Source organism: Coffea arabica, chromosome 2c, assembly GCF_036785885.1.
Source record: "Coffea arabica cultivar ET-39 chromosome 2c, Coffea Arabica ET-39 HiFi, whole genome shotgun sequence".
Classification (NCBI taxonomy): Eukaryota; Viridiplantae; Streptophyta; class Magnoliopsida; order Gentianales; family Rubiaceae; genus Coffea; species Coffea arabica.
The window spans coordinates 8,918,968-9,057,238 of NC_092312.1; the positions used below are offsets into that span (position 1 = coordinate 8,918,968).

General features: G+C 36.8%; 17 protein-coding genes across 27 annotated transcripts; 10 read left to right on the forward strand and 7 right to left on the reverse strand.

Annotated features, from left to right (window-relative positions):
• The first annotated feature begins 233 nt into the window (after positions 1-233).
• LOC113721768 (anaerobic nitrite reductase HB2-like) lies at positions 234-2,671 on the forward strand. The gene is made up of 4 exons (XM_027245573.2): positions 234-392; positions 1,066-1,180; positions 2,076-2,192; positions 2,355-2,671. The coding sequence occupies exons 1-4, from the start codon at positions 298-300 to the stop codon at positions 2,514-2,516; spliced, it is 489 nt and encodes a 162-aa protein (XP_027101374.1). The 5' UTR covers positions 234-297; the 3' UTR covers positions 2,517-2,671.
• Positions 2,672-5,288: 2,617 nt separating this feature from the next.
• On the forward strand, positions 5,289-7,057 carry LOC113725743 (anaerobic nitrite reductase HB2-like). Of its 2 annotated transcripts, none has more exons than XM_072074143.1 (4): positions 5,289-5,458; positions 5,900-6,014; positions 6,570-6,686; positions 6,866-7,057. In XM_072074143.1, the coding sequence occupies exons 1-4, from the start codon at positions 5,364-5,366 to the stop codon at positions 6,971-6,973; spliced, it is 435 nt and encodes a 144-aa protein (XP_071930244.1). In that variant the 5' UTR covers positions 5,289-5,363; the 3' UTR covers positions 6,974-7,057. The 2 variants fall into 2 exon arrangements, with proteins under 2 accessions (XP_071930244.1, XP_027104886.1); XM_027249085.2 differs by having other exon boundaries at positions 5,303-5,458; positions 6,882-7,057.
• Positions 7,058-21,654: 14,597 nt separating this feature from the next.
• LOC113725744 (probable 2-oxoglutarate-dependent dioxygenase SLC1) lies at positions 21,655-23,958 on the forward strand. The gene is made up of 4 exons (XM_027249086.2): positions 21,655-22,135; positions 22,217-22,464; positions 22,690-23,035; positions 23,628-23,958. Exons 1-4 carry the CDS (start codon positions 21,836-21,838, stop codon positions 23,871-23,873), a joined length of 1,140 nt encoding a protein of 379 aa, XP_027104887.1. The 5' UTR covers positions 21,655-21,835; the 3' UTR covers positions 23,874-23,958.
• An 11,784-nt stretch (positions 23,959-35,742) lies between these two features.
• LOC113725745 (uncharacterized) lies at positions 35,743-42,622 on the reverse strand. 2 transcript variants are annotated; one of them, XM_027249088.2, is made up of 9 exons: positions 42,311-42,621; positions 40,645-42,133; positions 39,374-39,492; positions 38,203-38,245; positions 37,619-38,121; positions 37,216-37,522; positions 36,542-36,707; positions 36,197-36,296; positions 35,743-36,085 (listed from the first exon to the last, which is right to left on the reverse strand). In XM_027249088.2, exons 2-9 carry the CDS (start codon positions 41,815-41,817, stop codon positions 35,968-35,970), a joined length of 2,529 nt encoding a protein of 842 aa, XP_027104889.2. In that variant the 5' UTR covers positions 41,818-42,133; positions 42,311-42,621; the 3' UTR covers positions 35,743-35,967. The 2 variants fall into 2 exon arrangements, with proteins under 2 accessions (XP_027104889.2, XP_027104888.2); XM_027249087.2 differs by having other exon boundaries at positions 37,619-38,245; positions 42,311-42,622.
• A 7,762-nt stretch (positions 42,623-50,384) lies between these two features.
• Positions 50,385-54,346, reverse strand: LOC113725746 (uncharacterized). The gene is made up of 6 exons (XM_027249089.2): positions 54,006-54,346; positions 53,707-53,897; positions 53,580-53,625; positions 53,008-53,090; positions 52,791-52,907; positions 50,385-50,702 (listed from the first exon to the last, which is right to left on the reverse strand). Exons 1-6 carry the CDS (start codon positions 54,217-54,219, stop codon positions 50,631-50,633), a joined length of 723 nt encoding a protein of 240 aa, XP_027104890.1. The 5' UTR covers positions 54,220-54,346; the 3' UTR covers positions 50,385-50,630.
• Positions 54,347-54,634: 288 nt separating this feature from the next.
• On the reverse strand, positions 54,635-55,380 carry LOC113725747 (histone H2B). Its single transcript, XM_027249090.2, has one exon. The coding sequence runs from the start codon at positions 55,280-55,282 to the stop codon at positions 54,839-54,841; it is 444 nt and encodes a 147-aa protein (XP_027104891.1). The 5' UTR covers positions 55,283-55,380; the 3' UTR covers positions 54,635-54,838.
• Positions 55,381-57,954: 2,574 nt separating this feature from the next.
• LOC113725748 (protein BTR1-like) lies at positions 57,955-64,145 on the forward strand. 5 transcript variants are annotated; one of them, XM_027249095.2, is made up of 8 exons: positions 57,955-58,480; positions 59,625-59,863; positions 59,942-60,045; positions 61,060-61,253; positions 62,547-62,620; positions 63,317-63,412; positions 63,524-63,585; positions 63,664-64,145. In XM_027249095.2, exons 1-8 carry the CDS (start codon positions 58,384-58,386, stop codon positions 63,749-63,751), a joined length of 954 nt encoding a protein of 317 aa, XP_027104896.1. In that variant the 5' UTR covers positions 57,955-58,383; the 3' UTR covers positions 63,752-64,145. The 5 variants fall into 5 exon arrangements, 4 of the variants coding, with proteins under 4 accessions (XP_027104896.1, XP_027104895.1, XP_027104894.1 ...); XM_027249094.2 differs by having other exon boundaries at positions 57,957-58,480; positions 63,314-63,412; XM_027249093.2 differs by having other exon boundaries at positions 57,959-58,480; positions 62,544-62,620.
• A 4,484-nt stretch (positions 64,146-68,629) lies between these two features.
• On the forward strand, positions 68,630-71,532 carry LOC113725749 (probable small nuclear ribonucleoprotein F). Its single transcript, XM_027249096.2, has 5 exons — positions 68,630-68,770; positions 70,227-70,314; positions 70,453-70,490; positions 70,776-70,840; positions 71,242-71,532. Exons 1-5 carry the CDS (start codon positions 68,765-68,767, stop codon positions 71,309-71,311), a joined length of 267 nt encoding a protein of 88 aa, XP_027104897.1. The 5' UTR covers positions 68,630-68,764; the 3' UTR covers positions 71,312-71,532.
• Positions 71,533-73,179: 1,647 nt separating this feature from the next.
• LOC113725750 (acyl-CoA-binding domain-containing protein 4-like) lies at positions 73,180-80,597 on the forward strand. 5 transcript variants are annotated; one of them, XM_027249098.2, is made up of 15 exons: positions 73,180-73,398; positions 74,046-74,276; positions 74,423-74,567; positions 74,835-74,912; positions 74,991-75,110; positions 75,287-75,353; positions 75,451-75,512; positions 75,701-75,840; positions 75,920-76,046; positions 76,760-76,874; positions 76,959-77,047; positions 77,762-77,845; positions 79,395-79,715; positions 79,795-79,854; positions 80,070-80,597. In XM_027249098.2, the coding sequence occupies exons 3-15, from the start codon at positions 74,472-74,474 to the stop codon at positions 80,232-80,234; spliced, it is 1,524 nt and encodes a 507-aa protein (XP_027104899.1). In that variant the 5' UTR covers positions 73,180-73,398; positions 74,046-74,276; positions 74,423-74,471; the 3' UTR covers positions 80,235-80,597. The 5 variants fall into 5 exon arrangements, with proteins under 5 accessions (XP_027104899.1, XP_071930247.1, XP_027104898.1 ...); XM_072074146.1 differs by having other exon boundaries at positions 74,076-74,276; XM_027249097.2 differs by lacking the exon at positions 74,046-74,276.
• Positions 80,598-81,479: 882 nt separating this feature from the next.
• On the reverse strand, positions 81,480-83,974 carry LOC113723848 (probable CoA ligase CCL5). Its single transcript, XM_027246816.2, has 4 exons — positions 82,490-83,974; positions 82,310-82,377; positions 82,090-82,192; positions 81,480-82,007 (listed from the first exon to the last, which is right to left on the reverse strand). Exons 1-4 carry the CDS (start codon positions 83,906-83,908, stop codon positions 81,882-81,884), a joined length of 1,716 nt encoding a protein of 571 aa, XP_027102617.2. The 5' UTR covers positions 83,909-83,974; the 3' UTR covers positions 81,480-81,881.
• A 2,151-nt stretch (positions 83,975-86,125) lies between these two features.
• Positions 86,126-91,006, forward strand: LOC113725751 (malate dehydrogenase [NADP], chloroplastic-like). The gene is made up of 14 exons (XM_027249099.2): positions 86,126-86,506; positions 86,636-86,729; positions 87,681-87,767; positions 88,307-88,391; positions 88,573-88,754; positions 88,854-88,924; positions 89,009-89,099; positions 89,186-89,260; positions 89,348-89,449; positions 89,537-89,659; positions 90,135-90,203; positions 90,290-90,358; positions 90,601-90,654; positions 90,743-91,006. The coding sequence occupies exons 1-14, from the start codon at positions 86,322-86,324 to the stop codon at positions 90,794-90,796; spliced, it is 1,341 nt and encodes a 446-aa protein (XP_027104900.1). The 5' UTR covers positions 86,126-86,321; the 3' UTR covers positions 90,797-91,006.
• A 1,425-nt stretch (positions 91,007-92,431) lies between these two features.
• Positions 92,432-98,057, reverse strand: LOC113725752 (NAC domain-containing protein 78-like). Its single transcript, XM_027249101.2, has 6 exons — positions 97,759-98,057; positions 96,312-96,589; positions 95,818-96,006; positions 93,468-94,076; positions 93,275-93,374; positions 92,432-93,130 (listed from the first exon to the last, which is right to left on the reverse strand). The coding sequence occupies exons 1-6, from the start codon at positions 97,922-97,924 to the stop codon at positions 92,724-92,726; spliced, it is 1,749 nt and encodes a 582-aa protein (XP_027104902.2). The 5' UTR covers positions 97,925-98,057; the 3' UTR covers positions 92,432-92,723.
• Positions 98,058-102,417: 4,360 nt separating this feature from the next.
• LOC113725753 (NAC domain containing protein 50) lies at positions 102,418-106,889 on the reverse strand. The gene is made up of 4 exons (XM_027249102.2): positions 105,916-106,889; positions 104,838-105,115; positions 104,544-104,729; positions 102,418-103,197 (listed from the first exon to the last, which is right to left on the reverse strand). Exons 1-4 carry the CDS (start codon positions 106,163-106,165, stop codon positions 102,691-102,693), a joined length of 1,221 nt encoding a protein of 406 aa, XP_027104903.1. The 5' UTR covers positions 106,166-106,889; the 3' UTR covers positions 102,418-102,690.
• A 9,794-nt stretch (positions 106,890-116,683) lies between these two features.
• On the forward strand, positions 116,684-120,113 carry LOC140034995 (ras-related protein RABC2a-like). The gene is made up of 6 exons (XM_072074150.1): positions 116,684-116,991; positions 117,426-117,494; positions 118,055-118,120; positions 118,785-118,906; positions 119,284-119,412; positions 119,829-120,113. The coding sequence occupies exons 1-6, from the start codon at positions 116,835-116,837 to the stop codon at positions 119,937-119,939; spliced, it is 654 nt and encodes a 217-aa protein (XP_071930251.1). The 5' UTR covers positions 116,684-116,834; the 3' UTR covers positions 119,940-120,113.
• A 1,534-nt stretch (positions 120,114-121,647) lies between these two features.
• LOC113728513 (monocopper oxidase-like protein SKU5) lies at positions 121,648-124,450 on the forward strand. Its single transcript, XM_072077213.1, has 8 exons — positions 121,648-121,853; positions 121,943-122,052; positions 122,248-122,518; positions 122,607-122,736; positions 122,828-123,188; positions 123,341-123,709; positions 123,808-124,064; positions 124,172-124,450. The coding sequence occupies exons 1-8, from the start codon at positions 121,707-121,709 to the stop codon at positions 124,228-124,230; spliced, it is 1,704 nt and encodes a 567-aa protein (XP_071933314.1). The 5' UTR covers positions 121,648-121,706; the 3' UTR covers positions 124,231-124,450.
• Positions 124,451-126,657: 2,207 nt separating this feature from the next.
• On the forward strand, positions 126,658-131,277 carry LOC140035487 (monocopper oxidase-like protein SKS1). The gene is made up of 10 exons (XM_072076729.1): positions 126,658-126,816; positions 126,956-127,065; positions 128,031-128,301; positions 128,425-128,551; positions 128,850-129,210; positions 129,726-130,097; positions 130,211-130,289; positions 130,381-130,558; positions 130,660-130,804; positions 130,939-131,277. The coding sequence occupies exons 1-10, from the start codon at positions 126,658-126,660 to the stop codon at positions 130,973-130,975; spliced, it is 1,839 nt and encodes a 612-aa protein (XP_071932830.1). The 3' UTR covers positions 130,976-131,277.
• Positions 131,278-132,854: 1,577 nt separating this feature from the next.
• LOC140035821 (zinc finger protein ZAT5-like) lies at positions 132,855-134,354 on the reverse strand. The gene has a single exon (XM_072077214.1). The coding sequence runs from the start codon at positions 134,113-134,115 to the stop codon at positions 132,994-132,996; it is 1,122 nt and encodes a 373-aa protein (XP_071933315.1). The 5' UTR covers positions 134,116-134,354; the 3' UTR covers positions 132,855-132,993.
• Between the last annotated feature and the right edge of the window lie 3,917 nt (positions 134,355-138,271).

Below are 138,271 nucleotides of genomic sequence, written 5' to 3' on the forward strand. Positions count from 1 at the left end.
GCGATTTATTTGTATGGTAAAAAAAAATGTCATTCACCCTTGTTTAATACATCCCTCGCCCCGGCCCATACGTCTTGGCTTTGCAACTTTTCAAATGAGGGGCCATTAGCATCCGGAAGACGCAGCTCGATCATTGGCGGGTGTCAACTGTCAATGACCACATAGCATTGATTTTGACTCAATCCAAAAACCAAAGTCTAAATTTGCATCTTGTCGCCCAAGCAAGAAGGCAATATAAAGCGAGGGAGGGAGGGCTGGCTGCTTGACAATCACCTCAAGAAATTAAGGAGCAAAAAAATGTTGTTGAGTGAGAAGCAAGAAGCTCTGGTGAAGGAGTCATGGGAGCTGCTGAAACAAGATATTCCCCTACACAGTTTTCGCTTGTTTACATCGTGAGTATTTTTTTTTTTTTTTTGACATGATAAACTGTATACTACAACTGCTTCTATTCTACACTAGGAAAAGGGGAATCTAAAGAGATCAAGATGGGTGTCTACGCACCCGCTAGCAAAACATTTTTTGGAAAACCTGAATATTAGAATGCAGGTCAAGAGATTTAATCTCTTGACCTACACTCAAATAGAGTTTTTAAAACTCTTTTAATAACCAACTACTCTATATTGTGAGTATGCGCCACCGATATTTTGCTTTTCATCAACTTTTTTACTGTCTTCAATAACCTGAATATTAGAATGCAGGTCAAGAGATTTAATCTCTTGACCTACACTCAAATAGAGTTTTTAAAACTCTTTTAATAACCAACTACTCTATATTGTGAGTATGCGCCACCGATATTTTGCTTTTCATCAACTTTTTTACTGTCTTCAATATATATATATATATATGTATATATATATATATATATATGGTAGTAGTAAGACTATCATCCTTTTTAGCATCATTGCATAACACTACCTAAATCATTATTTTTATGGTGATGGTAGCTGAATGTTTCTTTGATTCATGAATATTGTTTCTCTTCCTCCCTTGATTATTAGTAGTATTTTTTTTTGGGGGGGCTATGTTGACGGTTTATATTTTATGGGGATATAATATATGGTTAAGGATCCTGGAGAAAGCACCAGGGGCAAAGGACTTGTTCTCATTTCTAAGGGACACGGATGAAATTCCACAGAACAATCCCAAGCTCAGGGCACATGCTGCCAAAGTTTTCAGGCTGGTATGTTGGCGTGCTTCATTTCATGTTTTCATAATTGTAATTCTTGTACACTTTGAGAAATGGCTATATATTTGTGTATATATCAAGCTTTTCTCGTCTCTCTCTCTCCATAGCTATGTATAAACGACTCATGTTCATCAACTTGCGTATATAGTATACACTGCCATAAATAATCTAGAATGGAAGTATCTGCATTGTATTTAATATTAGTTGTTGCAGTTCTACTTGTTAGTCGCCCCATTTGGTCCAAACACTATTAGGTGGCTTCTAAAAGTTGAACATATTAGGTGGCTTCAATCTACCTTGATTCATTCTTTTATACTTCATCATTTTCTAATGCCCAACACTATTCATTTTTATTTAATTTGTCCCTAGACAAATTTTTATCACCAACAACTGTGTCTATTCTCTCCCTAATTATTGACTATACTATTTCTCCAGTTTTTCTTTTGACGGTCATCAACAAAGAATTGCGTAACTGCTGATCCAAATCTGACAAGAAAGAAACCACCAATTACACCCTCACAGTGTAATCTCATGCATCTATCTATCAACATCGAAATTCAAAAGAAAGGCATCAAGCAATGATTAAACGGACATGTCACACATTGATCTACAAAATTTTAAAGCTTGCCAATCTTGAAGAGAGATAAGAAAACCAGAAGAGCAAAACGTACTAATCAAATCACTCATTGGTTTAGTTTAAGAGATCGAGCATAATTAACTAGAAGAAATGGGCGAAGATTTCCATTTCTGAAGCACTTGCAATGGCTGGAAGCTAGCTAGGTCTCAACTTCCTTCCTTCAGATTGTCATTAATGTTCATTACAAGGATGTATTTATCTCCAGCAAGTAGTTTAACGAAATCTGACGAGGTTAATTGTATACGACATTAGACTTGCGAATCAGTGGTGCAGCTGCGTGAGAAGGGCGGAGTGCTGATTGGCGATGCTACTCTCAAGTGGCTGGGATCGGTTCATCTCCAGAATGGAGTCCTTGCGCCCCATTTCGAGGTACTACCTACTAGGCCTAGTTCTGAAGCTGTCTGCAGTCCCATTCTTATACCTCTTCATAAACTTTCAAGAAGTTTACACTAATTAATCTGCATGCTTATGTATAATAAAGTTTTATTCCTTAATTTATTAAAATTTGATTCCTGCATGAGACGTACGTAGATGGTAAAAGAAGCACTGCTGAAAACGATCGAAGAGGGCGTGGGAGAAAAATGGAGCGAGGAAATGGAGAATGCATGGGGAGAGGCCTATGATCACTTGGCAGCAGCGATTATAGGTGAGATGCAAGCAGAGGCTGCTGCTTCATCAAAGCCCGTTCCTTAACATCGATAACGTATAATCTACAAAGGATGTCTTTACTCTTTAGTGAAAGCCTCATCTGTGTGTCGTATATAACTCCCGGGAGAGGCTTCTGGATAGTCCTTAATGCGTTGTAAGAATAAATGATAGTAATAAGAATAGAGCATTTACCAGTGCAACGGATCTTCTGTCCCATACCCTGTGCCGCTCTCTGTCCCACTTTTTATTATATTATTATTTTTCATATATAAACATCACGTTTAAGTTCTTTTTTGTTTCCTTAAAATTTAATAATTATTAATTGAGTAAAATATAAATACAGTAGTTTCAAAAAAGTAATATATAATAGAAAATTAAAAAACATAGCAGAAAATTCATAAAAAATATCATTTTTTATGCATTTTGGTTTTTTGAGTTTGTTAAATTTTGTGTATTACTCAATTAATAGTTATTGGATTTTAAAGAAATAAGAAAGAACTTAAACGTGATGTTTATATAGGAGAAATAACAATATAATAAAAAATGAGACAAAGAGTAGCACAGGGTGTAGAACAGAAGATCCATTGCGATTTACCAGTGATGAATAATAGAAGCAAGAAGTGGTCCAAAATAATCATGGAATGTATCGACTAAATTTTACTACATCATGAAGAAAAAATTGCAGACTGGACCACAGTGTTCCACATCTCATTGTCATGACTGAGTGTTCCACAATCTACATGATACTAATATATTTGTAAAAACCATCCGAAGGAGCCCGGTTGGATTTCTGCACCGACTGAATTGAACTGCTTATTAAAAATGGTTTGAGGTCTGATTAATTCTCTGCGGCTTCAAATCTTCGTTGTCTCATTCTCTTCAACTAGGCAACAAGAAAAAAAAAATCGACATTTAATTTGTTTTTCTCTCCTTCTACCTGTACAAATACAATTGTGGATTGGATATGCATCACACGTCCAGGTAGCTGACCGGTCAGCTTTGCCCCATGAGAAAATTAACTGAGGATTATTTAAGTTTTCTGTATAATGGATTTACATTTTTATTTTTTTAGTATGAAGTCAATCAGAAGAGGATGAGTTCAATCCAGTAGGCCATCTCCTTTATGAAATGGTACGTGTCTTGGCCGGAAAATTGAGTCAAGATATTAATGTATTTTATTATGCTACTATATTATATCGTCCAACATTTCGTTGTATATATGACAAGTGCACTGGGATCCCATTAAAATTAAGCTCTTGCATCTGCAGAAGAGACATACGTGTCGTGTGATGCATTCAGACTATCAATCACCACAAGGCTATTAGGTGTTTGACAGCAACCCATTCTTGGGAATTGAAATTTACTTTAGTCGACAAGATCAATTTCAACGGTGTACGTGATGTGATCATCCTATAATACAAAAATTGGTGTGTGGACTCCTTGTGGGTTGAAAAAGCAATCGAGCTACTCAACATTGGAATCGAATTCGACTCGATAAGGGTTTATTCGAATTTGATCTGTCAATTAATTATGCCATAATTAAACAATATTTTGTGTTTAGTAAACTTTTAAATTTAATTTGAATTTGAATTGATTGATATAAAATTAGAATTTACAAGTAAAAAATTTGAGCTACTTGATATTTAATTTCGACTCTGTGAATAAACATATCAAATCTGAATAAAAAAAAAAACTAAGTTTGAACACGATTTTAAACTTGTTAAAATAATCAAATAAATTTTAAGCATTAAAATATTCGATTTAATTGTGCTCATTATCACTCCTATGACTCCGTGCTTTGATCCGCTTTGTCTGTTGGGCTTGGCCCTAAACTTCATATAAATGTACGTCGAAACCCAAATGATTAATGCTTTGTGTTTTAGTTGTTACTTTCAAATCTGGGCTTCTACAAGCACGCTGATTACACAATGGAGATAGCCTTAAGGAAAAGTTGAAATTTCTAATATTGTCTGAACATGGGCCAATGGTCTCCCAGAGTTTCGGCTATTTATTTATTAACCTTTTTTTTTTTTTTTTTTGTCTTTGTTCTAAAGAATTGACTTCTTCTGTAATTAAAAAAGCAACTGATCTCTTGAGTAGCCCTATCTAAAAAGGGAAACAGGATACTACGTGATAATAGGGAGTGTGTTTGCATTGAAGATTATTTGGAATAATTTTTTTGAAAAAATGTTATAGTTATATTTTATATGATGTGAGATAAAAATGTAACTGATTTAATAAAAAATAATTAAAAATATATTTATAATGCAATCAAATAATTATAAGAACCTATCCAAGCACACCAAAGTAATGATTTCCAAGCTTGCTTTAACTTTTAGCTAACAAAACTAAGTACACTGTGTACGCATATGTAACCAAAAAAAAGGGAAAAATATAGTAGAGTAATTCTTATGCACATTGACATTGTATATACTGTCACGATTAGATACAAGATACATATGCAAAATTTAATTTTTAAATTCGAATTTAAGTTATGTGTCATACATCCAAAGATGAAAATATATACACTGTCAGCGTATAGAGGATTAATTCAATATATTATGGATAGTTTTGGCAGCAATGATTTGTGAACAACCTTCTTGTGTCTTCACTTTCTGCATTTATTTCGTCTTCATTTTTTAATACAATTTGCGAAATCACCCGGACAAAGATCGAAAAACGACGGCTGGATCTTTTGCAGGTGTGTACCACATATGATCTGGCCAACAAATGATGCCAACATCAAGCTTCCGGAAACCATCCAAAAGTCTCTTGCCCATTGCACCTCGTATATCCGTGTGAATATGATACCTTATCTCTCAAAACCCAATATAAAGCGAGGGAGCGGCTATTATACAATCTGCTCAAAAAAGTTCAGGGAGAGGAGCAAAAATGGCGTTGACTGAGAAGCAAGAAGCTCTGGTGAAGGAGTCCTGGGAGCTGCTGAAACAAGATATTCCTCGACATGGTTTTCGCTTATTTGCATTGTAAGTGTGCACCAAGAGTTTTCGTCCAATTTCTGGTGTGCATTCTTTTAATTTTTTTTTTTTTTTTTTTGATAACAAGAAAGTAGTGGGATTTAAGAAGCGGGAAAGGAAATGAAAGGCATTTGAATTTAAAATTTCTAATTCTTGACCTCTCAACTAGTATAACTAATGGATCAAAATCTCCTCGTCGAATTTCTAGTTTGCATTATTGTAACTTTGTTTGAGTGTATGTGTATGTACCTAATGCAGAAGATGTTGCTTGTACCCGGTAAGAAAATGGTTTAACAAGTTGATGTTCTTCCATATATAATACTACCTAAACCACTATTTTAGGATCATCATAGCTGGATATTAATTTCTCTGATTCATCAATATAGTTTCTCTTCCTCCCTTGCTTAATTTCTTTTTTTTTTTTTTTGGGTTACGGGCTATATGATCAAGGATCCTCGAGATCGCACCAGGGGCGAAGGACTTGTTCTCATTTCTAAGGGACACAGATGAAATTCCAGAGAACAATCCCAAGCTCAAGGCACACGCTGCCAGAGTTTTCAAGCTGGTATGTTGGCTTAATTCAATTTATGCTTTCATTTTCGTAATTAATTTTTGCCCACCAGCCGAAATGGCTGAATCGGTTCAAAATTCAAATGACAAACTATTTATCGAAAGAGACTTTCACTACCTCGTTATGTGTGGATATACTACATATAATTCCCCTGTTCCTTCTGATGGGTAATAACCAAAAATGATTGAACGGTTGATTGAAGCTGACTAGAATCCACCAACCACACTCTCATAATTTAATTTCAGGCATCTATCTATTGATTTGGAAATTCGAAAGAGAAGCATCGAGCAATGATTAACACGGACACGTACAAGTTTAACGGGTTATCATTCTTGGAGAGATTAGAAAAGCAGGAGAAATAGGTAGTAAACTATACCGTCTATAGTTTAGTCTACAAGTGCAGAACAAAAGTTAAAGATAAACATTTCAATTGAAGACCGCTTGCAAATTGATCATGCATATATTGCTGTAAATGTCCATTACAGTAATGATTATCTATCTCTATCAGTTAGTCAACTAGAAATATGACAAGGTTGTATACAACATTAGACTTGCGAATCAGCAGTGCAGCTGCGCGAGAAGGGTGAAGTGGTGGTTGCCGACACTACTCTCAAGTGGTTGGGATCTGTTCACCTCCGGAAAGGAGTTCTTCAACCCCATTTTGAGGTAATGGTTCTAAAGCTGGCTGTACTATTTTAATCTCCAGAACTGCAAGAAGTGTCCAGCATTAACATTAGTATGTGCGTGATTATGACATTCCAACCTTAAGTCATAAATAAGTAAAAGTCTTCAATTTATTCAAATTTCATCACGAAGCAATTGATGAAGAGATTTAAAGTGTGAAGTTTACGCGAGACATAGGTCGTGAAAGAAGCATTGCTGAAAACGATCGGAGAGGGCGTGGGAGAAAAATGGAGCGAGGAAATGAAGAATGCATGGGGAGAAGCCTATGATCACTTGGCAGCAGCAATTATGGGTGAGATGCAGGTTGAGGCTGCTGCTTCATCAAAGCCCATTGCATAACTGCCAAAGCAAAATCTACTGCAAGAATCTGTGTGAAGCTTCATCTGTGTAGGCGAGGCTTCTGTGACAGTGCTCATTGCTCAATCAACGCATGCATGCGTTATTGTAAAAATTGGCATGTCGATTTAATATATATATATATATATATATATGTATGTATGTATATATCAAAATGGAAAGACTACTGGTAGAGGTTTGGCCATTATATACATTAGGGAACAAGGTACAGTCTACATTTGTTCGATTCTTAAAATTTGTACGAAGGTGAAACAAATAAAACTAACATAATTTTTATGCCACTGCAAAAGAAAGAAATAAAAAGCACTACAACAAGGAAAATTTCCAAAATCAACTCCATTTATTTGAACTTGTTTTTCGTAAACCTGTTTTTACATAATTTAGAAAACATGTTTTACTGTCACGCTTTAACGCACAGATAATTAATTGGTGACATCGACAGGATGTTGCATCGCAAGGTCTTCCAGCTAAGTCATTTCTTCTTCTTCTTCTTTTTTTTTAATTATACCAGCGTGTCACATCAAAATTTAAAAATTCATACAATCAAAATTCACCGACACAATATCGGCCCTGTTTGGAAGCTTGGTTTTTTACCAAGTTTGTATAAAACTAGTTTTTTAACAACTTTTGCTACAGGAACCCCAAAAAACTTATCAAAATTTTTAACCTACACACTTAAAATATCCAAAACACAAAAAAAAAAAAAAAATCCCCTTCCCCTTTTCTTCTTCTTCCTCCCCCACCACCACCTCCATTGCCGGCTCCATCACCAATTTTCGGTGCCGGTTTTTTTTTTCCCCTTTTTTTTCCCTCTCCCCCTCTTCCTCCCCTGCCATCATCGTCTCTTGTCTTTTTTTTTTTTCTCTCTACGTCCGGCGCAGAGGGGGGTGGCGCAGAGAGGGGCAGCGAGGGGGCAAAAGGGGAAGGGAGAAGGGGCAGAGAGGGACGGCGGGAAGAGGGGGAAGGCGGGGGAGAGAGAGGTGGCGGGGGGAGGGGGAAGGGGCAGAGGGGGGCTGCGGGGGGGAAGGCAGGGGAGAGAGAGGCGGCCGGGGAAGGGGGAAGAGGCAGGGAAGGGGACAGCGGGAGAGAGAGGGAAGGTGGGAGGAGGGGGAAGGGGCAAAGGGGGGCGGCGGGAGAGAGAGCGAAGGCGGGGCAGAGGGGGGTGGCGGGGGGAGGGGGAAGGCAGGGCAGAGGGGGGCGGCGGGAGGTGGAGTTGCAGCTGGGGGTAGAGGAGGTAACGGGGAAGAAGAAGAAGAAGAAGAAGAAAAAAAAAAAAGAGAAAAAAAAAGAAAAAAGGAAAGAAAGAAAAAGAAAAAGAAAGGGAAAGAAAAAAAAAAGTTTTTCACCTTACAAAAACTTCTACAAAATTTTTCACCTTACAAAAATTTCTACAAAATTTTTTTAAAAACTTCTACAGTGCACTACAGTAAAGTTTTAGACAAACTCCAAAAAAACTCAGGGCTTGTTTGGAAGCTAGTTTTTTGCCTAAGTTTTTTACCTACTAGTTTTTTAACAACTTTTGCTACAGGAACCTTAAAAAACTTCTCAAAGTTTTTTATCTACACACTTAAAATATCCAAAACATAAAAAAAAAAAAAAATCCCTTCTCCTTCTTTCTTCTTCCTCCCCACCGAACCCACCACCTGCATTTGAGCAACCTCTCAACAGCCTCTCTATAAACTCCATCGCCTCTGAACGCCCCCATCGCCAATCCCACATCCCCGCTTTGCTCCTCCGTCTCACTCCCTCCTTCGCGACCACCACATCCACTAGCATTTATGGGCCTCACAACAACCAACGTCGCCCCTTCCAATTTCACCCCATTTGATAGCTCCATCCGCGCCTCGTGCTTTATCCTCATCCTAATTGCAGGCACAGTCGTCCGGGGGGAGAGGAGTGGCGGGGGCAGAGGGGGAAGGGGCTGAGGGGGTGGCGGGGGAGAAGAGTTGCAGGGTAGAGGGGGAAGGGGCTGAGGGAGTGGAGGAGAGAGGGGAGGAAAGGGATGGTGTGCATAGGGAGGTGGCGGGGGAGGGAGTATGAGGGGTGGCGGTCCAAGGGGGTGGCGGGCAGAGGGGGGAGGAACGGGGAAGGGAGTGGGAGGGGGGTGGTGGAGGAGAGGGGAGGAAAGGGGTGGCGGGGGAGGGAGAGGGAGGGGGGGAGAGGAGAAAAGAAAAAAAAAAAAAAAAGAGAGGTGGTGCTAGCAGAGGAGCGGAGGTGGGAGGCAGAGGTAACGGGTAAGGGGAAGAAGAAAAAGAAGAAGAAGAAGAAGAAGAAGAAAAATGAAAGAAAGAAAAAGAAAAAGAAAGAGAAAGAGAAAAAGAAAGAAAAAGAAAAAAAGAAAAGGAACAAAAAATTCACCCTACCAAAACTTCTACAAAATTTTTCACATTACAAAAACTTCTATAAAAAAATTTTTTACCTTACAAAAACTTCTACAAAAATTTTTTAAAAACTTCTACAGTGCACTACAGTAAAGTTTTAGACAAACTCCCAAAAAACTCAGGTTCCAAACAGGCCCTCAGATTCCAAACAGGCCTATCATTTGCGTAATGGACATGTTTGATTAATTGGCTCGGAACGTAGGCTGCAGTACCTTTTTGCCATGTGGCCGAAGGCCACTGACTGCTCGAGAGAGATCGGGCCCACCAGGATGAACAGTCTATTGGGTAGAGTAGCGAACAGTGCCCGGAGGCATTGTTGAAATTTGAATTTAAATTGAAATTCGCCAGGTGCCAAATTGTGGCCAAGCCAAGAAATGAATTGACACCTACAATGGTAAGCTCGATCAGTCTTGAGCATTAGTCTAAAAGAACTTTATGTGGTCATTTTGTTAACGAAAAAAGAAGATAAATTTCAGATGATAAGAAATAAAACAAATATGAAACGCAAAAGTTTCGGGGTTTGGATTAGCCACTACAATCAAAGATGCATAGGCGGTCAAACTTTTCAACAAGTTTTGTCACCCACTTCTATTAACTAAATAGGGTCCGTTGAGTAAGCATAATTGACAAAAAAAAAAAAAAAAATTATTCAACTTACATCATAAACATAATTTTCAAACACCTTTTTAGCTCATATATATTACATTACAAAAATATTACAATGTTATTCGAAACAATTTTTTCAAATAATCTCCTATCCAATCTACCATCATTTTCATCGACATCTCGTCGCTTTATTATTATCCAATCATGTATCGTTATAAGTTACTTAAAAGTGATTAAAACTAGTCCTTCAGTGCGTGCAATAGGACTGATTGGAGAAAGAGAAGCATAAGATGCAAGTCAGGAGTTATCCAGCTAGTACCTTAATTATATTAACGAATCCCTCAAACTAATGTGTGACAAACAAATTCCATTCATGAATTTAACAAATCTTTCCTTTTATGAGTAACTCCTCAATCTAAATTCACAGACTCTTCCTTGAACCGCTTTTATGTGTAACTCCTCAATCTAAATTCACAGACTCTTCCTTGAACCGCCTTAATTAAAGATTCAAGAGTGTCTCTTTTACAACTCATGGATTCCCTTTCTTCAATATCTAAAAGAATTATGGACCTCTGTTAAACTCTTCGCTTCTTGACATAGCCCTCGTGACCCCTGCCAGACTTTTGGTACCTTTTAGTCCAACGCTAAAAAACATGGAACAATTTATTGGTCCATCACTGCCAAAAAAAGCTACTTGCCAAAGAGTAGTTTAAGCTCATAACAAAAAGTTCTAATTTCTTAGACTGATTAAACTGATGAAGGTGGCTTTTTGGGCTAATTTCTTAGAATATTTGTATTAAAAAAAAAACCAACCGTTAAATACACCTCTGACATGAGATATTTCTCATTCTATAGCTGTCGTGCTGACTCAGCACGACAGCATAATTAAAAATACCCCTGCAATCTCACTGCAGACGTCTGCAAAAATTTCAGTGGGGCAACCGTTGTCAGACGCAGACATGCTGACTGGGCACGTCTACGGCCGACACAAATCATTACTTTCAAATGTCAAATGCAGACATGCTGATTCGGCACGTCTGCAGCCGACACAAATCAGTGGCAGTCTGTTTGTGTCAGACGCAGACATGCCCAGTCCGCACGTCTGCGTCTGACATTTGAAAAAAAAAGTTGATGCATTGCCATTTAGAACGTCACATAAGCTGGGGGATGGAAATGACCTTCATCGTTAAAAATGGAAAGCATCCGTAGGAAAAATTGCTGCCTCCACCTCCCGACATGCCACTTTGCTAATGTTGCTTAGACAAAATATTACAAGTCTTGGAATACTATGGTTTGCAGCGGCTCTAAAGTCAGCTTGTCAGTGAGACACAAAAATAATGTAAACTATGAATGACACAAAGAATCCGGTTTCCAACTACGGTTTCTTTCTTTAGTATTTGCAAGTAATCTTAAGTAGATGGTGTGACTTCAGTCTCGTGAATAATAGTTTTTGGCACCTTCAAGAATGATACAAAAAAAAAAAAAGAAATAAATCCATGCATCAAATGCAGGATGTAATATGTTACTAAAGAAAAAAAAAATGCTTAATACGTTATTTTAGTTCCTTTTTTTTTTGTTTATGTTTGATTACATTTTGAATGAAATCAAGTTTACACTTTATTGTGTAATTCATTGTGTTTCAATTACGGTGGTAATTATTAATACAAAAGAACCTTCAGTTATCTTTAGTTATATTTGTATAATGATGACAATAAGTATAAAACAAAAAACTTCCTAACTAAAACTCTTTATCCACCCAGAGTTGGTAAAAAATATATTAATACTATTGAAATAGATTGATACTGACGAATACAAAGAAAATATGAATCAAAATCAAAGAAAACAAAAACTACAAATCAACATAAACGAAAAAAAAATTACAAATAGGATTAAAAGAAAAGAATGAAAAGGATAAACCCACCTGCATCTTTGCTGATGAAGTTGCAATTACGAAGATGAACAGCCAATTAGGAATAATTAAGGTGGAATTTTTTTGTCCCATTATTAACAAAAGTGAACACTCAAAAAATTAATACTATTGGCTGCTCTGACGCTCAATGTCTCCGTATATTGTTCTCCTTTAACACTTTTTTTGTATAAAAAGCATAGTATTACGTTTTTACTATAACAAAAATATGAGTATTCAATTATTTTGGTTAAATATTATAGATCAATATTTGATTCGTCAAAGTTTGAGTTATAAATTATTTACAATAGTTCAAAAAATGTTTTAAAATTATATTAGATCCATAGTTTCAATGTAAATAATATTTTCAAAAACCACTTTAAAGAAAAAATTATAAAGTTAACGTGTTAACAATCAATATTTTACAAAATACCTTATTGAAATGGACATATAAAATTTTGAGAGAATATAATCATGTGCAAAGCACTTGAGGTATTACTAATATAGCAAATCTAAAAATAAATTGATGTAAAAAATCAATGAATATAATAATAACATTGCAACATCAAAACATATTCCATCCATCTTGATTATTAGTAGTACAACCCAATAAATCTGTGCACGTGTTTTACTTGTTAGACGTGATGAAAGAATACAAGACCAAATAGAAACTTAGATCTGATGTAAAAGATGTAATAAATTCCAGTCCAAAATCATTAGCACTATCTAAAATCACTATTTTAGGCTCGTGATAGCTGAATATTGTGTCTCTTTCTTCCTTGAATAATTTCTTTTCTCTTGCCAATTTCACGGTTAATATCTTGTTGCTACATGGTTAAGGATCCTGGAGAAAGCACCAGAGGCAAAGAACTTGTTCTCATATCTAAGGGACACCGATGATCCACAGAACAATCCCAAGATCTGGGCACATGCTGCCAAGGTTTTCAAGATGGTGTGTTGGCTCAATTCATTTTCTGTTGTCATTTTCGTAAATTTTGCCCGACTTTGCGAAATGGCTAAATGGATATTACCATAAGCAACAATAATAAATTTATGTTGTCATTTCTTGTCTTCCACCATCCCTATAAACAACGAGTGTTCAATTGTTCATCAACCTGGCGTATGCTACTACCACAACAGGAAAGGTTGTTTTTAAACTGAAAAAAATAAACATTGGGTCGTGTCTATCTTCCATGATTTGTTGGTATTCCATTTTTATGCTTCATCAATTTTAAAAGCACCATAACTTTTAAGACTTTTGGCTCTGAATCTTCTTCTTTGTTTACTAGTATTTTTTTTTTCTCTGAAGAGCTATACCCTTGAACAATTTTTTTCATTATCTCGTTGATGATGGTTTCCACTTTTTCCTCTACAAGTATGATGGACTATATGGGTGCATAATGCACTTATATGATCCGATGGTGATTCAGTTCCCGTCGATTTTCCGTGGTTCTGTTGGGTTATCCCCTAGAGTAGGTTAAAGTAGGAGTAGATAGAGGACGACAATTGATTAAAAAAAAAAAGTATGATGGACCATATTGTTTATTCTCCTATTGTGAACTGTTGATCCAAATCTGACAAAGACCACCAATTACACTCATAATTATATTTCAGGCATCTCTATCTGTCGATATTAAAATTCAAAAGAGAAGCATTCAGCAATGATTAACATGGGCATGTACAAATTTAACGGGTTGTCATTCTTGGGGAGATTAGGAAACCAGTAAAGCAATACGAGTAATTATTGTTTATGGTTTAGTTTACATGTGGATACCAAAATTAATTGGTGAAGATATTCCACGTACTTGAAAGCACTTGCAGTGCTTGGAAGCTAGATCTCAAGATCCTGCAAATTGTTATGGATATATATTTAAGTAGAAATCTGACAAGGTTGTATTGTACACGAGATCAGACTTGCGAATCAGTAGTGCAGCTGCGTGAGAAGGGCAAAGTGGTGTTTGCCGATACTACTGTCAAGTGGTTGGGATCTGTTCATCTCCAAAAGGGAGTTCTTAAATTCCATTTTGAGGTACCACTAGTTCTAAAGCTCTGTCCTAATGCTAATAGTGGTGTCTCTTGAATTTTGATGGAGTGTAACTGATAGATATATTAATTATATGCTAATGTGGAAATACAAAATCCATTCTTGATCATAATTTAACAAGCAAACATGTAGGAATCACTTCATTCAAAGTTTTTATTACGAAGCAATTAATAAAGAAAGTAATAAATTTGTCAATTTTACGTGAGACATAGGTTGTGAAAGAAGCATTCCTGGAAACAATCCAAGAGGGCGTGGGAGAAAACTGGAGCGAGGAATTGAAGAATGCTTGGGGAGAAGCCTACGATCACTTGGCAGCAGCAAGTCAAGGTGAGATGGAGGCAGAGGTTCGTTAACGTCCAGATGTAAAATCTATGCAATGACCAGAAATGTTTGTGCCGGCGCGTGGTATCTTTTTTTTTTTTTTTTTTTGAAACGATATTTGATTTTATTGATGTCAAAAGCTGTATAATTGCGAGCCAGGGTTTGAGTTGAAAATAAAGTCAGTGAACTTGACACTAACGAAGTAAGATTTCCTCGTCTAGCGTAATACCTAAGGCAAAAGAGTTAATCTTAGAGATTATATGATTCTTATCACTTCTAACTAAACAAAAGGAGCACATTTGAAACACCACTCTTAATTGAAGAATATCTTCCATCAAAATCTGTTGTTGGCAAGAGTGTGGTATCTGTTTAGTTAAAATTATTGCATGAAGTAAATTTGTATTTGTTGATTTGAGTTGCAAATTTTGATTGTTTTATAAGCAAATTATGCATTTTTTCTGGGTTTATTTTTTATTGTTTAAATAAAATTTTTGGATATTTTAAAAAAAATATTATGGTTGTTATCTAATTGTAATTTTTTTACCATCTTTTTCTTATGAGAGTTACTATTTTAGTTTTTCTTTCATGCTTTTTGTTAATTTCGTCCTGAGCCTTTGTGTTTTTTCTGGAGCAAATAGTTGTATGTCAGTATGGCCATTATCTTTTTGCTATTTTTGCTTGCGAAATGTTGGCAAAAGACAAATTTGAATTGCTCTTTGGAAACTTCGTTTTTGAGTGAAGAAATAGCTCAAGGACAGGATTTAAATCTTCCAACGCAAACCAAAGGAAGTTTACAAAGAAAAAAGTAATAGACATGTCCAAAAAGGCACCAAATAGCTGATCAACAAAACAATATAACAGGAAAAACTTAAGACAGTGACTTAAAGCTTAGAGATAAGTAAAAATAAGATAAAAAAAAAAAAAAAGAAGAAGCAACAGGCAAGAAACCAAACAGCAACAAAGATTGAATGTAATGTACACACTATGTATAATATATAGTGATGTACATACTAAAGATGCATAAAGAAAACAAAAGAAAGGCGGGAAGAAAAAGTGGAAAACCTGAAGAAGCAGGTTGAAGTTAAAAAACCAATGCAGATGAAGAGAAAAGAGCAAATGTCTTCTGGCGCTCTTTTTTCCCCCAGTAAAACTGAAACCAAATACTCCCTCCGTCCCACTTTGATAGTTCTGTTTTCCTTTTTCGTCTGTCTCAAATTGCAGTCCACTTTTCAATTGAAAAATGTAGTCGTATTTTAATTTTTCTAAAATACCCTTATTCAATATAAGTTGTTGCTACTATAAACTTACCTCATTTAATGAGAGTTGATTCTTTTTTAACCATCAATTCAAGTTCCCATAATGTTGTACCATATTTAATATGGGGGTATTTTAGAAAAATAGCAATCTAAATTTATTTTTTCAACAAAGCTAACTACTTTTTTTTTAAACTGTGTGAAAAAAGAAACAGGACTATTAAAGTGGGACGGAAGGAGTATTAGGGTTGAGTGATAAGCAAATCCCTAATTGGTCCGTGGAACTTGAACCTGGAGATTGGGCTTTTCCTTTGCCAATGGGATGGGAGTTGCCGAATGGCAGTATTGGGTAGATTTAAGCTCAAGCCGGGGTCCACGCCAACGACTGATTGCCCAATCTAGCACTACCGACATACATTACGAAATAAAATATAGCCAACGACTGATTGCGCGCAGAACTTGACTGATTGCGCGCAGAACTTGACTGCAAATTTATGCACAGAATCATGACTAAACTAGGGCTTGTTCTCGGTTGTTTTAAATTTTACAAAATCTGATTATAGAGAATAATCAGAATTAGCAAAAAATACTCTTTAAATGATTATAGTTTTTAGCTTTTTATTGATTTAAAAAATCGATAATCAAAATGCAAAAAAATTAAGAACATCATAAAAATTGATTATCTAAAATCAGTATCTGTCATCAACCGAGGAGAAGCCCTTATTCAATTAGTTGGTGACGTAGATAGTACTCATATTAATTGGCAGTTTGCAAGGTCTTCCAGCTAAGTTATTGCGATCCTATAGTCATATAATTTTTTTTTAAAAAAAAAAAATTGCTGCAATGAAAATTCACCAGCATATGTGATGATATATATCTTTGTGAAAGCTCCAATGGCCACCAAGCCAAGGAACTTAGGGCTGCAAACGAACCGAGCGGTTTGGCTCGCGAGGGCCTCGAGTCAAGTTCGAGGTCGAACTCGAGTTCAAAATATTAAGCTCGTTAGGCTCGCGAGCTCGAGTATGTATATATATATATATATATATATATTATTTTAATAGTAAAATTACATATATTCTTAATATTTTATTATTTATTAAGAAAAAAGTATTATTTTATTTATTTTTTAAAAAATAAAATAATTATTTTTTATTTTTTCGAGCTCGAGCTCGAGTTTGGCTCAAATCGAGTCAAGTTCGAGCTCGAGTTTTAAATTGTTAGCTCGTCAAATTCGAGTTCAATAAAAATAAGTCAAGACTCGACTCGATTAGGTCAAAACTCGACTCGACTCATTTGCAGCCCTACAAGCAACGAAAGATATTAATTGAAGTGGGGAATGGGAGTGGACGCGGAATGGTAAACAGACTTAATCTTGGACGCTCATCCAAAAGAACTTCAGGGGGTCGTTTTGTAAACCACAAGAGCAAATAAACACTCCAATTTTCAACTGATAATAAGATACAAAGCAAATTTGAAGCGGGGGTTGGATTAGCCACTACAGCCGAAGGCGCCTACACGGTGAAATTGATTTGTACCTTAGATCTGCACGGTGAAATTATGATTTGTTTTCTGAAACTCTGCATAGTATATATTGGTTTTTTCTTTTTTAGCTTTCATACTCGAGAGAATGATATTGACAAAATACGGACGAAACTTATTTATGTACCTTGGATTGGCGCAGCAACTACCGTGAAATGGCGAGCCAGCAGCCAAGGAGTAGGACCAAGCAAGGTGGTCGCGCGACTGGACTACCAAACATTCAGATTATTATCAATAAATAAAGTCCGTATTGTCTCTAGTTGGATTCAACTTTAAGACTTTGAATCTTCAAACTGTCCAAGGCTGAATTACACATGCATGGGAAATTCAGACTTCAGAGTTTCAGTGCGGACGGATTCAGTAAATAAATTTCCGTATATATATGGCCACCACCAAAAAAGCATTTAAGGTTTGGTAAGGTTTGGTGAGACGAGGAGTCAGGATTCAAACCTTATTTCTTATTATTTACCAATAAAATGTGACGGGTCACTTTAAGTGGATGCGTAGTACACTGGTTTGGGTCGATAGATGGTTCAATTTCCTTCGATTTTCTTTTGAATCTCTTCAGGTCCCCTTTTCTATAGTATAAAATAAATGTAGATCTATCGTGTCTGGCAAAAAAAAAAAAATAAATAAAAAATCAGGGATTGGCATTCATGCAAGCATGTCCAAGTCCATGAGGTCATTCATGATTCAACCTATATGCAATTGACCATTACCAAAGGGCGGGGATGAGCAAGGGAACCCATTTGGTCAAGGTAGGTAGCCACCATAAGCCCACACAAATCTAATCAATCCAACAAGAATTAGTCATTACTCATTACTAATTATGGTCTAGAAGCTATCGCGATGATCTTCACAGTTTGGCCAGTGGCCTGTGGCATTTGCTGTATAAGATGTTACGTGCAGGTCGATTGCTATTGCTAGGCTGGGAGTGTCGATTTCTTGCCAAAAGTTGCTCATCAGGACCATTAACGCGCAATTCTATGTGCTCAAGCAACCTTCGGTGCAAGTTACAGCGATTAGTTAAATCAAAAATTGATGGACATATCAGCATAAAAAGAAAAAAACAACGTCATTTGATACAGAACTCTTATTGAATTGCCATTCCTAAATGGTAATCCATCAATTTTAATGCGTGTGTGTTGCGTTCTACTTTTCTACATTTGCGGCCAATTCATTAATCAGTCAAACTTAATAAAAATAAAAGAAATTAGGATTAACAATTAACTTGTCATTTCATATATTTGAACCCCACCAGTGTATTTCTAATAGCAGCATGACGTATTAATTCAAATAACTAGGTCTAGTAAAGTCGCTATTGGTAATTATTTCAGGTAACTTAAACACGAGTTTAATTAAATATCATTGAGTGTGTTTGGATATATAGTAAATTATTCAGACAAATTTATTTGTTTGCATCACAAATCAATTTTTTAATTATTTTTTTATCTCACATATCATATCAAAAAAATATTACAGTATCTGTTTTTAAAAAATTATCGCAAATAATTTCTTGTCCAAGCACACTCGTGACAATTGGATAAGGATTAGGAAGCTTAGTGAGACAAAATGGCTCACAGCTTTCAGTGGATGTAATTGTAGGCCATGCAATGAATGAAAGGCAATGGACAAATGATTTTTCAGCGGGGACTTGCTTGCCATTCCCTCCCGAAAACCAGACCTAATTATATGTATATAAATATGCTGCTAGATACGTTCTGAAAAGATGTTCTACAATTGTGGCTGTTCCTTTCTAGTCATAGATTTTTACTCAAAATTTTTTGTCCTTGTAACAGGCTCTTTGACTTGAGAGGATCGGGGCCATCAGGCAGCGTGGGACCCATATGCTGTCTCTCGAGATGCTTAGATTTGGCTGACGTGAACATTTCGAAATTAATCACGTCCATGTATCCCATAACCAATTAATATTTTTGGACTCAGATTCGAGAGTAAACGAAAAGCTTTTAATTTGCGGTTTGACCGGTTCAATTTCAGTTCAAAGATTTAAGCATTTTTTTATTTTAGTGTCAAAAAATTGATAAAATTGAAATATTTATTTTAGAACATAAAATTTTAATAAAAATCAATTAAACCTTCCAATTTTTACTGGTCCAACTAATTCTTGACCAATTCAATTGATTCTCTGGATTAATCATGGAATCAGACCGAACGCATGATCAGTTCCTGATTCAATCGATCGAACCGACTGATTCATCTGATTTTCAGAACATCGCCTATAACTTGCTCATTAGATTAGTCAGTCATGACACAATTACTAGAAGACTTTGTTTATGAATTTCAAAACATTAGTATTTTCTATTTTCCTTCCCCTTTTTTGTCGACTGTCCCTTTTGTGATTGTCTCACAAGCATAACAGCAAAGAACAAAGGAATAATACGCTCGGTAGCTCACTATAAAAAATTCCAAGTCGTTACAATCATCAAGTTTAAATGCACCGAAAGTGCTTGTATTACTCTGCTAGTCTATTGTAACTAAGTGTACAGCCCGATCTTGTTTAAAATTAAAATTAGTTTCTTAACTTGATTTACAAGTCTAATTTTAGTTATATATATTTTTTCTAATTTTAAATAATCCACGTGTCACAAGCAGATTAAATAGTAATTTATTTTGTTGGTGGTATGAATAACACGATCTCAAAGAAGATACGTCAAAAAGAACGAAAAAAAAAAGGGGCTCATATCATATGGCACGTTCAGATAATTTATTATTACTAAATGAGTAGTAGATGGTGAGCTAGATAAGTCGGGGTGGTTAAACAGGAAGCGCCAATCTAAATGTTTTTTTCCCAAAGCTTCTCAATCAAGTTTGACAACCAAAAAGAGAGTGGGAATCTCAGTCAAAAAAAGTCGAAAAGTTTTATGGCAGTCATCATTGAGTAACTTTATAGAAAGTTCTATAAATTGTCCAATAGTTAATCACATCTTGCCATCTAAATAATCAATGGTTCTTGCCGTCAAATTTTAATTAAATTCTACCCCTTATGAAAAAGCTTAGTTCACACAAGCCCTACCCCTGTTGTGCATTTTAATCAAATAGTTAATAGACCCAAAATTTTGTCATTTTTTATCTATTAACATTAACCCACGCTGAAAGCCATTATTAACGTATACCCAAATCCAATACGAGATTAAATCAATATTAAAACAAATAATAGATTAACTCAAGCGACAATTTACTAACATTCGTAAAATCACGAGCCAAATGTATGCATAGCTTTTGATTAATTGCTGCCTTCATCTTCCATGCAGTCCCTTCCATTGTAGATTACATGCATGGAGTAGAGAGCACTTTCCTTTTTTTCTTTTTTGGAATTGAAACAGATGGAGAATTGTTTTTTTGCCCTTTTTCCCTTTTCTTTTCTTTGTGCTTTGTAAAAAAAAAAAATTGTAAAATACGAAAATCTGAAAGATTCTTAATTAATTGGAATCAAGTATTTCTTCTTGAAATTAAGGACGTACACAAAAAGTCCCTATCCGAGTTGGTTTTTGACCTCTAGCTAGTAAACTACCACTTCTTTCAATGAGTTCAAACTAGGAAAAAGAAAGTATCGTGGCTGCTGAAACATTAAGTTTGTGCTTCAAATCCACAGTGAAACATTAGAGCAAGATCGAATGGTACAAAACAAAGTTAGTAATAATCAGATGTATATAACAATAATGAAAAGTGGCAGACCCTTTAATAATATATTTGAAGCTTTTTACTATTCAATGACCGACTAAATGTTTAGACTTGTCAACTAGTTGATCATTGATCACGGTAAAGTTTGACAACATGCATTAGTCTTAAGTTTACATGTGCATAATGTGAAAACTGAAAATTCCATTAACATAAACTTAATACTACTTCCTCCTTTTCAAGTCTTAGTGGGAAATATATTTTATATACGTATATATACACACACACACACACACACACGGTTTAAAGTTTCAGTTTTATGGAGTGTATTTAACGGCCTTCAAATGAATTAAAAAGGGTTTTAGCTAAATATGTTTGATGCTTGATAACATCCTTAATTACAAGATTACACGTTCGTTAAGAACGTCTCTCGGGTTTTTGCTTTGTTTAATAGTTAGCCAAAAATGTACACGACTAACAACACATTGCCATATGAGATGAACTAGATTTATATAAGCAGATCGATCAGTGGACCTACTTAAGAACGAGTAAAATTCCGCTTGCTGGTGAAGAATCTTCGGTCAAGATAGGTAAACAGGGGGGAGCTGAAAATGGAAAATGTCCAGTTTGGGTCCACGTAGCATGATGATACTTTTCTTGTCCAGGTACCTCGTCCTCTCGCTGTTTTGCGGTACGACTAAACCAGGTCAACGCAGGTTGTCGCTGCATGGGAAGAAAGGAAGAAATACGGTAGAATGGAACAAGTCCATAAGACATGCAGATCCAGACAACGCAAAACCCTGTTTTAGTAAAACTTGATACTGCTTCTCCCATTGTTTTCCTTGCCTCTATATATGATACCCAAATCCCAATTCATTTCTCATCTCATTATTTAATCCCGCTACAATTACCATTCTCTAGACCTAAGGTTTTCTTGGTCCACTTTCTCCTACGCCAATTTTCTTGCAGGGCCTGTAACTTCACCTTAATGCTATTGGAACCCTTTTCAGACTAACAAAGTCTTTGAGAGCTTAAAATCCTTCCAAATACATTCGCTTATTGGTGGACGAGTCTTTTATCAAACAATGGCTCCTGGTTTAAGTCTTGCAGGTGAACTTGACAGGGACGATGAGCAATTAGAGAGCAGATATCAGAAAGGAGTTCAATATCTCTACGAAAATAGTAATGGCATCATGAGTAGAGTTCCGACAAAGTACATATTGCCTATCCCAGAAAGGCCGAATTCGAGGACAGAAGATCATTGCAATGCAAGAAGCACAAATCTCAACTTGCCTGTTATCGATTGTGCTGAGCTACAAGGGCCCGATAGATCCCAAGTTATTCAATCCTTGGCAAAAGCTTGCGAGGAATACGGATTTTTTCAGGTAGCTTTTGGGGTTTGACGTTGGTTTCAGAAAACTATGGCGTAAACTTAACAGTACTAATGTTTTTGGTTAACGATGCAGTTGGTAAACCATGGGATATCAAGAGAAATCATACAGAATATGATCGATGCAGCAAGAAGATTTTTCGAGCTTTCTTTTGATGAGAGAGCAAAGTACATGTCTTCAGATATGTTTACACCAGTTCGATATGGCACAAGTTTCAACCAAAACAAAGATAAAGTTTTCTGCTGGAGAGATTTCTTAAAACTAAGCTGCACTCCCATCTCAAATTCTCTCGAATATTGGCCATCTTCTCCTATAGATTTCAGGTATGCGTTCTTTGATAAGTTAATTTTGTGAAATTTGGTACTGCTAATGAACTAAGCTAGTCCAATATTCAATAAATACATTGTGTGTTTCATCAGTGAAAAAGACCTATGCACAGACCTTTTTCATCAAGTGAAACTCCTAATTCCCTGTCTTTGATGATGATCAGATTCTACTGTCATATATACTAGAAGTACTAAACAATTCTTATGGTTTTCTGATTGTAGGAAGGTAGCTCTTAACTACGCCAATCAAACTAAATCCTTGTACCTGATGTTAATGGGTGCAATTCTTGAGAGCCTAGGGTTGTTGGAGGAACCAGTGGAAGAAGTGAATGGCAATCCAATTCTGAAAGAATTCGAAGATGGAAGCCAACTCATGGTGTTAAATTGCTACCCTCCGTGTCCGGAACCTGACCTAACCCTTGGAATGCCGGCTCATTCTGATTATGGCTTGCTCACACTTCTTCTCCAAGACGAGGTTAAGGGACTTCAAATAGAGCATCAAGGAAACTGGCTCACAGTTGAACCCGTTCCAAACTCCTTTGTTGTTAATGTTGGTGATCATTTGGAGGTCCGTTCATCTTAATTTTAACGTGATCAATTTTTTTTCCAAGTTACGTTACCGTACAGCTTGTGGATTCATTTGTATGTCTGCATTCCGCAAGAAAAAAAAAATCCCTTTGAATTAAGGGCAACAAAAGGAGGTCGCAAAGGGGTGAAGGAACCCCTTGGAGATTTGATCAATTGACCTTTTTCCACTAAACTACATATAATTATACTTGTAGTTCTTCACATGGGGAAAAAAGTGTAGCGTATTAGCTAGCAAAGATTTCTCTAAATTCTAAGAATGGAGATAATATTATTGAATGATAGTCCAGCATTTTAAAGAAGATCAGAAAGAAAAAGAAAAGGCATACTCCTCGTATTACTGGAATACATGAAGAAGTTGACATGGCCTCTACACCTAATTAAGCCTTTTATTTACACAGGAAAACCTAAACCAAAACGCCATTCAGCAAAAATTGACCCGAAATGCTTTTAGTTCATAAGCAATATCTTCTTTGGGTTTGCTTTTAACATTTTAGCAATGATTTCATGTATTTTACTCTCAATTTCTTGCGAATGAAGATTAAATCTTGGTCTGTTTTTCGTTTGATTGGCAGATATTTAGCAACGGGAAATACAAAAGCGTGCTGCATAGGGTTCTTGTGAATTCCTCGAACCATCGAATATCTACTGCCTCATTGCACAGTCTGCCTTTCGATTGTGTGGTTCGACCATCGCCTAAGCTCATAGATGAAACCAACCCCAGGCGTTATAAGGATACAGATTTCGCTACATTTCTTGAATACATCTCATCCCGTGAACCCAAGACCAAAAATTTCCTAGAATCCAGGAAATTGATGTGATACTCAGAACAATTTCCAATTCTCTCCATCACTCCAAGAAAGAAAAACAGACTAAAGTTTTGAATATAGCGCTTGTTACGTATTATTCATGTGCTCAAGATGAGAAATTTCTTTTAATTCCCTTTTTGAATTGTTTAAACAGCAACGTGCATTGTTCTGAACTTTTCTTTGTGACCAAGGCAGGGGAAGAAAATGAAGGAAACATTTTCACGACTGATAAAGTCACGGCACTAGCCATAAACGCTCTTCATTTTTAGTTTCGTGCACTTCCAATCGTCACATAACCGATGACTTTTCCTTTTTTTTTTTTTTTTTGTAAAACAAATGACCATTAAATGATTTTTTTTTTTTACTTTTTGGTGGAGGAAATTACTCGAGAAGCCCCAAGTCCTCCAAATTGACTTAGCTCCTCTCCAATGGATTCTCTCTCCATTTTCACAATCCACACCTGAATGTATAACATGTGTCTTCATTTATTAATAAATGTTAGAATTAATCAAATTTAAAATGATCATATCTCTTTCTAATGAATAAAAATACATGTCATACATTTAGGTTTGTATTATGAAAAATGAAGAAAAAATCCACTAGAGAGAAGCTAAATCCCCTCGAAGTCTCATGCCGATCAGAAAGGAGGAAAAGGATATGTATATAAGTTTGAACTCATGAACTATCAAATAACCTAGATTAAGCATTTGTGAACTTAAATCATTATAATCGGTATAACTTGGACTAGCGTATTTTAATTGTGACTAAATGCTATATAGGACTAAGTATCACATTAGGTGAGGCAGCTCCAAAACTTGTTCAGGACTAAGTGCCTCATCAGATTTAGTATGAGTAGCGGATAATTTGGATTACGAGAGGTTTTAAGAGTGCAAAGGTCAAGGTCTTGAATAGGTGAACGAGAATAATTTGAATTGATCATTTCAAACTTGTAATTCAGCTCAAAAGTTATTTGAATCACCTCGTAAATTGAAGGTGTGATAGGTTATTTGTGAAGCACAGAGCTAATCGACTTACTTATTGATAATAAATAATAAATCGTTAAAAAGTGGAATGCCTGTCTCTAACTATTTCCTTTCACCAAAATGATAGAGTTTCGGTATTCCTTTTCTTTTCTTTCTTTTTTTTTTTTTGCAAAAATAAAATTTCTAGATACTTATGTTGGCATGGACTGCATATACAGCCTGTTGCTGAGATTTGCTAAATCCTATAGTCATGGTGAACATCGTGCTTTCTAAATCCTATAGACAGGTTTAGCATGATCCATTGCTTTTTCTTTTTGTTGTCGATATTTTCCTAGATAGTATTTTCAGCTAAAGCTATTTTCAGGATAGTGTAGGCAAGAAAATTCATGCACTTTCTCGATGATTGTCTCTCTCAAACACACGCGTTAAATAGGGGTTAGCTTTCGTGGGGGAAAATTAGGCTGCATCTTAAATTCGAAAAGAATCCCTTTATAGCGGATCGATTCATTCGCTTGTTCAGGGCCACAACATTTGACTACAGAGGTTTTAGGTCGCAAGTTTTTATTAGTTCCAGAGTGGGCTTGCAGTCATTCGACGGGTCTTCAGGCTCTGATGTGGTTTCTGCTGAAGAATCAAAGGTATCTTTTAATGGGATGCTTCCAAGGAATCAATGTTCAGTGTTTTGAATTTCTCAGTGGATGTGTTTCTAGAACATGATTTTGAAGAAGCTAAGATGGAATAATGGTAAAAATATCTTGTTGACAAGATAAAAATAAATAAATATTCAAGAGTGTCTAGAAAAGATAGTAGTACTCCCAGCCTAGAAGAATATGGTTAACGCGCGGATACATATTTCACGAATTAGCCTCAAGAATTCTCATATTATAGACGGTGAAATCAATTAACTCCTGCATGTTGAATAAAACCAATAGAAATTTCAGATCCTTCTAGTTAGCACCAAACTCGCCTTTGAGACTACATATTTCAAGTCGTTATCAATGATTTTTCTTTTAATAAGTTCTATCATGCATTTTCTACCGATCAAACTTTAGCTTGCCGTGTTATTTATGTCGAGACAAACTATGACGGGCCGGATTGAACATTTCTTTTCAATGCTAGACTTTTGTTGCTATCTATGAATGAATTTGTTAAAGGTTGGTAAGAGGATCAGCTGTTTCTTCATCCTCTTCTGTCTCTCAACTGCTTCTTTAATTTGCTTCTTGGGATCGCAAGTTGGTAATTCAGGCTGATCCAGATATCAAATTCAGAAGAGAGAGGGATTCCGGATGCGATTAACTTTTGCGACGGGATATTGTTTCTGCATGGTTCGAGCCTACCAGCAGAACCTGATGTTGTTAAGCATGTTTCAAGGATGAAAAGTAGCATCTATAGTACCACGATTGAAGATCCAATTGTTAGATAGAAATGTCTTTGCGGTCACCATATTGACCTTTGTGACTACGGACTACCAAATATGAACAAGAAATGTAATCCAACAGTGGTAAGCTAGCTGGGGTTTCATTTCTCAAAGAAAATTACTAATCAGACAGACTATAACACCAAAATGGCATGGTTCCTTGTCAGAGCACCATACCGTCATCTACGCATGGAAACTTTTGATTTTTGTCAGAAACTGGACCCAGTTTAAAGATGTGAAACGGAACGACCAAAATTAAATGGAGAGCTTTAAGGGTTTGGTTGGCCTCTTCAAGTAGCATTTTTCTACATGATGACTCTAAACAATGGGGTCTAAATTAATATAATATCACTCGTGACTTTCTGGATGCATTCAACTACAAGCAAAAGAAAATCTATTTCAGAGATGTAATCTAGTTACTTTTTGCTCGATTAAAGTCTTAAAATATTGGATATACACTCAACAAAACGTATTATCTGATCTTTTGGAGACTTGGTAAATTGATTAATTGATCTCCATATCTATACATTTTCCTCTTCATGTTTTGCTACGAAAAACGCTCATAGCGTCGCGACTCGAGTCCAAAGGCTGGCTCAAGTAATTTTTGAATCAAAATTCACTGACCCAAAATAGTTAACCCAAATTATCTAATAGCTCAAGGATCCAAGTTCTTATATCTTTCCTTTCCTTATTCCCACCACCGATGTGGGATGCCTCATTCTCCCCATCTTTAGGATTTTGCATCCTCGCAAAGGACGTCAGAATTCAAATTATACGAGCTAAACTATTCACTAGGTTCAAATTATACGGACTCTAGAGGTGACTCCCGTCCGACGTAACACTTAGTCTCACAGATCCTAAAGGTAGCTCATGTCAAACGTGGCATTTAGCTCATTGCACGGAACCATAATCCGCTAGTCCAAGCTCACCCTGTCGAGTGGAGCACTTAACTCCTTGCACTCCCTTGCATGGTCAAAACCATAACCCGCTAGCTCAATCTTACCCCACGCAGGTGAGCACTCCCTCGCATAGTCAGAATCATAACCTACTGGCACAAGCTTACCCCACGCAGGTGGTCCTCGTCGAACGTGGCACTTAGCTCCTTGCACTTCCTTGCATAGTCAGAATCGTAATTCGCTGACCCCGTCGAATGGGGTTATCCGCTGGCCCAAGCTCACCCCGTCGAACCTTGCACTCCCTTGCATAATCAAAACCATAATCCGCTGGTCCAGATTCACCCCATGCAGGTGGTCCAAGAATCGTTAGGGTTCAACTATTATGACCTGGATCCGAGAGTTGGCCCAAGTAATTTTTGGACCAAAATCCACTAGTCCAAAATAATTAACTCAATTTACCCAATGACAGAAGGGGACACAAGTTCTTATACTTTTCCTTTCCTTTTTTCCACCACCGATGTGGGATACTTGAGGTAGCAAGAGCTTTTGATTAAGACTCAACTTGCCAAAATTATAAAAACAGTTAACAACCTTACCTATTATCAAATAACCCTAAAGACATCTGCCAGCAAAGCAGATATATGCATAGAGGAACCCCAATCCATATTGATGAAGATCAATACTGTTTAAAGTGTTTACGAAGCCAGGTTACCTCATCTGTTTAGCCATAGTAGACTCGCCTAGAGTGAAGAATGAGATTGTATCCGATACCAAAAACAGGAGGTAAAGTCACATTCGAAACACCTTTGTCTACAACAAAAGCTGCACCAGGCATCATCAACCACTCCCCAGTCCCCATTAATGTAATCTATCCTGCTTGGTAGCCACAGATCAAATTGACCACCTTAACATGTCCAAGAAGCTCAGAAAGGCACACACCCACTCACAGTTGCGCTTCAATTCATATAACTTAGCAAAATAGGACAAAGAAAGAAGAAAAAAAACATTACGAAATGTATAATATCGAGTATTCATAGTATTTGAAAATTATCTCCTCCCGGTGCCCTCTTTTTGAGTACCGAAATATAATGTAATCCAACAGTGATAAGCTAGCATTCAATTTCACATAAAATTTAATTAAGACAAAATATAACACTAACATGGCATGGTCTCATGTTGCAATATCATGTCGCAGCTTCAACCCAACGTGCAAACTTTGATCTTTGCCAAAAACTGAACCAGCTCAAAGATGTCAAAACCGAATAATCATAATGGACAAATTTGGGGGCTTGATATCTGGGTGCATGCAATATAGATACAGATGATAACTCTTAAAAGATTGGTTCAATATATAGCAAAATATCACCCATGATCGATATTTGGGTACGTTCAGCTAAAAGCGAAAGAAAGTCAATTTTAGAGATGTAAACTAGTTGATTGAACTCGATTAAATTCTTAGAATGATGGATATATACTCAATGAAATAGATTATCTCATTCTATCCTTCGTCTTTTTGCTCTAGGAAAAGTTTTTTTCCCTCCCATTTCCACATGCTATGCAAGAACAATGAACATCTTCTCCGCTGTCTAATGCAATTATGCAACTTGCTGGCTCCGTAACACCTCCCCCCCCCCCTCTCTCTCCAAAATTTTTTTCCGCCATTATCAATAACAACACAGTTGGATACATAAATTTGGCAACATGGGTGGGGAACTCAAAAGGATATGGTGTCAATGTAGGAGATGAAGACACGAAATAGGATATGGTTGGAGGCACCCAATCGACTCTCCAACTAGTACAACAAGTTGTCCAAAAGGGAGGAGGAAGAAATCTGTAAATAGGGTCGTCCTCCAAGCAATTCAGCACAAAGCAAATCAAAGAGAGCAGCAGCACTGTTCATAACTGCTGAACCCGCCAGCCAAAGTTCTCTAAACTCCAATTGCGGTTAGCACCAATGGCTTACAGTTATCGTAACTTCCTCCTTCTCTTTGCATTCCTCCTCGTTTCAACCACAACTCCATATCTCATGGTCTCCTCTATAACGGACAGAATGTAGCTGCAATTGTGGTGAAGGGCGTCTTGGGCTGCAACTCAACCGGAAACCCTACACCAGGCTGCCTACCCCTCGCATCCGTACCTGTTACTTTTTCCTGGGTCTTCGTTGCCGGTTTTCCATACTACAACTTTTCTGATGGATCCTTTAGTTTCCTTATAGCTGATTTAACAGCCGTAGCAGCCTTGCCCCATGGAACTGTACTGGCAGAACTCACTGCGGCTGTTAACCTGAATGCCGTGACCAATTGTGCTGCTTTACCTTCCACAGGCTATCTCAGGTCTCCAGTTAATAAAAATTCTGCATCTACTATCCAAGGATCGGCCACAGGAATTACGCTTGCTGTCGTTGTTTCAGGGTTTACTTATTCAGCTGCTTGATTCCTAATGCAGCTGCTTCGGTGTTTCGTCTCTCTTGTTTATCCAAGTTGATGATTTGTTTCGTTGTTTTTATTTCATTTTTTCTTTTGCTATCATCGCCAATGTTGTGTTTTGTTACCAATATCTCGTTGTTTCCATATTGACTGAAGCGTGTAATCGCGTTTTTAGTGAAATCAATAAATTGCAATTTCATTATGTAACTGGCTAGTTAGGTGATTTTGTCAACAACAGAATGAGTGTTTCCTTCCATACGGAGGTCCTATTCTGGTCAAGATTTCAATCATAAAAACTGTTGGCGTACTGAATAAACCAATGTTTTTAAAATCGGACCGTTAATTGAACCGGTGAAGTGAAAGGGTCGAGATTCAACCGGTTGGACCGGTTCAATCTCGGTTCAATGAATTTTTAAAAAAATAATTTATATAAATATATATATGCACAAAATAAGACATGTAATGGATAATTTAATACTTTATATGATGAAAAGTTTACTATTTTCGAATAACTTGGATTTTTAAAAATAATTTTTCTAAATTATAAGTTAAAAACAAATAAATTTTATCTCAATTTCAATTATATCTACCAAAAAAATCTTAAATCCAATCCAAAAATATCACAATATTTGAAATTATACAAAATTCACGTCTATGAGAATTTAGACATTGTGAACTTAAATTTTAATTTACGTTTTGAAATTTAGATATTGCAATTTAAAAAAGGAAGTTTGGAGTTCGAAGGAAATCAAGAGAATCGAAAATAGAAATACAAATTTGATGAGAAACTAAAAATGAGATAAAAGTGAGTGGTTGTGGCATTAAATAAATTGGGTTAAAGAAAAATAATTCTTTTTTAACTTTTTTTAATTTAATGGACAAAAATAAAATTAAAAGATGGAAGAAAACATCAATAAATTAAAAATAAAGAGATTTGATTAAAAAATAAGTGGCAAAAGAAAAGATGAGAGAGAGAGAGAGAAAGAGTTGAAGATAAAAAAAAAAGAGCAATGAGAGGATGAGATTTTATAAGGAAAATGAAACAAAAGAAATATGAATGTTTGTTTTATATAAATAAGTTATAAAAAAAAACTAATAAGATGTGATGGTACAACGGTTACTACATTGATCTTCTATTACAAAGATCTTGAGTTCAAATCTTGATAATTGCATTTTGCAAAAAAAAAAAAAAAAAAAACTTGAAAATCAGAAATGACCGGTTCAAATCCGGTTCGGCGGTTTCGCGATCCAATTGGTTTTTGACCGGTTTCTTGGCAAAGTCAACCCTGCATTGAACCGGACCGGTGCCATGGCCGGTTCGCGGTTCAACCGGTCGAACCGGCCGATCCGGTCTGATTTTCAAAACACTGGAATAAAGACTGTGGATGCAAATGCAATTCCACTATTCCTTGTCAAGATACTTAAATATTCCCCCAAATATCACATCACATCCTACCGAAATGGGAACAAAATATATAAATAAATAAAACCGTATGGGATAGCTTGAAATCCTAAACAGTCGGTATATGCTCAATACACTAGTACTATTCCAAAGGATTTATGCACTTGAACCAGATGAATGTCCTCCTAGTAGACTTGTATAGGCAGATAAGGTACTACTTTTCCGGGGTTATCTTGAGAATGATAGTATAAAAGAACCAGAAAGGACTGAATTCATGCTAAGTGATATTAACAACGCTATAAAACAGCCAAACGACTATTCTTGTCATGTGAATCTCTAGTGACTGGTAGTTTAAGACTTTGCATGCATGCATGTATGCCCACACTGATAACCATCCAAGCACGTTTTCAATGTATGAATGAGTTGTTCCGTTTAGTCTCCATTTCCTGTATATACGACTTACCACGCTAGAATCAGAAAAGGTGAAAGAAACACCTTAGTCGCTAAAATGGCCAACTTCTTTCATTTTGAAAAATTAACTAACACGAATTAAGCTTCCCTCTTTCTTGTTTCATTTAGAAAAGTTGGTTTAAATTGAAGTCCATACAAGTATAGGTATATATCTTCGGACATGTCGGCTACTCTAAGGTGAGGTAGATGACAATATAATGTCACTGGTTAAGCAGTGAAACGAAAACAAAATATTTGGTACTAATTGCCGCATTAACGGTTTCAGGTTGGGTACGTGTAATATTAACTAACATGAATCAAGTACGTTCTCTCTACATCTTCACCTGATATGCACTCTAAACTACTCCATCTAAATATGAAGACAGATTTCCCGAAGAAGGAGTTGCATCAAAATATCTACAAAATTCCCCAAGAACTATCCAGAAAATTTTCATTAAATTTCGCATAAAAAGTAACCATTGTAGGTGAAGAACCAACTGTTCAGCTTTTACCTAGAACAATACATCAATCCCCTAGGAAGAACTAAACACTCCTACTTAATTTCTACACAGATATGCAAGATTTACCCCTTGGCTTTGATAACTGATAAGCATAATGGAGAACCAAAACTCCCTGAAACGTTTAGGTAACTTGCGTGGTTCTGAATTAGTTCAATAAGTATGTAAATCGTGTGGAGAACTTTTGCAGATACTGGAGCTACGTACGGCCACTACAAGGTATGCAAAGAAAAGGAATGAAGCAGAGAATAAAGCTATCAAAGTTTCTTTGAAGGCTAGTGCTGCTTTTTCTGCTTTATTGGAATGCTTGGGATGCCACTCCACATTTCATAGTATCCAAAGACAAGTTACATTTGAAACTTACGCGGTAATTTACCTGTCCAGCATTAGATATCCGATTACGATAATAGTGTAAATAAAAGCATGTTACAAGTTAAACAATGATATGAATTTTGCGGTACAACCAAATGTTTAAAAATACAGAAGTTAGTGTCAATTGTTGTATTAAGTGACAAGATTACTCTCCAAAGCTAGTTTAATATACATACATACATACATACATATATATATATATATATATATATATATATATATATATATATATATATATATACATACATACATATATGCAAGTTTTTATAAATTGAACAAGGTTTCTTCAATCGTGTGCCCTCAGTGTACCAAATATAGGGATGGGCACAATATAAATATCAGATATTATTATCCACCCTTGAATTAAGAAAATTTTAGTGAAGAAATTTTAAACTTTTGTAGACAACTAAATGTCAGCCTCACGTCTTATCGGCTAATTGCTTAGTTTATAGGTAAAAAAAAAAAAATTTCGCCAAATACACCTCTGACATGGACTTCTTCTTATTCTATAACGTGCCGTGTTGAGTCAGCACGGCACCAAAATTAAATTTCGCACAAATCAAAAAAATGTTAGTATGTTCAGCCTTGTGTCGTCGGGACGTGCACAGTCAGCACGTCCGCACTGACACAAGGCGGACAAACACTGCTATTGCATCAGTCCGAGCCGTGCTGACTGTGCACGGCCTGGACTGTCCTCATTTTTATGTGGTCTTATTTTTTACTCTCTCTCTCTCTGGGGAAGGATATAGCCATCAAACATGTTTCTTTGTTTCTTGACTTTCACTGTCCTCATTTCAACTCTTTCAACAAAACAAAGAAGATAGAGTATTAAAAGAGTGCCCAGGATATTAATGTATTATTATTAATGGGTCGCTTGGTGTAAGATCAGAAGAAAAATTTCTATAAATCTTTTGTTTGGGGTTAGGTGGCAAGTCCTTCATCAAATACGACAATTCTTCAAGCTTCTTGTCAATTTAGGCTTTTATATATGCATCTTAGATAGCTCCATTCTCATTCCTACCAAAAAAAAGAAAATCCTAATTGTAGCTAGGCAGGCTTCCAATTATAGGTCTTCTCCCCGTATCCTTTTTTTTTTTTTCTCATTTCATTTTTCTTCGATAATTACACACCAAATCCCACATGTATAAAAGCCACAACACCTCAAATTGGGATTTCTGTTGTGTTGACGTAATTATGCCAGTCTTTGCTGCTTGTTCTTGCTTATCAAGTTTGGACAATTTACCAAAGTTTTGAACTTGAAGAAGGCTACTAAATTAAGATTAGGCTTACCTTGTTCAAAAAAGTCAAAATCAGGTTTCAGTAATTTGTTGTGTCTGTCTTATCAATCGTAATTTATAGTAATTCGTTTAGAATAGAATTTTCCAAACATAAATGAATGATCTTTTGAGAATCAAAAACTAAATTAAGCCTTGTTTATTAAATAAATGATTGCTTGTTTTATGCGTGCAATATGCTAAAGCAGACAAAATATTTTTTATTTCCGAGTACATTTGTTTTATTTACGCAATGCTGCCACGTTAAATGTTGAGACTCAAACTTTTCCCCAGTTATTCAGTGCTACTAGGGAAAAGCTCCATTACCTATTTCTCAAAAATAAATATTTTCAGGCGTCAAACTTTGGCTAATTGCTTAGTTTATAGGTAAAAAAAAAAAAAAAAAAAAAAAAACATCCGCCATATGCACCTCTGAAATGTTTTAAAGTTGGGTTTTTAGATTCTTAGGTTTTAGAGTTAGGGTTTTTGCGTTAATGGTTTAGAGTTTAGGTTTTTGATGTACAATATAATTGAATATAAGTTATGAATTGCGTGATTTTATGTGTTCCTTTCAAGACATGCGAAATAGTATTGCTGATAGCTTGTACCACATGCATTAAATGTTGTCCCCTAGTGGTTGTTTATCTAAAACTCCATCAAATAAATACATTTTATTTAAGTCAGAAATTTTAAATTCAGAATCTCCTATATATAATTTATTCTACCCAATCCTCTCTCTCGACTAAATACTTGATTAATTAACCTTTAGAAAATGGACACGATTTTTGTTAGCGTCGGAAAAGGGGCAGTAGAACAGAAAATTTGATCTACGTAATAGAGTCGTTAAGATGTGCAATTTAATACTGCAAATCGTTTTTGGAGGTAAGACAGACTCTCACGTTCGCAAAAATGCTGGTAGCTGTAATTGTATCAACTCAGCCGAACTCAGCTTCTATATATTGTTACCGCAGTCGTATGAAAATCTTCAAACTACACGAGAACTTCTATCATATCAAGTAACGACCACAAACAATGGCTAAATAAAGAATGAGCCTGAAATTAACTACCAGGTAACAAGCAAAAACTATGGCTATTGGCTAAATAAAGAACGAGCCTAAAATTATACTCACATGAATACCCACAATATTGATTCGCTAATCAACAATTGAGACCGCTTGAGGGCACCTACCAACCGGCTTCAAATCCATGTCAAGTTCTCGCCAGTTATCTGATAGTGGAATTCAGCAGCAAGTTTGATGTTCAATCTAACAGGTCGACGATCAAACAAGGCCTTGTTTTATTCCAGACCACCCAGCAAGCGGGGCCAATTTTGAAAAAAGATAGTGGTAAGATATTGATCAGCTTCCAATTAACAGAAGCCGATCAGTCCCTCTGTTTTATCTTGTTTGCTGTATCACCACACTAATAATAACCTTTCGCTGATTTGGAAGTTCAAAGGGAGAAGAGAAGCGGCGAGCAGAGATTTTACGAATTTTTTTGGGATTTTAGAGAGGAAATGAAATCATCTACACACAGATAAACAACTAAATTTTACTTTTAGTAGCTTATTAAGGACAAGAGCGGCATTTTAAAAACTTTACAAAACCTTCCTCTCTTGACACGTAGAGGAGTTACTTTCCATCCCTCTCTTCTTCGCATATCCACAATTGCCAAACCAAAGCTTAACTCCTTCCTTGTAAGATTGTGCTTGGATGAGCACTGATAACGCCAAGATTTATCTTAAAATAAAATGGGCTTGGCTTCTAAAACCAAAAGTTGTTTGGCGGGATGCTGTCTCCTGCAGCCGTGATGGATAACTTCCTTCGACCCTAATGAATTCAAGCATTTGTTTTCCTTTACGAGAACCGCAAGTCCTACAACTAGAGGGCTCTTACTTTATAAAGAGCAATTTCATTACTTCAGACACCATATCAAATCTGATATCAGCTTTGAAAAAATGGAAGATCAAGCAAGCTGCTAATTGACTGATGAACTCCTTTAAGTTAATTTTGCTCGCAAAGCTGGGAAAATTCTGCCCGCTTTACAGAAAGTCAAAGACAGTTGCACACCAGCCATCAGCTTCTATCTGATGACAACCAAAAGTTGTAGTAGATATGCTATGCGGTCACAGGCAAACAGGACGGAGAAAAACATATAAAAGAATATATCTTATTTACGAATGAATGAAGTAGAAGAAGATGCCATTTGTCATTCCAACTATACAATGCTGAGCATTCCACAAATAATCAGAAGGGCGGTGCAAACTACAACACAGATAACAACCTGTAGAGCTCCGCAAAGGCAGCAGGCCGATAAATGGCTCCCTCAAACTGTTATAACTCGGAACAATTAATTCCTATTATATTTTTTACAGTATAGAGTAAGCTCGGATCACCTCAACAATAGGTGCCCGGCATAATGGACACTTTCCTCCTCCTCGAACCAACTCATTTGCACATTTTGAACATGTACACATGTGCCCGCATCTACAGAACAAGAGTTGTATCAAATTAAGAAGAAAGTACCTTGTGAAGATTAATTGAAAAAAAAAGTGCCTGTCATTTTAAATACAAATCTCTTCATATTGGTAAGCATACCTGTACAATAGGGAATCAATCTGGTTATCACAACAGACACAGCAGGTCCCCTTCCTGACATGACCCCATTTGGACCCATCCTCTGAGGTCGCTGTAAGCCCTGAAATGTTATTCAAATCACTGAAACAATTGGTACATGTAGATTTACAACTGAAGCTTCATATATCTCATAAGAAAATTGAGGAAATATTACTGAATCTACACTCAGAAATTGGCCCAGTTTGAGCATTGAACGTGGAATAGATTATGTAAGTACATAGCTCGTCAAAGGGAATGCCAACTCATTGGCGATTCCCGTAAAGTTGAAAATATGAGAGAAGTTTTGCATGAAAATCCAGCACAGACCTTGTCCACCAGCCGATCTATTGAGAGCAGCCGAAACTTCCTGTCTGACTGAGCGCTGCAACTCCAATTGCATATCCATGCAAGCTTCCAACATTCTCTGCATGTGATTCATACCTTGCTGAAGTCTTGCCATGTCAGCCCTCAAATCATTAATCACCTCCCACTCCTGTTGCAGTAGATATTCAGGGATTTAGCCCAAACATAAATAACGGACAGATGGATGACTTAATTGGTAGTCAACACACCAATTTTTATGAATAACTATGATAGAGATAAAAAGAAATATATCTAATTTTGCTAACTATAGGGATCAAAATGGTCATAAAGCTTTCACAGTTCTAGTCATTAACCAAGACATCTTGAGTTGAATGATCATTTAAACAAAACTGAAACCTTAGAAGAACTTGTTCAAAGTAAACAAGCCTACTTCATATGTCCTGTATATAGTGAGTTTTAGGTGAATGACCTGGGTTAGACATCAAACTAATGACGGACACAACAAACTATCCTAGAGTCATTACTTTCTAAGAACTTCAAAAGAAGGCCATGGAACATTTTCCAGTAATGATATTCAAAAGAAGAAGGGCATCCACCTATGCCCCATGTCATGTCCAAATTATCCAGAATGCACGTGTTTCAGATAAACCTTGGAAAAAGACCTGCGGATTACTCACAAGTTCAGTGCGATGCACACTTTGACGAGGCCAACTGGAATGATGCAAATCCTGATGCCAAAGTGGTTGTGGAGGAGGTACTGGGGGAGATGGTAGTACTATTGAAGGTCTACCAATGACATCATTTTGATCATCATTTCTTTCGTCATCCTGCTGTTCCAGATTCTGCTCTGGAGATGCAGGAATTGGCAAGTTCCTATGCAGATCCCAGTCAATTGGAGAGCGTCCTTGCCTTTCCACATATGACTGAATTAGTTGATCCAGACTTTCCCGAAAGCCACTGCGAAGAAGATTAGAGACACTCCTCCTACAGTGAACAACCACGTTGAGGAAGTGGAATACCCAAGCAAACATGACGAAATCCAATACAAATCAAGAGGAAGAATCAGAAAATAGAATTTACCTGCTCAAAAGCTCTCTGAGTTCCATGCTGTACACATTATCATCATCAGGAGGATGAAACCTACTAAGTCTCCTATATGGAACAGCACGCCGCATTCTTGGAGGATCAGAAGGTCCTTCGGACCAATTTTCTACAGCTTCTCGAGAGCCATCTTCACGCCAAACCTCATTTGCTTCTTGAAAACGACGATTATCTCCACCTTCATTTCCTGCTGTTCTGAGGGACCAATTAGTTCTTGAATTTCCAGGCCAATTTGCATCCATATTTTCTGAAATGCTCTCTCTCCATTCATTAGATTCATTAAAGGTCATCTCAGGCTGGATATGTCTCTCATCTTCAGTAACCTGTTCCTGAATATCCCTTCCTTGATTAGGAACTGCTTGCTGATCCATCCCAGTGACAGCTGCACTACCATCTAAATTTCCAGTACGTCCTGGCAAGTGATGAAGGTTGCTTTCCATACTCCCAGAATGAGACTCCTCGAGACTCTCATGTTCACCCTCCTGAGAATGATTTGAATGAGTCGAATAATTTCTAGAATCACTGTTGTTATTAGTAGATGAGGTTTCATGAGGGCTGCTTACATGACCTCGAACTATAGTTTCTAATCTGGAGCGAAACCCTTCCCTGGTTGCAACAGAAATAAGTCAGGGAATGAAGATGAATTACGCAACAATATAGATTGGCGAAAGCATGGAAACCAAAATACATAAGCACCTACACATTATAAAGCAAATGAGTGGACTAAAATACACCAAAAACCACTAGCATATAGAAAATGTATAACAATGCATTATAAAGCATTCAGAGAGAAACTGTACCTTGAAATGAAGGCCAAAGTACACCAAAGAATGAACAAGCATATATTCATCGTATAAATCATGAACCAATCACTTGACTCAAGAAGAAGAGGTTTCTTAGTAACCAAGTAGCATTATATGCCAAGACCACTGATCACCTACTAACAAATAAAAATGAACAAAGGACAATGCTACACAAAAATGGCAGATAAAAGCACCTATAATAACAGATTCAAAAGCATGAATAACAATTTTATAACTCCAAAAGATAATACAGTACATGGTCTTCAACATTGTCACAATTCAACTTCAATTCAATTTCCCAATTAAAATGATAAGTTATATAAAACATTCCCCAACAGAGTTTAAACACGATGGAATATCAAGTCTTCAAAACAAATTGACCCGGCAGGGGAAGGACGAGGAGAAATATGGCAACGAGCAGGACAGCATAAAATGTCCTATACAAATGTTTGTTCCGCAATTCAGACAAATTCATGTAAGTGGCCCCATAAATAGCGATACCTGATAGCAGCAAGAAGTTTATTAAGATGTCTGAAAAGTTTTGGTTTAATAGGAATACAAAACCATTGACTAAGTAACCATGTATACACCAGACATCAAAAAGAAACAATTATTTATATTCACAGTAAAACCCAAAAAACAATACTTATCAAAGAAGCTACTTCAAAGAAAGGTTTTAGCTAAATATCATGAATGACCAGAATACTGGGTAAATAATCAAACATTGAATTTAGTTGTCAAATAAGCATTAAACTAAGCTCAACAATTTTCACAAAATAACCACAATCAAGTAACAAAGTAATACATGCAGAGGATAAAAAGGTTAACAACAAAGTTTTACACCCAAAAAAAAAAGAAATAGATTTATGAAAAGCAGAAAAAAGAAAAATTGGAATCTGGGTTGTGCAGCCGATGAACAAGGACAACCCACCTCAAACCAGAAACTGTGTGTCTTTGCCTCAACTGAACTAATTCACTAGCTGCCACTGAAGGTGGTCTCTCTTCTTCAACAGGCCTTTCATTCCGCAGGAATCTGCCCCTGAGTAGTGACTGAAGTAAAATACATAAATTTCAGGTCTTCAAGAGCAATATACAAAAGCCGAAGACAATGTCTCAAAAAACAAAAACAAAAAAAATAGATTTTCAGATTGTAATTGAAAATGATGATCTGCATCGAAACTCAAGTCCTTCATAAGCATTTTCCAGTTAACAGACAAACATGTCCATTGCATGAAAATCTTCACCAGTGACGTTTTCGTTCTAAAACTTTTATGGGGAAATAACAAAAACAGTATCAAAATCCATTCAGGAAAACTTCTGCATTCAAAATTCAAGATAGGTGCTTAAAAAACATTATAAACACTCTCTTCGAGACTTCCAGTAAAACCTTAAAAACTGAAAAATAGAATACCTATCCAAAAAAAATTTTAACTGTTTTCTCCTAACATATACCTTAACCATTCCTTCCAGCAAGATATTATTACCAAGAAGTACCTAATCTAGATGTTCATATCAGTTTCTCCTACCAGGAAAACTTATAGTTGTTAGTAACCCATAAAGCATAACAGCACAAATGTCCTGGGGCATGGTGATGCCAACATTCACACAAGAAGAATTTAGGGCACTTCTGCAATAAATTTTGTAATTTAAAATAAGTGTGCACTAATTCACTATCTATAAAGTTATCTAATAATGTAGTGATTAATCTAGCAATGACCTAATCAGACACAAAAAGAGGAGGGGGGGAGAGGAAGAGGAGAAGTGAAACAAAGTGAAAAATCTTCAGTGCAACGTAAGGTATAAATAGCTCTAGCCCAGAGCTGAGGCTATTGAACAGCACTACTTATTGAACAGCACTACTTAATAACTATGTCAAGGCCAAAACGCACAACACGGTACATAATCGAAGAACCTGCAGGAAGAAAAGTTTATGGTGCAACATACCCAAATTACTCAAAAAATGCATCACTTGTATCTTTTCCTTCTTTCTAGACATATCTTGTAGCCACAAGTACTTCAAATCAACAAAGACAGTGAAGTGACTATAAAACTTGAACTTTGCTCGCTAGATTTAGGGAAAATGACTAAAAATGAAAACAAAAAAAACAAAAAAAAAACCACAACCTGCTTCAGTCAGAATCAACCTGACAGAGCTAAAGTGCAATACAAAGACACAGCAGGCATCAATGATAAGAAACTAACCTGAATTCGGTTGCGATGGGCAAAGTCAGATACAGCTCGATGTTCCAACAAACCTTGAAGTTCCCTCTGTCTTTCCCTCTCAATCCTGACAAGCAAATCAAGTAGAGCTTGTCTTCCACGCAACCTCAACATGTCTCTGCGGATGTGCTCTGGTTGACCTTCCTCCTGGTCACCCATTGAGCCTTCACGAGTTTGATCAACTTGAGCACCAATCGCAGTGGTCTCATCCTCCCTATGGGCACCACGAGCTCCTCTCTGCTGGCTTGTCATCTGGACCCACTCCCTGACAACTCTCACCCTCTCACGCTCAGTTTCCCCAAGCCATTCCCCTCTAGAACCACCATTCCTCTGAGAAACACCAGATGAGTGGTCCCGGATTCCAGTCTCCATCCATCCACGGACAATATGCCTAACTCTTTCCCTCTCTGTATCACCTAGGTCAGGAGATTGCTCACGACTAGAATTATCTTCATCCCTGTTGCCATTCTGCTGGCCAATAGCATCATGGGACCAAGTTCCATATTCATTCTCACTCTCGCTGGCATCCTCCAGGCTACCCTGATTCTCACTCTCCCGACTTTCAGACATGTTTGTGCTAGAAACATTTGTATTAGGCCCAACACTCCTCTGCTGCCTCAATCTTTCCCTGACCCGCTCCCGAGCACGGTCCAATACGTGTTCATCCTCCAATTCCCGCCACATTTGCAAAATAGACGACGCCTGAGTGCTCGGCCTCTCAACATTTCCCTGTCGCCTTGAAGTTGGAGACTGTGATTCTCTTAGGAATGAAGAATCAAGCATGGACACTGTATGCAAACCTGCAAGAGCAATCAACTCTGATTCACGGTTCCTCCTCTCAATAGTGGTAATCATCTCCTGCGCCTGCCTTGCAGCCCACCGGCTCAAAATGCGCGAGTGACGCCTCCTGGCAGCAGATGACTCAGCCAAATCATCCCCCTCAAGCTCCGACCTTCTCCTTCTCCTCACAAGTTGTTCACCCTCATCATCCTCATCCTCGGTATTTCGGGGAGAACTGCAGGACGCAAATGACATACAATCGTCCAAATGCCCCCGCATTAACTCCTCCAACCCCCTTTCAAATTCAGCTCGTGCATCATCAGCTGTCGTGGTGCTTTCAGGCTTCTGTTGAAGTTGTTGCCGAACATCCGTCATCTTCACCAGCTATAGCCTAAATAACCTACACAATACCACCACCTCCACCACCAAAAGAAAACAAGAAAAAAGATCCCCTGATTATAGTTTTCCTCAATTACAAAAAATTCCCATCATTTCCCAAACCCAAAAGAGCAAGTTCGCACATCCTGTTCCTTTCACACATTAATCCACTCAACACATTGAAGAAACAAGGGAAAGGCTAAACGTAAACCAAACCCTAAACCTAATCCTAAATTGAGATCAAACCCCATGGAATTGACAAAAGAAGCGCACTTTTTCATCAAATTCAAATCACTTGTTCGATACATCTCACCTGATCAAATTAAACACGTCAAACTCCAAAAATTCCTCCCATCAAGACATCAATTAAAACCAAAACAAAATTATAAAAGCACACGAAAAACCCAAACCAACGAAAATAAGATCTGGAAAAAGCAATGACGATAAAAGCAACGAAAATGATATTGTGGAAGGCAATGAAATAACGTACCTCGAAGCTGTGCCTATACGTCGATTGCAGTGTCGAAACTACCAATGACAAAACCCTAACTTGCTTCAGTGATTAATTTATTCTGACTAATATATAAATTAGAATTAGAAGGAAATGCAGAAAGAGAACGCAATAGTTTTGGGGAGGGAGGGGAGACGGATACGAGGAAAATCGGAATATAAATAGAGAGAGACGCTTATACACTACAAGTACCAGAAGAGAGAGAGGAGAAGACGAGAAAAGGAGATATGAGAGAGAGAAAAACTAATTTTTTATGAATTTTTTTAAATTGTGAAAATCAATTAATTTCCGAGATTTTTTTTTTTTTTTAAAGTGTTCCTGCCTTTATTTTAAAGGAGAGGAAAGACCGGGAGTTTTTTGGGCGGAAGAAAAGAGGCAGAGACAGATGCGCCGATTAACTGACGGAGTTGACACGTCATCAGTTGCCGAACTCCGATTCATTTGAACCAAAAATTTTTCTTTTTTCGCTAACACCCAATAGGGCCAATGAATTTTGTATACTACACCATGGGCTTGCTCCGGTTTGCTTCTAGTTTTGCAAGATTTGATTATGAAAAAATGATTGTGAAAAATAATCTAAAAATAGAGTATTTTTGACAAATTCTAAAACTTAGTTTTTTTATATTAAAAATTTTAATATAGATAGAAAAGCAAATGATAATACCATATTAATTATCTAAATTAAAATTTATAATCAGGTAAATAATCAATAATCAACTGATGATGACTTTTATAACATCAGAGTTTTCAAGCCCAAAATTGAACCACCAAGGCTTGCTTAACTCTTGTGTTCAAAACTAACATTCTTTTATATACATACATACATACATACATATATATATATTATCTCCTAGTTGAAGAAAGAAAAATACTTAAGTTTTTTTTTTCTTTTCTTTTTTTGGTAAATGGGAGGTCTTAAATCCAATGCCTCTTGTTTATTATAATCCCTTCCACTTTAACACCCAACCCAACCTTCTCCCACATTTTTTCTTGTTTTGTCAATATGTAATTGGGGAAAAAAAAAAATTTTTTGGGTTTATTTTGTTTCGATTTGATAATTTTATGTTTAATACTACAAGATGATAAGGAATAAAATTCTCATGCACCATTTAATGATTTGAGGCGGTTCCAACAATGGGAAGGAGGATTTGTTACGTCCAATGAACAGAAGTTTGGAACGTGTCCGAATCTCAAAGCTCAATTGACCAGCCATCGTTTTTTTTCTTTTTCTTTTCTCTTTTTTTTTTTTTTATCTTAAAGCACCAATCATCGTTTATTACTATTTGGAAGCCCACAACAGAAAGGAGTTTTGGATAATTACTCCTGTAATAGTAATATCTTCTTATCCATTTGCAAATTAGCCATTACATCTTTGCATTATCTATTGCAATCCCATCGAAACGAAAATATGCTTGCGTCTCGAAAAGCGCTGCTATGGTATTTTACTAATGTCTATGAAACTCAAGGTCAAAAGTCCTAGGAAAAACAGATCATCGTCCCCACGAGTGTTTTTTTTTTTTTTTTTTTTTGCATTGGAAGCATATTCTCAGTGGAACGATGCAAGTTCTTGAGGAAGAAAATGGCATTCACACTTCACAGCCATTGACTATGAAGTTGCTCCTACTGCATAAAAAGGTCTGATGAATAACTTTTGCAGTAAATGCCAAACCAATGACAATAACGCAGCATCCAGAGTTTATGTCAAGCTTCCTCAAACGGTTCCTGACTTTCATCAAGCTTTGTTATCTGTAGGGGGTGGAAATATTCATGACCACCAAACCCTAAGGGTGCACAAGATTCGAACTACTCGCGAATATCTCAGCTTGATTTGAACTCGATGTTGAGCAAGCTCAAGTCTAGTTCGAGCAATTCGTTTGAACTCACGAGTCAATTTCAAACTTAAAATTCTAGTACTCGAAACTCAACGAGCTCATTCAAGTAGTTGCATTTTTTAATTAAATTATTAATATTACAAAATTACTCGTTTAGGTACGTTATTTGTGAAATTTATTAAAGATATTAGAACCATTAGCCAAGCTTGAGGTTGAGTACTCGATCTCGATTAGGTTTGACAACTATATATAGAGTCTTTTCAAGTCGAGCTCGATATCAAGTAGAAGCCTTTCGAGTTGAATTTAGACTTCGACTCTCAGACCTGTTCAAACTCGAGCACCCCTTCATTCATCAAATTTGAGCTCGAACGCGGTGATATTTGAATTCAACTCGACTTTAATGCATCTCTACCAAACACAAGATATTTTTGTGTTTTTTTCGTATAATCCTTTTTTTATTTGGTTGAAAGAGATGATGGAAACTGACGTCGTATCAAACCATAAAAATGGCAATAAAGTCTTATTTAGCCAAATATGGGGAAAAAAAAAAAAAAAAGAACGGGAGAATCAGTGTATCGATTGGAGGACTTCAAAAAGGCAAAAAATTTTAGGAACGAGTACGTAGTGAGTACTGAAGGACCAATTAAGCCTTCCGGACCATGCACAAGAAAAATCATGCCCTTTGTCTTTCTATTACGCAAATTAGGCGGGTGCAGCTGTAAGATGCATTATGAGATTATATGTTGTTTTCGTAGTTGCTGATGTTGAAATCTAATCTCTCAAGAAATGGCCATTGCTTGCCTAATATGCCTTGCTTCACCTCCTTGAGAAAATCCCTCTGACTTAATCATATCAACCATCAATCTTATTCTACTATGCAGAATATATACTTAAACGAAAAAAGTCAAAGAATTGTTTCATGTATGCTTTCATTGAATTTTGTTGAAGAACGACTTTAATCTCTTTTGTTTTGAATAAATTTGCCCCATGATCTAATTATGTCCGTAGCTGAACGACTATTGAGCAAAAAATAATATCAAGAACTCACGCAGTTAGTGAAAGCTTCCATGTATAAACACAGCCACAATTGCAGTGTAAATGCATAACTTGTGAAAAAGATAAAATAAAGTCACATTGAGTAATTTTTTCTCACGGAAAATTTTCTATAACGCATAGAGCCAGTTGAATGAGGTAAAAAGTGGAACAAATTTATAAGAGACCACCAAATTCATTTTTTGACCGCAAATATAGTTAAAGGGATTTACAATGATATGGGGCAGATCATGGTTGGCTGACGGGAACTAATTGTTGAGGCTCCAACCAAAAGGGGCTGGAAGATGGTGCAATAGTTGGGCATTTTGTGAGGGTCAGCATACAGTAGTGTCTCCAATCACCGAAAGGTGAAAATAGATGTGAAAAATTTTTCTACCGCATTCATTAATTCGTGTCTCTTTTTGATGTGTACCTTGACCACAAAGTCCGATAGAGAGACCAATACAGTGTCATTTCTTGTTTCCTTTCCTTGACCTACTGTGTTTTTTCGCATGATTAATCTTAAAATTTGTTACGATCAAAAAATTACTCGAATTACTATCGTGCGCAACTGTGCATCATGTGGACATATTGAGATTTTTACTCAGATTTCTATGTCCGTTGAAAGAAGAGGGTTCGATTGAACATTAACTCACGTATTTATTAAAAGTGGAGAGTTAAATTGAATAGTAACATAGAATAGATTGTAAGTAAGAAATTCTGAATTCAACACGTCCCACCACCTAATATCGGTTGAGAATGTGATTGGATGAATCACATGCATGATACACTTTGTGAGAGCCGAGGAAAAGCGAAATGGGGAATAATGTTCCACACCCCAAATTGGCATATCCCTAAACTTTTCCACTTTTGCTTCATTCTAGGCTTCGTTTTTCACTACATGAACTGGAGCCCTCCTGGGAGAGGGGAAAGCAGGTGCAAATTCGTGTTTCAGTGGTAAAAAAAACCCACAAGCATTCGGGGCACATTGTGGCCTCAAATTTGCTAGTTTGGTACGGCTAGCACTAGACAACCATCAGGCTTGAAACAAAGTGACTAAAAAAATCGGTACAAATGACTTTTGTAAGTGAGCATGTTTTCATAACATGTCGTTTGAAATACTCTACTAGGTTTGTCAATTGCTAAAAAATTGCGTTTGGACTTAATTTTTTTAAACCAAAAAAAAAAAAAAACCAACCAAAGCAAGCTGAGAAGGCATATGAAACGCTTTTGAGCTTCCGCAATTGATCTACAAAGATTCTCTTAAACTTGCTTTTTGTCAACTCAACAAAGTTTCAAAAGCAATAATTAGAGTTAACTGCATATGTTTAATAGTAGCATTTGCGCTTGCAATTATTGGCCACCTTCCATCTAATCTCTCCCTATCGCCCTCTGTGTGTGTGTGTGTGTGTGAAGGATAAGGCTCTTTCGGTCGTTATCTGACCAATTGATATCTCCAATCGAGCTAATATCATTGGCTTGCTGTCATTTCACTTTGAGCTTGTTTTGTAATTACTTATGGTCACAAACCCATAAACACAAAAACGCCAGCGCACGTATTTGCTCCTTTTCTACTAGTAGTCAATTCAGTTTCACATCACTTTCTGAATATATATGCTTATGTTCCCATAAAACTCCTGAATCCTGACGAATTTATTCTTTGATTTTTGACTTTTTTTTTTCAATTTGTAGGATGAATTAATTCAATGTTCTTTTCCATTAACCTGCCGAAATATTGTAAAGGATGTCTAATATTTGCCACGTTGCCTTTTCTCTTTGTTTTGTTCTTTTTCTTTTTTTGGTCAAGACAGGAGTGTCTAGGTCAATGTTTATGGGCCCGACTAATCCCCAGCGGCCCGAGCCCGGCGCCCCAACCCGACCAAGGCACGATAAGTGCACAGGTGTTTCCATAGCGCAGTTTCGAACCCGGGATCTGAATGTCCCAAAGGAACACTGCTACCATGTGGCTAAACCGACGAGGACTCTCTTTGTTTTGTTCTGATATTTGTTTTTTTCTTCTTTGGTCTCTCATCACAGGAACTCACAAAGCATTACCCATTTTCTTTGATGAGTGATCAGAAAAGAAGTAGGAAATTCTTTGAAAACAATGCATGCATTTATGCATTTGTAGGTGGATGCATACAAATTTTTTTTTTTTTTTTAAAGGTACTTTTTGATTTGTTTAATCGGTAGTAGTAGATAAAGGGCTATTTGTTCAATGTTTCAATCTCCTTGAACAAGATAATCAATTGCATGCAGTGATGTATTATTTTTTATATCTAACTTCTTTTTAGATTTTTTTTCCCAATCCAATTCTAATATTTTGTGCTTCTCCGCTGCAACATATAATCTTCCTTCACCAAATAGCAAATTGTCCACCAATCAATTATTTTAGAAGAAACCTTTAGCAGGTGTGAAGAACAAGATTGTAGAAGTGCATGCGCATGTAATCATTAAATTTAAGAATATTGAACAAGAAAAATAAGTCGAAGTGGAGCTAAAATTAATCTATCGCTCCTGAACTTGACGAGACTGCAGATAAATCTCTAACCAATGAAAACACAAGCATATTAAGACATAATCCTGGGTTGATTGACATGCAGCGGAGCTATATTGTTATCCAAACTCATCTGAAATATGGGTCCAATCTTCTCCATTTTTAACTTTTTCGGGAATGTAACAAAATTTTGCTCTTAAATTTACTAATAATTGAAAGTAATCTCTCGGGTGTGGGCTAGTTGAGCAGAGACGTAAATCTGAGAATTGACTGACTCGAATTTTGACTTTGACCGGTCCAGGAAATCAAATGCTGCAAGATTAGACGGATTTTTGTGCTTAAAAATGGAATGCTAATACGTTATCATGTTAAACATACATAATTAAACATCACTCAAATGAAGTAGTATGTCTTATGTTCTGTTCTTGCATTTGTCTTGTTCCCCCTTCATCTTCTTCTTCTATATGTGAATAATGGAGGAGCGCTCATTCTTTTGCCAAATTTTTATGTACCAATGGTTGAGCTTGAGATGAATGGATGAGAATGACTCCCATCAACAAAAACTATAAGAAAGAAAAAGGCAGGCATGATTGTCAATACCCCAGGACTCGTGCCTGTCTCACAAACAAGGATTTGGTTTGCTTAAAATGTATGTGTCCATTAACATCAAGACAAAAGCATCGGGATAGGGATATCGAAATCTGGTGCCAAATCATTTTATAATTGTCATACTTTCTTCACCTGCATGCTTCTTGTCCCCTCCTCATAATATATACGCAATCAACTTCTAGGGGTTCAGCAAAACTCCATCTCCAAGAAGCCATAATCCTCTCTTTTCCATCGCCCATTACACTCTTGGAGTTACATGATGTAGGTCACCACAAAGAATAAATTTGGTAAGGATTGGTGGCTACTTTGGGAACAAAATCACATTGCAACTGTTGAGATTGACATGAGAATCCTAAGTTAATGATGAGGCATTCGGAAACAACTCAACTGAAGAAAAATGTGGCATTTTTGGGTCCACCCGGTGTGAACTTTTGAGCATTGCAGTAACGTAGCAAATGTCCAGTTCTTGGAGAAGGATAGAATTATGTTGCAGATCCTATCAACAGCAGATATTGATGGTGCAGAAACTTCCAGTTTCTTACCCCTTTTTCCGCGCCTTGCTTCTTCTTGATCCCAGATTCAAAGTAGAGTCCAATCGTATAAACCAAAAATTTCATGTCCAAATCGTTTTATCACGTTGTGGCAGAATGATTTTTCGAGCCCTAATCATGTTACACCAACAACACATGGTAGCACTTCTTTACCCCTGTGACACCTTCAATACCACTATTGATTATGTGCTCGTAGTTTTTCCTTGCACATGTGTTGTACTCCCCTGTGGAAACATTTGGACAGTTGTGGTATCAACTAGTTTGCTAATTAAATCATTCCCCCCTGCGCTACGGTGAAAATCACTTGTCCTTCAAATGTGGCAAACTATTATATCAGACAACTCCTTCAACTTGCGTTTGCCTATTTTTCTAGAACTCCGGTTTCTAGTGCATAAAATATTCTTCCGCACTTCACAAATGGCAAAATATTTTCACGAGACATGTACATTTAGCTCATAAGAACATGAAATACGAGGGACTGAAAATAATTGAATTTGGGATTCACAAAATGGCACAATTCAGTCGGAGTAGTGTAAGGATTATCAAATGGTCATACAAAATGGTGAAACTGGAGCTCATATTTCTATTCTCAGACATTTTTATCTTCATCCCACATTTTTTTTTTCTTTGTAAGCGAGAAGATTTGAATCCAAAACCTCTTATTTACAACATCTAAAGCCCCCATCTTACCATCTAACCCAACCCTCTCCCATCTCCGTCCCACACATAAAATGTCAGTTTGATTGACTAGCTTATTTGTCCGGAAAATATGTGAATCCCATTGGATTAATCAATGCTAGGTTTCTAAAGACCGTGGAAAAAGTTGGACTACTATTTTTTTTTTTTTTTCATAAAGTATTAGTACATTAAAAAAAAAGAAAAAAAACTTAAAGTTTTTGATATTTTCATTAAGACTGTGTATACTGCTAAGAGCTGAACTAGAATGCAATTAAAACAAGGATTTCTTTAACGGCTGCCCTGTTAATATACCTAAATCGATTGCATAACGGGCCCAACCCAAATTTATTAGCAAACTCTTGCATGCCGTGATTTCAGTCTTGATTGAATCAACGATAGGCTGGGGCAGGGGGTGGAAGCTATGGATCAATGGCTCTTTAATGATGTAGAGTCCGTCTTGTTGGGGCGGAAACTTCCCGAAAGCTAGCTGGCCGGAATTGAACGGCTATGGCTGATATGCCGGATGAAGGTCTCAAGAATCATTTTAAAAATGTAAATGCTATGGATATAATTTTGCAGAAATTTTGAAACTGCCGTGTGATTGTGGATAAAAAGTACTAGTTTTTACTATAGCCTTTACAATCAGAGCAGCCCAACAAGCAAAAGCCCACGCCCATTGATCTGCTATCATACCGACGACTTCTAATCTAAAAGAAGTATAGACGGTAAGAAATAGGACCAAGTTCGGTGCTTCGACTACTACAGAAGCACTTTGAGGTTGTATGAACAACAAAACACTTTTAAATCCTTCCAGAACCCCAAAGGCAAACAGATATTTGGGCATCAAAACTGGATTTAATAACAGGAACTACTTTACTTAGTCTTCATTACCAACAGATATTTAGACATGAAATTGGATCAGTACTGTTGAACGTGCATAAACATAAAAAAAAAATTAACTATGAGATGTAAATTCCGCCCCAACATGTAGGAGGTCCAGGTGTGCAATATGACGACGGAATTGGAGACTAAAGTATATATTAAACAGACCAACTCTTAATCTAATTACGCTAAGTAGAGAAACATTACACTCGATATCCTTATATTTTACCCGTTCCAAGAGGCTGCCTAGATGTGTCCCCTGATGCCCACGCATGGTAATCCTTCACCAGCTGCAAACCAGAGATGAATGACCAGACCCAGCAGCGAGAAAATAACCAATTAAAAGTCAAGGATATCCGGACAGAGGAATGATAGAATGACAACAACAACAACGTAGGTTCTAAACATATAAATAGGTTGAAGACGGGTTTGTTTGGATAGGAGTTTATTTGGATGATTTATTTGAGATAATTAGCGTAGTACTTTTTGTGATGTGATGTATGTGAGATAAAAAAGTGATTAGAAAGATGAAAAAATGATTGAAATTTGTGAAGCAAGTGGTAGTGGGAAGTATTTCGTTAACCAAGCAGTCCTCAACTTGAGCAAGATAAGAAGTTAACTAATGGGTCAAAGTATAGCGACTAGGAGCTTCGCTTAGCCGCATTAAATAAAGGATTAATCTTCTATACACTGAAAATAAATACACTATCACCGGTGGATGCATGACAATTGATCTAAATTTGAATTTGAAATCCAAATTTTGCATGTGTTAAGGATCCCCTTGCAAATCAATCCTTTTATCTGCAGCCCCTTGCAATGACCAAGGCAGCTGATGCGGCTTTACACCATCACACACAAAATTGAAAGGGAAGAACTATGGGGAGCTATGGTTAGAGTAACTTCACTGCCTTAAACTACTCTCAAGACGGAAAAAGTTTCCTTGGCTGTGCTTCAGCTGGGCCATGCAGATGATGGAAGACAGTGCAAGTGACTGGAACAACTAACAAACCTAATGAAGTTTATAAAACTTCTCGAGTTTAATGACTAGTTTAGACCTCAAATGGGACAGAAGACATGAAAGGATAAGTTCAGAGCCTCAGACAAGGGGACGTGACACTAGTTTTGTATTCACTAGCTTCAGTAGACTTCAAAAGGACCCACCCACCCCACCCCCCCCCCCCCAAACAAAAAAAACACACACACAAAAGGAAAATCCAAAAAAAAAACCCAAAATAAAGGGCAAAAAGAAGACAGGGTAAAGAGGGTCAGATTTTTTTTCAGGGTTTTAATTGGAGATTTAAAGAACAGTCATGCTGTTTAATGGGAGACAGATCCTGAACCTCTTGTTGAGTCTTTGTGGGAAGAGTAAGGCCCACTCAGGAGCGCTATTGAATGCATGAAGCTTCTCCCCAGGAAGTGGTTGATGAAAGGTAAAATTGGCATCACCAAAAGGCTTTGTATGAATTATGGAACCAAGGGTGCCAAAAAAAACAAAGGCACAGAATGCAGCAGCACATAAAACCAAAGAACCCACTATACCTCTAGTCGGGTGAAGATACTGGAAAAACAGGCCACAATAGACAAGAAGGCAAGAAGATGCGGAAGCTCTGGAAGTCAATCAGTGACTGTGATAAAGCTACTCGCAACCTTAAGAAGATGTGGAAGATTGGAAAACCAACTTAACACTCCCCACCACAATATGAGCTGACAGCCAAAATAACAGCTTAAGACAGATTTTGTTCCACCTCTCAGCAACATGCACAAGAACCTTCCTTTCCCAAAAGACACCCCATGCCCTTCCTCTCCCACCATGACCAAAATCTAGAAGGTTAGTTAACTTAGTTATTCCAAACCAGGTAACTTCGGACAATTTCAACATCAATCCTAATTTGCAACATTGCCTTCGTATTAATATGAATTCCCTTCCCATCCATATAATGTCACATCACAAGTAGTATATGCACATAGAGGTCACTCATAAACCTCAAAATGCCAGCCTTAACATATAATAAATTCCCCTTCCCTTCCATAGAATGGTTTCATGCCAGCCCCCTCACGTTTTTCGGGTAAACATCATAAACAAACTTCACAGTTAGGCAGGATAGGAACCGAACAGTTACAATTAATTTTGTCGTATTCCAAAATCCAAGTCCTCCATTGTACTTTCCTGAGTATTTTATCTTTTCACTCACAAAGAGTATGTAAAGAAGGTAGACTTCACAAGTCAAACGACAAAAATGGAAGAGAACAATAGCTACAGGCATATATGCACAGGAATCATAAAAGAGACCAACTATCTTGAGCAGATTTAACTGAAATTAGAGTTAAAGGCTATGCCAACAAATTTATTTCCAAAATCTTTGCACATTTTGGCATACCTGGGCCATAAACCGGGGAAGCATGATCCTTAGAACTTGTCCTAGGACCTGGGTGCCAGTCGATTCAATTGCTGCTTTTGGAAGTGCTTGAAAGGGAAAAGGGATCTCAATGCTTACCTGCATACCACATGCCAGTTGCAGAATCAGTTAACAGGATACACAAGAATCAAAACCAGTGATTCAACATAGAAAACAGAGGCCCAAACATGGTCAGCACCTCAATAACTGCATCTGAGGTAAGTTGCTGCACTGGTACTTCGCTTTTTGAGGTATCATACTTGATTTTATTCTCCATAGAAGCTGCATGCCCATACCAAATCAATGTCAAAGCTCTCCTGAAAGAATTATATAATGAATTTCAGAATCCAACAACACGAGAATCATCACTCTCCCAGCAGAGAGATCCTTATTCTTAAAATTTCTAAAGAGAACCCTTAAACCAAATTGATGGCTTACGTTGTTGAACTACATTCTCTCAGATGCCACACTGTATCGTGTATACTAAATGAAAACTCAAATTTCATGAAAATTTGAAATACATCAGAAAGGTTCGTTGTCGTTCTCAGTTTCTAGGATGTCTGTTTGGCATATAAGTTTTCTCGGAGCATTATCTCCCACGCACATTGTATAAAGAACAAGTACAACCATTTCATGACTCTGCTTTTATCATAAGTAAATCAGGAAAACAGCTAAGCCCATCTTAGGCATGTTGATAATCAATACCATATTTCCCCAAAGTCTAACAAGTTGGACTTCAACAGCATCATCTTACCATTAAAAGACACTTACCATCAAATTTGTTGTTCTGCGCTACCACAATTGGCGAACCCTCAAGCTGAAATTAACATTGAACCAATTTTTTAGAGAAACAAAAATTCATGCACACAACAAAAAATAAAGCGAAACATATGTTCACCTTGCAAGACAACAGCTTAATACAACAACCATCAGGCTGCTCCTCCACTCTGACTAACAACACAGGGCAAACTTCAAATGCAAAGAACTTAAATCTGTAAACATAACACCTGAAGGTGCTATCATCTACTCTTTCTATCCTCTCCGCATCCAACACCGAGTACTGACTAGCAGGCAAGCTCATATACTCGCCTGAAAAAAACAATTTATAAAAAAGAGGGAAAAACACTTGAACACATTTTACACTAGTAGTTAAGCATCTAGAAAAATCAGTCGGCCAGAAATGGAATGAAATAGTACCCAGAGGACGTTGGAGCTGTCGGACGGAGACGGACTCCCTCCGCCTTGCCACAAATCGAGCCTTTGGAGCAGCAGAATCAGCTGAAATGCGAACTGAAGATTTCGACGAATCGTCAGTTAAACTGGAGAGTACTCGGGCAGATAACCTAGGGTATCTAAACCGGGACGAAAGCGAGCTCCAATGCGTTGAAGATGAACTCAAAGCCATCTTCATCTTCTCCCTTTTCTTTCAGAAGAAATCTCGTTTAATTGGATCTGTGACAGTTAGTTTTACGAGCAGATGCGGGGAAGGATAAGACCACGAGGGTATGGTAGTCTCTCGCTAGGTGGCGACGAAAACATCCGGCGCATTGTGGCTATGGGCCCACTGTTTCGGCTAATTTACGCCTACTAAAGATGACGCAAGTCCCAGATAAGCAACAACAGCTGACGTCACACAATCGAGTTAGACATATGAATATGCCGTAGTAATTAGCTCATTCCTCACGCATTCTTCAGTTTTATCGACTCGATTTCGATTGCAATTAGTCAGTAAGTTTATTAATTAATCCGGATAATTCAGGATAGATTAGCGCCATAAACGTCGTCGAGCCAATACTAGAACAATCAATATGGAAATTAGTCACAGATTATGTCTGGAAACTTAGATTTGATCGATTAAGAACGAGAGATTCATTACATACGAATGACTTCATCAACCATTTTTACACTAACAACTACTACGGACATAATTTCAACTCTAAACATAGGATTCTAGAAACAGAAAAAGCCAAAAAAAAGCCCAAAATAAGATAAGAAAACCCTAGAAATCAACCGTTTTCTCTTCAATTTAATCAAGAGCTAGTGAATTTGGTAACAGCCTTGGTGCCTTCGGAGACGGCGTGCTTGGCCAATTCACCGGGAAGTACAAGTCTCACAGCAGTCTGAATCTCCCTCGACGTAATCGTCGGCTTCTTGTTGTACCTGGCGAGCCTGGAAGCCTCCTGAGCCAATTTCTCGAAAATATCATTGATGAAGCTGTTCATGATACCCATGGCCTTGCTGGAGATCCCGATGTCGGGATGGACTTGTTTTAGCACCTTGAAGATGTAGATCTTGTAGGTCTCGCTGCTCTTCTTGACTCTCTTCTTCTTTTTGTCGCCAGCAGCGGCTCCGCCTTCCTTCGGGAGTTTCTTCCCGGCCTTTGGCTTCTTCTCTGCCGGAGCCTTCTCGGCTGCTGGGGCTTTCTCGGCCGCGGGCTTCTTCTCAGCCGGCTTCTTCTCCGCCTTTGGTGCCATCGCTGCTTTTGAAGCTGAAATTACAGAGACTTTGACGGGAAGGATGAAAAAAGGGCTTTGATTTAAAGACTGGAGAGGGGAGACATGTGGTTCCGTGAAGAAGGCGGTTTGTTTATATAAGAGAATCTGGGTGAGCCCTGATTGGTGGAAATGAAATGACACGGATCATGGATTTGAACCGTCGATTTTGATGAGTACAGAACGGTGTGGATTGTTTTGGGACTTGGATTTGGAATTTTGGACGTTTTGGCCGGAGATTTGAAAATTGAATTTCGCACGCTTCTTTCCGCAAGGATTGGTTTGGTGCCCAAACTTCTTTTGGATCTGCGAGATTTTCCAGACGAGCTTTTCTGGATAAACAATAAGAAAAAGCGAAGCTGGAAATTGATAATCAACGGTATTAAGCTCTCATTTGGACGCCAATAAAATTAATCCGCGGTTCCACACTGTAAATTGTGGACGATTTTGGTAATTTTAGATTATACTTGTAAAAGTACTTCATTGGTAAAATTTTGATGATCTCAAAGTTTCTCATTTTTCACCTAATTTAATTTTGAAATTTAAATTTGAGGAGTCTTCATTTTCTTTTTATCAGTAGGACATGCATCCAATGTTGTTTATATTCAACCTAAATAACCAAATTTATCCTAATTCATTTTCTTTGCCAATATAATAGTGGTAGTAATAAAAAAGATAGAGATCGTAGTTGATATTTTAGTACAAGAATAGTATGAGTTTATGTATATCACGCGCCTTTTTTTTTGTGTGATTGAATGACTAAGGATGCATTTGATAAAATTGATATCTGAAAACTGAAATATGAGGTTTGAACTTATTAAATTATTGAATTATTAAGTATTAAATCAAATATATTTGAATGTATATCACATTTAATAATAAATAAATAGCTTGCCACTTATTTTTTAGAGTAAGTTTTGTTTAGGAAATTCAGTGGCACTTAATTAATTCAAATATTTAATTGTTTGCTATCAAATGCATCTGAATATATTAAAACCTAAATACATTAAATTTAATATCACTTTTTAATCATTGATTATATTTAAATATTACACTATAATTAATCTCAAAAAAGGTTAGTGTAATTTTTGAAATTTGGAGGAAAGTTAGTGAAATAGTCAAAAACCTCATGGAAGGTTCAAATTATCCCTGTTCATTAATAGGGAAAAATTATATGCGATCAATGCATAATTTGATAGATTGAGTTTAAGACACTAAATCTAGCTTGCACAATTTGCAAAATGAGCCGAGTTAAATTGGGTTGTGGCTTAATCGAGTAGAACTCAACTTTAGTAATCTTATACTCAAGCTTGAATTCAATTGACCTCTAAGTAAAAAACTCAATCCCGAGTTCAAATTGCTGTTCAACCCTATTTGACCTCAAGTTTGAGCTTAGTCAAATAAAAATAAAAATAAAAATAAAAAATATATTATATTTTAAAATTGGATAAAACCTATATTTACTTTAATAAATAAAATACAATAAGGGATTAAAATTTAATCTCTCTACTAATAAAAAATTTATTAAAAATATATAACAATCGTGTTGGCTTGATAAGTCGAGAAACCTAGTATATGCATATATCCCTAAATTTTTATAAATTATTAACAAAAAATGACTATTTTATTTATTTTTAAAAATAAAATAATTATTATTTTAATTTTTTAATAGGCTCGACCTCGACCTCAAGTTCGGTTATGCTCGAATTTGAGGTTGAGTTCAAAATTGAATTTTTCATTGAAATCCCGTCGAATTCGAACTCAAGTTTGTACTTGATAAAATTGAATTGAAACTCAGCATGATAAAATTAAAGTTCGACTCGATTTGATTCGTTTGTTGTAACCCTAATATAAGGATTTGCTCCCATTATTGGACAAAACATATATTTCTTTTTAGTGCTTTACTGATTGTGATCTTATGAAACATCTTTAGAGTTGAAAGACGAATCAAATTACTCAATACTTGAACCGAATTCAGTATGATAAGAGATTATTCAAACTTGGTTTGCTAACTAGTCAAGTTAAGTTTGAACAGCGTTTTATGTTCGATAATATTCAAACTCGATAAAAAGTTTATTCAAATTCGGTTCAGCAAATAAACAAGTTAAATTTAAACAAAAATTCAAATTCGTTAAAATAATTAAACAAGTTTAAACTCTAGGGAATTTGTTCACACTCGTAGACCTTTTCCACTTGTATGGCATGAGGTCAGGTAACAATTTACACTAGGCCAAAACTGCAAATGCAACGGTGAATATTTAATGCAAGTGGCAATCAGTAATATCTACGACTACAAGATATAAATAAATAACATTTGACAATCCATTCTAGCATTGACTTGGAATAGCTCAACTCTTAAAGTCTTACCATAACCATTCTTTTAACGATAGGTTGATCACACATAACCTTTCGTCGTTAAGTACAATAATATCACAACTAATTTCTTATATGGTACATAACCCCAAAAGTTAACTTTTTTCTTATATCCCGTAGTCCTAACTAACTCATCTCCGGTTCAGACACAGCTCACACAAACAAGCCAAAAATAAATAAACCTCCGTTCCTTGTAGAAAAAGAAACGATCAAGAAGGAAAGATAAAAGAGCAAAGATTAGCCCTATTAAAACCTGTACTAGCACTAATTCGGTGATCCCAATAGCTAAATTCCTAATAGGCATAGACCAGCTGCCAAACCCTGCCCACAGCTCAGCAAAAATTTTCAATAACCTTGCACAGTCACATGATACTTCCCCTCCTCTCCTGGCTCTTTTCCCTTATAATTCCCACCCAGGTGACGCGGCTATTTCAACACCTAAGTAAACCACCCCCCACCGCCCAATCCCCACCCGCCTTCTGCCTTCTGCTCTGTCTTCGATACGCTTCTATTTATACATTCGCCCGCATTCCTTTTTGACATTTCCAAATTTTGCTTCTTCTCCATTCTGCTGCTTATTCCTCTTTGCAGACTCTACGCTGCTAATGCTCTGACTCTTCCTCTTATCTCTATTGTCTAAAATTTTTAAATTATATAGATCACATTTACGTAATTTCCAGTTCGTTATTGAAATAAACAGGTATTGAAGTATGTCAATGGAAGGAGCGGATTCTGGATTTGCTGCGTCTGCTGACGGTTCGCAGAATCAGTCTCCTTCGCCTCGCAAATCTCCTCCTTCTCCTACAGGTTTTATCAGTTTCCTCTGAAAGATCTGTAGATTTGTTGTTGAATTTTGACTTGCATTTGAAATTTTTTGATGATCTGTAATTCGCATTTTCACAGTTTGTTGTAATTTGGCGTTACAATTGCCTATGACATCTGTAAATGTGACGTAAGAGACACCTGAGGTTTACTTATTTTTCTGTTTTTTTTTTTGTCTTTTTTTTCATTATGGTGGTTGTTGCGTGTTATTGAAAGTTCAAACCCTAGGAGCAGTCGGAATGTGGCGAAATGGCATTTTGTGTTCTTTTAATTTTGTTATTTTTTGGCCACTTAATCAGTCTATGGTACTAAAAGAAATACATACACAATTAGAATTGTCCTGTATAGAGGAAGGCCAGAGGTTTAACGTTTGGGATCATTGTGTTTCGGTTCATGCTTTAGTTTTCATTGAATACGACACTTTTGTGTGTAGAAGATGATTTAGTAAGAAATATTGCTATCTCCGTTAAAATGTGTTTATGTCAATGCAAATGCTACGACCACTCTGGCAATAACGATGTTTGTATGCATGTAATCCTTTTGAGAAAAGAATTAGAATTATGACTGCTGAAAGAGTGAAAAGTGCTTTGCTCAATATTTTGTGTAGGCTTAATTCTGTCCTAAGTGAGATCAATTTCAGTATTCTTAGCTGTTTGGTTTGTTAATGCACTATTTATTTTGTATATTGTTATTAATCACTAATCAGCAAACATGGAGTTGTATAACATGAATAGAGAATTAAATATTAATCATGAGAAGAGAGAGGACAGAATTTGGAATTGTAATTTCATATTTTAAAGAAACACAGTAATGAATAATGAATGCAAATGATGTAATAGAAGTATTGTCGTCCACGTGTCATACTAAACTCAAAATGAGGTAATTTTAGTTATAGGTATTAGATGATGGGGCCTTAATGAAGTTATCTTAAGGGACATTATCATGATTTATAAAATGATTAGTAAATGAGGTTTATATGAAGATCAAAGCATGGTAAGAAACATAAATTCATGAGTAATGAGGATTGTAGAATCTAGATGATATAAATTCCCTATTAAGTTCTGGTCGGTTATATTTTGTTGTCTTTGCTAGTTGCATCAGTACCTAACTTCTTTCACTTTCTGTTCAGATCATGAAGAGAAGACAACTCACATTAAGTTTCTTCTGTCAAATGCTGAAGCTGGGTCTGTCATAGGGAAAGGTGGCTCAACCATAAATGATTTCCAGACGCAGTCTGGAGCACGAATTCAACTATCACGCAATTTTGAATTTTTTCCTGGGACATCCGATAGGATTGTTATGGTATCTGGATTAATTGATGATGTTCTCAAGGCAGTCGATCTTATCCTGTCTAAATTGCTGGATGAGGTGATCTGAGTTACTTAATATTTGTTTCAGAAATTGTTTGAGGTTGAATGTGAAACATAAATATCTTTTCTTATGCAGTTTTATGTTGAAGAAGGCGGAGAAGATCCCCGATTTAAAGTTAGGCTGGTTGTTCCAAATGGCTGTTGTGGTGGAATAATTGGAAAGGGAGGCTCTATTATAAAGTATGGAATACTCCTCATTTCGTTGTTGTTGCTATTCTCTGTGTTTGAAGCATTTTCATTGGGAAGTTTCTCGTGGTCACATTTATTAAGAGCATTGTTATGTCAGAAATTGTGTAATGTAAGTGAGAAATTGGTGATTGACTTGTATCTTGACTTAAAAAATGATAGAGATGTTCCCGATGGAGCAAGTGCTCCATGTCATATTATTCAGTAGTTTGTTATCACAGTGCATTGGTAGTTTAAATTTCTCTGATAACATTGACATTCATAGTTTTATCTCATCTGGTCTATAATTTTCATTAGCTAATCAGACAACTGGGGCTCTAAAAGGATAGTATTTAGCAGTTCACTCAATTCAGCAGTGACTGGAGTTCTGGAAATATTGCTGCAAATTAATGTAGCTTTTGGTTATCAATAATCTTAGAGACTTGGCATCTCCAAGATGGACTGTCCATCTAACACATGCATGCGATAATACATTATTGGCATAGGATAAAACAATTTGCATGGTTTTGATTCATTTACTATTTGAATTATGAATTTGGTGCTTCAGGGAAGAAACACCCCCGCCGGGGGGGGGGGTGGGGTTTGGAGTTTGCATCTAGGTTCAAACTTCCCTTTTTATTTGATAGAATTTATGAATAAAATATGACTGGGTTTTAAAAAATAATATCAAAATCTCGCTGCTATTCTATTCTATTTTCCTGTGTGAATGTGAATTTTCTGTAGATATGGACATCGGTATAGATACTAATAGTCTAGGGATAGATATTTGCAATCACTATAGGGTCTTGGCTTTGTAGCATTACCCAAATCTAAGTGAAAAAGCAGTTGAAAAAATTAAGGAGGAGCTCATAAATTGTAGAAGAAGTATTTCATGCAACTCTTTTTGTGCACAGAGACAAGTGTGTTTTGAGGCAAAGATTGTACCACTTTTATGGCACCATTGCTAATACTCATTAGATGATTTTAGTATCACATTTCTTAAAACATTCTGGCTTGATTTGTTTTTAGGTCACTTATTGAAGATTCTCATGCCGGCATCAAAATATCCCCTCTAGATAATAGTTACCCTGGCCTATATGATAGGCTAGTAACAGTAAATGGCACTCTAAGGGAACAGATGCGGGCGATTGAGTTGATTCTGTTGAAGTTGGCAGAAGACCTCCATTATGTACAATCTGTCAGTGCACCATTTCCGTATCCAGGTACTGATAGTCTGCTGAGAAGACAATCTTTGTCTAAGATTTAAGTAGATCTACTAGTAGTTGCTCATTCTCATTGCATGTTTTTTTCTTCTCAGTCATTTATTTTTGAAAATTATTTCTTTTTTGCAAAGTTTTTCCAAAATGGTTTCCTGTGGATTTAAAGGAATTGTAAGTGATTCACTTGTTTTGTTACAAAGAACTTTTGGGGTTGTTTGAAGTCTCTAAAGAGAATGAAATCCTAGAATAAAAAACATCCTATAAGTGCTTGTTTGGGAGTGTGTGGCTTTTTAGTGGTTTTTGAAAGCTCCAACAAGGAGCTTCTCCGGAAGCAAATAATTTATCCAAAGAGTAACTATGATTTTCAGCTGAATACCTGTAGAAGAACCTTTGGAAAAGAAGAGCGCTTCTAGCAAGAAACACCATACTTCCAAATGGTCTCTAAATTAGCTTAGACTGCTCATTTGAAGTCTGTATTGTCTGGAAACAGCTCTATGGTTGGATGAAGTAAAAAATTTTGGAAAAGGGTATTTTTTACTCGTAGGTTATTGCAATCACCTAACTAAAAACAGTTTTGGTGCAAGCCAATCTATATCAGGTTCCTTGCTTATTGATTATAGGCATCACCAACAGCTTGGCTCATGCTTCAGATCATTGTACTGGTAGGAAGGCTTCAGGATCAAAGTAACTTGTATTAAGCGGACTTAGTTTCTTTCTTTGCTCAAAATATACTTTTTTTGGGAATAGATGCTTGATTCAAACTGAAGTTTTACAAGGAAATGCCAAGTTTGTGTTTCTTTAATTTGTTTCCTTTTTGAAGCCAACACATCAGCTGTTCTTTAAGTTCTGTGAGTTCTCCTTCTACCTGTTACCTTCTGGAAATTTTAAAAGGTTGTTTCTTTTAATGTACTTGCATATGCCTTTTTTGGCTTACATTGTGGTTTCTACATGCTGGATACATTAGAACATCGTCATGGACGGCAATTTAGCAATTTTTTTGAAGTCAAGGGCGATGAGGTCTTTTTTCCTGTCTCTGTTCGTGCACTGCTTTAGGTGGTTGAGGTTGTTATATGTTCACGAAATTAACTGTCAGGGATTTTAAAGATATCCTCTTAATTTTATTTCTAGGAAGTTAATGGCCTTTGCAGTGTACTTTGTTCTTTTATACGATCTGATGTATTTGGAATAATTGACATCTGATGCTACGTTCATTAGATACTAGATTCTTGACTTTGACGATATCAATTTGAAGGTGTAGTCAACCTATTCCTTTGGTTTTTTGGATGGTTTCAGTAGTAGGCTACAATGGAATGAACTATGCATCAAATGGAGTTGGAGGGAAATTTCAGAATGCCAGGTCTCAGAATAAGGTTGGCCTCTTGAGTTATATTCTGTTGTCCATCTCTTGCATCTTGGTGCCTTTTTTTGTTAAAAAAACTACCTTATGCTCCACACTTTCTCTGTCAGATTAAAGTCATGATTTCTCAGAACCCCACTGTGCAGATGCTTTTGTGTATATTCTTTTCGTTAGTCGCTTCCCGACTTTGAACTTAATAAGTTACAGAACTGTAGATTTTTCTATATGGCTTACTTTATCAATGTACTTGTTTCTTTCCATTACCATATTCTTTTAACTGTGTACTTTGTGTTTTTTTCTAGGTTCATTTTATTTACAATCCAAGTTTGCGAAAAACATAAAGATTCATTTTTTTAATAAGCAATGGCAGTGCCTGAACATACCTAGCATGACCATTAGCTCAGGAAGATTGATAATAAGATAAAACTAAGAATGTCAGGCAACAACATGTAACAGTTGTTGAGAATTAATTTAGATATGTGTAATTGTACACGGGACAAGTGTGGTTCTTAACCTTTTGAGTGGCGGCCCCTTTGACACCCTCCCTTTGCTGGCAAGGATACAGCTTCTACTCTAGAGGAGCTCATGTTCTTTGATGCAAAGCATGACGGCGATCTGCTTCTTTTTCTAAACTTACTTTTTGTTTATAGCTACACAGTTTCTTGTTTTTCTTAGTTTGGCTGACCATATGTCATTCTATAATCAGCAGGAGGAGAGGAGTAATTCTGTAACAATTGGTGTTGCAGATGAGCATATAGGGTTAGTTGTTGGCAGGGGTGGAAGGAATATTTTTGAAATTAGTCAGGTAGAAATTCCTCATTCTTTCTTTTGTCTTTTGTCTTGCTGATTATGCAGAAAGTTTCTCCTGATTTGACAATTGTGAGGCAGCTTACTAAATGGACTCCTAACTTTGCAGCTTAGCGGGGCAAGAATTAAAATTTCTGAAAGGGGTGATTTCATGTCTGGGACATCTGATAGGTATGAATGGTTCACTTTTGTTGATGTTGGGTCAGTTCTGCTACTTGGGAAGTTTTAAAGCTTTTGTCCTTTCTGCAGGAAAGTTACTATCACGGGAACCCAAAGAGCTATCCGTGCGGCTGAGGCTATGATATCTCGAAAGGTATCACCAGTCTCTGAGAGGTGATGAAGCAGGTTTTCATGTGTTCTCGTTGGAGTTCTGAGTGGTCCTACCTTGTCTATGCACATTCCATAACTTTTGTTAGTTATGGACATTCCTTACTGTGGTTAGTCCGTTAAAACTCTGGTGATTGCAGAAGATTTATCAAGGTTTCTTTGGAAGAGAGCACTTTCCTAATGAACAGCGTGGAGAATTATTCTTAAATGAAAAATATTCAGAGTAGGACATTATAACTGACTCCTTAGACAAAATATAATACTTACATTTTACGGATAACATATAAATGTAATTCATTAAGTTAGAGCTATCATGTCTGAGGTGTATTCTTCGGATACTAGGCTTGAGATTAAAAATTTTGAGGCTCCCTTCTGTTGGTATGGTGTTTCGACATTATCTGTCATGCATTTGTTGGTATTTGTACTTTTTGAGGTTTCAATTTCCAATAGCATCTGGAAGGCTTGAGCTGCTAAATTAGCCCGAACTTTTTTGGGGAATTCTCAATGCTGGAGTTGCTGATGCCCATTGCCAGATTAGTTTCAAGACTGATCTGGGGTCGATTGATTATTGTCTGTTTGATCATTTTTTCATTGCATTACTAGTGCTAAATTAATATTTGTTGTGTTTAGATTTTAGAAGGATTGAGTTAAGTTCAGTCAACGTTCTATGTCGAGAGTTTTTTGGGATTTGGCTAAATTATTTCTTCATTACATTACTAGTGGCTAAATTAATATTGGAACTCTCATATTTGTCTATCTTTTCTTTTGGGGTGGGGGACTGGGATGGTTGTGGAAGGAAGGAATTTGAAGATACTTTAAATTGGATGAGAGAAAAACATTTACCTTTTTAAATTAGCACTTGCCAGAAGATGCTTACTACGCTGATTGCCTACGTCGCATTTTATATTTTGGTGTGCTTATATTTAAGTGCTATAAAAAAGTTTGGTACAGTTTCTTGAATTTTCCGCATTTTGTTATTTCCACAGTCCCCATCACGGCCCCTAATTTTTTTTTTTCTGCCAAAGATAAAAAGTTTGTGCACTCTCAGACAAGTTTTGAACACTCACACATGCAGCAGGTGAAATTCACTAGATGCCACTTATTAGCTATTAGATTTTCGATTCATTACATTGTTTTCTGGGGACCAAATACCTTGCTGAGATCCGTCTTAAGAAATGATAATAAACTTTCATTTTGAAAATTTGTTTTGGCGTCCAATTCTCAATATCATCAACTGTTTCGATGGATCTTGCTTCTTTCAAGATTATTTTGTTCCGTTTGAATTTTCTGGCTTCGGTGAAAGGTGATGCTTTTCATGGTTATATAGCGGTGTTACTTCACTAATGGTCGTATTGCTACTTGCAAATAACTCGCTATTTTTTTTTTCGCCAAAATGAATGGGAGGCTTTCAAAATGAAATGCCAAAAAGTTATTCAAATGATAGAGTAATAGTAGTACAGAATGATATCACAAGTATTTTAGAATACCTACATGCAAATAAGACAAGCATGCAACTTATTTTTGCAATTACAGATGTTGATGATGGAATGGTAGTATGAAGGAGATGGTCCTATGCATTTGCAGTAGTTCATGGCTCCTCGCTTCCGTCACCGCCACCATATCCTGATCCATAACCAGACCCATAACCTGAGCCATATCCAGAACCACCACCATGACCTCCACCTCCACCTCCACCGCCTCCACCACCACCACCACCTCCTCCGCCTCCTCCTCTCCCACCACCACTTCCATATCCTGAACCACTGCCGCTTCCGTAGCCTGAACCACTTCCTCCACTACCTCCGCCTCCTCCTCCACCTCTGCCACCACCTCCTCCACCACCTCCTCCCTTTCCTGTTCCTGAGCCATAGCCTGAGCCGTAACCAGATCCATATCCGTATCCTGAACCATTACCAAACTCTGAGCCTCCACCACCACCACCACCACCACTTCCACCTCCACCTCCACCTCCCCCTCCCCCGGTTACATGTCCCTCGTCATAATTACCCTGTCCAGAGCCACTCCCCGAACCATAACCAGAACCTGAACCGCGCCCCTTCCCACCACGTCCTCCTCCTCCTGCGCCAATGGCAACCTTCCCAAGTCTAGCAGCAAAAGCAAGATCCACAAGAAGCAAAACCAACAATGCATAAGCTATCAACTTGGGATGGGCCATTTTCAAATTAACTCCCAATATGCAAAACAAGTAGTATAAGGATTGGTTTATATGTGTCTTTCTGTGCTTAATCAAGAACGTCTAAGAACTGAAAACATAACGAGGTTTGGAATGCTTGCCAATGAGGTTAAGGTAAGGGGTCCTTTATATAGGCATTTCGAAGCCAACATTCTTAAGTTTGCATGGCTTTCTAGTAGCTTCTCAATACTACTATTTATGATTGCAAAATGGAACGGTCTATTGTGGTACAGTGATAGTGGCGTTGGTGGCGTGGTGATATGGTTGCCTGTCCTCTGATCCTCTAGCCTTTCATGCAGATTCTCCACAAAGTTGGCTCCCACTTTTGACTTGAGGCTCCTAACGAACTTAGATAAGGGGATCCGTGGGATGCATTATCTGATCTCAACTTTGTCTCAATGTTCACATTTTTTCTAACTCTGTCAAATTTTTTTGTTTTGGTTTCAGGTTCACATTTAAGAATAACCAATTCGTTGGATGAAGTTTGTCGGGGAAATCCATCAGAAAATTCGATTGCGTCTTGGGTTGTGTTTGAGCATATGTTTGTCGCCGGATAATATGTGAGGGCACCGCCGTGGAACGGACATCTAGAGCAATCTTTTCCCAGCCTTCCAGTTTGCGTAAATCACATACTCTGATGCGAACTTCAGAACTTCAAGTGAAAGCATATTAAGCAAACAAAACCCGACTCGTAAGAATTCACCTCCGTATGGGTTTGGACGATGGATAACAAAATAATCGTCGGATTTAACCGATGGAAAGTGTCTTTAATCGATTGATGATTAGTCGTGCAATCTGTTTTTATACATTTAGCAAAGTAATTGTGTAAAGCCAACAATTTGGTATGAATTAACGCCCACGAGTATAACGTTACAACTAGTGCATAAGCGACCTCTTTATGATTTATGAATTTAAAAGAACATACTAGTGTGTGTATATGTGTGTGTGTGTGTGTGTAAAATCCACTCTACGAGTTTTGATAAAAGATTACCTCATCAATTAGTTCGTTGACTAGGTTAATCAGCGAATTAGTCTGAGTAAGTGTGCTGTTGCAGCAACGGATTATGGTTTAATTAGATTATCTATGCCATTAATTTGATGCGTAAAGCCAACGGATTATAGACCTGTATACTAATTTTCTTGGCTTCGGTTTTAACATTTGGCTTCCCATCTCATTCTCCATTTCTCGACAGAAAAGAGTGGATTTGACTTGATTACTAGTAGAAGACACATAATTAACATTTCCGCGTATGGTATAGTCTCCAGCCTTGCACGCCCTCTTCATTCTTCACTCTTGAACACGTAGTTTTCATCTGGAAATCCTATAAACCGATGACACCAAATACAATCCACTATGGTCACCAACCCATATTCCGCTGTCAATTATCAATATATCTATTATCCCTCGTCAGTGGTGGGGGGATTTTGTCTCCCAGCTTCGTTCGTACGTTATCGTATTTCTTCAATCAAATGACATCTGTAATCTTACCTTCTACCGTGCTTTGGTGGGCATATGCAAACTGCAAAGCAGCTAGCTTGCACTTTGCACTTAATCATTGCTGCGGCAGCTTTCTAGTGTATGTTATGAAATACCCACATTCTTTTCTTGTCATCATCTAAGAATTTGCTTCGACCTCATTGGTCCTTTCAGTAGACAAACAAGACTCGAATGCTCATATCCACTTCCTTCAATCTTCTAATCATTTGAGAATGTGAATAATTCCACGTTAAATGTCTCAACTAAGTTAATGAGTTGACTTCATGAATTGTCACCAAATCATTAATGGGAAAGGAATATAGGAGATTATGTAGGGGGGTGATTGCGGTTGAGAAGCAAGATGTGGTGGATTAATTTTTTATGAAGTAATTATCTGCAAAGATAAGAAGACTGATGTTTAAGCGATGATAATAGACAGATATGCAGATACCTACATAGGCACATGCATACATGCAAAACCAAAAGCATCTAGTTGAATGGCAGAAAGAATCTAGTTGGATCAAGTCTGATACTGCTGTATTAACTTAATTGATGGGCATGATTAAGAAACAATGAAACAAGACATGCAACTGACAGAGTTTTAGAATTTATCTATCAATATGAAAATAGTAATAAAATCCTAATAAGCTTAGCAGGATAGTAGATTGTAGCTCGTTCCATGGGAATCTTCTTCAAAAAGACGCTTCATTTTTTTTGTGAATGGAAGCAAAAACAAGTTGGCATACTGCTTTGTTTGGATTGCATTTTTCTGGACTTTTTATAGAAAAATTACTGTAGCGATTCGATATATGTGAGGTAAAAAGGTGATTGAAAAATGTGTCTACAAAAAACGTAGCAATTTTTCAAAGCAATCCAAACACACTAAGTTGGAATTTATATAAATAAAAAAAAAACATCTTAGAGATAAATTCTCAACCAGCAAAAATAAGTTTGGGGGACAAGTTGGAATGGTCCTCCCAATTTGGAGGATTAAGTTGAAAATTTTTTAGTTTGAGGGATTAAATTGAGATTTCATTATAATTAATAGGACTAAAATGAAACTTTATTTAGTTTCAGGGACCAAATGAAACGCACTACTGCTTCGGAGGACCAAATTGAGATCTCTTCAGTATGAGGGACCAAACGATGATTTTTGGCCAATTTGGAGTACCAAAAATGAAACTAATGTCGTTATCTGGATGCTCTACGCCTCAACGTACCTCCTTCGACCAGCAGTTTAAATTCTAAAACCCTTTCAGCTTTCGCTCTTTTTCAGCCCGAAAACCCTAAAACTTCCCCGTCTCCGCCGTTGCAGGTGATAGAGAAGCTCCGCTGCTCTCCAGTCAACTATAATGGCTGTAAGTATCACCATTTTCGTTTCCTTGTCTCGTTTAAGAGATTTGTGATTAGATTTGGCTAATTTATTTGTTGGAAGTTGTTCGATTGGTCGTTTTCACTTTGTCTTGCCCGTTTAATTGGTGAAGTTAATTACAATTCTGTGTTCTGTATTGTAGCTGCTTAGCAAATCGAAAATTTTATGGGAAAAAAGGAACAGAGGGAAAAAAATTGAGAGCTAAGAATGAGAATTTGATTAGCTTCGGGTTCTGAGTTTATGTACCTCGTCTTTTGACGGAGGTAGGACTCTCGCCTTCTCTATGCCCTTTCCCTTCCCGTTTTTCCTTCCAAATCTGTCTTCCCTGCTAAAAGTTTGGATTGTCATAATGGTTAAGGAAAAATCGCATAAAATAATTACCAGTAATACGGGGCGGGGCTGGGCCGTTGAGCCAGCCATTTTAAGGTTGTATAGGGCACGTAATGCTGGTTATAATGAATTAGGGGAAGCCGGGTTATGTGGAATAAAGTTTGCTAATTGATGCTGTTGGACAGTTGGAGCTAGAGCATAATTAATATGGGGTAGGCATCATGAGATTTTTTTTTTCCAGATAATGTGGTTTGATGGGAAATTTTAGAGGGGAAAGGAAAAGTTTGTCATAGCTTTCAGATTGGAAAGGAGTAAATTTCCGGTGTTATACTACCATTACTTGTGACCTTCAAGCTCAACTTAGTGAGGTGAGTTTTAGTTGTTTATAGTAACACTTTCTATGTTATGGGGATTTGGCTTCGTCTGCCTTAATAATTAAAAGACTTGATTGGTGCGCTACACAGTTGTGCTTGTGGAGTTGTTCTTTTTTCTTTTCTTTTTTTTTAAATAATGCATTGATGAGCAAACAGTTGTCAAGAAATAATGTATCTCTACTTGTGTTGTTTCCAGTTGGGAAGGTAGGCCATGGTAGTTATGACCTAGGGGTATTACACTGTCCAAAATTTTCAGGGGGAATGGTGTATTGCTAAACAATAGCACACGTTAAATTGTAGAATTCCCTGTCCCACCCAAAATGAACTCTTATTCAAATGTGCAATAGGATGTAGTCATTACTTTGACACAGTTGTCTAGTTTATCCAGTACAACCTGAGATATTCTGTCTGCTTTGTTTTTTGGAAGTATGTGCTTAAAATTGCTTCTGATACTGCTTTGTTGATTTACCTAAAGGCTCTTTCCATAATCATTCAAGCAGCGTAAGGATATCATTGTAATGTGGTTTCATGTTTTTCCATGTTGAATTTATTCATGAGTCAGTGCTGGAGTATTTTTAGTTTTTATGGCCTGAAGTTCATTTAATGGTCAAATTATGCTTATACACTCATTGTATAATGGCAACTACGACAGCAGCCTTATTGGTTACCTGCATTTACTTCTTATGCATCTATAGTTTTATTGGAAGCTTAATCTTCTCCTGGCATGTTTTGATGCAGACTGTACCAGTTAATCCTAAACCTTTCCTGAACAATCTTACTGGACAGCCTGTTATGGTAAAGCTCAAGTGGGGTATGGAGTACAAAGGTATTTTGGCTTGCAAGATTTGATAAATCTTTGAGTATTCTTTGGTTCTGAGCTATTGTGTCCAAGCTTTTTTTATTTAATTGTGTCCAAACTTATGTTCCAAAAGATTTAAATCTTCTCATTTTGAATCGATTGCAGGTTTTCTTGTCTCTGTGGACTCATACATGAACTTGCAGGTAGTGATTTAGAGGGTAATTTTGTGTGAAATAGTTTGCTCCTGTAACTGGATACATGTTGCTTTTCTTTATTAGAAAATTTATTGACATTGAAAATTCCAGAAGAAGCATTTTGTTAGTCAATTCACGTAGTTTAAGATTGTGTTTTAGTCAGCATGGTCTGAAGTTCATATTACATGTGTTTTTGTTGGTGTAGTACTTTGAATAAATAGCTTTAGTCTGTGAATTTGTTTCCATATTGTGACAAAAGAAATCACTTGTTCGCTTTTACCATTATACTTTCAGCTAGCAAATGCTGAGGAATATATTGAGGGGCAGTTTACTGGAAATCTTGGAGAGATTCTGATCAGGTAATTTTATCTGCTAATATATTTTCTGTTTAATCTAAAAACCTTACACTCCTATTTGGTATGCTGTTGAATCATCTGAGAACCTTTGCCAGTATATGGGAGGTGTTAAGTCTTTATAACTTTGGGCCGCTCCTAAATGGTTGAATGTATTTTAACTGTAGTTCCAATGTTGCTTTCAGTTAATAGTTTTTGGGGTTCCTTTTTGCATTTCCAATTAGATACTGCTTTTATTCCATGATTCTGGATGAGATCAGTCTTAATGATGGAAAAAAATTGTGGTACGTGGTAGAAAGTTCAAATCATGAAATACCGTGTAACAATGTTCTGATGCATGTTACTGTGCTTTTATTACTGTGTAGGATAACTTTCAGCATCTGATGCACATATTTTTTTCTCTGTAGATGTAATAATGTTCTCTATATTCGTGGAGTTCCAGAAGATGAAGAAGTAGAGGATGCTGATCGTGATTAGGAGCTTCTGCAGTAAAATGATTTCAGATGAAACATTTGATTTTTTATCCCGTCATCCTATCTTCCTGTTGGAATATGTAATGTATTCTTGTCAGTTCTAGAATTTTGTTGTACCATTATGCATATAGCTTTGTTCTGAACAAGGTCTTAATGCACCTTGACTTTCCTTGAGCGAATACTGGCCCTGAAATGCAGCAATCAAAATCAAGGTTGAGGATGACAGTAGATTTGTTATATTTATCTGAAATCCTATTAGCTTTCTCTTGATTCAGAAATATCATCGGTTTTCACCCGAGTCCCATCGCATCATGGTTCATAAATTACAGCAGGTGGTTTGTGCATTTTTATTAGCTGTATGACCTGGGAGTTCAATGTAAACTGCTCAGTTAGAAGCAGGATTGGCTTCCATTGGCTATGCTAATCAGGTTTGTGCAGTGTCTTCTGCGGCCACCGAAACTAAAATGAATCTAAACTAATCAAGGTATGATTCTTTGCTTCGCCAGTTTACAACAGGCAGTATTTTGTTCCCTATTCATTTACGTCAGCGTTGAGTTCTTTTGCAGAGGGCTTTTGAGTTCTTGGAACTCGCAATTATGTCATTTGTGCCTGGGATTGCCTCTTTTTTTTTTTAAGTTGACAGTCTTATATCGAGGATTTTACGATTCTTTTTCCCCTTATCACCTAATTTAACCCTCTTTTGAGTTCTTATAACTCGTAATCGTCCCTCGGAACATCTGATTGAATTAAAACTCATTATCATGACGGTAGTAGGTACATTTTGGTTGAGGAAAGGCTTCAAATTTCACCTGACGGGCCTAACTGTGTCGGCCGTGGCAGCTGACCAGCTGTTGCTTATGTCCTTATACATTGCATGTGTGTAATTGGTACGGCGTTTGCGTCGATAGAATCCGAGAATGACATTTTTGCCACCAAAAAAAAAAAAAATAAATAAATTATGTAGCCAAATACTAGCTAAAAACAACAAAAAACACAAAAAAGCTTGCGGCCCTTTTGATGCTGTTCAGTTTTGATCTCACAAATTGAAAAAAAAAAATTTTTTTGACAGATACTTTTGCAAAAATAGGTTCTCTTTATTAATATATATATATCTGAATGCATAAATTCACATTCCTTTCATATAAACACTTTTGCAATTTTATTTTTTTTGAAAAAGGTAACACATTAAGTTCCTCCTACAAAAAAGAAGTAGACATGGGTAGCTAGATCTCACCCGTACAATTTTATTTTTACGTGAAACCCAAAATGATTATACACAATTGTGTCCAAAACATTTTACTTTTTCTCCAAGGTAAAACATTTTATCTTTTATCGACCTAAAACATTTTACTTTTTTAATAAAGAATTGCCCTCTCCCTGTTTCTTAAATTTTACTTAGAGGTGTCTATCGTAACCCAATTATATTGATACACCCACTAATAAATAGATTTAGAAATGCAATGAATTTGGAATGAATCTAAATGGATACTGAATTAAACTCATTTAAATTGTGAGTAGTGAATTGACTAGACTTATCCATTTATATCTATTTAAAAATTATTATACATTTAAACACAATTTTTAGTGGATATTAGGTAGATAAATTCCAATTTTCTACCAATCTGATAACAATAAAATGTTATTATATCTTTTCATAGAACATGCAAAAAAAAAAAAAAAGAGTAAAATTTCAAGTGGATTAGAGTGATTCATTTTGACCTATTTATTAAATAAAATTAAAAAATTGATCTAATTACACTAATTACTTAATCTTGAATTATCCACCGTGACAACTCTAATTCCAACACTCTGTGTTAGCCAAAAAAAAAAAAAGAAAAAAGAAAAAAATATACTTAACCCCGATAATAAGGAAAAGCAGCAGGGCAGCACCAAACCGTTACGCACAGATGCGGTAGTGCAGCTATTTATCTATTAGGCCCGACGACATCGCTAACCAGCTGTAGTATAAGAAATCCCATTGACAAGTAAAGTGGACGTTAAATCTAAAAGTCGCCCCCGACAGATTACCGCCGTCGTCGTCAAATTCGGGGCGGGAGATCCATCCGATCCCCAACTACCCCTAAATTCTGAGTGAGTTTTTTTATTACACCAATTGATCCTTTCTTCTTATATTTCTTTTGCCTTCCCTTTCGACAAAGTATTTTTGTTCTTTTATTTCTTATTGCATCTTTGTGCAGCACGAATGCTTTTATATCTGACTTATGAATGTCTATTTTGACTTTCCTGTTCTGATTGAGATGCAAAATTCATTTGTCTTGATCGTGTTTGAATAAATGTCGGTGTGAAGTTATACTTTTTTTTTTTTAATCAATCAAGGGATTTACGTATTTAGTGTAAATTTCTTGCTCTAACCAAGATGCGAATGAATACATTTGCTTCGAAATTGTATTGGGTATTTATTTGCTTCAGAATTTTGAACTTTTCTGATTCCCGGCTAATTCTTGGTGTTGTTAGGCAAAAGGGAACAAATGACTCGACGTATAGTGTTAGAAAAACGATCTTTATATCACATTCATGTCACGCATTTTGGTTGGATTTATATCCCTGCTCATTTAGCTCAAATGCAGCCTTCTCTAGTTTCACGGTTCCGGATCTGAACAATTCCTGTTGGGTTTATTCTCAATCTAATTCCTCCTTCATAGCCTCTTATGATTACTTTTGTTAGTATTGGTTTGCCTTTTTTTTTTGTCACTTTAACTTGTATACTGTTAGCCCAGGCACTGAAGTACTTTATTGGGTTTCTTGAGGTCTGGTTTTCCTGGAAATCGAGATCCACACCTGTATAAGAGGTTAAATTCAGACAGGTTATGTAGATTTGTATGCACAAATTAAATTTGTTATGGGAAAGAAGAAGTCGATGTTCTCAACAGACAATCATTTATGGGAACTTGATCTAGAATGTTTCCTTGTGATGGATTTCTATGCAGCAGACTTATCAGTTTTGTCTGGTACTTTGTTCTTTTGTCATTCTAGCACTATATTTTATTATCTTTTTGGTTTTCCTTTTCAATATTAAGTTTGTGTCATTTGCTATTTCTTTTCTTCTGATACTTTTTTTATTTTTATTTTTGTTCTGATTTTGTGGCTACGTCAGTCTGCAGTACTAAACTCTGTTGAGTCTGGTGAAGAGGGGTTAAGCTGTTATGGGAACAGATAATCAAAATTGGCATTTGCATGTATCATTTGATCAATGGGTAGCAGTCCCAGTGCCCGGTCCACGACCTGCTGCTCGCTACAAGGTACTGTCAATGTTTAGAAGTCTCTTTAGGTCCTTGGACTTTAAGGAAACTGATCTCGTTTTCTTACTTCTTTCTTACCTCTGGCTCTGCAATCTTAAATTTTTTGTGGCAAAGTCGTGGTGACAATATAGTATCTTCAGTTCCCTTATTTCACAACCAAATTTATCTCACAAAACCCTGCTCAAGATTGCGACTTGTTGATGGTTCAGTAATCTATGTTCTAGTGTCTTATCTGCTTCCTATGCCCTTTCCTTCTTGCACCTCTAGCATGCTGCAACTGTCGTTGATGAGAAGTTGTATATTAGTGGTGGAAGCCGTAATGGGCGCTACTTATCTGATGTCCAGGTATTGATCTTGATCATTCATTTTATTTTCAAAGCCTTTTTTTCTTGCACATTGTGAATTAGTTAATTTATTTTGTAGGCTTTTGACCTTAAAAGTCTGACATGGTCCACTATAAAGTTGAAATTGGAATCTAATGCTGTTAAGATGAATGATGGGATCAAGTTTGAAGGTCTTCCTGCAATCGCTGGTCACTGTATGGTGAGATATAGGCCTAAAAGTATTCTTTTTGATCTTCTGATCTTTTTTTTTTTGCGCTACTTCAACTTTAATTCAATTTGACTTTTTGACTTTGAAGCTTGAATGGATTTTAGTTCATTCAGAATGTGGTGGTGCATTTTCACAAATAATACAACCATTTTACATTCCATTTGCAGATTAAGTGGGAAAACAAGCTGTTGCTTCTTGCTGGTCATTCAAAGCATGTTTCTGACGGTGTAACAGGTTTATTATTTGAGATCAATTTTGTCCTGAGCAGTAAAATCTGATGTTTTCATTTTTATGTTTTTGGACTTATTGCCTAGTTGATTAATTCTTGCAGTGCACTTTATCGACCTTGAAACACATAATTGTGGTGTCATAGAGACCTATGGAAAGGTTCCTGTAAGTGAATATTCTGCTGCCTTATTTCAGGATTTTGTTCCCACGTTTACTCTTTACAAAAAATTTTTGTCCTTCAACCAAACTCAGTCAGTGAGAAAAGGGGTCTTACTTGGTGTTCTTTTTTCCATGCGGGGACCCTAGATTAAGTTTTTGGTACTCTTGACCCATTGTGCGCATACTGTTTCCAGGTAGCTCGTGGTGGGCAATCTGTTACACTAGTTGGCTCTAAGCTTGTAATGTTTGGCGGAGAAGACAGGAATAGAAGACTGCTCAATGATGTTCAGATATTGGATTTGGAGACCATGACTTGGAGCTCTGTGGAGACTACGTATGTGTCTGAGTGTTTACTAGTTGCTGTCATTATGCTTGTAGAAGAGTTTCCCTTCACTTTGTATCTATCTTGATAGGCAGACACCTCCAGCTCCAAGATTTGATCATGCAGCTGCACTGCATACAGAGCGCTACCTTCTGATTTCTGGCGGTTGTTCTCATTCAGTCTTTTTTAGTGATCTCCATGTGCTGGACTTGGAAACAGTAAGTGTGCCTTGTCTGTGAATTTCTTAGCACATTCAGATGTAAATACTTGTTTGCTGTAAGCCTAGTTGGCTTTCCATGGCAACACACTTTTTAAGAATTTATGTGATGCAGCAGCATGCCTTTGACCTGTTGTGTTCAAGGATAAGGGTTTCTCTATTTTAATTGTTCTTCATTCTTTGTACTACTATAGTTGCATTCTGGCACATATCTAATGTTTAATTCATCACTTGAATATTCATGTAAAACTTCCTTGATGGTTGTTGTTTGATTTTGTCTTTTATTGATTGCATTATTTATTGGGTCAGTCATAAGCCACTCTGTGTTTTCCTTGACCGTTGGGATTTAGAAGCAAATTTTTTGGTTCTATGAGACTGATTGATGTGTCCATGACCTGCTTAGATTTATTTGGCATGTCTGCATTCGGGTGAGACTCAATACCTGTGACCACAGATTGACAATTGCAATATTTGTTGCAAGAAGTCAACTCAGAATTGTGTTAGATATCTGGCTTCTGTTATTCCAGCTTATTGTATTTTATCATTAGGGTTGGTTAGATAGGTCTGAAAAGGATATGCTTGGAAATATTGCCATGCTTTTTTTTTGCTCTTTCCTCTTTGGTGCAATTAGGTATTTTCTAGTTAAATATTGCTGCCAATTAGAGCATGTTGGGATGTATCAGAAAGTATATCATCTTGCTTGCAATATTGCAGATGCAATGGTCCCAACCGCAAATTCATGGGGATCTGATGAGACCGAGGGCTGGTCATGCTGGTGTCACCCTTGATGAGAATTGGTATATAGTTGGTGGCGGAGATAATAGAAGTGGTATATATGTATTACTCTTGGCTCGCTTTGTTTTCCTTCCGCAGTTCCACATACCATTGCTGATTATTTGGACTTCTGTTGCAGGTGCCCCAGACACTCTTTTGCTGGATATGTCTAAGCTTGCTGTGTCAGTGCTGACAAGTGTAAAGGGGAGAGAGCCACTAGCCAGTGAGGTTACTTTCTTTTGCTTTAAATCCTTGTTGGTTAATTTTGGAATTTGCGGATGCTGACTTCTAAAAAATGTAAATGGTTCCCCACTTTTGTCGGAAAGTCTCTATGCAGTTGGAGTGTTGGCTATTTAAAGTGAAAAGTTTTAGCTTTAGGGTCATAGCAACTAAATCACTAAAGAGAGTTGTTTTCTGGGAATGCTCTTCGGGTTTGTGTGATGAGTTGACATTTCTTGTAAATTGGTGGATTATATATTTGATACTGAAAACCACCTATCTATTTTTTTCTTCAAGAATGATGCTGTGGTAAAACTTCATTTTCCAGACATGAAAAATTTCCTGCTTGAAGGGGAAGGAGGCAGTTCTATTGGTGACGTCGTTTGATTAAAGTATCAGAATTAAATTTCTTAATAATTTATCACATTCGGCAACCAAGTAGACACGGTGCCTGCAAATTTCTCAGTGAAACTTGCTCTTTCTATTCATGTACAAGTGTTTTTATTTCTCTCATGTGATTATGTTGTTCTTTTTTACCTCACAATCTGCAGCTCAATTTGCTTCCTTTTGTTATTAGGCTCAAATTTTTAGATGAAATCATGCTGCAAGCATGGAAATTTTTTTTCATTCATTCATTTATTCTTTCTATATTTCTCTCTCTGTCTCTTTTTTTAAATCCATAATCTGGTTACCACTTAATGGTTGACACAACTCTGAATACAGGGCCTTAGTGTTTCCTCTGCAGTGCTAGACACCAAGAAGTTCTTGGTTGCCTTTGGTGGTTATAATGGAAAATATAATAATGAGGTATCTTCTCTATACATGTCTGTATAGTGTGCTACTTTCATTAGTCTGCGAAGATGTAGAGATTTGTCGCTTGCAATTCATCTCCACCTAGATGTAACTACTACTTGATGGTGCTTGTTGTCCTCCAAGTATGCAATATTCTCTAAAGCATTCTATTCATGTTAATTACTGACTAGATCGCCAAATGTAACTTATGTATAACAACACATTTTGACCACTGACATGTAGCTTTATGAGTCCAAAAAAAAGGGTTACTTATGTGATTATTTTCCCATTGTGGTCTGATGGATGAATATAAACCTGACCCTGCTCTTGTAGGTATCTTTTTTCTGTGGTTGATCTACTGGCTGGTTGTGTCTTTAGAAGTCCCTTAGCTGGCACAATATACACACACGCAGACGCACTTCAGTAGCTGATCACAATGTTATGTTTGGGTGGCAAACAGTTTAGTGAGAGGATTATGTTTTGTAGGAATTAAATAAGATCAAGAGGGATTTAGTTTTTGGCTTCATATGATAAGGGAAGAAAACTTTGTTTGTCTCTCTAGCTTGAACAGATGTTGTATTTAAACACCAAGTGTTTCGGTTCAACACTTGGATGCTTAGTTCTGAACTTCAGTGATGGCATAGGCAGCAAAGGGATATAGATGTTTTGTCTTTTCGTCTTGTAGAGGGTGTTCTGTCAATATGTTTGGGAAGATAGTGAGGTAGTCATTAACTACTTAGTTACAGAAATCTTATTGAATTGGTTGTGAAGCAAGTGACTAAATGATGTTAAATTAGAAAAAAGAGAGAGTGAAGGGAAAGCTCTGGACTGGTTGCTTAGGGTGATGATCTTTGCATCTCTCTCTCTCTCTCTCTTTTTTTTGGGGGGGGGGGGGGTGTTAGGGGCTTTGAGCACCTAAAGCCTTTCAGTTAGAGCCACAGGGATTTGTGTCTCGATTATCAAAGTATTTGAGGGTCAAAGGAAGAAATTGTATAGGTCCCTGTTGTCTTTTTGTCTACCTTCATGGCATGCTTTAGGAAATGTAGCCAATACAAGACGTGAGAAAAACATGTAATCATTGAGGTACTGATGCATTCTGTTGCCCTGGAATCGAGGATAAACTTATTATCAATTGTTGAGTACATGTCACATCATTTCAAAATTGAAGGTGGATATTGTCATTGCGATGACTAGCACAATGTGAAGTGCAATCACATAGTAAAATACATGGGCATACCAGATGCATGGTAAAACAATGGAATATTAGAGCTAAAAACTCTCCATCTTGAATTCCTATATTTTCTGGAATGGCAGAATTAACTTGCATGACATTATGCGAATTTTAAGCTCCATTTTCTGTACACATTATCAACACTTTTTCTACAATTCTCTTAACAAAATTTTTTATTGCCTTGCTATAACACAATTCTGCCCGCTCTCTCTCTCTCTCTCTCTCAGGACTCTCTTCTTTGTCGCTAAGCTGCACCAATTTTTCTCTTTTGCCTGATGACTTGGTTCCTCCAACACCTTTCTTAAACGGTTCACATTTCTCTTTGAAATCTAGGTTTTTGTTATGAGGCCTAAACTGAAGGACAATTTACTTCCCAAAATATTCCAATCCCCAGCAGCTGCTGCTGCTGCAGCTTCTGTTACTGCTGCATATGCTTTGACCAAATCTGAAAAGTTAGACTTGACAGAAAGAGAAGATTCAAATTTCAAGGTCATTCAGGTGGATCACTCCCAGCAGGATCTTTCAGTCGAGATCAGTTCAATTAGAGAAGAAAAAAGGTTGTTGGAGTTATCCCTTAAAGAGGTCAGATCAGAAAACTCTTCTCTGAAGGCTAAGATTGAAGAAATTAATGGAACTCATGCTGAGTTGTCAAAGGTATGATCATCATTAGAAATTGCTTGGTGTTTGTTAGTCAGCTAATTCTCATGCATATGATCCGTCCTACTTTTTTCAGGAACTCCAATCTGTTCAAGGTCAACTTGTGGATGAGAGATCAAGATGTGCTAAACTTGAGGTTGTACATTTATTATTCTCTTATTCATCTTGAATTTTATTTTCAGAACTGTTTCCTCTTGATTATATTACTGGCTTAAATTCTATTCTACTCTCTCATGTGCTTCATGCTCGTGTTGGCAAGAAAATTATCCGTTCTTGTCTTAAGGCAATTTCTTTTTTATTCTGTTGTATGAGCGGTTGAAATTCTCCTCTTCACGTTTAATGGGGTGCTAGGCACTTATAGCTGAGCTACAGAAGAATCTGGGGTCATTGCAGCCGGTAGAGGAGGAAGTTCAAATACTCAGGAAACAGAAAGATGAATTTGAACGTGAAATGGAACTTGCTGCCGCTAGTGCCCAGAGACAAAATTCTGGTGTTTGGAAGTGGATTGCAGGATGAGTTGGGGTAGTACTACTCTGATCTAAGGTCAGCGCTATATAGTCTAACGGTCCATCCTGCAGAAGGAAAGTCATCCTCCATAAACACGGTTGCAAGAAACTTGATACACTTCCTTTGGGAAGTATTTAACAGCTCAGGGAAGGATCATGGAGTGACGTGTATCTCGAAGATGCGGCAATCTAGTTTCATTTAATTGTTCTAGTTACCTTGTTGGACCTTTCGATTTTATCTTCATGAATGTAACTTTTTGATATCAAGGTTCCATTTTTATTTTCCTTCCTCATGTAATATTTACTGCAGTTACACCTCCAATGACTTGCATTTATTTCTTTTTGATATGTAAAGTCACACGATTGGCTTCAATTTTTTTTTTTTTTTGACACCAACGTTGCTGTTGTACTCGTACCTTCACCCTGCAGCTTCTCTTGAATAATCTTTTATTCTGTAACCGATCAGATGTGCATGACCCTCCTGGTTTCAAGACATTATTGTCTTGCATATTGGTGATTCAACCCAGATTTTGTGCATTATTTGGTGGAGTGGTTATGTTTGATGTCAGAAGATAAAGAAATTTGAAGATTGATTGTTCTGTCAGTTCTCTACATGCTGAAATGCCTCTATTTTGGTTTTCCTGCTGTTTGAGTGACTCTTCTTTCTCAGTATGTGTGTGCCAATTTTTAGTAACACTGCTTCTTTTTCTTCCTAATAGTGGAAAAGGCCACAAGTTTTAAATCCAATTATCGTTTTTACGAGATGGGATACCTTCAGATTGATTCTACGATGTGTTGTTTCCAACATACGGTGAGTATGTAATCGATATGCAGGGGACCTGTATTTGTTAGTATAATGTTGCAAAAATCGATTCCCTGATCCGCACTCTCTTAGGAGATGATTTAAGCAGAAAAATGTGAAACAATCATGCAAGAACATACTAATGTGTCTGGACGGTAGATTACTTGAGATAATTTTTTTTTAAAAAAAAAAAAAAAAAAAAACTGTAGCACTTTTTTTGATTTGATATATATGAAATAAAAAGATGATTGAAAAATGTGTTGATGATGCAAATAAATAAATTTGACCCCAAAAAAATTACAATCGAAAAAAATCTGGTATGTTTTTTCTTCTCAAATCACGTGATTTGCTATTTGCCATTCTACGTGAATCATCAAGTATTTGAAACTTTCAAGATCTTCAGAGAATTGTGACTTCGTAGGTCGAACTTTAATCCAAATGTAGGTGGATTAATTAACATTGAATAATGTAAACAATCTTTCGAATTTATACTTGATGATGAGGTTTCAGACACGTACTAACCTTGCACTCTCTGGCTAATTTGTCGACTCTTTTATGTTTCTTATTCAACTTGTAAGTAACACCTTACAATGTATCAGTACTTTGCTTTCTTTTTCTCACTTGTACCATCCTTTCTCTATTTTTCTTACTCATCATTGCAACGTTAGATGCTGCTTGGTCATTCATGAGTAGAGCTGGAACTCAAGGCTATCGCAGTGGCGTACATCCTGTGCTAATAAAAGTGCTTCTAAGTGATGAGGCCGAGACATGTTTTACGTCCTCTTTCTCTTCGCATAGGTAATACACAGAATGAGAAAGAAGGTTTGATCCAGCAAGAACATCAAGTGAGATTCATTATAATCTGGATACAAATTTCTGTTTTCCTTGTGCAACAAGATCCTTCCGCAGAATTTTTCCTGCTGCTGACTTTGGTATGGCATCGATGAAACTCACTTTTCTAACTTTCTTGTATGGGGCAACCTGGTATACATGGGCTTGGCTTTAGGAATAATAATATTTTCGTAGTGAATAAGAAACCATTCATTAATAGACTTGCACTAACCTGGCTAGCAACAAATTGAATGACCTGATCTTCTGTGAGTTCAGAATTAGCTGCTTTTACCACATACGCAATTGGAATCTGTCCAGCTTCTTCATCGTCTAGCCTGCATGTTTCTTTAATCATTAGAAAGCACTTGTGTATATCTGGGGCCTGGGTGCAAGTTGGTTTGGCCTGTGGAAACATGTAATATGCTTAAATTTCAGGTGAAAGTGAAACATACGGCACAACTGCTGCATCCAGTATATCAGTGTGGCTCAAAAGCGTCGCTTCCAACTCTGCCGGAGCTACCTGCATTTGAACGTGGATCAATTCTTCCTGGTCTTTAGTGCAGTTGATTTTACTCCCATTAGCTGGTATTTCTCTAGCAATTGAATTTTTTTTTTAAATCAACTCTTTGTACCTGATAACCGTTATGCTTGATAAGCTCCTTTACCCGATCAACTATGTATAAACAGCCATCCTCATCAAAATAACCCAGGTCTCCTGTTTGCAGCCACCCATCTGCATTAATTGTTGCAGCCGTAGCTTCCTGGTTCCCCAGATATCCTTTCATCACTGCTGGGCTTTTAAACCACAGTTCTCCTTTTCTGAACGGTGGCAGTGCCACGCCAGTCTCGACATCCACCACCTTGGCAGTAAAGCTCGGAATCAATTGTCCGCATGAGCCTGAATGGGTCTTAGCTTGTTCATCTGACACAAAGAATGTAGCTGCACCGCAGCTTTCAGTCAGTCCATAGCCTTGCCTCATCTCCACCCCAGGAAACTTCTTTCTAAACCCATCAGTAACTTCTTTGCTCAACGGGGCAGCCCCAGATCCGACTCTTCGCAAGGATGACAGGTCATAACCACCTTGGTCGTACTTAACCAGGGCAAGTATCACTGGTGGAACTGCCGGAATGTTATTGACTTTGTGAATTTGAATTGCTTCCAGCATTTCTTGGAAATCAAATTTCTGCATTACCACATTAGTCGTTCCACAAGCAAGCAACCCCAGAGCAAAAAATGCAAGGCCATAGACATGAAACATGGGGAGGAAGCACAAAAACACATCATCCAGAGATGATGACACTTCTGCAGACCACCTGAGGAGTATCACAATGGACATCAAATTTGAGTGGGTTATTTCTACACCCTTGCTTGCTCCAGTAGTCCCTGAAGAGTAAAGTATGACAGCAGTGTCCGAAAGAGCTGGCCGAGCTGATGGTAATTCTAGAGGCTCACAGCAATCAATCAACTCCTCAACTGAAAGTGCAACACCATCTTTACTACGCGAAGTGAGGAGGGTAGGCACTCCGGTTGGAAGCAGCTTATCCGCCTCTTCTGGGGTGGAAATGGCAAGGTTTGTACCCGAGTCCCTTACTTGTTTTGCAATTTCTGATGCAGTGTTGAGCGGGTTGGCTGTGGTTAGGACCGCCCCAATAGAGAGTACTGCAAGACATATGGTTGGATACAAAAGAGAGTTTGGTGACAGGACAAAGATAACATCACCCTTCTTCACCCCAAGTCCATGGTACAGCCCTGTGGCCAATTTGTAGATGGATAGTTTGAGTTGAGCGTACGTGACTCTCTGGTTAGTAGCTGAATCAATGAGCGCAACGAGTTTCTCAGCTTGGCCAGCAGGTGGGAACTGTGATAGAACAAATGCTGCTGTATCAAGATTAGGCCTAATTGGGATCTTCTGATTAGTCCCTTTGAGTTTGTGTAATGAATGGTAGATTCCAGCTTGTGGATCGAATCCACCTCTTTGTAAAGTCGATGACGGATGACTAGCTGCCAGTTCTTCTTCAAAGGGAGCTATCCATCCTTCTTCACTTGACATGGCTGCAAAAAATGGCCAAGGCTGATTACGTTAACTTAATCTTGAAAAGTTGTTTATGCATCTATAGTTATATAAATCCCTTAAATATTTAGGCAAATTAACAAGTCAATTTAGTTGGTTGCGACTTTGTCAGGGCTTGGATTTTCCTTATTGTTAAACCCGTTAGCTTCTGGATGCATGTAAGAGTTGTTTGTATGCTCGCCGGCTAACAATTTTTATTCGACCAAGTCATGGAAATTGTAGCATCCTCATCTTAACCATCAGTTGGGATTTCACAGCTTTGCAGCCATTAACAGCTATAAAACGGCACAACAAAGGAATTTCTTCATCTTAAAACACGGTCCTGTTAACGTCGCCATCGTACGTGACATGAGGGTTGGGAACTTGTTTTTGCCGCCTTATGCTTGAATCACGCGCATTGGTTTAGAACAGCTGTCCATATATGTTTGTGATCTGCAAAGTTGTTGGATTAATAGATGGAGACTGTGATTGACACCTTACTGTTGTTTTTTGCAACAGAGTTAGATACCTTCACCTTTCGCCTGTAGATAGATGTTCTATTTTTCTCTGCGGTTAAATTGGACAGGTCGCCTGAACTACTGCACCTTGTTCTTTTCATTCCAATTTATGCTAACAAATTGCTTAGATGAGTTGGTCATGAGAATTTCTTGTGTTGACATCGCCTTAGTCTAGAGGAAGAATGAGAAGCTGCTGCTAACTTTGCAAGAAAAACACTTTGTACTGGAAAGTATTGCAGTTCACACATTCACTAGTCGATCAGCATATGTGGGATAATCTTGTTTAGCGTAGGAATTCAACATGATTGTCAAAAATTCGCCAAAACATTTTCTTCTGCAACTTAACCTCTAGGAAGTAGGAACATGGACTCGGCCTCAAGGAAAGTGGTATTGTTTTCGGTAAACTGGAGATTAAACACGCTGACAAATGAACAAAAGCACAAGGACTCGGCTTCTCGGATTTTATCAAATGTATCGGAACGTATCAACCTATTTAGTAAAGCAGTTGAAGGAACCCTTAGGCCCATCCTCGACTTTAACTTCAATATTTTTCTGGTGTGGAACACCGGTCGTCGTGACCACACTCACTTTCTCTTTTAAGGCTTTTACGTCCTTACAAAATGCAAACCCAAACCATACGACAATTCAAAGTATCCACTTAGCAGATGATATCCACTTAGCAGAGGAGAATAAAATCAGAGCCTCTAATGTCCAGTTGGGCCCTTGGGACAATACCGTCTCCATTCTGCAAACAATCCACAAGCCTCTCCCCCTCCTTTGGGGCCCATGAGCCTTTGTTGCTTTCCCTGCCTCCGGGGATCCGATCCAACCCGGACCACTGGCTTTTTACAATTGAGGGTGGGAACTGCATTGCGTAATTTAGAGAATGGTATAACAAATATAGGCACTGACACAATAACACGTAAAAGTACAATAAATTTTGCAAAATATTATCATATTTACACTATATTTTTGTTAATTGCACTCCCATCATTTATTTTATCATATAGTCCAATAAATGAAACTATATGATTAAAATGATAGTGAAAGTGTTAAATCATACAATCTAATAAATGAAAACTGTATAATCAAAATGATAGTAAGAGTGTCGGTCAGTCTAACGGGTGAACATAGGACACTTCTTAAAATATATTTTCGGTGTTATATTTTTAAACTTATAAGATTAATTAGAAAAAATAAATAAATACAAAGGAAGGTAAGCCATATTGAATAGGAAAAGCATATAAATGCAAAGGAGAATAATAATTATTAATATGTGTATATATACAATAGGTTAGGTGAATGAATGTTGGGTGTGTTAACGAGTGCTCTTAAAAAAAGCTCTTATTAATAAAAATGAGAGCATAAACAATATTTTCTAAATTTTTAACACAAATATAAGGAAAGAAGATTTGTTATGTTTTTTGGAAAGTTATTTATTTTGACATCTACACTTATTGATGTAATGTTTACATTTGTCGGGTAATTGCCTACACCTGCATGGTGCAGTTTTTCGTGATAATTGTAGGAGCCTCTAATCCGCTCCGACTGTGCTTTGGCGAAACCTCCAACAGGAAGATTGTAGGGATGGGATAGTAATGACAAGTGTCATATGCACGGCCTCATTCTTCTTAATCCACTCGTCTTCGCTTTCCTTTCAATCCCCAGAAAGGCTCCCTCATTTTTGTTCCACGCATCCGCTCTCTCTTCCATTTCTTCCCTCCAACCCTCCAAAAAACCACACACGTCTCCCCTAGATTATACTCCCGCCCAACTCGATCATCACTGATCACTCGCACTGCTCTGTTTTTCTTGTTATTTATCTCAAGCCCATAAGTGACTTCTCACTTTTTGTCAGTTCGTCTCTTCCCCTGTCTCAGCAGCAGCTGCAAGCCATGGCTGTGGCAGAGTTAACTGGTACTCCATCTTTGTATACTACCAGAACAACCCATCATCGTTATCAATACTATTCTTCACAGCTTTCCTACGTTTCCACTCGCCTTTCCAATTACCGGAGAATTTCTTTAAGGCCTCATTACCCCAGAACCAACCAGAATGCTAGAACACGTTGCTCTGTCAAGTAAGTAATGCAATCCTAGCAGCTTTTTCAATTACTCGCATTAAAGTAATCAACTTTGTTTAGCTTTCCATTTTTATATGTGGATAATTGTTTTTCAATCCTAAGAAACTATTTTCCCATTGGGTTCAGGGAAGCTGAAGCACCAGTTGCTTTGCAGACTGAAGATCCCAAGAAGAAACCCGAATGCTATGGAGTCTTCTGCCTTACTTACGATCTCAAGGCTGTAAGTTAACCCAATTCATCATGCTCTTAAGATTCTCATTTAAAGTTTGTTTTTTGAGAAGCAACTTATTTGTTATTTGGGAAAAAAAACTTATTTGTTTTTTAAGCCCAAAGAAGTGTACGAGTATCATAGTAGACTGGTGAGCCTAAGACGATATGAAACATGTGTGAAAGTTAAAAGCGACTTGGGTGCAGTTATTCATTTTCATGGCATAAACAGAACCAGTCTTATTGCGTGTAAAGCAGCATTAGCATCGGTTACTTGTATTTTTTTTTTTCCCCGACTTTTATCTAATTCAATCAGAAAATGACCTCTCTTGACTCGACGCTGACCATTGTCATCTTGGCGGCGTTGGTGCAAACAGTTGGTGACTGTACGCTCCACAATTGTAGGGCACAAAGTTTTTGGTTTAATTTTCAGTTTTTCTGGGAAATAATATTGCTGGCGTATCTATTTAAGCTAGTGAAATTAACTTTATGGAGCTGATAACCAAGTTGATTCACCAAATCCGCTGGCAAAAGCCTTCAGACCATATCAATATTCTTCTCTTCGTTTATGTTTGCCTAACATTGTCTTCCATATAGTTAATTGATTATTCATACCGTCTTCAAATCCCTGCATCAAATGACGTGTAGTTCTGAGTTTTTCGTTTCATGACGAGATGCTTTTACGCTTGTACCACATTCATCTGCATTGTGATGATCTATACAATCGAAACCTTTTAATCCTTTGACTGAATTTTATTCTTACTTGTCTTGCTGTTGTAATTAAAGAGATTAACTCCATAAATTGAAGATCCAACTATTTAAAATGTGTACTGTCTAAAAATAAAGTATGCTAATAAAATGTCATTTCTTAGAACGGGAAAGGAATTTATATTGATTCCTTCATAGACTTCAACTATTTCTAGCCTATATGTGAATGTAACCATTTTGTTATATTTGTCCTCAGGAAGATGAGATAAAATCTTGGAAGAAACTGGTTAATGTTGCTGTTTCAGGTGCCGCTGGGATGATTTCTAATCATCTTCTTTTCAAAGTACGAATTGTTTCGTGTTATTTTACTTTTTGAAGCTAGAGCACCTGCATATCAGTTGCCTTTTCACTTGAAGTTCTACTTATAAGGATCTAAAGTTATATATATATTGGTGTCAATATCACTAGTTGTTGTAAAAAATTCAATAAGCTTCTCTAAGTATTTACCAGCCGTATTTGGACTAAAATTTTGTCTATTGTGACGTCGGAAAACTCATCTTAGGATCCAACTAAACGATGCCAGTTAGGACCTCTTTATTTTTTTTTTAATTAACAATAACCTTTTATCAATAAACAAGTTCTCTAAGAGCCAAATACAATGATGGGTGAAATAAATTTGAGCTTAGGAGTTGAAAGCAGAATGGTATAATGCTAAAGCATATATCATATCAACTTTAAAAGTGAAGCTACAGCTTTGTAATTTGAGGCTGTTCTGGAGCATCCAAAGTTTTTAACTTGTAACTTCTAATGGAGAGCAAGTTATCTCTTCTTTAGCAGCTTTAGAAGTTTTCTCGCGTAATATGACTTATTCTGTTGCACCAGCTTGCATCTGGTGAGGTTTTTGGGCCTGATCAACCTATTGCATTAAAACTATTGGGGTCTGAACGGTCGTTGCAAGCTCTTGAAGGTATGGATTTGAATTTTTTGTGAAGTTAGTGATGTCCCATCCAAATATCCATTATACTAGCTATTAAGCAGACCACCTGTCCAATGCAGTATTTTGGAAAGTCAGACACTGCTTCTTTTTGAACCTAATAGTTCTTTGATGCATCTCTACCCAATTAATTTCTAATATTATAACCACGCAGGAGTTGCTATGGAACTTGAAGACTCTTTATATCCTCTATTAAGAGAAGTCAGTATAGGAATAGATCCTTATGAAGTGTTCCAAGATGCTGAATGGGCACTTCTGATTGGGGCAAAGCCTCGGGGCCCTGGAATGGAACGGGCAGACTTGCTGGACATAAATGGTCAGATTTTTGCTGAGCAGGTAACAATAATATCTAGCATATGCTATTGGTTTTAGTTTACAGAGAACAAGATTATTGTTGATAAGGTTTCTATGTCTCCTTTATTTGGACATTAACAGGGAAAAGCTCTCAATGCTGTTGCATCGCGTAACGTCAAAGTGGTAGTAGTGGGAAACCCTTGTAATACGAAGTAATTCAATACAACTCTCATGCTTTATACCAAGTCTGCAATATTAATACATTTGATTGCTAATCTGCTTTCTTTCCTTTGAAGTGCTTTGATCTGTATGAAAAATGCCCCAGACATTCCAGCAAAAAATTTTCATGCCTTGACTAGATTGGATGAAAACAGAGCAAAATGCCAGGTGTGACAAGCCCATCAATGAAGCCTATCTTTACATTTAAGTCCATCATGATCTAAAGCATAATCAATCTTCTGTCATTTCTGCAGCTTGCTCTAAAGGCAGGAGTATTCTATGACAAAGTCTCAAATGTAACCATCTGGGGCAACCACTCAACGACTCAGGTTGTTTAGTGGAGCTTTATGATAGGATTCTACGAGCTAATTATATTGGTTTCGATCTTAAAAGTCATCTTTGTTGGATTTCATCAGGTTCCTGACTTTTTAAATGCTAGAATTAATGGTCTACCAGTCAAAGAGGTCATAAAAGACATCAAGTGGTTAGAGCAGGAGTTCACTGAGAAGGTTCAAAAGGTACAAGAATTTAGAGATAACCATTGCACTGCACTTTCAATTAACTGTTGAGCATTATAACTGATTGCTCAAATCATGCATTTTCAGAGAGGTGGTGTCCTTATTCAGAAGTGGGGGAGATCTTCAGCTGCATCAACTGCTGTGTCAATAGTTGATGCTATCAAATCTCTCATAACCCCTACTCCTGAGGGTGATTGGTTCTCTTCTGGAGTAATTCCTTGACACTTGATTGCTTCAAAACAATTACTTCATTCTTTCTATATGCTTGCCTTGATATGATGTCATTACAACCCGCCTCCCCCTTTTTTCTTTTATGGGAGGTGGGGAAGGGGGAGATGGTGGAAATAGGCAATCATCCATGGAGCCTAAAGCTTTATCTTTAGCAGTGCCTAACAGACGTTGCAGTTTTTAAATGAGACTCATCATGCCAATTCAAACTGATATATTTTTAATACATTTTTTTAATTTTTTTAATACATTGAAAATGAGCTTGTACGGCGGTTCTCTATGTCGTGTATCACCCAAATGATGTCTAAAACTTCATTGCTTCTGTGTACAATAACAACTGAACAGAATCTTTACTGTAGTTAGAATCTCATGTCCAATACGTACTTTGCTCGTGTTACAGTTTTCCTTGTATCATTATGTTTATGGGATTTGATCATTAGCTAAAATGCCAATCTAGGTGTATACCAATGGAAACCCTTATGGTGTAGCGGAGAATATTGTCTTCAGCATGCCATGCAGATCAAATGTAAGTGATTCACCGTTGATTTCTGTAGAAGCATATTCTGTGCTAAGATTCTCAAGCCGTGCTGCTGGGTTATTTCCAATTTTCAGGGTGATGGTGATTATGAACTTGTGAAGGATGTGAATTTTGATGATTTTCTTCATAGCCGAATTAAGAAGGTACACCATTTTCCTTTTACCAGATTAATTGAAATAAATACTACAGTAATAAAAAAAAAGCATTGGAATCAGTTAAAGAAGAGAGAATTTTCCTGTTGAAAGATGCAAAAGATGGAGTCACTTCTGTCAAGCTGCAGCAATCAGAACCTGCACTTAATAGAGCAGCACAGTATAATCCCTGCTTTATGGTGTTTCTTCTTTAAACTTTAGGTACTGACATGTTAGTACTCCTCTTTATGTAGAGTGAAGCTGAGGTGCTTGCAGAGAAGAGATGTGTGGCGCATCTTACAGGAGAGGTTGGTATCTGTCTCATTAGCATTCTACCCTGTTCTATCTTTTTGTAATTGTAACGAGTACTTGAGCATCATCGTTTCCTGTCGTTAGGGTATTGCTGTATGTGATTTACCCGAAGATACAATGCTTCCTGGAGAAATGTGAGATACTGAGCATAGAGCATTCCCAAGGATCTTTCAGGTCGTAGCATGAAGACTTCCAAATTGAATCGATACGACCTTTGGTCTTCCATTGTTGTAATTTACCTAGAACAAGTCACGATGAAAATGAAAACGGAGTAGATAGATAAGGTAAAGTTTCTGAACCTGAGTGTAACTTGATTATCATGTGATAGAAAATGGTGCTTGTGCGAAATATGTTCTTGTAGTCCGATGCCAACCATTCTTTTCAAAAAATATGGTACCAGCATTAAGCTAGTCTTTGTTTAAATGGGGTGCTAATCTGCTGAATACACTTCTATCATCCCACTCACACCAATATGCGATGTCATTAGAGATTTTTGGCTGCTGAAATAGTTTTCTTTAGCGTGAACGGGAAAACGTTGAAAGTGTACAAACAGTCCACAGAAGAAACAGATGCGTCAATTTGGTTCTTCCGACTAAAAGATGCAACAGATGGGTGCTTAAAGCCTTAAACTGAGAACAGATGGATGAGGAAACACTGAAATTTTCGGGTGTTTTCTGATCGTTTCGGTTAAATATTTGCTTCTACCTTAAATTTCTGAAGGCAAACCCATTGTCCTATTGCCAAGACTCGAGAGTCAGCAGTGAGTTTATTAGCGCTCAATCCAGATCTAGATGCTTATGAGTTTTGTTATCCAATAGGTATCTTTGGTTGGGTGCGTCTAAATGTATAATTAAAAATTAAATTAAACAAATAATGAAAACATATGAAGTTCAAAAATAGCAAGAAATAGACGCAGAAGGCTTGCCTAATGCGTCTTACCCCTTCATGTGGTTGACCGGTTATTGCACGGGACAAAATTTATCCAGTGCGCACTCCCCGGTAAAGGCTGCGAGTTCTTTTGTCAATAAAAAAAAAAAAGCAAGAAATGCAGTCCAATAACAATTATAGATAACACAATCAAAATCTAATACTAATGTTTACGCACAAAAAAAAATTATGAAATAAAAGCATGAAATGTCTAGTTGATTGAAAATTGTTTACCAATAGCCAACATCGAAGTTTGTATGCACTTCAAATTTCTCAACTTTCTTCAAGTTTAGGCAGCGTTTAAGTTTGGGTCCATATTTGAGCATTAATTAATTAATTCTACAAAATCAAACCCTATTCAAACTCATAATTCTTTTAGAAGGTGTTAATCTGAATAGCGTTTAAATTTAAAAAATTAAATCCAAGCTCAAGAAAACAAATATAATGGACCTGTATTAAGTCTAAATAAAACCCGAGATGCTTCCTAACAATTAGCAGCTTCTTAAATCTCACGCTTTATCTTTAACTAACGATGATGATATTGGAGCTGGGTTGCCATGCTCTAAAAGGGCAATCTCATGCTTTGTTGGAGCTCGGTTGCTATATTTAACGGGACATCATCAACAACTTTCGCGCCTAGAAGACGATAACAAAGATGTATGGTTTATTGAGTCATTCTCCAAGCCCCCAACACCAGACGACGATTGTGTGCAAGACAAATAAAGACAGAGCGTACTATAAATTGATCCATAAAGAGATTAGAAAATTGTAATCAAACAGCTTAATGGTACAAAAATCAAAGAACCTGTTAGTTCTAAGTGTTTATCAAACACGTACTACGTCAAAAACTCCAAAGCCAATTTGAGGCAATATAATATAGTCAAATAAAAGATGTGCTCTACATTGACATGAATCACAAATTCTAAGCAAGAAGCTTAGAGTCTCATAATCCAAAGCGAAAAACCTTCATAAACTCTCCTCTACATTTAAATATAATCTAATTTTCCATCCTAATAATCTTCTTGTGGAAAATCTTAAACCATATGACTCTGCAGTAGAGTCCAGCAATTAACTTCCACCTGAAGTACAAAAGAATTCTTATTCCAGATGCCACATCTTTTGCACATGTTTCGCAGCATTACCTGGCGCAAATGCAGGTCCCAATTTTGAAGCCCACAGAGAGAACAAGGACCCAAAAGAATATAAAGCAGAACCAACCCCTGGACATCCCAGAGGCAGCAGCCTTCCCTGGACGTATGCTAACAACCGATTCCAAGGTAGTAGAGTTATCATCGCCCCTTGATAGGCCGAAAGAAAGGACAACATTGTACCTCCCGTGCTTTCCAAACAGCCAGTCCATTCCATGGCTGCCCGGACCAATATTCCCTATTTGAATCATGCCAGCAGTAACGTGAGCTGTACTGGAAGATGAGGGATCCAGAAGAAGAGTCGCATCCTCTGAAGGGAAGTCTGAAGCAAATGCAGGAGGCGCGGGAATGCTGCCCAACATACGACTTGCCTGCTTGATGAATGGATATTGAAAATCTGTAAGGAAAAAAAAAACAGAAGGCAGCTAGAGATTAGGCGGCAGGTAAAAAATGTGCTGGTAGACTCTAAACACAAAAAACAAAAAAAAACGAAAGCAGCTGCTAGCTCGAACTAATTCAGCATTTATAAAAACTGTCCTACATTCTTTAGTTGGCTCTTCCTTTGAAGAAGATGCAACATCACCACGGCCTAAAAGCTTTTCACTTGACTCTTCAGCAGATTGAGCTTTTTCTTCCGATTCCTGGCAAAGACAACACTGTCCAAGTCAAGGCCAAATATCAATAAGTCAATGCAGTAGTCAGTGAAGTATAAATTCCTAGAATCCTAGTGTTACCTTTGGAAGAATGGATGCTTGTCCAGAAACAAGGGTCTCATTAATCCCCATCATCTCTGGAAGATCATGATTCATATATGGTGGGATTTCACCATCGGCATCATAGAAATTGAGATACTCTTCCAGCATGCCAAAAGCAGAAGCATCAGCAGCAATCGGATTTGACAAGTCATTAGTTTCAAGGAATGCTCCATCATCAAATTGAAGATTATCCAAAGCATCCATATAAGGTTCATCAAGCAAATAATTTACATTTTCAGCATCCAGTGCATTGCTTGGTTCGCCAATGTATTCACGCTTGACTGCTTTTTGATGCAAGTCATAGTGAACAGGCAAATTATATGAGTTCTGGTCATCAGACTGCTCTGGCACACAATTGTATTCACCAGCACCAACCAGGTGGTTCTGAGAATCATTGTTAGAACCTGTAGTTTCCTCACCGCCCCTTACATTCTCCCCAGAATAGAATTCCAAAGGAAGGTTGCTAACCAATAACTTCTGAGGATCATTGCTTGAATCCGTATTTTCCTCAACAGAAGCGACATTCTCACCAGCAACAACATTCAACGACATGTGATCATTATCAGGCGGAATTTCAGTTCCAAGAATCTGAGTTAAAAAAGATTTAAAAAAAAAAAAAAATTCCACGCCTGTCAGAGGAAGTACACTTGATTAAACAAATAAAAGCTCATCTCTCTCTCTCTCTCTCTGACCTCCCTCCCTCCGAGAGATTTCAGACTTCTGCAGCACTAACACCACCAATCAAACTGAAAACATTTACAAACAAGAAAACGAATATCCAAACATTCTGGTATATCCTTTTTATAAGATCAGTAATCATAGCATCACATGTAATTCAATGGATAATAACACAAATTTCAATCTTTTGGATGACAACCCCCCCCCCCCCAAAAAAAAAAAAAAGAAAGAGACACAGAAAAAAAGAGCAGCTCCCACAATCATTTTCTTTAGTACAACCATCCAGAAACCTTAATCTCAATGAATGTCTAAAACTAGGTAAATATCAAAATGAGAAGTGCACGCAAGAAATTTTAGTAGACACCCTATCCTAAACTGACCTGCCTCACCAAATGGAAACACTTTTAACAAAACATTAGGACCTAAGAGGTAAGGATATTAAATCCACAAACCAAACGTTTTCCACTAGGAAGCGCAGAGGCAACATTAAAACGAAGAGAAGATAAACAAAACCTGCATCTAAAAAAGAAACAAGCCAATGGTGCACTATCTATATACTATGCCAAATCAGATTTTGTTGTTCTCCAGAAATCATATCACTAATCACCAAGGTGGAACATGTCCATCAAGCTTCTATAATGGAGTACCTGTTTTGCCACATATCAGGTCTAAATACTACAAAGATCAAAACATATACATTCTACATCCTTGTAAGCAGCTGTCCAAAAGCTGGTGGGCTAATTTCATTTGTAATTGCAAGTTTAGTTTCCTAAACTATCAGCAAACTTTCCGAGATGAGAATCAAGCCACTCTAGAAACACGTGCCTTTTTAATCAGTAGTCTATACAACTGAGCACACCATGCAACAAGATGCTTAAAGTTAAATAGTTCACTTATTCGTAGGTGCTACACCCTTTCATGAACATCAATGATTCATGCTGTAAGCATACTCATTACAGCTGCAGTTAATATACCTTACTTTTGTTGCTTCAGTCAACTATTTACAGTAAAAATGCCATCTAAACAAAATTTCTTCTTGAATTCCAAATTATGCCAATTGAACAAAATAAAGAGGTTGTAACTGTCTTTATCTGTTTTCAAGTCCTGTGAATGCTGTCTGAAATAAAAATTTACATGATACAGATGAATAGAAGTATTACATGTCTCATAAAATATCAATCGAGTCCTAAAACTTATGTTAGTTTCTGTTAAGCCTTCCAACTTTTAGCTTGAAGCAGTTACTCGCAACTATATATAATTGACACTCACTTAAATCTAAAGCACCCAACAACATGTATGGAACCAAGAGGTCCTTTAAAACTACTATTGATATGTTTGGCATGGACTTCTAGGTAGGAAGACGCATTTTTTTAACATGAGAAAACATGAAAGAGCAATCTAGTTCATTTCCTTTCATACAAGTATAGTTTGTTATATGCTAAACAGACAACAATATTAAATACACCAGTTGTTCCTCTAAATCCTTAAACCTGTTACTTGCAGAAGTAGAACCCATTCACTATCAGCCAAAACTGTTAACCATCATGCAGCCTATTACGAGGTTTCCAGCAAAGCTTATAAAAGTGATGGAAAAAATAGAGAGAGAAGGTAATTAGAAAGAAGTGAACTTAAAAAAAAAGAGAGAACAGACCTGATCAAGGTCAATTCCATCCCAATAAGAATCATCACCAACTTCCACCTCTTCTGCAGCCTCCTCCTTGGGAACCATTTCCAGTTCATCTTCTTCCCATTCCTCCTCAACAAAGGGCGCACCATATTGTTCTCCATTCTTTGGCCCAGAGCCACTCTTCTGAAAAACTCTACACAAAACAAATGCATCCTTCTCCACCAAAAAGGAGTGGGCAAACAGAAAATGAAATAAAGAAAATAAATCAGCAATACTCAGCAATACAACTCCGGGACAACTAGCACAATAAGACAACAAGATGTGCAGGTTTTTGACACTGCAAACTTACAAAGACGCCAAATTATCCAAGAGTAGACTGGTTAGAATTGAGATTGTAGTTGAAGAAGGGGCAAGGATTCTTTGCACCCTCATCCTCCCCCCTTTTGTTTTTCCAACCAAAATAAGCTTCAAGAACTCAAAAGCAAACAAGTGGAAATGATACATATAACAACCCCCACCTGGACAATTCCAGCCTTCTCCAACTCTTCATCAATAAGTCTGTACTCGTGCATGACCCAGTTAGTCCTCTGACCCTTAGGGGCACGACCACTGTGATACACCAAGGTCTTCTTCATCCCCACAACCTGCGACTTGTGGCGGACAGGCCTGTCCTTGCCAGTTGTCTTCCAGTAACCTTCTTCTGTCGCTCGATTAGTTCGTGATCCATTGCCATATTTCTTATCAAGTACACTAAAAAAATACCACTCCAAATCTCTTGTCTTCAGCCTTGATTTACCTAAAAAATCACAATATGGAAACAATTGAATAACTCGCAAATCAACAAAGTCATGGGAAGTAAGAAATTGTGAAGGCAATATATCCACAATGCACCAATGACTTGAGACAATGCCACACATGCCAAAAAGAAATCATCCATTGACTGTTAGTTGTAAGAGATCAGATTAACAAGGACGAAAAATAATACAATGAAAGAAAGAAACATCTAGCAAGTCAAATAGAGTTCAGATAAGAAATCCTCAACAGACGATATAATAAAAATACTTGTCAAGTCAAAATTGCTAACAAGCCGAAGGCCTCATTCGCAACTGATTTTCAAAACCTGATTTTAGATTCTAATCTTGGAAAAAGCTATATTGTTGTGTTCTAAGCTGCTTTTCATACTCTTAATTTAAATAATTGGGATTAAAAAAAAAGGCTGAAAATCAGAAACATCAATTTTGGTGCTTTTTAATTCTGATTTTCTAAAATCAGCTTGTACACAATCAGAAGCACTTGAGAAAGAACGAGGTCTAAATGTTTTAACAGATAAAGTACTATAACTAGACTGCAAAGAAGTAAGGAAAATAACTAGCTTTACCTGCCTCCTAGTCAAATATGTCCCGCCTGATTTAGCTTACCATGCATTCTGAAACATCCTCATATCAAATTCAAAACTCCCCTCATCCACTCAAATCAACATAACTAATCCTCAAATTCATCCCAGTTAACTCAATCCCCTAATCCCACCCATCTAGTTAATCCAGCATAAAAAAACCCAAATCCAAACAGGTAGAAAAAGCAAAAGGAAACCACACAATCCCTGGACATGACTAAAGGTATGTGGATTTAAACCTGCAAGAAAGGGTCAAGCTATACTGTATTAGTTTAATTTCTAAGGCTTCATTAGAAAAAAAATCCCAAATCCGGAAAGAAACGTAATTTACCAAGAACGCTTTTTACATAATACAGAAAATTAGACAATAAACCCAAAGATCCCAGCTCTCAACTAACCGCAAAATTCAGCACCGAGCAATAACAAATCTGTAGGTTAAAAAGAATTAAGCCCAATCCCGGCTAAAACAATCGATGAAACATAAACCCCAACCCAGAAAAGAGAGACAACTCGTGAACAAAAACCAGAAAATAGAATATATATATATATATATATATATATATATATATTACCTGGAAGTTCCCAAGGCTCGGCCTTGTAAATATCGATCTCTGAGATTGCATCAAGCCGGAAAGGCTTCCCACAAAGCTTTCGCCTTAAATAGTATCGGACCAATTCCTCGTCCGTCGGGTGAAATCTGAAACCCGGCGCTAGAGACGTCGACGTTTTCGAAAACATTAGAGAGACCGATAGAATTTCCCTTAGAGAGAAAAGTAGTACTAGTGAAAATGAAGAAGACAGAGGAAAGAACTCACTCTTATTAAATTTTGTTTAGTGGGTTTTCTTTACTTTTTTTGCTTTTTCACTTTTTCTTTTTTCTTTTTTTTTTTTTTGGGTGGATTGATGGAATTTAAGAAAGGAGAGCGCTGCCACTGGTTAAATGAAGTCCAAGTCTCCACTCCAACACCGTAAGAGTAGTGTTTAGCTAGGGAAGATGAATGTTGACTGAAGTCGAAAAATATCAGGATTAGTTGTAATTCAAACCCCTAAACTGTTCACAATTATCAATTGGCCCCAATTTACGATAGAATTTAGATATCTTTTTGGAATTGAAAAGGGCAATAAACTCCATAATAAAACAAATTTGACAAGCATAATAGATGCTCTATACTCAATAATTATAAATTATATGCACAAGAAAAATTTATTTTTTCATAAAATTTCTATTCTCGACAAGAAGATGAAGCTTCTTGTTGACTTTTTGCCCATGAAAGAGTTGTTAAATTCGATGTACAGAATACAGATCCGATGTATTGCACTACTTTGCGAATGTAAAGTGAAACTTTTGAGTTATCATGGTGCTGCTATTAAATAGTTGAGGAGTAAAGTCACGAAATGGAATAGTCTAAGGGTGTACAGTGCAATTAACCCTGACGGAGAGGAGGTGTTCCTTGTTTGAGTTACGAGTAGGTGATGTTACTTTGGTCACAGTTGTATACGTGGAGATAAGAGAAAGCCGGTTCCAGAATGTACCAGAGCGTTCGGATTGAAAGTCGCTCGAGTGGGTCGTCGCCAGGCGCGAGTACAATCTGAATGTATATGATAACGTGGTTCTACTGCTTTCCATCTAGGATTCTACCAAGAAAGTACAATGCAGTTTGTTTAATTAAAAAACCTTTTTTTTTTACATTATTTAAATTATGTTCGAATTGAGTTTATGTTATTGTGATTACCATGCAAGTTGTATTAAAAAAAAAAATTTCACTCATCTAAACTAGAAATACTGATTAAAGAATAAAATTTCAACAACCGAATTGACTTAATTATAAAGAGGAAGCAATTTTTTTCTATTACCCAATTCAATGCTCGAATGCTGCATGTAACAGTTGAAAGAAGAAAAAATGTCGAAAAGGGATGAAAGAATTTTTAAAAATTCCAACACAACGACACTTGTGGGATTGAGTGTAAAGTTGTATTCTGTACAAAATCTAATTATGTGCTTAGTTAAACATTTTAGGTAAAATATTTTATTGATAGGGTGAAGAATTATTCTAATCGGTGGGTTTTAAGGTGGGGAACATAAAAAGATAATTTCAAAATTTATACAGAGTTGTATGTAAATTATTATTATTATGTATTCCATTAGTTCCAAGTAGCTCGTATAAACTTGGATTGTAGTAAAATTAAATTTTGATTATGATTGGATATTAAATTTTTATAAATAATATTTTACTTTATATTATAAACATATTTTTTAATTTATTTTTTATATTTTTATTCACCTTTTTATCGCATCATAAAAATATTATAATAATTATTTTAAATAATACTCCTTTCAAATAAATTCATAGACACGACGGATCCTCTTCCGTTGCTTTTTGCACACACAGTCGTCGGTGTGTGCGCGTGCGCCTGCTTCAGGATTAAGGATATGAGGTAAGACGGTAAGAGGACTGAGCGTTGTGCACCAGTCCTTGACATTGACTATTCACAAACGCCCTCGTAGCCACGACGGATCATGGGCTCGAAGTTATTAGTTTTTAATTCCACGGTATAATATAAACGCTTGGCTTGTTTAACGGTGGCCATAGTCCATTCGTTAATATATATATATATATTTTATGTGCTATATTTTTTAAAATATAAATTTAATAAAAAAATAAATATAAAAGAGAGCAAGCGAAATTAAATAAGAAAAATATATAAATGTAGGAGAGAATAATAATTATTAGTTTGTGTGTGTGTGTATATATATATATATATGTATGATAAGTTTGATGAATATTAGGTGTATTAACACGTGCTTTAAAAACACCCACTAGAAAAAACTCTAATATAAATACTCTATCCGGCAAGAATTGGGAGTATTGCTTCAGTATCGTTTTCTTAAGATCTTATTCTCATCCTATTTTTAGCATTAGTTACTTTCCCCCCCACTATTTTCTCTTCTTTTCATTCTTTCCTATGGTACTTCCTCTATTTGTTATGGCTATTGAGACGCTCTTCTCGAAGTTTAGGCATTTACTTCACTTTGGTCGTCTTTCCTAACTTGTACAATTAAATTGAGCTTAAACTTGATTTCATCTTGTTTATTTATGAACTCTAGAAAATCAGACTCTTCCAATAAATGGGCAAACATTCTTTTTTTTTTTTCTTATTGAGAGTATATTCGTAAATATGTGAGAAAAGAAGAGTATAAATATTTTGGAATATTGGTATATATATATATATATATATATGTTTCTATGTTAACAGCATATTTCTGATTATTAAAATTTGATTCATTGCTCAAAAAATCGTGCTCAAATCCTAGCTCAAGTTTGACTTTATGGCAGTTTTATGAAGTCAAACCCAAAATTTTAGATTTACTCCAGTCAACCTCGTCCTAACTTTTGGGCTAGGCTTGGCCTAGATGATTTTTTTTCACATATCTGGACTTGACTCCAGTACACAGGCTGGTGGCCAATAGTTTTTTTTTTTTTTTTTTAAAAGCCCAAAATTCGGCGCATGAATACTTCATGCAATAACAGCTAGTTTGTTAGTTGAGGATAGAAAAGAAAAAAAGAGAAAGGTTAAGTTACGAAAAAAAAGAAAGGATAAGAAAAGAAAAGAAGAGATTTTAATGTTGTTTGAGAGTTCTGAAAAGAAATGGAATGATTTTAGATATATATGTCAATAAAATTTTATCCAATACTTTTGCGAGGATAAAATGGGCAATTTGAAAAAATTCTGTAAGCTTCCATCAGTTTTCCTTCACTTTCTGCTCGTTTTGGTCAGAAAAAATTTTGCACTGTAACAGCGCTTGGCTTCCCTTCAAGATCCATTCATTTTTTTTTTTTCCGTCTCACTTAAATGTCCCAAACGGAGAAAAGTCCAACTTTCCCTTCCTTTCTTTTCTATTCCTTTGAAATCTGAACTCCCAAACTAGATGTAAGAGTCTGAAAATCCATTATCCATCTGAGTGTTGCACCATTAAAAGAGAATGCATGGGCTAATGGACCCAAAAATAAATAAATAATCATAAATGGGTTATCCCGTAGGAATTCACGTTAAAATAAGTCGTAATTATAACGAGTAAATCTTATAAACACTAGTGGTTAAATATACGACACATATGTCAAATTTAAGTATTAAATTTAAATTCGAATTATGTGTCATGCATCTAATGGTAAAAGTGTATACACTGTCAATGTAATGTCTAGAAGATTAATCCAATTATAATCTAAATTTAAATAAAGCATGATTGAAATTGCAAGATTACTTCAGCATAAGACTCCTTATCCCGAATCATCCAACCTGCGGAATCCAAACCCTCGTGCCAAGCTAGCCCAGAAGAGTATATATCAACATCTGCATTATGCCAGATCTTATCATGAAAAGCATAGATTGATTCTACAATTGCTAGTAGTGGTAATTATCTCTACACTAGTAGGTACGAACACAAACTAGATGCTAAAAATAATAAATATGGGCGTTATTAGTTATTACAATAACATGCACAACACAAAGAAGTTTTTTCACTTAAAATGCTGAGAACCATGATGATCCTTCCCCAACCTATGCTCGTCAAGATTCTAAAGACCTGGATGAATGCACTCAAATTCTGCATCAAAAAGCTTCTGCGAAAGAATGACTAGTCATCAATCATGGTGAAGAATGCCCTATTTTTATTTTTATTTTTTTTGCGTTTTTGGGTTCATAAATTGCATTTTCGCCATCCGCATCAGCCACCTAGCTGGAACGGCCGCTGCTAGCAGTTTAACACGGTCCAAGAAAATCCTGCACAAGCTGTGCTCAGCTAGCTACACTCTTGTATCATCAAGTGTTAATATCTATAAAATGTTAACGTTTGTGGGAAAAACAAAATGTTCAGAAGATCATACCATAAACTTGCAACCACATTCTGAAAGAAGAGCCCAAAGCTTGGACATAAATTCCAATCTGCATCCAGATGCAACTTCTTTGATGACAGATTACGTCCCAATTTTCCACACAGTTAAGGCTACCAAAGTCTGTATCCAGACTTTCTGCAACCAAGAAAGTCCTCCCTGTTTTTTCGCCGGAGCAGGTTCAAGGTAAACGTTTCTTGAACCGCAAAAGATCAAAGCACCTGTAATTCACACAACTCCAGGACCACCACTTGACGATGTCCCTTCACGGGCAGACAGATGCCATTTAAAATCTGATGGCATGCTTTCAACTGGAGGGTTCTAACACTCCACAATCCTGAATTTCCTCCAAAAAACGGAGCTGAAAATTGGACTTTTTATTTTAAATAAATTATTTAGAAAGGCAGAGTACGATAACTAACTAAGGTACATTTGTTCAGCATACTGAAAGCAACTATAGAAGAAGATTACAGCGGTGCAACAAACAGCTAGGCATCTCAAATGACTCTTCAACTAATCTTCCTTGTTCAGAAGATCAGATGCCACTTGAGAAAATTGCAGCAACACTTCTAGCCGGAAACTACAAAACTACAGGTACATACTAAACCCAAATGCCTAGCCTCCTCGAACAAGTCTCCTCAAGTCTTCATTCTCCTTGTTCAAAAGATCGATGCGTGATTGAAGTATGTTAATCATGGCTTGGGCACGCATCACTTCAATCTTTAGAGTCTCCCTCTCCATGGAGACATTTAGGATCTCATTCTCTAAGTTACTGATGAATTTTAAATATCCAGGCGGCACAGATTTCTCAAGATTTGACGAGTCAAATGTAGCTGTGCTGGCAGGCTGGGTTTCTTTAGGTTCGACGGATTCTAGTAAAGGAAATTCCAAAAGGGCAGATGAAAAATTTGTCGTCATCATCGTTGGAGGAGGATCCTGACTAGTAGTAGTTGAATCTTCCGAACCATTGGCATGGCTGGAGTTAGGGCCATCTTGCTTCGACCTTTTATTCTGTCCTAAAGAGAGAGGCTCTGGATCCTCTGACCTCTCCCTCTTGCAAATAAATGGTATTCCTTGGGGCTCACTTGGATGCTCAATAAGGCGAGGTGTCTTATTAATATCCTGCAACAACCAGCAAAAGTTCACACGTAAATGGCAATGCGAGGGCAGTATATAATGGGACTCAGAGGTCCATCATATTGTTATATTTGCCAACCTTGTATAAAGGTTACCAAGTGATGCACAAGTGAATTTGCATTTAATATATTTTGTATGTAATCTGCATTATGTATCGGACGGGGTAGGGGAAAGGGGTACCCTCAAGTGAAGACAGTGGAGAAGTATGCAGATACAGCTTCACAGACTAACCAGCACTAAACTAAATGCTATCTTCTATCATATTAACCACAGAAAAGGAGAAAGAATCTCATAAAGATATAGTTGAACCATCTGCTAGTATATTCACAAGAATTGCTCTCAAAACTCAAAGGGACAGGAGGATCTGAGTAAACGAATAACTGAAAGGATAATGGAATAACACTCGGAAGCAGATGTAACCCAAAGCTTGGGCTGAATGGAAGAAACTTCCAAAAATGGAAGGCTTACCACCCTCCATCAGCCCTGACCAAGCAAAAATATACAAGAATATATTGTGAAGATATCCTTACAGACGCATATTGCCAGGGTCACTGAGAATAGATAAGCAATTAATTAAATGGCTGGGCATTCGAATTTCCTTGAAGGAGCACGAAAATGATTAATCCTCATGCACAACATATTGTACGCAAAGTTAGTAAGAGAAACTAGTCGCAATTATTAAAGTCCTACCAGACGGGAATCCCCAATTCACCACATATATTTGTAGGGGGAAAAATGTGAGAGAGAGAGAGAGAGAGAGAAAGAGAGGTGAACGGACATGCAAAAATGGAAATAGGTACTGCTAAAATTATATATTCCTACTGTATTTAAATCCCCAACTTACTATAGATCCATGGATTGGATTACTTTTACTCCCTTAGAAATGAGGGAGCCTCGCATCTATTGACACCAAAAGAAAATAGCTGCATATTCAGTTCATCTACCACTGGAAATATGCCATCCATTTTTCATCTTAGATGTCAAACTTCAAGGTCTAGGGACCTGCTCTTTATTTCAGCAAATATTTTTCTCCAGTTGCATATATTTCCTACCAGACAAAATCGTCTTAAGTAGCAACAATGTACTGGATATTTTCCTGGTTGGCTTTTGTCGCTATTTTCCCGGCTGGCTTTTGTCGCAATCCTTAACTGGTTATAAACCTATTTTGTCGTGATCATTGCCAATTTGTCGTGATCATTGCTCCCTGCTCTTCCAATCATTAACATGTGACTCGACAAAGTGCAATGCTTATTAATTGCGTAAAAATACACCACACATGACGACAATGAAGGACGGTCAGCAACAAAAACTATTAATGATAATTAAAGTACCGGGGTGAGGTCATTGCAATCCACCCTCGCTTCATCACCATTGGCCATATCATCCTCAGCCTCTCCTCCAGGAATCAGGAGAGCTGTATCATCATCCCATTCCTCCTCGACAAATGGAGCATAACGGTCACCATTTGGTGGCCCTAAACCACTCTTTTGAAAAATTCGACAAAGCACAAATGCATCCTTTTTGCTCGCACAAGAAGGAAAAAAAACCGTTGCAGTAAGTTTCAATACTTAGAAAGGGGGTCATAATCAAATACACATGGTAAAGTCTGATATTGTTGTTCACACCTGTGCCACTCCAGCTTTCTCCAATTCTTCATCCACAAGTCTATACTCATGCATTACCCAGTTTGTCCTCTTGCCATCAGGGGCTCGTCCACTATGAAAAACAAGCGTTTTCTTCATCCCAATTGTCTGAGACTTGTGACGCACAGGACGATCCTTACCAGTTGCTTTCCAGTATCCCTTCCCAGTAGCACGGTTCAGTCGAGAACCATTACCATACTTTCTGTCAACAGGGCTGAAAAAGTACCACTCAAGATCTCGCGTTTTCAAGGAAGAATAACCTGTCATCACCAAACACAATTCATTAGGAACAGCAAGAAAAGTGCAGAAAGCCATGAAGTAATGGGGAAACCAAAAATTAACATTCAAGAAGCTACATTAAAAAAAAAAAACCACCAAGAAACTCATTAGCTAGCAAAACATATAAACTCATCCTGAAAATTCTAGTGCATAAAGCCGTAAACCAGGTTGACTAGATTTGTGCTCTATTCTGAATATTCAATTAAACAGACATCCTGCATCCATCTTTCCGTCTTTCTTTAGCTCCAAGTCTGGGAGATAACCCAAAGTCAGGGAAGAATCTTATCGTTATTGCACAAAATTTCATCTGGTATGTAGTATTGCGAACACTCATGCTTTTTTTTTTTTCTTGTTATTCTATTCATTTAGATGTCCTATTTATTGCATTTTAGTTGTTCAAAATTCATCAACTTAGATTCGTTGGACTCCATAAATATCTCATTTTTACTCTTAATTGACACCTCAGTTCATTTCAAAGCTCCATTCCTGGCAAAACAACACAAAACCTCTACACAAAAGTAACATAGACAACAATTTTACACAGGGAAATCAAAGAAAGAAAATGGCTGGAGAACGTAAAATCAGAAGGCATATGTTAAAATAAAATGCCAATTTAAAAACTACTGCCAAAGCATTAATCTTTAACAAAAACATAAACCAAACAAGCAGCTCACATAAAAGCCCAACAAATTCAAACCAAAAAGAGAACAACTTTTAATAGTTTTAAAAAAAAGGTAACATAAAACCTTAAAACGAGAAAAAAGAGCAGATAAGAAATTACATGCGAGCTCCCAAGGCTCAGATTTGTAGACATCGATCTCACAAACAGCTTGGAACCTAAAGGGCTTCCCACAAGCCTTCCTCCTCAAATAGTACCTGACCAACTCCTCATCAGTTGGATGAAACCTGAACCCAGGAGCCAAAGAAGTCGGCGGTGGCGCACCCACAGGCGACCCGCCAATTCCTCCTCCCACAACGGCCGTCGTTGATGATGATGGTGTCACCGCCACAGCCACTAACTCCTGCCCCATCCTCGCCAGCAAAAAGAAAAAAAAAAAAAAAAGGAACAAAACCCAGAAACGAAATGAAGCGGAAACAGCCTCAATTTTCAAAAAACCTACAAAAAATTCCCGAAACCCACCAAAAAAGATCTTATCTTTATGCTGAAAGAAATCGAGTGAGAAAAAGTTAGGTTTGACAGATGAAGAAAAAAGATGATTAGAAGAGAAGTAAAGATAGGATAGAAGGAAAGCAGAGAGTGAAGGGAGTTGGGGTGGGAGAGTTGAGGCTAGTAAAAATAGTAATAATACTAGTGATAAGGGAAAAAAGAAAAGAGGAGGAGAATGGGATTGGTATTGCCCATCGGTTAAGAAAGCTGAAAGGAAAATGGCGTTTGAGGGGCTGGGTTGTGGATTAGAAATGGATGCTTGCTTGACACGGAAATCGAAAATCAATGACAAAGGCCAACACTGAGGCTGCTGCTATTGCTATTGCTATTGCTATTGTTGTTGGTATTGGTGTTGGTGTTGGGGGTTGGGGATGTGGTGTTTTCATTGTTGTATTACTACTTCATTTCTTTTTATTAATTTTTGGCTTTAAGTTAGTATTTTTTTTTTTTTTTGGGTTTACTTTAGGAAGAAGCCTGTCTCCATCTACCTCTGGACTCTGGCTATGGTTATGGGGGAAGAATGAAGAGGAGGATTTCCTTCTCTGCTTCTCATTCACTCACCTCGCTCCCTCTCACTCATTCAATCCTCGTGGATAACGACAGCCATTGGCAAAATTGGGGATTCTGTTCTTGCGTTTGATTTTTACCAAAGTTTAAGGGGTGTGGTTATCTTGTAGGGTGGAGGATGTATTTACTACGGTGTGAAAATACACTAACCACTTCTCTGGACTCGTTTTTAGGGAAAGACAATCTAGCCATGGTGGTCCAAGAAGGAAATTTTGTTCACTAAATATGGAAATATATCTATAAGATAATTAAGGATGTGTTTTTCTTTTCTTCTTTTCAATCATACGGTTTTGGTTTTGTGGTGGGATGCTGAATCTGGTCAGTAATTGACGGTGGGACTTAGGCGGATTTCGAGAGGAAGAGCCAATCTTGGATATACTTTTTACAATTTCGCCAACTCGGACTCAGATAGTTGCAGTTCCAAGGATTTCCTTCCGGGGGCTGATTCAATTCATGAATTATATTATTCCCAAGTTTTTTTCAGGGTCACTCGTGCGGAGGTTTGCTTTGGAAGTACGTAATGCGAGCACTGAGCAACATATCCGGTTGATGAAAAGAAATTTAACCAGATCCATTTGGTCCGCCTATCAATATCAATTTTCCGGCCGCAAAGAATTTTCCATGAACTTAGAATCCGTTTGAATTGCTCTTTTTTAAACTTTTTGCAAAATAACATACTATAATAATTTAATATATATATAATTTTAAAAAAAAGTGATTAAAAGGTATGATCACAAAAAACATAAATCTTTTTTTTTAGAGAAAGACGTTTGTTTGGATTGGGAATTATTAGAGATATTTTTACTGTAGCGCTTTTTATGATGTGATGTATGTGAGATAAAAAGGTAATTGGGAAAATAAAAATGTGCGTTGGAAATTGTAATGATGATGTAAGCAAATATATTTTGGCAAATAAACAGCAATCCAAACGCAATTCAAACATTTGAGTTGGTTAAACAACCACAAATAATGAAACAACAATCAATCCAAAAGTTACAGATCTTTTGCTGTCCTTTTAAGAAATTCTTTCTTTGCTAGCTTTTGAGCACATTTTTGCGGAAGAAGGCGCGAGCGTGCGTGGATTGCATTTTATTTACGCGTACTAAGGCCTTGTTTGGATTGTATTTTTCTGAATTTTTTTGTAGAAAAATTATCGTAGCGATTGAAATATGTGAGATAAAAAAGTGATAGGAAAATATGTTCATAAAAAACGTAGTAATTTTTCTGAGTTAAATCACCGTCTAAACAAGGCCTAACTTGTTTGCAGTATTTTTATCAATCATCTTTTTATTTTACACGCATCACATTAAAAAAGTGTTACAGTATTTTTTTAATTAAAAAAGTTCCTCTATCTTTTTTTTTTTTTTTAATGAAAGAAATCCCATCCTGCTGCTCTATCTCCTATTTGGCAAATTAATCATCAGAAAGGAAATTGATAAGCTATTTTATATATCCCATAATCGGTTAAGAATATTCACCATAAATATGAAACATCAAACACATAAAAATATAAAATACATCAATAATGAGTGGGATACATTATTGGGCATGTGAAAAAGAAAAAGGTAAAGGTTAGTTCTTTGGATTTATATGGACTGGCATAGCAGTACCAGCAGTAGTTCAAAGTGAGCGTTACCAGATTTACCTAGTGAAGGGTCCAGAGGGCAGTCCAGAGCTCATATGCTTTGGCCACAGGAGTAGGAAGGCAAGAGTACAACACAAGTCATGAGCAAGCTGTCTATACTGATACAACAGGTGGAAAGTAAATTTGACCCTCAGACCGGACTAAAGCATCACCAGTCCAATCTCCATTATCAAAAGTTACTGCTCTGCAACTTATTACTACTAGACTAGTTGTCAATACAGCCAAGTGTCCATCCATAAACAACCCCCCCCCCCCCCCCCCCCCCACACACAATACAAAAAAACCAAAACAACAACACTAAAATCCCACCAAGCTTTGGGCTAGGGACACCACCAAGCTCAACCTCTCAAGGCTTGGTAGAACGGGAGGTCAAAATTTCAAATCATACCTTTCATTAATTGTCATAATAAATGACTCTTCTAAATAATTCAGATGGGTATGTAATGCATTCATTTGATTCGATGATGCTTCAGTTGTTTTATGGTTCAGTTGTACTTCTTCTTAGATAAATTAGGATAAAATAAGATATTGATAAAATAGCGATGATTGGCAAAAAAAAAAAACACTAAAATCCCAGGGCCCAGGAATTTTGCAACATAAATACTCCATAAATACCACTAAATAAAATAAATATGCTACAAAATTTGGCACCTTCTTGTAGGGCCCAATTCTATGATGTCATCTCTTCTTCCCAGTTCCCAGTTCCCAGTTCCCAGTTCCCAGTTCTCAGTTCTCACCTCACCTCCCCTCAGTGTTCACACTGGCAAAATATAACAAACTATATATATATATATATATATATATATATATATATATATATATATATAAAGAAGGTGCAGATAAGATTGGCCGCATTACTAGTCAACTAACACGGCCATTATTTTTTTGGACTTTTCTCTTTTAAAGTTTCCGTTTCTCATTTTTCTTGGTGTGGTAAGTGGTAACACGTACACTAGTTCTTTTTTTTTTTTTTAAATTTATTTATCCTATGAGATATTCATTAGCCAAAGAAAATTCAAAAAGTCAATAATTATTTTGCATGGCAAATGCATTCACTTGATTATCGATCACCAGTCAGATGATGATGTATCATACATCCGGACTTTCAAGACAAGAAAAAACACTTGTTTCATGAGCTTGAAGTGAAGTGTTAGGCATTTGAGTATTTGTTGCCACACCTGAAAATGACACAGCCTTGCAAGTCAAAACGCTAAAGCGAAAGGAAGGAGAAAAAATATCCCGTTGTCATCGTACCCCATCATAGAGAGATATAATAATAATTGTTAACAGGAGGAAGCCAAAATGTTACCGACGTATGAATGAATTGAAGCTGGTGTAATAAAGTTAAAGAGTACAAGTAAAGAAAACTATTGCCCGTCCGTTAAGAAACCTCTATGCATCCTGTTTGCTTGTCGAACATGTTGGTTGCCGTGCTACATTAATTCTGACCCGCATGTCCATACATCCTTGTAGAAGTCCTAAGTTGAAATCTAAAGAGCTGCCGCGGCCACAGCATTTCGCAAGGCGGGGGAGGTGGCCAGTGCTGCTCATTAGTTAGCACACCTTCAATTATTTGCCGGTCTGTTTTAAGTAAATTGATATTCACACTCCTTTCTAGTTTCTTGCATTCTGATTCATCCATTAAACATATATATATATATATATATATATATATATATAGTCTCTAAAAAGTGCTAGAGGCTAATTGGAGAGCGTAAATACCACTTCCTTCACTTCTAAATAAAAATATTCCTAAACCACTTTGTTCACTTTAAAAAAAAAAAAAAAAATCATCACCTCAAAGCACAATCTCTTGAAATACTATCACATCATAATGTTATACCTCATAAAAATATAAATTTAAAAAAAAAAAAGATATTTGAAAAGAAACACATTTGTATCAATTTAACTCTACATGCTCACAAAACGATTTCTTATGCAGTTATATGTTTTTTTTTTTTAACATCTACTCGACTCTTGCTCAAACCATTAAACTGTATCAATCATTATAAAAATCAATTCAAAATAAGCAAATAAATCACATCCCACTTTATCACAATCACAAAAAATAAAAGATAAATAAAATTCAATTTATTATAATTTATAAATAAAATATTGCAGCATAATCATCCAAAAAATGAGTAAGAGAAAATGATGGTGCAAAGGGAAAAAAGAAAAAAGTGACTTTCATTTCTTTTTTTTTTTTAAAAAAAAACTTTGAGCTCCATTTATTTGATGTGTTGTGAATTATGTGTTAAGTGACAGTTAATATAGTCTTTTTACCATTACTAGAGGAGATAAGTGATATTTTTAAAACTTTAGGAGTGCCGAGTGACATTAAGAGAAACTTTAAGGGAGGTTTCTGATATTATCCCGTAAAAATATAGAAGGCAAAGCACTGGTAAATAATTAGCTGTAATGTCCTGATTTAATCAAGAAGATAGAAACGTAACAAGTTCATTTATATGCGTGTAGATTAAGATGGGTGAAAATTACTTGTGTCAGCCATCAGAAAAGACATGAAACAAGTGGGCATAATGGCGTCTGCATAACACATAACGTTTATTATGGGTTTTTGACATGTTGTTGGAGCAGGATAGGTATGGTGTTGGTATGTATTGAAGTAAAAAACAGGAACGCACGCAAGTGGAGGTGGATCTAACAATTTGGTAATACACAACGTTATGGGGGGTTTTTTTTTTTGGATTGTCATTTTTTTCAAAAAAAAAAATTTAGAACATTTTTTAATTAATTTTTTTATTTTATAAACATTAAATTATTAAAGTAAATTTTTTTTAATAAAAATTCAAAAAAAAAAAAAGCAACCCAAACGGACTTTTAATTTTGTAATTGGTTAATTTGCTCACCAAGTTAACTGTTCAAGAGTCTAAATATAAGTTATAACACATTAACATTCAACTGATGTAAAACTTTTTGCATTCTATTTGTCACAAGTATACAACATATATTAGAAATTAATTTGATATCACATGCACAGATTGCCAGGTTAATCTCAATTTGTCTTAAATCTCCTTCCAAATTTCAACTCTGCTAATTCAATCCTTGAAATATCTCTACCCCCAAACTTTACGCCCGTTGCTTTGATGTATTAAACAACTTGGCCCCAGGAGACTGGAGAGCAGTTCTCTGGCATCTTTGGACCATTTAAGTTAGGGATCATCATATCCGGTGCGTGTTTGGGTAATGCTGTTGTTCGCGGGGCACATCGAGAAATTCTTTTGCAGTGCCATGACGTTGAGAAATTTAATTACTGTATTAATTTGATATACGTAAGGTAAAGAGGTAATCGATAAATGTGTTTATGAAAAACGTAGAGATTTTTTGATGAAAAAATTCTTTTCCAAACAAGGCCCTATAAGGCCTTTTTTTTTTTTTTTTTTTTTAATCACTTCTCTTTGTGGCCAAAAGCAAAAAACAAAAACAAAAAAAATCCAAATCACCTGGTATTCGAGAAATTTATACTCCGGCTTCGTGCAATGCCTTTTTAACAATGCTTGAAAATCAACCAACTTAAGGGGAAAACCTACTAAACTCCACTGTCCAGGCAATTGCTACTTCGTGCAATGCCTGATTCCTTGAAATATTAAGCAAGTTTCCTGACCTTATCATTGATGAAGACTTTTTTTTTTTTTTGGTCAGCAAAAGAGAGATAAGATTTAAGAAATGGGGAGAGAGTAAGAAAATTTGAAACTAGGATCTCTAATTTGTGAAATATCAACTTTAGCCTCTAGAAAAAGGAGAATTGAAAAAACCATAGAGCAGTTTCGAAAGAAGCTCATGCATATTAGCGTGCTTGTGACACCAGGCCCTACCCTTTTAAAACCATATACTCCAATTGAAGCCAATAATCAGAAGAAATCTCCAATTGAAGCTAATTATTAGAAGAAATTAGAAGTTAATCAGTATAAAGTTGCATAAAATGGCAGTTCATCATTGAAAACGTAAAGATTATCCTTCAAAAAAAAAAAAAAAACGTAAAGACTACCAAAATTTTGAGTGAAAAGAAACGTAATCCAGCCAATTCCACGAGGACCAATGTCCAAACTTTCTTGTAGGAGTAAGATAGTATTAACTTAATTAGCAACCAAGAAAAATAAAGAGAGAAATTCTTTTACTTTGGCTGGGGTAGCGATGACATGATGCTACACGAAAGAAGCGTGGCTTTATTCCTTGAACGAAATAGAAATTTCAGTCCTGGTTAAAAAAGATTACTTGTTGAGAAAGGCAAAAAAAAAAAAAAAAAAGAAAGATTACTTTACTTGTGTGCTATAAATTATAATTGCATTGGCAAGTTACTGGGGCTTTAGTCAACTTCTCTCCCGGAACAAGAACCACGGGACAATTGTTTGTTTATAATCCAGATAAAAAGTAAAGACCTTCTTGTTGAACAAGGAACTTCCCTTCGTGGTCCCGTGGGCCCATCCCTTTTCTTCCAATTCAAGCTTATATATAACTTGCAAATGCAAAATCATTTCAGCTTTAGCTATCATACTTATTGCTCAAATACGGAAATTAAATCGCAGGAGATTTCTTTTGTCGTTTGATCTAACACGTTCGACGCTGGGGCACGTTAATGGAAAAAGGTTTACGCCCGCCATCGCCGATGTAGAAAAAATATGAAAGCTGGCCGTGTTCAGTTCTCTTTCTTTCTTTCTTTTTTTTTTTAACTTCGTTTTTTTTTTTTTTTTGGTATCATTTGATTGGAACAATTAATCAACTGTAAACCAGTATTAGATGACCCTAATTTCACGTGTGCTTAAGTCACTCGGCTTTAAAGTGTTTCCATTCATTGTTGGTCTATACAGAAAGAGGTAAATCAATCTACCCTGTCATCCAATCAGAGAACATTTTTATATGATATTTTTTTCCCTTTCTTTTCTTATGTTACCACTTCCTATTTTATTTACAGTGATCAATTACCTTTTTTTTTTATCACTAGTGGGTTTGTTTGGATCGTAAGTTATTTGGGATATTTTTACTGTATCACTTTTTGTGACGTGATGTATGTAAGATAAAAAGATAATTGGGAAGATAAAAATGTGTATTGAAAATTGGGGAAATAATGCTCAATCGAAACAAATTTTTTTTTTCTTCCCCTCTCCCCCCCTCCACCCCTTCCCCAGAAAAAATCCTGCTTTATCACTAAATTTGGCAGTCAAGTTCGAATCCTGACTGGGCGAGGCATGAAACCCTCGATCAATTATTTAATCTACCTTGATATTGTCAAAAGATAAATATTTTGTATCAATACTTATAAGGTGGAATAAAAGACAAGGCTAAAATATTTAGCACATTTCTAGATAGAAGAATATATATAGTTTCAAGTGGTTAGATTCTACTTCTTTGGACTTTAGAAATGTTTAGATTTGGACTTTAGAAATGTAAAAAGAAAAGGCGCTCGAAAGAAGAAAAAGACTAGAGCAGTGGTGTGTGTTATTTTTGCATGATAATATTATTGATAATTATGACAAAGAAAGAATCTGATTAAATGCTGGCACTCGCAAAGTTGTAATCTCAGAGTAATGCAAATTACTCGTCAACGCTCTAGGAATTGGGCTCTACTTTGAGCAACATTTTTCTGTTTGGCCCAACAGATGCAAGGCAAGGCAAATGATCATCCGTGTGATTGAATTAATGGTTCGTGGCCCTCCACTCTGAGATGGGCCCCAAGAACTCACGAGGCAGAGTCGCAACACATTAAAGCAGGGGGGCAGCGACCAAAATAACGGTCAAAAAGGGTAATCACACAAAGCCCATTTGTCACTTGAAAATATCTCGGCTAAGGAAATTGGCCAAGCGTTCATTGCACATAAAAAAAAAAAAACAAAAATCTATCTAACGGGCGCTCATAAGTCAATCTTGGTGTTAAATTATATTTCAGGTATTATTTTTTTAAAATACAAAATGAATTACAAAAAATGAATAAATGTAAGGGAGGGTAATAATTGTTAATATATGTATCTATTAATAAGTTAGATGAATGTCTTATGGATATCTGTTAGAAAAATTCATTAAAAATATGATGCCCTCTAAGCCCTTCGACCAAAATTGCATGTCAGATATATAGGATTAGTTACAGGGATCTTAAAAATATGGAGCTCACCAAATGAACTTGTAACATTTTAAGGTAACATTTGAAGCCACGACAACTTTTTTTTTTTTTTTTTCCGGATAAAGAACTACTTAAATGACAAACTAGTCCATGATTTGAAGTGTATATTCAAATGGATCATTGTCTGGATTAATCTTTTGTATATTGACACTGTATATATTATTGATATCCTTAGGTTAGATGTACCTTATATGTGCAAAAAAAATGAGATTTAAATGCAAATTGATAGTAAACGACATGTATTTAAGAGTGCTAACATATACCAAATCAATTCTAATTATTTTTGGAAGCGTGCGAAGGAGCATAGGATAACACTCGCCACTTGCAAAGTTATCTTTTGGAAACTTATCACAACTATGAAAAAGTAGTAGTCTGATGTTTCTGCACAAGCATGATAAGACCACGATTCAACACCAAGATAATAATTAAAAAAGAAAAAAACTCGTGGATGGGGGATTGGGCTTAAATGGGTTACTTACATCTTTAACTTGTCACTGAAACATCTGGCTAGCACGATAAAAGACGCTCATATGAATGACAATTAATGTAGCACAACATTATTGTTGGGGACTTGGGATTGCTTGCAGCAGACCAAGTTGGCGTTTTATTTATATGTTTTCTGCCGTTTTGCGGCTGGATAACGATAAAGATCTCCAGATTTTGTGACCCCTGACCGCACTCAAATGCTCGATGATCATGATTTCTTTGTCAATCCACGTCAACATTGACCCCTCTTGTTTGATTGCATTGGTGAACAAAAAATTGCCAGCACTAGTAAGATATACGAAGCACTGCAGATAAAGCCATTGGGATGAATTTATAGCCCGTTTGGATTGTTATTTTTTGAAATTTTTGTAAAATATATATATATATTTTTATTTTGTAACGATTTAATATCTGATATAAAAAATAATAATTTTAAAAATATGCTCACGAAGAACAGAAAAAAAAAATTGCAATCTTTGATTTTTAGAAGGGCCATTGAACGCTTGATACTTTTGCCCGGAAATCATTCACGCCGCCGTAACGGTTTTGGTCAGAAGAAGAGCAGCCAATTTGCATGGTGTTTTGAGTGGTGGACTGCAGGCATGGGACCATTGGAATTTCAGGACTTGCAGCCCACTAAGACATTGGGTACGGCAACCACTTCCGTTGCTGTGTTTCCTGATTCGATTTGATTGGCCCAAATAGATGATTGCCCGCTTTCAAGAGATCGCAGTCCGGCGTTGTAGTTCCGTAATCCAAAGGATGCAACATTAGACTTTTTGAGATTGGACAAAAGGGTTTTGCTGTACATTCGTTACATTTTGTAGGAGAGAGAAAAGTCAAAGGGGCTTCTCTGTTTTTGTGGACCAATTAAAACAAATGAATCGCGCGGCAGTTAGCCCTTTAACTGCTTCAGTTTCATCGAGCTACAAAATCCAGTGAAGATACAAGGCGTCAGCATGGGATAAGAGCACCATTTTTTGTAGTTTAAACTGCTGGGTGAAGATATCAAAATCGTCACATTTGGCTACTATCAGGACGGAGCGTGACTTGATTTGACTTAGCATTTGAACTAACCACAAATTTTGATCCTAGAATCTACACACAGTGTTTTACCACATCAACTCTTACAAATATTCCCATGAATTGTTCAACACAACTCCCTCTTATTGTTGCTTGAGATACAACACGCAGTAGCAGTACTTTATCCTCATAAACGATCAAACCTGAAACGATAATATAATTAATCCACGCATGAAATGAAAGTATCTTTCATCCCCAAAATTAAATGCCAAGACGAGGAAGGATCCAAGAGACTTTTCCAATTCCATGAAATCCACGAAAGCTCGGACACATTCATTGATTCACAAGAGGCCAAATCGGAAAGTGCCTGTCGATTGAATTAATATGTTGTTTAGCGAGGAAAAGAGTTCAATGTATTGTCAAGTGGGTCCGGACCCTCAAGTCCTCCTCATGCGGCCATGTGTGCAAACAACTTACAACCGTCTCAAGGAAATGACGACGTTTGTCCGAATTTCGTAAAATTTCCCTCTCTTTCACTCCCTGTCTCACGCATCAGCCGGGGGCCAGCCCAGGAGCCAACTCTATACCAACTGCTTCTCCAGAACTTCAAGATTTCGAATTCGATGATAATGATGATCTTCTTCTCCCTGTACTGATCGAAGTTCGTAGAAAATTGAGATGGGTTCGACGAAGAATTATAGTAGGAGTAACAGTAGTAATAGTTATGACTACTCGTTCAAGATTTTGTTAATAGGTGATTCTGGCGTTGGCAAAAGCAGTCTGCTGCTCAGTTTTATTTCGCAACAGTATCTGCAAGATCTCTCCCCCACCATTGGTACAATCAGTCTCACTTCCTTTTATTTCTGTCTGCTCTCTGCTTATCTATTTAGCGACTAAATTGAATTATTGGTTTAAAGCTTAGTATCGTTAGTATTATTAGTTTTGAGTTCATCGAGGACTCAATCTTGGTTCTTGGAAGCTACTGAATCTTGGTTCTTGGAAGCTTTTGTCCATTAGGGGCCATTTTTTTTTTTGTTCGGATTTTTGGATTCAATATAAAAGTTTATGGTAGTTCTTGGTATGTATACTTGCTTTCTAATTTTCTGATTTATCTAAATTTTGGTTTGTGAATTCCGTGAGTATATGATACACTTCTTTGTTTGGGATGTAATGAACTTTACATAAGGTGTAATTGGGCGAGCTTCATTCCTTAAACGGCAGAATTCAATCTTTCTGTATTAAGTCTTGCTGATGATGTAACATCTGCAGGTGTAGATTTCAAGATAAAGCTGCTGACGTTTGGAGGGAAGCGAATGAAACTAACAATATGGGATACAGGTTTTTATACGTAAAGCTGAATTGGAGTTCTTGTAGATATTACTGCTTTTCATTTCTATTTCATCTACATATATGATTTGTAATTGGGTTACATAAACGTTGTATATTATTCCATATTAGCAGTTCTCACAACTCCAATTGAATTCGTCCCTGCTTTTCTTTTTCTTGTCGAAAGTATTCCACCCAAAAAATTTGAAAGAGCTTGACAAAGCACTGACATGGGAAGACTTGTACGCAGCATCTGTCATGCCCATAAAAGCTGTGTGCTCTAACAGTTGTAGGCTAAATCTCCTCCTACAAAGCTAAGGGTATAATTGAGACGGAGGAACAAGGGATAATGCTTGATTTACATAACCAAACTTCTATGTGATAATAGAATTGTAAGACTAGAAATGGAATCTGGTGTTTTAGATCGCAGACCAGAATGCAAACAATTGTTTTTTGTACTCTTGAAATGCATACTCGCTTCTTTTGTTCCCTCGTAATGTTTCTGGTCACATGGGAATGTCTTTCTCTTTTAGAGGGCTGGTGTAAATGCATGTTTTGTTTGTGCACTGCAGCTGGACAGGAGAGATTTGGAACATTAACAAGCTCATACTATAGAGGGGCACATGGAATTATACTTGGTAAGATACCAAACCCTTTCCTGAATCTTTTTTGAGTGATTACATAGCTCAAATAGTAGTTGAGGTTGTGCTTTGTTCATTTAATTTATATGACCGAGGTGCTAATATATGTCTTAGCATGAACTGTTTGTCTGGTGATGGCATATCTTATTAATTGTCTAACCTCTGGAGCTAGAACAATCTGTAATAGTTCGTAAAGAGACCATGCAGTTGAGGAGTTTGGATTTGGAGAGAAACCAATGAAGAGGCTTTGAGCTCTCATATCATACTTAGTATGCCAGCCTCGTGGCCACGTTGCATCATAATCTATATTTATTAACTGAGATGACCAGCACCCTTCTGTTCCAAAGCAGGGTTCTAGTCTAAATTTAATGACAAGTTTGTTTTTAGTTTCTTTAATCTATTGGTACATCTTTGGGCGTGCAAGTGATTGAAGAGCAGACACAAGAAAGAAATCCAGGGTTTCACTAAGATTTCAGTTAGCATTTTCGAGTTCAAGTTAGAAATATATACAAGCTTAATATCCTGTAAGAAGTTGTTCAACTACCACATATTTAGTCATCCCTTGTAAGATATGTTAATATTATCTCCTTTTGGTTTTCTGTGGGGGTCTTTGCACTAATTGGTGAAGATAACTGCTTTAATGTTTGTTGCTCCATTATAGTTTATGATGTAACAAGGCGAGAGACTTTCACAAACTTATCAGAAATTTGGGCAAAGGAAGTAGAGCTTTACTCCACAAATCATGATTGTATCAGGATCTTAGTCGGGAACAAAGTCGATAGGGTGAGTTACATGCCTACCCTTTTTAACGTATTCAGATTCTACCAAAGTTACTAATATGAAGGATATTTTTAAGATTAGAATCGACCTCTGCCATCACAAAAGGATCCGTCTAAGATTCTGCTGGACAATATAGTTGGAAGGAAGGATATTTTTAACAAATTTAAACTTTCTTTCTATAAAAGATTCTGGTGATTTCAAAAAATTCGGTGTACTTCTAGAAAATGCATCAATCAGTGCAGATATATGCAATGACCTTTTAAGAAAATATTTATAGAAATTGCTTTACTAATTCTATAAGAATCATCAAATATCCTTTTCTAAGGTTCTGTCATGGTTATTTGAAAAGGATGGGAGGTCCTCATTTTACTCATTTTCAGGATTGTGAGAGGGCTGTAACCGTAGAAGAAGGCATGGCTCTGGCACAGGAGCATAAATGTTTATTTTTTGAATGTAGTGCTAAGACCAGAGCAAATGTGCAGCAGTGTTTTAAAGAACTTATATCTAAGGTGAGTGTGTTTTTTTTTTTTTTTTTTTTTTGTGTATGTTCTGCATGATTCAAAGTTGTTTTTTTATTCTGGATTTTATGACAAAATGCAAATGGTTCAAGCTTTACATAATTATTGGGCAAAATGGTAGAGTTGACCTAGATTTCTAAGCTGAAAGACTCTCAGCCGAGGTGATTTATTAAGCTAAGAGGTTAGATGGTGTTGTGTCTTTGCACTACAGACTATTCTTTTAACCTCTATTGTGTTCAAACAACAGCTCCAAATTTTGAAAACTGTATAATTCTTACTGTATTTTGGCTCTTTTTGTTTGCCATTAGTTTTGAAGAACTTTGATCAGTTCTTGGTGCTACCATCGTGATTATGAAGGGTGGTATTTTCTTGCTTAGTAATTTCGCTAACTGCTCTATTACTTGCAGATATTTGAGGCTCCCAGTTTATTGGAGAAAGGATCTACAGCTGTGAAGAAGCAGATTTTAGAAAATAAGCAGCTTTACCAGGCTGAAAGTAGAAGTAATTGTTGTTCTTAAAATGATTATGGGTGGAAAAGTAAAATGTAGACACTCGCATCCCTTTTGGTGTTGTTAGCATTGGAAGGCAAGAAGAGTGTGCCAGTGGTGTTGTTTGTAAAGCAAGATGAGGTTCATTTATAGCATATAGGGTTTGTAAATTTGATATTTTTTTTATTCATCAAGTTTTAATTACCTAGCACGTTTTTTGGAAGGATAAAATTTGTCATGTAACTCGAGCGGAAGCTAAACACAGCATTGTTCATATACAAGCATGGTTCAAAGTTGCGGTCGCGGCGGGACCGTTTCACATCGGTCTCGACCTATCGGTCGCGGTCTCGGCGAGACACGAATTTGTGAAATATTTAATATTCTAAAAATTGTAAAAAATATAATAAACAAAAATAATAAAAAATTAGTAAAAATAATAAAAATTCAAATTGACTCGGGATGATTCGGAGTGACTCGATATGATTCAACTATTTCAACCTTTCACGATGACGTCTCGGTCTGTTACGTATCTCGGAAACGTTTCATCGCGGTCTCGTCTCGTACTAGGCTGAGACAGAGAAGACCCGGCCTCGGCTGAGTCTTCGAACCATGTATACAAGTACGTGATGAATTGATCATCATGGCTTGTACAAAAGAGAGTGCCGTAACATTTTTCTCTTCTTTTATCTGTTACACTTGCTTGATTGCACGTTAATTTGCCATTACTGCAGTGAAATAGAATTAGGTTCTTTTGTCAATCAAACAGTAAAACGGTGGCCAGATTAGTACTAGACCAAATACAAATATCGATTGGTTTTGCATGAGATGATATTTACATAGACTTGAGGAGGCTGACTTAAGTTTCAGGAATACAAACTCATCTTGATGTCTGATTACCTTATAACCGTAGGGCTGAAATCCACAGTAGTTCACTACAATAAACCTCACTTTTAGCACAATCTTTTATTACCATTCTTTAAACTTTGGTAAACTATGTTCTCCAGCAAATTAGCAGTCTATTCTTGTTTTTTTTTCCTTTCTTCAAATTTAGTACTAAAAATCTTTTTGTTGGCCGATCCATTTAGTTTCTGAGAAGAAAAATGTGGTTTGGACACTGTGGATTCTGTGTTACCTAGACAAAGCTATTGGTCTGCTTTTTGTTTCTTCTAATAATCAAGTTTTTGGGTAAATTGGATGGGATTCTGATCATTCTGGATCGAATCCCTGACTGAGTCGGAATACAAAAAAGTGGATATCAGAAATTTATGATTTTATCATAATCGAGAGATTTGGAATAAGGTCGAGGACATAATTATATTATGTGACTAGTGTTTGAAACTGTCAAGCTTTACAATTTGCCAGTCGGGAAAAAACTCCAACTGCAAGAAAACAGATGGGCAATATCAAACGTTATGTTGTTTGTTTCCGGGAAAGTGAAGATCATGAGATTTTTAGCCTTGCGAATCTCGGATATGATATGCCACAGCAGAAGCATTCAAAGATACTATGGAATCAACTAGAAATATAGCTGGACAAAATGACTAGAATTTCTGAAGAATTTAAGAAGTAAGAAACACCAGTGCTCCATGATCTTCACTTTGCCGGCTTTTATACTATAGTGAGGACAAAGCAGCATTGATATTCTCACTTTTGTTTGGTTCTTCTTGCTCATTTTTTCACTTAGATGATTATTTTCTGAAAGAGAAGCTTCTTGTTATGCGCATATAAGTTGTATTAACCTTGTTTAATCTTCTGCGAGTGACAAGAATTTAGAGAAAAGTACTTGATTACATTCAAATGGCAACTTTGAGCCACTGCAGGTGGCTAATTACATGTGCTATAGTTTTTCCTGTGCTTCTTGCTAGAACAAATTGCATTGACATCTATCATGAGTGGGTGGTTTCTTTGGATTCCACCATTAAACCAGTTTCATCTCCTCAGCCTGTAGGTGGCTAGAACTTTTCATACTGAATAGCAGTCGTGTGACATTTGTAGATTGGTTTGTTAACTGCATAGATTGATGTATTTTGCAGGTTATAACTATTAATGGAATGTTTCCAGGACCTCTCATCAATGCCACAACTAATGATTTTGTTCATGTGAATGTCTTCAACGACCTGGACGAACCTTTCCTTATAACATGGTATGATCTTCATGCCTGGCGTACTTTCTGCTTTTAGTTGAAGCATGTTCTAACCTTTTGACAGGATTACAGACCAAATCAAGGCGTCACTGCATTAAGAAACATTACTGCATATTGTGGTTTAATAGCAGCAAGAATATTAATCTTAACCTACCATTTGGATGCTTAAGTTGATTTAATTTGGTGGTTGCCCAGGAATGGCATACAGCAGAGATTAAATTCATGGCAAGATGGAGTTTCAGGCACCAACTGCCCCATTCTACCTGGCACAAACTGGACTTACGTATTTCAGACCAAAGATCAGATTGGAACTTTCACCTACTTCCCCTCCATCAATTTTCAGAAGGTTGCTGGAGGATTTGGTCCAATTCGCGTTAACAACCGGGTGGTAATTTCAGTCCCCTTCGGAAAACCAGAAGCTGAGTTTGATCTTCTCATTGGTGACTGGTTTAATGTTGACTACAGGGTAATCAACATAAAATTTAAATAGATTATAAAACTGGAGCACAAAAGTACACTCCTTTAGTTCATTCAACCTCTGGAATGTGGTTCAGGTTATAAGATCTTCCACACAACGCAAGTTCCCTGTCTATGGTGCTGTTCCTGATGTAATGCTGATGAATGGAAACGGACCTTATGGACACCCTGACTCAAAAACACACGAGTCTTTCACTGTCACAAAAGGTGAAGAGACAATCTACCGATTCCGTAACTCACCTTCACTTTGTTTTTTTTTTTTTTAATATAAATATCAGAACCACTTTTATGATTGCAGGGAAGACATATCGGTTCAGGATTTCAAATGTTGGAAGTTTTTTCAGTTTCAACTTTAGGATTCAAAATCATCAAATGGTATTGGTTGAGACTGAAGGATCTTACACAAACCAAGTAGTTCTAGAGTCTCTCGACGTTCATGTAGGTCAGTCTTATTCTGTTCTTGTTACTGCTGATCAAGATGAATCCGATTATTACATGGTGGCTACTCCGAAGTTACTCAATGCAAGTGATGGTAGCCCCCTTGTGGCAAAAGGACTGCTACACTATGCCAATTCTGCTAACACAGTGAGCGGACCTCTACCAAGTGGGCCTGATCCATATGACATTGATTTCTCAGTTGGTCAAGCTAAATCAATCAGGTTAATTAGCAGTTTTCTCATTTGAAAATTTGTTTCGTTCACTTTAAAGGAATAATCATGGCTACTCAAGTGAATTGTCAATCAACATCTACGATGAAAATTTTTCAGAATCTCATGCCTATGCTGTCTATATATGCCTTTTAATTGAACAGGTGGAACTTGACCACAGGAGCTGCAAGGCCTAATCCACAAGGCACCTTCAATATAACAAATATAACCCTGTCACAGACATTTATTCTCCATGGATCAATTACCGAAATTGATGGTTTGCCACGATTTGCAGTGAACAACGTGTCATATCTCGCTCCAAACACTCCACTTAAACTTGCTGATGAATTTGTTAATGGATCCGGTGTCTACCAACTTGATGTATTTCCTACTCAGTCCATCAATGATGCAGCTGCATGCGGAGCTTCTGTTGTAAGTGGTATACATAAAGGGTGGCTAGAAATTGTGCTCAAGAATGATCTAGGCATAGTGGATTCTTGGCACTTGGATGGCTTTGGGTTCTATGTAGTTGGGTAAGCTGCTTGTACCATCACATGTTTTGGACTTTGCAGTATTGTTATTTTTTTCTGAATCATAACAGGAATAGATGATAAATTCTCTAAATTTTCAGATTTGGTGAGGGAGATTGGACACCTGAATCAAGAGCTTCATACAACCTCTTTGATCCTGTTGTTAGATCCACTGTGCAAGTGTACCCTCAGAGATGGACAGCAGTGTATGTGTTCCTTGACAATCCTGGAATGTGGAACCTAAGATCAGAGCATTTGAAAAATTGGTATCTGGGACAAGAACTTTACATCAGGGTAAATGACCCTGATCCCAACCCTGGCAAGGAAAACCCACCCCCTGAAAACGTCCTCCTATGTGGTCAGTGAAACTGCCTTTCAGCTTGTGCCTAATTGCCGCTTGGTCCTAATACCGCATTTCATCTAAACCATTCATTAAAATTGCTTTTTCACTGATGCTGTTTACAGGAATACTTGAAAAGTCCAATGCACCAAGTAGTTCGCCAGTTGCACAACCAAGCCATTAGCTACTCAAGATGGCTTTTCTGCAGTGATCTTTTGGGACCCATTGCTCCTATTCCCCAATGAGGATAAACATTGCTTGATTTGGTTGATGATTCGTATTTACAACACTGCTCTTGTGATCTTGTAACCTGATAGTATCTTAATTATACTACTATACTCTTGAGTTCTCTATTGTAATAAACGGGATACTAGTATTGCCATATTCATATAGATACGGCTTTATGCGATGATGTACAACTTCATAATTGTACTAATTGATTTTAATCGATTAACATTTCCTATTTTATTCTTCCTTCTTATTTTGTTCTGGGCATAGCATATTTGATGCCCACAATGCTTTGCAATTTATGTTCTTTCTAAGGGACTAGAAGTAGAACTACGGAAGTATTGGCTTTGCCCTAATTAATTTGGGTTTTGAACTTTATGGAGGACAAACTAATTTTGATGTACGTAATTGCTCCTCACTAATCAAGCACTGCGCCATGCAGAAACTTTGTTGAACCGTTCCGGTATATATAGACTTCAATATCAATGCAATCCCTTGTAAGATATCATATGTACACTTGCATTTTATTCCGTAGTAGAATCGATTAGATAAAATTCATATATCTTTTTTTTTTTTTTTTTGTATCATAAAACATATAAAGAAATTTAACCACTCGGATTCACTTCAATGGCAGGAAGTGTCCTCCAAAACCTAGGTCTCACGTTCTAACCCTGGATCTTGCAGTTTGAAGTAGGAGGTTTAAAATTTTAAAAATGAAAAAAAAGTGGTATTTTTTTTGAAGGAAAAAAAGGGTATGAAAGCGACTTGGTTGTTCAATATTAGAATCTTAAAACCTTCGCTTATGCTTGCGTGGTTGCAACAGTTTTGCAACGGGTTCCTAAACAGGTTCCTAGTTTTTTAAAATATACCTATTTTACCCCTTAACCCTCAATTCTTTCTATTTAGAGAATAAAACAAATGATTTTTTTGAGGTGTCTTTTGCTTAATTATATCAGGGCATTTTGATCATTTCGTCCATTTCCGTTAAGTTTAACGGATTTTGTCATCTTTATAATTTAGTTCAAAATATGAAGTGTCATGTTGTATGTTTTGAAACCACGGGGACTTTTCTGTGTATTAGGTTCATCAATTAGATAGAGCAAAGTAAGTTGATTGTAGTTCTTTCAAGTTAAAAGTTGCTTTGAGATGTACTGTCAGTTTTTATAATATTCCTTAGTCTTCATTTTTCTTTAATTTCAAAATTATTTTAGCAAAATTCTTCAAGTGGCATTTGAAGTGCTTTTTGAGGTAGCTTTTTTGGTTTTTCAAAACTTTTACAACTAAAAACTTATTTCGAATTTTTAGAATGGATGTTCAATCATTGTTTCCCTAATTAGGTATTTGAAAAAGTAAAGTTGAAGGTAATATTAGACAGGCAATAAGTAGATGAATTAAGATTTTGGGGACTGAACAATTTTCTCCTAAAAAAAAAAAAAGAAGTTGAAGGAAAATGACATGAACATTGTTCATTTTCCTTCAACTTCTTCTTCCTTTTTTTTTTTTTTTTAGAGAAGATTGTTCAGTTAAATCCTTGTTTTAAGTAATGGCTTAAAAATTAAGTCTCTGTTTTCACATATTTACAGAAATATGCTTATCACTATTAGTCGTGGACCATTTTATTAGGCTCTATATTGATTAGTATGGTGCATGAATCTGCATAAAATCCATAATCCAGGCATTTCTTTCATCGACATAATCTAGACTTAGATAGTTTTATTACAAGTTAACATATCCGTCCTGTATAACGTCAAATTTTTTAATCACATAATAGTATAGTATAAATTTTTAAAAATAATGTTATGCTAATTAATCCAAGAGGCTTTATTAGTTTATTCAATACCATGCCTTTTTTGGTTCATTCAAAATAAGAGTCGACATAGTAGTAGACTCTAATTCAGGAGAACATATAGAGTGAGAAGTAATTAATAGTAACATTTTTTTTTCTCCCTATTTTTAACCTTAATTTTTTCAATCACCAAGACATATATATATATATATATATATATATATATATATTTGTCAAGTACCTCTCAGGTCAGGGGACGAAATTGGATTATCTTCGTGGGTATTCATTGGATTTGTTCGTAGGCCATTGTAGAAACCTAAAAGATGTCAATTTCTTAGGAAAGTTAATTTCTACAGCAATACATTTTCAAGAGGAGTGGAGTGGTCTAAGGAGTCTAGGACACTTTGTTAGTCCAAATAGGATAATCTTTCAATGTACCCATCAAAACCCACAACTCTATGAATGAAACCAACTCGACTTCTTTAGTTCTTTTTCCACTCCAACACATATAAATAAATCATAAGTGTGTGTTCCACCGGCCATAATAACCTTCCTCCCTGAAAGCCTAGTCTAGTTCAATTTTCCTCTGGAAAAAAAATGGCCAACTTGAGTGATGTTGCATGCAGAGTACTCCCTTGCAAGGTTTGGTTTTGGTGCATGTTCTTGGTGGTTATAGCGGGAGGGGAGGATATTTTCCTAGAGTGGCATGTTGCTCTTGATACAACAATTAAACCAATTATTTCAGTCAATAAGCCTGTAAGTAGTATATATATGCTCCAAATTAATTCCTCTTCTTTTTTTTGTTTGAACCTTTTGTGATTTCGATATAGTGGGCATATCATATGAATTATTATGATGATGAAGCATAGCATAAATATGTCATGTCTGCTTCTAGGTTATTACCATCAACGGCTTGTTTCCGGGACCTCTTCTGAATTCTACCACGAATGATATTGTTCATGTTAATGTTTTCAACCACTTGGACGAACCTTTGCTCATGACATGGTAAACGCTCCTCCTCTTATGCTCTACCCTGAATTTTTCGCTTCTTGTTTATGCTGCAAGATTTGCATGCCATGGCCAAGGCCGAGCTTGCATGCCATGGCCTCGGCCTCGGCCTCCTGTTTAGAAGGCAAACGCCTAATGCTCTACACAGTTCAACACAAACTAGTCTTCTACCATTTATTGCTTACTTATGTATGTATGGGTGGACGTCCCTTTAGATGCATCTAAATTACTCACTCTCTTTTTTTATAACTGACGTTTAAGGTTTTGCACACCAATTAAGAAAAGTTTTTCATTGTTTAAATCTATACACTACTTTCCTTTTGTACCCTCATTAATGGTCCAATTCACTCATATTTTCTCTCATTAGAGTATTAAATGGTGCTGTTTTACTAGGCCAAAAGCAAAGAGAGAAGTAATAATTAATAGGAGTAGTAATTAAGAGCCCTGTATTGGTAAAGAGAGATAAAAGGGTAAAATTGTGAAAAAATAATTAATGCTGCATGGGGAAAATATAACGACAGATAAAAGTACTTAAGAACAAATTTCTTAAACGTCAGTTATAAAAAAAGGGAGGGAGTAGATACGGAGAAATGTTACTTGCATCCCCCGTCCATCCATTTTTGTTAATCACATTCCTACTATCATTCTAATAATTTTGATTAGATTATATGATAAAACAAATGACCGAGTGCAAATAACAAAAAAAAAATGGAGTGCGAATAATACTTCTTCTGATCAGAGTGGATAAACAATCTATAACGAGTTGCACAACAAAACAAAAAACTTGTACTGTACTACTTTTTTTTTTAAACAAATTCAAGATTGCCATCATTGTCCCAAAATTTTTTTTTTCTGGAACTTGGACCGTTCTAGTGCTAGTAATAAAATTCAGTAATCAAAGACATGCGGTCCACGTAATTTTCTCAAACTCGGTGTATATATATAATTTTTTATGCATGCAGGAACGGCATTCAACAACGGCTGAATTCATGGCAAGATGGAGTTTCGGGGACCAACTGTCCAATACAGCCCGGACAAAATTGGACGTACGATTTCCAAATGAAGGATCAGATTGGCAGTTTCTTTTACTTCCCCTCAACGAATTTCCAAAAGGCCGCGGGAGGGTTTGGCCCAATTCGAATCAATAATCGCATTGTAATCAGGGTGCCATTTCCTAAACCCGAGGATGAGTTCGATCTTCTCATTGGCGATTGGTACAATCAAAGCTACAAGGTACTATTAAATGAATATCTCTTATTGTTGGTCTCATTCGTTACCCCATTTATTATGTGGTAGCCTCTTTTTTTTATTAGGAATTTACAAGTTTGTGTGTTCTTGGCACTTGCTGATGGGCAGGAGGTTAGATCCCAATTGGGCTCTTCGTCGGGCCAACATAATTCTCCCACTTGGATTCTTATCAACGGAAAAGGCCCTTTCGGCAATCCACTTACAGTAGCCCATGAATCGTTCACCGCCTCCCCAGGTGAGACCAATCAGAAGTCTTTGCAAATATTTTTTTTTCAGTCCATGTAACAAATTATTAGGAGGAACTTTTGTTTTCTGTCGATACCAAAACTTTTTTCTGTGGGTGTGCAGATTCTCAACCAATTTTGTAAATTTGTTGTAAAAAATTTCCCTGAAGTAATAGTTACTTTTTCAATACAAAGACTTCCAATTTCAAGTTTTTTGACATGGAAGTAACATTTTTGTTCGTTTGGAAATTCTTTTATGCATATATCTCGCTTTTAAACTTTATTTTTCACTTGATTTTTTTCCCCTAGGAAAAACATACCGATTTAGGATTTCGAATGTTGGCACAAAATTCAGCTTGAATTTCAGAATCCAGAATCATAAGCTGCTATTAGTGGAAACTGAAGGCTCTTACACCGACCAAATTCTGCTGGACTCTCTTGATGTGCACGTGGGCCAGTCTTACTCTGTTCTCGTCACGATGGACCAAAATGTTGCGGATTACTACATAGTGGCCAGCCCCAAATTGGTAGATGAGTCTAATCAGGCCTCGCTCGTGGCTGTTGGAGCTCTGCATTATAACGGCTCCAATACACCTCCAAATGGGCCCCTTCCAAAAGGTCTTGATCCCTTTGACATTTTGTCGTCCATGCACCAAGCAAAACAGATCAGGTAAAATTTTAGTATATTTTCTAAAATAAACCCAAATTTGCCAAAGACACCGTGTAAAGAGTAAATTGTATATGCAGAATCAGTGTGTATACTCTCATGATTGGATGGATGATGCACAAGCAAATTTTGTATTTCAAATTCAAATTTTGCACATATGTCATATATCTAATGGTGATGGTGTATACACTGACAACGTATATAAGATTAATTCTATCTATATTGTGTTTTCAGCTTCCTTTAATCTCTCTATTTAATGGACTTGACAGCTAACGTGTGTATGCGTAATGCATTGAATATATTCTATTTAACACATTGGATATATATATAATATATATTTATATTGGAAAATAAGTGGAAATTTCCGCTATAGCGGGGCAAAGAATATTGTGTTATCGCAAATATTTGACCCCAAAAAAAATAGAGTATTTTATTTCTGCTGCTTTTGAGTAATAGCAAGATTCAACCGAATATCATAAAAAAAGTATCGTACTTACACAATCAATTCATGTATATAGGTGGAATTTGACAGCAGGAGCTGCAAGGCCTAACAGTCAAGGCTCATTCAACATATCTAAAGCCACAATATCCCAAAACTTCAATCTTCATGGAGGACTAGCTGCAGAGTTTAATGGCATTCTTGGCTACACAGTAAATAATGTGTCATATCTCACTCCAGACACTCCTCTGAAACTAGCTGATTATGCTCTAAATGGTTCTGGTGTTTATTCTCTTGATAAATATCCTGCCAACTACACCTTTCCCCTCACTGTTAAGGGAACATTTGTGGTTAGTGGGATTCACAAAGCATATGCTGAAATTGTATTTGTCAATAATCATGAAGCAATAGACTCTTGGCACCTGGATGGATTTGGATTCTGGGCTGTTGGGTAAGATTTAGTAATTTTTTATCTGATTCATTCGTCATGATTATATATAGCTACAAAGCATGATTAGTTTATTTAAGTTACATTGTTGAAAGACCTCTTGTCCCGATCTCTAGGTATGGAAATGGAAGCTGGACTCCACAATCGCGTACTGAATATAACATTATCAATCCAGTAGTTCGTTCTACAGTTCAGGTGAGTTTTTCTTAAAAACACAAACAAAAACATCGTATTATTACACATCTCATAATATTATGAAAACTAATCAACTGGTGATTATGAGCAGGTATACCCTAAAGGATGGACATCAGTTTATGCGTATTTAGATAATCCAGGGATGTGGAACTTGAGGTCGCAGATTTTGGAATATTGGTATTTAGGACAAGAGCTCTATATTAGAGTGTATGACCCTGATCCCAATCCAGCAAAAGAACGGCCTCCCCCAGAAAATCTACTCTGTTGTGGTACAGTTTTCTTGAAACTTGCTACTTTTTCATCCATATGGTGGTTTCCTTGTCTCGCATAGCCAGTTGCATAACGATTTCCTTTGGTGGAATTTGAGCAGGGAAGGTGCGTACACTTCCATCTGTATTTTCTGTACCAGCTCCGCCACCCCTATCTTTCCAGTTGACACCACCAGCTCCAGAAAGGGATGGTGCAGCAACACCAAATCCACAGAAATCCGGCACAACAACTTTGCATATTCATCGGTAAAATTTTCGATATAGGCAATTTTACTATCCTAATACTTAAAATGAAATGCCGAAATTTGGCTTCATGAAAAATTGTAGATTAGCATTTTGATTTGATTATACTGATGTTCCTCTTTTTTTGACCTTGTCAGGCTTCTGTTGCTTGTTGGCCTTCTCATGGCTTTGTGAATGGAAGTTTCAGTAGCCCGTACATAGCAGCCACACCAAACGATTTTTGCTATTGAAGATATTTATTACTGAGGGGTTAAAAGATTTACCGCTGAATTGATATTGACATTTATGTCCCCGATAGATTTACCATTGAAGATTTACTACTTAGTGTCTAAACGATCTATGCGTTGATGAACATTGATGTTAAACTATATATTGGCTAATTTTGATATGAGCTTTGAAATTAGTGCTGATGTTACAATATTTTCTTTTATGGTTTTGCAAATTTATCAATCAAATTTTATTGCCAATGTCGATAATTATTCCTCTATGAAGATGTCTGTTTGAATTGTAAATTATTTGAGATATTTTTACTGTAGCACTTTTTGTAATGTGATGTATGTGAGATAAAAAGGTAATTGGGAAGATAAAAAAGTGCATTGAAAATTGTAATGATGATATAAGCAAATAAATTTTGGCTAATAATTCTCTATCCAAACAAACCCGTAAATATTGAAAATGTAAGATGTTGATATAAATATATATTTTTAGAATGGATGTTTTTTGTCAAAACATTTGTGATGCAAAGATGTGAAAAATAACTGACTACAATCTTTTAACATTAGAATTGGTAATAGCATATTGCTGATTTCTTGTACTTGTTGTGCTAATCATCATAGACTACTACATTAAACATTCTGAAGTCTCTTTTTTTTTTTTGTGGCTAAATTGGCAATTCAAAAATTCATGTTTAAATAAAGGGGCCGAACTTTGCGCAAGAAAGATGAGGGCCATTTTTAGATTCACAGGTGGTTTTTGTTTCATTGAAAACTAGACCAATTTGACAGTCTTTGGGTGGGTGAGTGGAGAAATTTTTTTGACCAATTTGAAAATCCTTGATGAATATAGAAAACAGAAAAACAGCAAAGAAAACAGAAAAACAGCCACAAACCAGGAACAGACATAACCTCGCAGTACAGCTCATTGTCTCAACACATGCCACCATAATGAAGCACCGATGCTTAACGTAATTAAGACTCCTCATCCTCTTTCATTTCATGTTGCTTAAAGATTGATTTGAACGCCTAATTACAACATGGTCTTGTAAGCATTGTCCGGTTGGAGGTGATCCAATGCTGTCCATGTCTCTTTATTATGTCAAGTGCCAAAAACAACAAAAACTGCATTTCTATAATGCCTCTCCAAACTTTCCTGTACATAAATTTGGTCCTAAAGATAACTAATTAGCTTAAACAATTTACTCATTATTCACCAGTCACATGTTCATTTTACGTCGTGTTTCATCAAAAATCCAAGTGCAATGTCTCGATTGTAAATCTGCGCGATGGTGGTGAAAGCCCTGAGCTAATTATTATAGTAGAATAGAACTTCAGGAATTGAAAGAATTGGAGACCATGCCACCCAAAAAAAAAAAAAGGAGACAAATATTGGGCAAGGGAAGTAAGTTGCAGGACTGCATTAGCCAAAACATTGTCATCAATGATAAGCCAGAACAGATTAATCTTGTGGTTGACACAATTTAAACATAAAGGAGGTGATGGTGACACCCTCCATGTCAATGTCTCTTCTCTGTTCCTTACTCCCCTTCTAACCTCTCTGTCTCAACTCAACTCTTAAGGGTCACAAAATTTGTTAAGTATTTTTTTTTACCTAAAAGGGCTAAAATCAGTTAGTACTTTGGAGCAGACATACCTCATTTGCTATGTATAGTAGGTACCTCAAGAAATTCCCAAATGGAAGGCATAGAAATTCGACAACAATTGCAGTCATGTAGTAATTATAAATTATTGACAGTCAGAGCACCACGAGTGTTACCAATGAAAAGTTTCAAAGAATTTCATTATCAATTTGTGCATTATTAGGATGCAAACGCTATTTAAAGAATTGATTGTTTGACAGTCTTAGGAGAGGGTAAGGAATGAAAGAATGAGTGTCGATTCACATCTTGCCCTTCTAAAGTATTTCGAGAAGATGGATGCAGTAAAAAAAATATGTACTGTATCAGTTGCACCTTATCAGTAGTGGCAACGGACTAATTTGGGGGTGGAGGATAAAACAAGGGCCGGTTTTGCTTCTGCTTCTGCTTCTTTTTCTTCTTCTTCTTCTTTTTGGTTCTGCTGTTGGTGTTGTTGGTATGGAATTTGTTGATGCTTTGATGCCAAACTAAACTTATTGGGGCCTTTATTATGATGATCATCTTCTGGAGCTGGAAGGTTGAGATCCAAAGACAAACCGTTGCTTGTCCTCTTATTAGCTTCAGCTTCATCAGAGTCTTGATCCGTGGTCTCCTCCGGACTTAATTGGCCTAGAGACAAGGTTGTGCTGGTCATAGCAGGTGCCCCGCGGTGGCGCCTCATGTGCCCTCCTAAGGCCTGTCCAGACGGAAACTCAGCGCCACAATGGGAACACTCATGGATCTTAGGAAAAGAAGCAGACTTGTACAAATTGCTATTGCTGGACGTTCCCCTGTTGTTATTGTTAATGAGTTCAAGAGAGAGCGGAGAAGAATTGTTGTAATTGGATTTATTCTTGCCGTTCTTGAATATTGTCTCCTCTTCGTCATCAGACATGTCAAAATATAATTTCTTTTCTTCGGCTGCCGCCATGTTCTTAGGCTTCTTGTGGCTTGCCCTGTGACCTCCAAGTGCCTGGAATGAAGGAAAAGTGCGGCCACAAGTCTTGCACTCGTAAACGTACATCCCAGCCTTGCCATTACCGGAGATAGGTGCCTCAATGTATCTCTTGCTGTTAAATTTCTCGGTTCCAAATTCCTGAGCTTGATCAAACTTGTTTATCGCTGGTGGTTCTTTAATGACATCGCCGCCCTGGGCTAAAAGGATAAGGCATTTGGCGGTGTACTCGTCTTCCTCGTTGCTAGCATGATCATCCGGGGGGCGGGCTTCTTCAGCTGATGAAGAGCTGGAATTGTTGTGATTGTTATTGTTACTGGTATTGTTGTTGACATTGTTGACGCAATTATCTCCATTGCTAACATATCCTCCCTCTCCGCTTGATGAATATTGTGCAGTGATGGTGAAGGGAATTGGAGATTGAGGCCTTTGGCGCTTGGTCCGTTTACCCTTTACGATGTGGGGAAGGTCTTGAGGACCTGCCACCTCCTCCACGGCCTCCACCATCACACGACCACCACGGCCACCGCCTCCTCCGTTGCCTCTGCCACCACCAAAACACCAAAGATACTTAGGGAGAGGGAGTCGAGGGAATGGAACGTGGGAGGGACAAAAATTTTAGAAACAGGCGGTTGAACGAAGCTTGACAAAAGAGTAGTGGTTGCATATTTATAACTAGCCAAGAAGAGAGGTTCTGGAGAGTTGGAGGAGTCAAAAAGACACCACATTAGGAGGAGGAGGAGATGGGATAGTAACTCTGGACTGGTGCCCCAAATATTTGCAAGAAAAGGTTTGTGTATGTGACAAACGAATGAAAAGGCCTATTTTTAGAAAGTGCACATCAAAAAAAAATAGTGAGGACGAGAGTAAAGTGGAATAGACTGGGAAGAGGGAACACACAAATCAGACGAGATGAGAACCCACAGGTGACTTTTGTAATGTTGTAACTGACAAATAAGGACTGTTAATGCTGAACTGCTGCTAACACAGCCAGAGTAAATACAGTTGGGGACCTTGTGGTTGTAATTACCAAGTCCGTTTCAATTTTCAAACACACTTTCCTCACATTTGCCAACTAGCTTTATTTGTTTAAGCTTGGTATGGTTAGTTACATTTTTTTCAAGCACCCCTTTTGTATCAAAGTGCTTTGATAGAAAACTGAAGTTTTATTTGAGTGAATGGAAGAATGGTTGTTCTCTTCTTATTTTTTTCTTCTCCTCAGCTCTTTAATTTTCCTGTTTTCTTAACATATTACCTATCACATGAAACGTAAAATCTATATCGTATTAGCATTAGTTTTAACACGTTGTCCAAAAAGGTATGCAGGCCATTTTCCTTCCTTCTAAAGTATATGATTATACATATATATGATATGATAAGTAAGACTAATGAACTCTTGTGACAACATTGTCGGATATTATTTGTATAGCGTTTAGTGTGATGAGAATACAAGGTTTGAACTCAAAACTTACTCTATAGTGCATCATGCCTCTCTTTTTTATTCCATATATTTTAATTTGGGAGTCGAGAAAAAGGGGGCATTTGGAGGTTCTATGAGAGAGAGAGAGAGGTATTTGTTCCACGAGGAGTTGTCAAGTTTCCTAGAATTAGTAAATCTTAAGGGGCAAATAAAGTGAGAATAGAGGCTTGGGCACAGCAAGAAAGAACCATTACTTTGGGGCAACGATACATTCCCTGTATAAGCGAACTACCGCTAGTGAAGTGGGAAGATGATTGGCGCGCAAGCCTGGAACTACGGAATCTGCGGCGGACCCTTGTGTAATTATACGCTTTTGCCTTTCCACCCCTCACATCTTTGATTAATTAGGATGCATCCCCATTTTCCAAATTTTTACGATACATGCTATCCCAATTTAAACAAATAAACTAGATGTCTGGGGCCCGCATGTAAATACTATTCTCATTTGTGTCAGCCATGTTTTTGTTTTTGTTTTTTTTTCCCAGTCATTGTTCAGTTTTTTGGAAAGAAAGAACAACACAATTTTAGTAACTTACATGATGTTAAGTCTTGGAAAAGATGATTATCAGGCAAAAAAAGAAAAAAAAAATTGAGAAATGTGGACTACCCTCTTATGCCTCTTCTCAGAAGAAGATTTTCTGAATCACCATTAGAAGTCAGGACTGCACAGCAGATCCCGAACCGTATTTCAGCAATATTTTCTTGGTTTTGCATTTGATATATAGCGGTAAGCTCGCCCACTTTTTCTTCCCAGGTAATGCTATTTTATTTTCCTTTTACCCTGGTAGCAGATCTTTAGGCATACTTCCTTGATGAAAAGGACAAAAACAAAATCCAAAGGTTTAACATAACATGTGATAGGGTTGCTTTGTAGATACTGCAAGAAGCTGGTCAACATTTTAGCTACACATGATTAATCCTCTTTGCTTGATATTTCTTCATTTTCTTTGATTATGTAAACTGATTCGAGCATTTTGATTAGTTTCTTGTCTTGGGACATCATTTTTATTACTGATATTCTTTTTAATTTTATTTTCTGGCACAGGAGGAGGAGGAGGAGGAGCAGCGGGGTGAGATTTAAGAAGCGGAAGAAGAAGGAAGGGACATGTTTAAACTCTAAAAATTTCTGCAGAAAAATCAGGGTCTTTTCAAGGAAACATGTAACCATCCGGTGTGAGATAAATATTATCTAGACAGAGGAAAAACAGTGAATAGGAAACATAGGTACAGCACGATAAAATGATAAATCTCACCACAGGTCAATAACGCTATCAATTACTTTCTTAGCCACTGTCAATTGATGGGAGACAAAATATTAATGAACAGCCAGGAGGAATAGGACACTACCTTAATGGCAACTAATTAATTTGATCAAAGATTAGATTATGTGTTTTTTTTTTTTTTTCAATTGACATCAACATATGGTGCCATTTCAATCCAAAGTGTATGCAAATCCACTTATCTTTCTGTCATCCCACAGAGACACGTAGTTTGGTTTGGGTTCCAACACTAATTTTTAGTATTGGCCTGCTTAACTTGTTGATAATAGAAGTCCACAGTACTTTTATCTTATTCAATATTTCTATCTACTTGCAGGTTCACCCTGGCATGGGTCGCAACTCCACGCATAATTGAGCCTAATGTAATCATAACTAATTACTTCTTTCAACACAGTAATTAAATACACGAAGGAAACTATCATCACCTACCAGTATGGTTGGTTGCAATGGTTCAATCATTGTCTGAAATGTCTATTTGTAGTACTTTGCAACTATAGTATTGTGCGTATCGCAATTCCGAGTTTATGTGCAGCATTTCTTTGAATCATGTGCTTAGTGCCATAGTTTACCCCAAATAACGTACTACTGAATCTACTAAGATGGAAAAAGATTACAAAAATTCATGTCGTGAGGAATCAATTGTCCCAAGAACAAAGGGAGCCTCTCTAAATCTAAATCAAAATGATGGTGTTAGAGCTCCTGGTTAATTGAATTGTTGCTGATGCATGCAAAGTGCAGATTTATCATCTCCACAAGGAAATGGCGGTGAGTTAGTGGGTTGCCAGTGTGGTGAGGAGAGTGTTGATAATTGAGCAGCCGATCAGAATCATCAGAAATGGACTGCGGGCAAGGTGTTGCCACGAGAAAGAGTGAAGGAATTATTAAGGATGTTGGTTGTGTGCTGCACGTAATATAGTAGTAGCAGCCCGGTAGGTCTTGGACAAGCAAGGCATCATCTCACGTCATGGGATCCTTTCCTTAATCCTCATCTCCACGACTAACCCAATTATTTATTTTGGCCAACGCTTGAAAGTGATTGTGTCCAGTTCCAGCTTGAGAGTAGTAGTGCGAGCGTACATATATGCAGCCTGCCTTCTAGTCTTTAAAAATTTAGAACTTAAAATACTGTGTAGTATTCACTTCACAGATCATCAATTAGAGAGAGAGAGAGAGAGGAGAAATTTTAGAGCAGACTCTTTTTTTTTTTTTGGGAGGGGTGGGCGCGGTTACATGATTAAGAGTAAGGTTAGAAAAGATCTTCTAAGGTTTTTCTACTATCGTGTTCAGGATTCGAATTCCGTACTTGACAGTTGCGGATAGAAAGGGTGTGGGAGAAGGGTTACATGATTAAGAGTAAGGTTAGAAAAGATCTTCTAAGGTTTTTCTACTATCGTGTTCAGGATTCGAATTCCATACTTGACAGTTGCGAATAGAAAGGGTGTGGGAGAAGGGACGGGGCAAAACCCAAAAAAAAAAAAAAAAAGAAAAGAAAAAGCTTGAGAGCAAGTGGAGATCAGACTGACTTGTTAGCTGCGAGTTGCAACCAAGGCAGATGCAACCGAATCATGGAATAATGGAAGCCACCCGGTTAAGATTATAGAATGTGCTTAGGGGAATCCATGGAGTTACGTTCACTCTTCAAGTCAACTACGATTACATTAATGCTTAAAGGAAGCACAATCAGTGAAATCTGTGAATAGATTGAAGTGGTGTGAATTTTAAACAGGTGTACTATTTGTGAAGGGGGGAAAAACAATACATATATATGCCTGTATTACGAAAGAAAATATAAGACAAACCAATTTAGATTCCAGAGTGGAGTTTCCGCTGTGAACTACAATCAGCCTCGTTATTTACACGAAAACAAACCAGAATGAAGTTGTCCAAATCCGTGTCGGACAAA

Excerpts from the sequence above, each read along its gene's own strand:
- LOC113721768 (XM_027245573.2), top strand. The coding sequence starts at position 298 with ATGTTGTTGAGTGAGAAGCAAGAAGCTCTGGTGAAGGAGTCATGGGAG. Across the intron at positions 1,181-2,075 it reads CTGCCAAAGTTTTCAGGCTG|ACTTGCGAATCAGTGGTGCA; the intron begins GTATGTTGGCGT and ends ATACGACATTAG. Across the intron at positions 2,193-2,354 it reads TCCTTGCGCCCCATTTCGAG|ATGGTAAAAGAAGCACTGCT; the intron begins GTACTACCTACT and ends AGACGTACGTAG.
- LOC113725743 (XM_027249085.2), top strand. The coding sequence starts at position 5,364 with ATGGCGTTGACTGAGAAGCAAGAAGCTCTGGTGAAGGAGTCCTGGGAG. Across the intron at positions 5,459-5,899 it reads GGTTTTCGCTTATTTGCATT|GATCCTCGAGATCGCACCAG; the intron begins GTAAGTGTGCAC and ends TATATGATCAAG. Across the intron at positions 6,015-6,569 it reads CTGCCAGAGTTTTCAAGCTG|ACTTGCGAATCAGCAGTGCA; the intron begins GTATGTTGGCTT and ends ATACAACATTAG.
- LOC113725744 (XM_027249086.2), top strand. The coding sequence starts at position 21,836 with ATGGCTCCTGGTTTAAGTCTTGCAGGTGAACTTGACAGGGACGATGAG. Across the intron at positions 22,136-22,216 it reads AGGAATACGGATTTTTTCAG|TTGGTAAACCATGGGATATC; the intron begins GTAGCTTTTGGG and ends TTAACGATGCAG. Across the intron at positions 23,036-23,627 it reads ATGTTGGTGATCATTTGGAG|ATATTTAGCAACGGGAAATA; the intron begins GTCCGTTCATCT and ends TTTGATTGGCAG.
- LOC113725745 (XM_027249087.2), bottom strand. The coding sequence starts at position 41,817 with ATGACGGATGTTCGGCAACAACTTCAACAGAAGCCTGAAAGCACCACG. Across the intron at positions 38,246-39,373 it reads CACACAGTTTCTGGTTTGAG|GGAAGGGTTTCGCTCCAGAT; the intron begins GTGGGTTGTCCT and ends TGTTGCAACCAG. Across the intron at positions 36,708-37,215 it reads GTGTGCATCGCACTGAACTT|GAGTGGGAGGTGATTAATGA; the intron begins GTGAGTAATCCG and ends CTACTGCAACAG.
- LOC113725746 (XM_027249089.2), bottom strand. The coding sequence starts at position 54,219 with ATGAAGATGGCTTTGAGTTCATCTTCAACGCATTGGAGCTCGCTTTCG. Across the intron at positions 53,898-54,005 it reads ACAGCTCCAACGTCCTCTGG|GCGAGTATATGAGCTTGCCT; the intron begins GTACTATTTCAT and ends TGTTTTTTTCAG. Across the intron at positions 53,091-53,579 it reads GCAGAACAACAAATTTGATG|CTTCTATGGAGAATAAAATC; the intron begins GTAAGTGTCTTT and ends ATGGGCATGCAG.
- LOC113725747 (XM_027249090.2), bottom strand. The coding sequence starts at position 55,282 with ATGGCACCAAAGGCGGAGAAGAAGCCGGCTGAGAAGAAGCCCGCGGCC.
- LOC113725748 (XM_027249092.2), top strand. The coding sequence starts at position 58,384 with ATGTCAATGGAAGGAGCGGATTCTGGATTTGCTGCGTCTGCTGACGGT. Across the intron at positions 58,481-59,624 it reads ATCTCCTCCTTCTCCTACAG|ATCATGAAGAGAAGACAACT; the intron begins GTTTTATCAGTT and ends CTTTCTGTTCAG. Across the intron at positions 62,621-63,313 it reads ATGCCAGGTCTCAGAATAAG|CAGGAGGAGAGGAGTAATTC; the intron begins GTTGGCCTCTTG and ends TTCTATAATCAG.
- LOC113725749 (XM_027249096.2), top strand. Across the intron at positions 70,315-70,452 it reads GTGGGGTATGGAGTACAAAG|GTTTTCTTGTCTCTGTGGAC; the intron begins GTATTTTGGCTT and ends AATCGATTGCAG. Across the intron at positions 70,491-70,775 it reads ACTCATACATGAACTTGCAG|CTAGCAAATGCTGAGGAATA; the intron begins GTAGTGATTTAG and ends TTATACTTTCAG.
- LOC113725750 (XM_027249098.2), top strand. The coding sequence starts at position 74,472 with ATGGGAACAGATAATCAAAATTGGCATTTGCATGTATCATTTGATCAA. Across the intron at positions 74,568-74,834 it reads GACCTGCTGCTCGCTACAAG|CATGCTGCAACTGTCGTTGA; the intron begins GTACTGTCAATG and ends TTGCACCTCTAG. Across the intron at positions 76,047-76,759 it reads ATGTGCTGGACTTGGAAACA|ATGCAATGGTCCCAACCGCA; the intron begins GTAAGTGTGCCT and ends GCAATATTGCAG.
- LOC113723848 (XM_027246816.2), bottom strand. The coding sequence starts at position 83,908 with ATGTCAAGTGAAGAAGGATGGATAGCTCCCTTTGAAGAAGAACTGGCA. Across the intron at positions 82,378-82,489 it reads TCAAGCATAACGGTTATCAG|GTAGCTCCGGCAGAGTTGGA; the intron begins GTACAAAGAGTT and ends GTTCAAATGCAG. Across the intron at positions 82,193-82,309 it reads CTGGATGCAGCAGTTGTGCC|GCTAGACGATGAAGAAGCTG; the intron begins GTATGTTTCACT and ends AGAAACATGCAG.
- LOC113725751 (XM_027249099.2), top strand. The coding sequence starts at position 86,322 with ATGGCTGTGGCAGAGTTAACTGGTACTCCATCTTTGTATACTACCAGA. Across the intron at positions 88,392-88,572 it reads GTCGTTGCAAGCTCTTGAAG|GAGTTGCTATGGAACTTGAA; the intron begins GTATGGATTTGA and ends ATAACCACGCAG. Across the intron at positions 89,450-89,536 it reads TCACTGAGAAGGTTCAAAAG|AGAGGTGGTGTCCTTATTCA; the intron begins GTACAAGAATTT and ends ATGCATTTTCAG.
- LOC113725752 (XM_027249101.2), bottom strand. The coding sequence starts at position 97,924 with ATGTTTTCGAAAACGTCGACGTCTCTAGCGCCGGGTTTCAGATTTCAC. Across the intron at positions 94,077-95,817 it reads ATGGAATTGACCTTGATCAG|ATTCTTGGAACTGAAATTCC; the intron begins GTCTGTTCTCTC and ends TTTTTAACTCAG. Across the intron at positions 93,131-93,274 it reads GGAAGAGCCAACTAAAGAAT|ATTTTCAATATCCATTCATC; the intron begins GTAGGACAGTTT and ends TTTTCCTTACAG.
- LOC113725753 (XM_027249102.2), bottom strand. The coding sequence starts at position 106,165 with ATGGGGCAGGAGTTAGTGGCTGTGGCGGTGACACCATCATCATCAACG. Across the intron at positions 105,116-105,915 it reads TGAGCCTTGGGAGCTCGCAT|GTTATTCTTCCTTGAAAACG; the intron begins GTAATTTCTTAT and ends TGGTGATGACAG. Across the intron at positions 103,198-104,543 it reads ATTGCAATGACCTCACCCCG|GATATTAATAAGACACCTCG; the intron begins GTACTTTAATTA and ends TGGTTGTTGCAG.
- LOC140034995 (XM_072074150.1), top strand. The coding sequence starts at position 116,835 with ATGGGTTCGACGAAGAATTATAGTAGGAGTAACAGTAGTAATAGTTAT. Across the intron at positions 116,992-117,425 it reads AGATCTCTCCCCCACCATTG|GTGTAGATTTCAAGATAAAG; the intron begins GTACAATCAGTC and ends TAACATCTGCAG. Across the intron at positions 118,121-118,784 it reads GGCACATGGAATTATACTTG|TTTATGATGTAACAAGGCGA; the intron begins GTAAGATACCAA and ends GCTCCATTATAG.
- LOC113728513 (XM_072077213.1), top strand. The coding sequence starts at position 121,707 with ATGGCAACTTTGAGCCACTGCAGGTGGCTAATTACATGTGCTATAGTT. Across the intron at positions 123,189-123,340 it reads GGTCAAGCTAAATCAATCAG|GTGGAACTTGACCACAGGAG; the intron begins GTTAATTAGCAG and ends TTAATTGAACAG. Across the intron at positions 123,710-123,807 it reads TTTGGGTTCTATGTAGTTGG|ATTTGGTGAGGGAGATTGGA; the intron begins GTAAGCTGCTTG and ends CTAAATTTTCAG.
- LOC140035487 (XM_072076729.1), top strand. The coding sequence starts at position 126,658 with ATGGCCAACTTGAGTGATGTTGCATGCAGAGTACTCCCTTGCAAGGTT. Across the intron at positions 128,552-128,849 it reads ATCGTTCACCGCCTCCCCAG|GAAAAACATACCGATTTAGG; the intron begins GTGAGACCAATC and ends TTTTTCCCCTAG. Across the intron at positions 129,211-129,725 it reads CACCAAGCAAAACAGATCAG|GTGGAATTTGACAGCAGGAG; the intron begins GTAAAATTTTAG and ends TCATGTATATAG.
- LOC140035821 (XM_072077214.1), bottom strand. The coding sequence starts at position 134,115 with ATGGTGGAGGCCGTGGAGGAGGTGGCAGGTCCTCAAGACCTTCCCCAC.